General features: G+C 45.4%; 4 protein-coding genes and 1 long non-coding RNA gene across 12 annotated transcripts; 2 read left to right on the top strand and 3 right to left on the bottom strand.

Moving 5' to 3' along the window:
* The first annotated feature begins 5461 nt into the window (after positions 1 to 5461).
* Positions 5462 to 11663, top strand: LOC123491677 (DOMON domain-containing protein FRRS1L-like). Its single transcript, XM_045223313.1, has 5 exons — positions 5462 to 6049; positions 6613 to 6697; positions 6916 to 7054; positions 11029 to 11275; positions 11423 to 11663. The coding sequence occupies exons 1-5, from the start codon at positions 5845 to 5847 to the stop codon at positions 11593 to 11595; spliced, it is 849 nt and encodes a 282-aa protein (XP_045079248.1). The 5' UTR covers positions 5462 to 5844; the 3' UTR covers positions 11596 to 11663.
* Positions 11664 to 15228: 3565 nt separating this feature from the next.
* On the top strand, positions 15229 to 34467 carry LOC123491643 (transmembrane protein 245-like). Of its 2 annotated transcripts, XM_045223201.1 has the most exons (17): positions 15229 to 15970; positions 16915 to 17032; positions 17504 to 17719; positions 18341 to 18556; positions 18692 to 18861; positions 20614 to 20637; positions 22416 to 22520; positions 22650 to 22732; positions 31420 to 31510; positions 31623 to 31721; positions 31951 to 32088; positions 32170 to 32292; positions 32376 to 32521; positions 32597 to 32697; positions 32899 to 33073; positions 33227 to 33421; positions 33645 to 34467. In XM_045223201.1, the coding sequence occupies exons 1-17, from the start codon at positions 15365 to 15367 to the stop codon at positions 33691 to 33693; spliced, it is 2655 nt and encodes an 884-aa protein (XP_045079136.1). In that variant the 5' UTR covers positions 15229 to 15364; the 3' UTR covers positions 33694 to 34467. The 2 variants fall into 2 exon arrangements, with proteins under 2 accessions (XP_045079136.1, XP_045079137.1); XM_045223202.1 differs by lacking the exon at positions 20614 to 20637 and having other exon boundaries at positions 15239 to 15970.
* A 2590-nt stretch (positions 34468 to 37057) lies between these two features.
* On the bottom strand, positions 37058 to 51713 carry LOC121543896 (NLR family CARD domain-containing protein 3-like). Its single transcript, XM_045223343.1, has 8 exons — positions 51611 to 51713; positions 51471 to 51519; positions 43553 to 43854; positions 39272 to 41098; positions 38988 to 39161; positions 38528 to 38872; positions 38160 to 38330; positions 37058 to 37865 (listed from the first exon to the last, which is right to left on the bottom strand). The coding sequence occupies exons 1-8, from the start codon at positions 51658 to 51660 to the stop codon at positions 37856 to 37858; spliced, it is 2928 nt and encodes a 975-aa protein (XP_045079278.1). The 5' UTR covers positions 51661 to 51713; the 3' UTR covers positions 37058 to 37855.
* A 5545-nt stretch (positions 51714 to 57258) lies between these two features.
* LOC123491676 lies at positions 57259 to 63749 on the bottom strand. Its single transcript, XR_006661528.1, has 4 exons — positions 63422 to 63749; positions 62751 to 62951; positions 60359 to 60531; positions 57259 to 58105 (listed from the first exon to the last, which is right to left on the bottom strand). It is a non-coding gene; the product is annotated as an uncharacterized LOC123491676 (long non-coding RNA).
* Positions 63750 to 70094: 6345 nt separating this feature from the next.
* LOC123491642 (polypeptide N-acetylgalactosaminyltransferase 1) lies at positions 70095 to 119558 on the bottom strand. Of its 7 annotated transcripts, XM_045223198.1 has the most exons (16): positions 118900 to 119558; positions 110484 to 110667; positions 105652 to 105757; positions 94970 to 95081; positions 84070 to 84209; positions 83806 to 83974; positions 79715 to 79881; positions 78797 to 78924; positions 78606 to 78685; positions 76413 to 76583; positions 75252 to 75369; positions 74582 to 74762; positions 73071 to 73210; positions 72892 to 72990; positions 72386 to 72520; positions 70095 to 70489 (listed from the first exon to the last, which is right to left on the bottom strand). In XM_045223198.1, exons 5-16 carry the CDS (start codon positions 84206 to 84208, stop codon positions 70343 to 70345), a joined length of 1674 nt encoding a protein of 557 aa, XP_045079133.1. In that variant the 5' UTR covers position 84209; positions 94970 to 95081; positions 105652 to 105757; positions 110484 to 110667; positions 118900 to 119558; the 3' UTR covers positions 70095 to 70342. The 7 variants fall into 7 exon arrangements, 5 of the variants coding, with proteins under 5 accessions (XP_045079133.1, XP_045079131.1, XP_045079132.1 ...); XM_045223196.1 differs by lacking the exon at positions 105652 to 105757; XM_045223197.1 differs by lacking the exons at positions 105652 to 105757; positions 110484 to 110667.
* Positions 119559 to 126279: the final 6721 nt, after the last annotated feature.

Raw genomic sequence — 126279 nt, 5'->3', positions numbered from 1 at the left:
TCAACAGGGTCACAGCGAAGGGAGAGAACAGGGGTCAGAGAGAATAACACTCAACAGGGTCACAGCGAAGGGAGAGAGAGCAGGGGTCAGAGAGAATAACGCTCAACAGGGTCACAGCGAAGGGGGAGAGAGCAGGGGTCAGAGAGAATAACACTCAACAGGGTCACAGCGAAGGGGGAGAGAGCAGGGGTCAGAGAGAATAACACTCAACAGGGTCACAGCGAAGGGAGAGAGCAGGGGTCAGAGAGAATAACGCTCAACAGGGTCACAGCGAAGGGGGAGAGAGCAGGGGTCAGAGAGAATAACACTCAACAGGGTCACAGCGAAGGGGGAGAGAGCAGGGGTCAGAGAGAATAACGCTCAACAGGGTCACAGCGAAGGGGGAGAGAGCAGGGGTCAGAGAGAATAACACTCAACAGGGTCACAGCGAAGGGAGAGAGCAGGGGTCAGAGAGAATAACGCTCAACAGGGTCACAGCGAAGGGGGAGAGAGCAGGGGTCAGAGAGAATAACACTCAACAGGGTCACAGCGAAGGGAGAGAGAGCAGGGGTCAGAGAGAATAACGCTCAACAGGGTCACAGCGAAGGGAGAGAGAGCAGGGGTCAGAGAGAATAACACTCAACAGGGTCACAGCGAAGGGGGAGAGAGCAGGGGTCAGAGAGAATAACACTCAACAGGGTCACAGCGAAGGGGGAGAGAGCAGGGGTCAGAGAGAATAACACTCAACAGGGTCACAGCGAAGGGGGAGAGAGCAGGGGTCAGAGAGAATAACACTCAACAGGGTCACAGCGAAGGGGGAGAGAGCAGGGGTCTGAGAGAATAACACTCAACAGGGTCACAGCGAAGGGGGAGAGAGCAGGGGTCAGAGAGAATAACACTCAACAGGGTCACAGCGAAGGGGGAGAGAGCAGGGTGAGGTTCAATTTGAGAATCAAAACGTAGAAGCAACAGAAACGGCCACAAACAGACGAGCGACCAGACCACCACCGCCCCTGACAACTGGGCTGACGAGCGACCAGACCACGCCCCTGACAACTGGGCTGAGCTGAGAGCATTGAGGACCACGCCCCTGACAACTGGGCTGAGCTGAGAGCATTGAGGACCACGCCCCTGACAACTGGGCTGAGCTGAGAGCATTGAGGACCACGCCCCTGACAACTGGGCTGAGCTGAGAGCATTGAGGACCACGCCCCTGACAACTGGGCTGAGCTGAGAGCATTGAGAGACATGGTGATGGAAGAGAGAGTGGAGCTGAGGAACATGGGGCCAGACTGAGAGACATGGTGATGGAACAGAGAGTGGAGCTGAGGAACATGGGGCCAGACTGAGAGACATGGTGATGGAACAGAGAGTGGAGCTGAGGAACATGGGGGCAGACTGAGGGACATGGTGATGGAACAGAGAGTGGAGCTGAGGAACATGGGGCCAGACTGAGGGACATGGTGATGGAACAGAGAGTGGAGCTGAGGAACATGGGGCCAGACTGAGAGACATGGTGATGGAACAGAGAGTGGAGCTGAGGAACATGGGGCCAGACTGAGGGACATGGTGATGGAACAGAGAGTGGAGCTGAGGAACATGGGGCCAGACTGAGAGACATGGTGATGGAAGAGAGAGTGGAGCTGAGGAACATGGGGCCAGACTGAGGGACATGGTGATGGAACAGAGAGTGGAGCTGAGGAACATGGGGCCAGACTGAGAGACATGGTGATGGAAGAGAGAGTGGAGCTGAGGAACATGGGGGCAGACTGAGAGACATGGTGATGGAAGAGAGAGTGGAGCTGAGGAACATGGGGGCAGACTGAGAGACATGGTGATGGAAGAGAGAGTGGAGCTGAGGAACATGGGGGCAGACTGAGAGACATGGTGATGGAAGAGAGAGTGGAGCTGAGGAACATGGGGCCAGACTGAGGGACAGTGAGGACCTGGTGGAGCATTCTCACAAAACTGTCCAAAGAAATACAACCTTTTCTAGTGTCATTTTTTATCACAAAATTCACATTACGTAACAGTTGCCGAAGTCCAAAAAAGTCATAAACAAATCAATATTTCTAATGTTTTTTAACATTGCCTCCCTAATTAAAAGGTGTGCGTTAAACATTATACTGAAAATAAAAATATTTGAAATGAAATTATACAATTATTATAAAATGTTATCAGACTTTTTCCCAATTTGAGCTCTTTAGCCGTTTTCGTTAATGAGAAGTGGGATGGGGGGGGGGGTTGAGAATAAGAACCTCATTCTGAAGGCATATAAGCAAATAAATTAACTTAACTTGTGCTCATCTAAGGACTACTCCTCTAGATGATGCATCATGGGTGAATAAAACTTTATTTAAAAACTGATTCAACACCATAGTGCCCTCAAAGCTCATCACTAAGCTAAGGACCCTGAGACTAAACACCTCCCTCTGCAACTGGATCCTGGACTTCCTGACGGGCCGCCCCCAGGTGGTAAGGGTAGGTAACAACACATCTGCCATGCTGATCCTCCACACGGGGGCCCCTCAGTGGTGCGTGCTCAGTCCCCTCCTGTACTCCCTGTTCACCCATGACTGCATGGCCAGGCACGACTCCAATACCATCATTAAGTTTGCTGACGACACAAAAGTGGAAGGCCTGATCACCGACAACGATGAGAGAGCCTATTGGGAGGAGGTCAGAGACTTGACCGTGTGGTGCCAGGATAACAACCTCTCCCTCAAGGTGATCAGGACAAAGGAGATTGTGGACTACAGGAAAAAGAAGAGGACCGAGCACGCCCCCATTCTCATCGACGGGGCTGTAGTGGAGCAGGTTGAGAGCTTCAAGTTCCTTGGTGTCCACATCACCAACAAACTATCATGGTCCAAACACACCAAGACAGTCGTGAAGAGGGCACGACAAAGCCTATTCCCCCTCAGGAGACTGAAAAGATTTGGCATATGTCCTCAGATCCTCAAGAAGTTCTACAGCTGCACCATCGAGAGCATCCTGACTGGTTGCATCACTGCCTGGTATGGCAACTGCTCAGCCTCCGACCGCAAGGCACTACAGAGGGTAGTGCGTATGGCCTAGTACATCACTGGGGCCAAGCTTCCTGCCATCCAGGACCTCTATACCAGGCGGTGTCAGAGGAAGGCCCTAAAAATTGTAAAAGACTCCAGACACCCTAGTCATAGACTGTTCTCTCTGCTTCCGCACGGCAAGCGGTACCGGAGCACCAAGTCTAGGTCCAAAAGGCTTCTTAACAGCTTCTACCCCCAAGCCATAAGACTCCTGAACAGCTAATCAAATGGCTACCCGGACTATTTGCATTGTCCCCCCCAACCCCCTCTTTTACACTGCTGCTACACTCTGTTTATTATCTATGCATAGTCACTTTAACTCTACCTACATGTACATATTACCTCAATTACCTCGACTAACCTGTGCCCCTGTACATTGACTCTGTACCGGTACCCCCTGTATATAGCCTCACTATTGTTATTTTACTGCTGCTCTTTAATTATTTTAAATGTTTTACTTATCTATTTATTACTTAACACTTTTTTTTTTTTTAAACTGCATTGTTGGTTAAGGGCTTGTAAGCATTTCACTGTAAGTTCTACACCTGTTGTATTCGGCACATGTGACAAATAACATTTGATTTGATTTGATTGGAGTTTTTACAGGAACTTGAAAAAGTGTTACGTAATGAGACACATGTCCACAGACACTGTGCTTGTACGTAATAAATATTATAGTTTAACATTAACTTATATACAATGTTTATGATTTATGGACAAACTACAGAAACATATTCTGTATTTTATTCAAATAAGTAAGGTTTTTCAAAATATTTTTTTATAAAATGACCCGAGAATTTAATCCGGACGCATTTCCGTAATGAGAATGAGGTTTGATTTGCTATCTGAATTCCAGCTCAAACCACTGACCTGTCAGTGATGGGGGCCAGAGTGACAGACAGGTGGAGGAACTGAAAAGAGAGAATGCAGGTAATTTATCACAAGAATACATAAAAAATATGATTTTGTTAATTGGGTCCATATCAAATCAAGGGGGAGGGGGGGCAGAGTGACAGCCAGTGAGAGCCAGGTGGAGGAACTGAAGAGAGACAATGCAGGTAATGTCATTTGGATTTGGTCAACAATTTCAGTATATGAATACGTAAGTTGTTGACCAAGTCCAGAGGAAGAAATATGCTGAATTAAGTTGCTTTTAAAATTATTTGGCTATAGATAGTTTATTTAAGTTAATGTTGATGTTATTTTAACAATAAATTGGAACCCAGAGCAGCTCACAGAGAAAAATAACACCAAAGGAACATCAGATTAAATAATCATGATCATGTTAATATAACATGATCATGATTATTTAATCTGATGTTCCTTTGGTGTTATTTTTCCTTCGACCTCATGGCTTGGTTTTTGCTCTGACATGGACAGTCAACTGTGGGACCTTATATAGACAGGTGTGTGCCTTTCCAAATCATGTCCAATCAATTCAATTTACCACAGGTGGACTCCAATTAAGTTGTAGAAACATCTCAAGGATGATCAATGGAAACAAGATGCACCTGAGCCCAATTTCAAGTCTCATAGCAAAGGGTCTGAATACTTATGTAAATAAGTTGTTTTTTTCTTTTATACGTTTGCAAAAAAATCTAAAAACCTGTTTTCGCTTTGTCATTATGGGGTATTGTGTGTAGATTGATGAGGATTGTAACATAACACAATTTGGAAAAAGGGAAGGGGTCTGAATTATTTCCGAATGCACTGTACATATCTAATGCATTGTCTCTAGAGCTGGAGGAGGGAGATGTGGTCTACATGAGTCTCCCCTCAGGCAGTGGGCTCTTCGATGATACTGATAACCCTAACACTTTCCAGGGCTTCTTGCTCTTCCCTTTGTGAGGAGAGCACCATGCATTCTGTAATGAATTCAGATGTCTGATGTGAGCTGCTCTGGGTTCCAATGTTCCTCTCTAACCAATAAATAAACAAGCATTATAGACAAACAATTAAAATGATTATCTTTGTATTATTGTATTATTGACAAAAGGAGAAGGGGAGATAATTGAGAATCATAATCCTTGTAAAGCCAGTTGTAACCACTGGTAAATTGTGTGTCATGCTTTTTTCAGCAGTTAGGCCTTAGGTCTTGGGAGTTATCTATGCTCTAAACAATAAAATGCAATGTAGATTCTATAATATTTTCACATCACAGAAAGGAATAAGAAACCAACCTTCCATAGCAGAAAATTCAGCATAATAAATGTATAAATCCCATACATTACCCCATATTGTTATTCAATTGCCATCTGTGTTTGCATAAACAGTGCTGAATGGAATTTTAAACTGTAGATTGATAACGCTGAGTGTTCGTCGCGGTTTCCTATTGGACGCTGCAGTGATTGGCTCAATCGATGGATGTGATGGACCATTAGGAGAGAGGAGAGGAGACGGGCGAAACCAACAACAGGCACATTCATTCTTAAACTGGGATATCATTACATCATTTCAAGATTAAATCCGATCACTTGGATTATTATGAACGTCTCCGTTTCCCACAAGGTTTAAGCGCATTGGCAAAACAGATCGGTTCAGTTACAAATCCCGCTAATTCCAGATTGGTTTAACCGAGACTCATTCGTTGACAGCACTGGATCGCTCCCCTCGCGCCCATTCACAATACGAGAAATAGCCTATGACACATCAAACAACCGCGTTGAAAATATTCTGTAGTGATGCGATTGAGATCCAGTGATTAGGCTCCGTAAAGAAATGCTCAAATACAATCAACAATGAGGATTCCGTCTCAGTTCTGTCTCGTTTAGACCGTTTTTATACTCCCTTTTTGGCCATGATTTTCCTGCGCAGCCTGCTGCAGCTGACAGTGCTCCTGGTCCAGGGCAGTTGGCGGTGGGTCGCGCCGAGCCCCACTGATGAAGGCGCACTGCGGGCCAGCCACGGAGACCATGGAGAGCCGGGACACAAGGAGCCCCATAAGGACTCATACAGCACCTTCGCCTCGGAGTTCCTGGAGTCTAGACATCTATCGGATGATGGTGAGAAAGAGATACAGGATAGGCCAATTCTGAACGAGGCATTTTGCTTACTGTGGCCTTCATGGTAATCAAGGCTGTATTTATGTTTATGTGTAGGCCTTCTCTTGATGGAAATCAGAGGGAGCATCTACATATCTGTGGTTGATAAGTAATTCGTGGTTGATTGGCTATTTATGTGATGATGCGCGGGTTGATAGACCGACCATACAGCGTCTTACTTCCACCCGAGGCCACTCATGCATGGATCAGGACCCTGGCTAGCTCCCCGCAGCTCCTGCTCTGGCTCTCACTGGCAGGCCTGGAGATGGGCGAGCATTGGACAGTTCTTCACCACATTAAATGTTGTATATTATTAGATTATAATAAATGAACAAAAATAACATATTTCAAACTATCTCAATTTTGTTATGAAACGTGAAGGAGCAGTTGTGCTTCTCTGAATGCACATTAGGCTGAACCCCACCAAGTGATGCATATAGTAGAACTTATAGAAGATGATTGTTGGGGAGGCAGCTCAGTAGCCTAATCATTTCTCATGTGGTGTGTGTGTGTGTGTTATCCAGGCTACCCCTTCCCCACCGCCCCTCCTGTGGATCCTTTTGCCAGGATCAAAGTAGTAGACTGTGGAGTCACCAAGGGCTGCATAAGGTCAGTGTGTGTTTGTGTGTGTGTGTGTGTGTGTGTGTGTGTGTATGTTTTGCATACTTGCAAGCATGTGTGTGTCCAGGGCTCTCTCTGTGTACTGTGGTCCCACTCTGGCAGATGTGGGAGTACATCACTCTGAAGAGGTTACATTTCTTAATTGTGTGTGTGTGAGTGTGTGTGTGTGTGTTTGTGTGTGTGTGTGTGTGTTTGTGTGTGTGTAGGTATGGGAAGCCGGGGTGTGATGCAGAGACGTGTGACTATTTCATGAGTTACCGGCGGATCGGGACAGACGTGGAGTATGAGATGAGTGCTGACACTGACGGCTGGGTGGCTGTAGGCTTCTCCTCTGACAAGAAGATGGTGAGTGACCGTATCTGTGTATGTGCGGGCATTGATGTGTGTGTGTGTGTGAGCATGCGTGAGATCTGTTCTTACACTCTACATACAGTGCATTCGGAAAGTATTCTGAACCCTTGACTTTTTCCACATTTTGTTAAGTTACAGACTTATTCTAAAATTGATTAAATTGTTTTTTTCCCCTCATCAATCTACACACAATACCCCATAATGACAAAGCAAAAACAGGTTTTTATATATTTTAGCAAATGCATAAGAAATACAAAACTGAAATATCACATTTACATACAGTACCAATCAAAAGTTTGGACACGCCTACTCATTCAAGAGTTTTTCTTAATTTTTACTATTTTTTACATTGTAGAATAATAGTGATGACATCAAAACTATGAAAGAACACATTTATAATCATGTAGTAACCAAAAAAGTGTTAAACAAATCAAAATATATTTTATATTTGAGATTCTTCAAATAGCCACCCTTTGCCTTGATGACAGCTTTGTACGCTCTTAGCATTCTCTTAACCAGCTTCACATGGAATGCTTTTCCAACAGTCTTGAAGGAGTTCCCACATATACTAAGCACTTGTTGGCTGCTTTTCCTTCACTCTGCCGTCCGACTCATCCCAAAACATCTCAATTGGGTTGAGGTCGGGGGATTGTGGAGGCCAGATCATCTGATGCAGCACTCCATCACTCTCCTTCTTGGTAAAATAGCCCTTACACAGCCTGGAGGTGTGTTGGGTCATTGTTCGATTGAAAAACAAATGATTGTCCCACTAAGCCCAAACCAGATGGGATGGCGTATCACTGCAGAATGCTGTGGTAGCCATGCTGGTTAGGTGTGCCTTGAATTCTAAATAAATCACAGACAGTGTCACCAGCAAAGCACCCCCAAACCATAACACCTCCTCCTCCATGCTTCACGGTGGGAACTACACATGCGGAGATCATCCGTTCACCCACTCCGCGTCTCACAAAGACACAGCGGGTTTGATACAAAAATCTCCAATTTGGACCAAAGGACAAATGTCCACCGGTCTAATGTCCATTGCTCGTGTTTCTTAGCCCAAGCAGGTCTCTTCTTCTTATTGGTGTCCTTTAGTAGTGGTTTCTTTGCAGCAATTCGACCATGAAGGCCTGATTCACACAGTCTCCTCTGAACAGTTGATGTTGAGCTGTGTCTGTTACTTGAACTTATTTGGGCTGCAATTTCTGAGGCTGGTAACTCTAATGAACTTATCCTCTGCAGCAGAGGTAACTCTGGGTCTTCCTTTCCTGTGGCGGTCCTCATGAGAGCCAGTTTCATCATAGCGCTTGATGGTTTTTGCGACTGCGCTTGAAGAAACTTTCAAAGTTCTTGAAATGTTCAGTATTGACTGACCTTCATGTCTTAAAGTAATGATGGACTGCCGTTTCGCTTTGCTTATTTGAGCTGTTCTTGCCATAATATGGACATGGTATTTTACCAAATAGGGCTATCTTCTGTATACCCCCCTACCTTGTCACAACACAACTGATTGGCTCAAACACATTAAGAAGGAAAGAAATTCCACAAATGAACTTTTAAGAAGGCACACCTGTTAATTGAAATGCATTCCAGGTGACTACCTCATGAAGCTGGTTGAGAGAATGCCAAGAGTGTGCAAAGCTGTCATCAAGGCAAAGGGTGGCTATTTGAAGAATCTCAAATATGAAATATATTTTGATTTGTTTAACACTTTTTTGGTTACTACATGATTCCATATGTGTTATTTCATAGTTTTGATGTCTTCACTATTATTCTACAATGTAAAAATAAAGAAGAACCCTTGAATGAGTAGGTGTGTCCAAACTTTTGACTGGTAGTGTAAGTATTCAGACCCTTTACTCAGTACTTTGTTGAAGCACCTTTGGCAGTGATTACAGCCTTGAGTCTTACATTTACATTTTAGTCATTTAGCAGACACTCTTATCCAGAGCGACTTACAGTTAGTGAATACATATTTTTTTATACTGGCCCCCCGTGGGAATCGAACCCACAACCCTGGCGTTGCAAACACCATGCTCTATCAACTGAGCTACATCCCTGCCGGCCATTCCCTCCCCTACCCTGGACAACGCTGGGCCAATTGTGCGCCGCCCATGAGTCTCCCGGTCGCGGCCGGCTGCGACAGAGCCTGGATTAGAACCAGGATCTCTAGTGGTACAGTTAGCACTGCGATACAGTGCCTTAGACCACTGCACCACTCAGGAGTCTTCTTGGGTATGACGCTACAAGCTTGGCACACCTGCATTTGGGGAGTTTCTCCCATTCTTCTCTGCAGAGCCTCTCAAGCTCTGTCAGGTTGGATGGGGAGCGTCGCTGCACAGCTATTTTCAGGTCTCTCCAGAGATGTTTGATCGGGTTCAAGTCCGGGCTCTGACTGGCTATAGGGTGAATGCACCAACTTGTAAGTCGCTCTGGATAAGAGCGTCTGCTAAATGACGTAAATGTAAATGTAATGTAAATGGCTGGGCCACTCAAGGACATTCAGAGACTTGTCCCAAAGCTACTCCTGTGTGGTCTTGGCTGTGTGCTTAGGGTCGTTGTCCTGTTGGAAGGTGAACCTTCTCCCCAGTCTGAGTTCCTGAGCGCTCTGGAGCAGGTTTACATCAAGGATCTCTCTGTACTTTGCTCCTTTCATCGTTCCTTCGATCCTGACTAGTCACCCAGTCCCTGCCGCTGAAAAACATCCCCACAGCATGGTGCTGCCATCACCATGCTTCACCTTAGGGATGGTGCCAGGTTTCCTCCAGACGTGACGCTTGGCATTCAGGCCAAAGTGTTCATTCTTGGTTTCATCAGACCAGAGAATCTTGTTTCTCATGGTCTGAGAGACTTTAGGTGCCTTTTGGCAAACTCCAAGCGGGCTGTCATGTGCCTTTTATTGAGGAGTGGCTTCCGTCTGGCCACTCTACCATAAAGGCCTGATTAGTGGAGTGCTGCAGAGATGGTTGTCCTTCTGGAAGGTTCTCCCATCTCCACAGAGGAACTCTGGAGCTCTGTCAGAGTGACCATCGGATTCTTGGTCACCTCCCTGAGGTCCTTCTCCCCCGATTGCTCAGTTTGGCCGGGCGGCCAGCTCTGGGAAGAGTCTTGGTGGTTCTAAACTTCGTCCATTTAAGAATAATGGAGGCCACTCTGTTCTTGGGGACCGTCAATGCTGCAGAAATTTGTTGGTACCTTTCCCCAGAGCCTTGCCTCAACACAATCCTGTCTCGGAGCTCTACGGACAATTCCTTCGACCTCATGGCTTGGTTTTTGCTCTGACATGCACTGTCAAATGTGGGACCTTATATAGACAGGTGTGTGCCTTTCCAAATCATGTCCAATCAATTGAATTTACCACAGGTGGACTCCAATCAAGTTGTAGAAACATCTCAAGGATGATCAATGAAAACAGGATGCACCTGAGCTCAATTTTGAGTCTCATAGCAAAGGGTCTGAATATTTATGTAAATAAGGTATTTCAGTTTTTTATTTTTAATACATTTGCAAAAATGTATAAAAACCTGTTTTCGCTTTGTCATTATGGGGTATTGTGTGTAGATTGATGAGAGAAAACATTGATTTAATCAATTTTAGAATAAAGCTGTAACGTAACAAAATATGGAAAAAGTCAAGGGGTCTGAATACTTTCCGAATGCACTGTATGCTTCCAACAATTGAGTGGGTAAACCTAATAACCAACGTTTCTGCAATTAGGTTATTACATTTACCCATTAAATTGTTGGGAGCATATATAGAGTGTGGGACTTTCTTTCTTTTGGTACAGTTTACTCTTGGTTAGTCAACAGCACCTCTACAAACATTTTTGGGTCAGAGTCAGTTAATGCTTTTACTACATCTGGTACACATGAAGTCTGTCATGACAGACACATGAAAAAGTAAGACAATGCTGATTGGTCAACCTATCCTTCCTGCTGATTGGTTCTCCTCACCCCCACCCCTCTCAGGGAGGAGATGACGTGATGGGCTGTGTCCATGATGATAATGGGCGTGTTCGTATCCATCACTTTTACAACGTGGGCCAGTGGGCCAAGGAGATCAAGAGGAATCCTGCCAGGGATGAAGAGGGCGTGTTTGACAACAACCGTGTGACCTGCCGCTTCAAACGGCCGCTCTACGTCCCCAGAGAGGAGACACTGGTGGACCTGCATCTCTCTTGGTACTACCTGTTGGCCTGGGGACCTGCTATACAAGGTCAGCCAATGAGTGTGTATGTGGTTGTGTGTGTGCAGAAAGTTGATGTGTGTTTATTAGCATGTACATGTAAATGATTTCCCTTTTTCTCTTACTCTCCTCCCCCACTCTTCTCCTTTCCTTCTCTCCTTTCCTCCTCTCCTCCAGGTTCCATCACACGTCATGACAACGATGCTCCACCAGTCTCCGATCACATGATCAGCATCTATAAGTATGAGGACATCTTCATGCCGTCTACAGCCTACCAGACGTTCTCCTCTCCCTTCTGTCTGCTGCTCATAGTAGCCCTCACCTTCTATCTGCTGATGGGCACGCCCTGAGAGAGAGGAGAGGAGGAGAGAAGAGAGGAGACGAGACGAGAGGAGAGGAGAGGAGAGGAGAGGAGAGGAGAGAAAATTACATTTTACATTTTAGTCATTTAGCAGACTTACAGTTAGTGAGTGCATACATTTTTCATACTGGCCCCCCGTGGGAACCGAACCCACAACCCTGGCGTTGCAAGTGCCATGCTGTACCAACTGAGCTACAGGAGGGCAAAATGAGAGAGGAGAGGAGAGGAGAGGAGAGGAGAGGAGAGGAGAGGAGAGGAGAGGAGAGGAGAGGAGAGGAGAGGAGAGGAGAGGAGAGGAGAGGAGAGGAGAGGAGAGGAGAGGAGACGAGAGGAGAGGAGAGGAGAGGATAAGAGAGGAGACGAGAGGGGACGAGAGGGGACGAGAGGAGAGGAGAGGAGAGGAGAGGAGAGGACAAAAGAGGAGAGGAGAGAAGAAAGGAGACGAGAGGAGAGAAGAGAGGAGAGAAGAGAAGAGGAGAGGACAGAAGAGGAGAGATGAAAGGAGATGAGGAGAGAAGACAGGAGAAGAGAAAAGAGCCAGCAATAAGACTGAGATTTTAAATTGTATTTCTGTCTGCCACACCCTCAATGCAGGGTGCTCTTTACACATAATTTCACTATAAATATATATGAATAAATATATACAGTAGGATACTATATATACTTTACATTGAGGACTCATCAGGAAGCTTGCAAATCATTCAGAAAATGGTATTGTATTACCATAACAACATACACTAACCCATTAGTCAGAAAATCTGAAATATTGTAGGTGTTTCTAGAGAACAGTAGCATAACCTTTAGTTTTAGCAAGGTATTTAATTGAGGTCATTTATGTTTATGACAGTAAGGTATTGCACACCTGACAACAAGTATTACTCCAACGCATGTGGCGAATCACAGCTGGACCCTGAATATGTGAAGAACCTACGGACACGATACCAGGAGACGTTACACACTGGGACAGACTACTGAGACTGGAGAGAGATTTCACTTAGAGAGAACCATCCAGATTGATGTGAGCCAAATAAAAGCAGACAGCTCATAGTTTATTATCCTGCTGAAACATACTGCTTCTGTATGCAGCCATGCTTTACACAACACTCATTCTCCACAGGGAAATACAGTATTATTAGTATTAGTATTATAGTATTTGTATACAGAAACTAAGACTAGATGGTTGAACAGATGTTTTATTTTTCAGCTCTGAGACCTTTCAACAATGGCCTATTCAGCCCCAGGGGATATGTCTATACTATGTAACAATGAACTCTATACTGTATTCCACAATGTGTGAGAGGGTCCATTTTTTTAGGATTGCTTTAGTTCACCACATGCTAGTTCATATGTTTCATTTGCTTGTGGCGAAGTGCGTGTGTGTGATCACTGTTTGCTGATGATAGGGCAGCTGGCTGTATGATTGATGGTGCATGATTCCTTTGTAGATATGCAATAACACACCCATCAGCACTGAGCCTATAGTGGACATTATGACAGCCAGGGACAGAGGCTCTGTCTGACAGCTTGCCTTGGCCCTGCAGCATATGGCCTAGAGCTGAAGGAATCTAAGGCACAGAGTCCAGTTGTATTTGTACCGTTCACTGAACCGTTGTTTTACATGGAAATGCTTCCCCACTGAAACAGTGTCTAGTGTCTAACATGCAAGTGTTTTTGTTTTCAATAAAGCTGTGTTCAGTAAAAAATACCCAACAACATCTTGTTTTCATCCCTGTTGGTAATGTGATGGATCTGTCATCTGCATCATGTGCCCTTCAGGCAACATACATTTAATCTGCAATGTAATGAATTTACAACAATACAACATCTGTGTGGGTCGCCCTGGGCTGGGAACAAATAATGGGCATTGACATATTTTTGGACAAGCAGCACATTCTAAATAATTCAAGATAATAGAGGATAGGGATAGACTACAGATAACTGGGTAACACTTCATTTTAAAGGGTCCTTATTACAGTGTATTTACACTGTAACAAGTATTGTAGTTAACGTGTAACAACTCATATTTACAGTGTAACAACAACATGTAACTGGTACTAATTGCGGTCTGTAATTACAAAGGTGTAACAATTAATGCTTGTTACCATGCTTGTTACAATAGGCAGGTTTCCACTAAATTCACCAACTTAGTGTTTTGTTTCTTCTCAGCTGCATACAGTTACAACTGTTACAAAGGTTGTGATCCCTCGTGGATGCGCTGGGTGTCTGAGAGATTATAGCCTATGCTCAATATGCTCTAATTACTTAGCCTTGAATGTGCACTGTTCAAACTATATCTCCACTCAGTGTTGTTGCTAGCACTTGCCCCCAAAATAAAGTGTACCATCTGGGTTAACATGGTTGAGCTGGTAAAAACAGATCAGAAAGTCAACCTCACTGATTGGGATCTAACATGGGTGGCATCCCAGATGTGGGAAAAATACACTATTTCAAAGCATAGTACAAGTAATGTTTGCCTAAGTACAATGTAATTACTAGTTGTTACACGGGATTTAGCTCATTAAAATGAAGTGTATCTTGAGGGGTACTTAGTTGTAATTAATGTGTACTTATACAGTACACTACACATCCTGACAACCTGGCCCTCAAGCTTCTGGAAGTTTCACTTCATTTCACAATAAGGTACAGAAATTAAGTGAAACTTCCAGAAGCTTTAAAATGAGGGCCAGGTTGTCAGGATGTGTAGTGTACTGTATAAGTACACATTAATTACAACTAAGTACCCCTCAAGATACACTTAATTTTAAGTAGCTAAATCCCGTGTATCAACTAGTAATTACATTGTACTTTGTACATTGTACAAACATTACATGTGCTATGCTTTGAAATAGTGTATTTTTCCTCATCTGTGATCACAAAGTTAACCCAGATGGTACACTTTATTTGGTGGCAAGTGCTAGCAATAACGTTGAGTGGAGATCTTTTTTCAACAGTGCACATTCATGGGTAAGTAATTAGAGCCTATTGAGCATCATTTCTCGGACACCAAGCGCATCCACGAGGGATCACAACCTTTGTAACAGTTGTAACTGTATGCAGCTGAGAAGAAACAAAACACTAAGTTGGTGAATTTAGTGGAAACCTGCCCATTTGTAACAAGCATGGTAACAAGCATTCATTGTTACACCTCTGTAATTACATACCTCAATTACTACCAGTTACATGTTGTTTTTACAGTGTAACTATTGGTTGTTACAGTTAACTACAATACTTGTTACAGTGCATGTAATTACACTGTAATAAGGGCCCTTAAAATGAAGTTTTACCGATAACTGTTGTAGCCTAGGCCGAGATTGTAATGATAGGCTATGTATAATTTGCAAATATGTGGTTACTTTGCATATTTGCTACGTGACAGCACGGACATCCTCAATTGTACTGGTCCAAGGTCTGTTTATTCAAGTTTCTGTGTGTAGTTTAACTGGGCATTCCAAGGAGTAGGCTACTAGCAGGAAACTGAGCAGTGAGCACAGCTCTGTCTGGCACCAGCTAGCTACAATACATTTACATTTTACATTTTAGTCATTTAGCAGACGCTCTTATCCAGAGCGATTTACAGTTTGTGAGTGCATACATTTTTTCATACTTTTTTCCCCCATACCCATCATGCCTTGCGACAAACACGTCACCAGTGTGATGGTGGTTTCAAAGATACTGGAAACTAACGCTCCTTCTTCTGTCTGTGGTGGTATTGGGTGTGATCCGCAGGGGGAACGCAGACCGAGGCGGATTCATTGAAGATGGCAGACGAGGAGGACTCGGGGCCGGAGGCAGAGCCGGCTCCTTCCTCTCCCGCGGAGACCCCTCGTTCCGCCCGGCCTCACTACGTCTCGTTCTCCGAGAGCGTCCAGCCAGCGGTGGGCATGATGAGCCAGCTACTCAGCCAGCCTTCCTCCCTCAAATTCGACAAGAACATCAAACAGGCCTTCTACAACACAGGGGCGATGATTTTCGTGGCTATCTGTTGCGGAGCGGCTGTGCTAGTCTTCTTTATCCTGGAAGCCTTTCTGCGACCACTGCTCTGGGCCGTTCTCTGCGGGACCTTCCTCCACCCGTTCAAACACTCCCTAGCCCGGCTGGGCCGCTCCTGGCTCAACGGCCTGCAGGACACCGGGACGCCGATACTCCTGGGGACGCTGCTGGTCCCCGTGTGGTGTTTCAACCACGGGGTGGATTTCCTGGGGGGGCTGGTACTGGAGAGGCTCACGGTGCTGCTGGTGATCGGGGCGGGCGCGCCCCTCATCTACTTCTTTTACCTGTTCTGGAGCGTGATTGGCATGCAGGTGATCATCGGGCACGTGTGTGATGTCATCGGGGGCGCGCTGGACTGCTTCCACTCTGTGTGGGTGAGTGACAGGGACACTACTGACACTAAGGGGGAAGGCCCCCACAACAATAAGAAAGGCTTTTCCAATACTGTAGCCTACAACAGGATGGGCAGGGGATAACACTGTAATGCAGCCCTTACATTAATCAAGTACTCAGCTAACTCAATTAAGAATTTCATGAGACCTTTCACATGCCTTGGCTTAGAGTGTGTGTGTGTGTGTGTGTGTGTGTGTGCTTGTGCGTGTGTGTGGATAGGAGGCTACTGTCCATAACTGAATAATTTCCTTAAACTCTTTATAAAAGAGATAAAGAACTCTTATAAAAAATACATTCTGCTTTTTCTCCCCCTCTTTCTACTCCCTCCCTCATCTTCTCCCTCTCTCTGTCTCTCTCTCTCTCTACTCCCTCCCCACCTCCTCTACTCCCTCTCTCTGTCTCTCTCTCTACTCCCTCCCTCATCTTCTCCCTCTCTCTGTCTCTCTCTCTCTACTCCCTCCCTCATCTTCTCCCTCTCTCTGTCTCTCTCTCTCTACTCCCTCCCTCATATTCTCCCTCTCTCTGTCTCTCTCTGTCTCTCTCTCTCTACTCCCTCCCTCATCTTCTCCCTCTCTCTGTCTCTCTCTCTCTCTCTCTCTACTCCCTCCCTCATCTTCTCCCTCTCTCTGTCTCTCTCTCTCTCTCTCTCTCTCTCTCTCCCTCCCTCATCTTCTCCCTCTCTCTGTCTCTCTCTCTCTACTCCCTCCCTCATCTTCTCCCTCTCTCTGTCTCTCTCTCTCTCTCTACTCCCTCCCTCATCTTCTCCCTCTCTCTGTCTCTCTCTCTTTCTACTCCCTCCCTCATCTTCTCCCTCTCTCTGTCTCTCTCTCTCTCTACTCCCTCCCTCATCTTCTCCCTCTCTCTGTCTCTCTCTCTCTACTCCCTCCCTCCCTCCTCTTCTCCCTTCCTGTCTTCCTCTCTCTAGGTGATGACAGTGGTGTTGGGGTATGTGCTGGCTGTAGCCTGCAAATGGAGCCCTGTTACAGAGGGATACCTGAGAACTATGTCTGTACCTGTCTGGACAATACTACTCTTCTACCTGGGTGAGGAGAGGGGGAGAGAGGGAGGGAGAGAGAGGAGGAGCTATGTGAGTGAGAGACATGCCTGTTCCTGTCTGGACAACACGTTCTATTCTTCTACCTGGATACAAACAGCGGAGTGGGAGTAGGAGAGGGAGATGGAGGGGGGTAACTTTGTAGGTATTTATGTTCCATCATAAGATAAGGAAGTGTATAAAGGTAAAGTGTGTGGCCGTGGCCTCAGGATATTTAGTCTTTAGTATTAATAGACAGCTGGTAGTGTGCTGGGAGGGAGGGAGGCGGTGGTAACCTTCAGGCTGAAATGTTAAAAGGTACTGAGAGCTGAGACCACTGCTAGGACGGAGGTATTTAGAGGCAGAGTAGTAGCACATTCTGATGTAGTTTCAACAGGAGTCTACTGTTCATTAATCATCACGCTGTCATACTCCCCTCTCACCATATACCTTCCCCTCTCCCCCATGCCTCCCTCTCTAGTGTCTCTGACTGGCTCGTGGAGAGTTCCTGTGTTTGTAATCGTGGTCACGCTCCTCATTGTGGGCTCTCAAGAGAAACCACCTGTCCCTGGCAACTCAGGTGAGCTGTCAGGACAGGTGTTGTCGTTCGCTGCTAACACCATCTACATGGCCATCTCCTGCAGTAACCTCCGCCTGGGCCCCGAGAGAGAGACCAGCACCAGCAGTGGCTCCACAGGTCAGATAACACACAAACACACACACACACACACACACCACAGTGGTTATCACAGTCAGCCACAAAAAGCTCTCTAAGTGTTAATTCTATATTAATTTAATAGATGTTGAAGGTTTGGACTGATTTAATGACCACTTCCTCACCCTTTCTATAACTCTTTCATTCCAAATATACTTGTCCCCCCCCATCCCTCCTCTCCACATCTCCCCCCTACTCTCCACATCTCCCCCCTACTCTCCTCATCTCCCCCCTACTCTCCTCATCTCCCCCCTACTCTCCACATCTCCCCCCTCCTCTCCTCATCTCCCCCCTACTCTCCTCATCTCCCCCCTACTCTCCTCATCTCCTCCCCCCTCTTCTCCCTCCTACTCTCCACATCTCCCCCCTACTCTCCTCATCTCCCCCCTACTCTCATCATCTCCCCCCTACTCTCATCATCTGCCCCCTCCTCTCCACATCTCCCTCCTACTCTCCACATCTCCCCCCTACTCTCCTCATCTCCCCCCTACTCTCCTCATCTCCCCCCTCCTCTCCTCATCTCCCCCCTACTCTCCACATCTCCCCCCTCCTCTCCACATCTCCCCCTCCTCTCCTCATCTCCCCCCTACTCTCTCTCTGTAGATGGGGTGGACTCTGTGGGACCTGGCCCATCCTGTCCCCCCTCTGTCCTCCCGTTCCCCCGTCGGGCCCGTGCTGAGCTGGGGGGTCTCTTCCAAAAGGAGAAGGGGTCCCAAAGAGCCAGTGATATCTACTTTGTCCTGCTGGTCTGGGCTTTTGTACTGGTCCAAGTCTGGCTCAATCTCTGGATGCTACAACTACTGCCTATCCCAGTGGCTGGTAATATCTGAAACACTCACACACACTTACACACAGATACTTACACAGACAGGCACACACACTGACCCAGGCACTCACACCGACCCAGGCGTGCACACACACCAATGTATAACAGTGTGTGTGTGTGTGTTGTAGTGTGGGTGTTGAAGAAGCTGGTGGTACGTTTTGGTCTGAAGCGATTCGCTGAGAAGACTCTGTCGTCATGGTGGGTAGGACTGGAGAAGTTTGGCCGTGAGCGACAGGACGCCATCATGCCTGGACCAATCAAAGGACTCGTTCAGTTCCTGCTACGCGTTGACACCAAGGTAATGGCACACACCCCCGGCCAACCCCCCTAAGACACACACCCACCCTGCCAACCTCCCTGATACACACAACCACCCTGCCAACCCCCCTAAGACACACACCCACCCTGCCAACCTCCCTGATACACACACCCACCCTGCCAACCTCCCTGATACACACAACCACCCTGCCAACCCCCCTAAGACACACAACCACCCTGCCAACCTCCCTGATACACACAACCACCCTGCCAACCCCCCTAAGACACACAGCCACCCTGCCAACCACCCTAAGACACACAGCCACCCTGCCAACCTCCCTGATACACACAGCCACCCTGCCAACCCCCCTAAGACACACAGCCACCCTGCCAACCTCCCTGATACACACAACCACCCTGCCAACCTCCCTGATACACACAGCCACCCTGCCAATCACCCTAAGACACACAGCCACCCTGCCAACCTCCCTGATACACACAGCCACCCTGCCAACCTCCCTGATACACACAGCCACCCTGCCAACCCCCCTAAGACACACAGCCACCCTGCCAACCTCCCTGATACACACAGCCACCCTGCCAACCTCCCTGATACACACAACCACCCTGCCAACCTCCCTGATACACACAGCCACCCTGCCAATCACCCTAAGACACACAGCCACCCTGCCAACCTCCCTGATACACACAGCCACCCTGCCAACCTCCCTGATACACACATCCACCCTGCCAACCTCCCTGAGACACACAACCACCCTGCCAACCTCCCTGATACACACAACCACCCTGCCAACCTCCCTGATACACACATCCACCCTGCCAACCTCCCTGATACACACATCCACCCTGCCAACCTCCCTGAGACACACAACCACCCTGCCAACCTCCCTGATACACACAACCACCCTGCCAACCTCCCTGAGACGCACAGCCACCTTGTATTTTTATAAACCACTTCCTGATCTATCTCTGGTCACCACTAGAAGGTACTGATGCATACAACACTGTAGACAAGATACAACACAATTCTTATCTACAGTGATTCTGTGATTTTGATTGGCTAGCAGCAGTGTAGTGTCCTGTCTACCCAGGGGTAATGCTTCTGGACAGTTAAGGTAAGGGTTGAAGCTGGGTGAAGAGGCAGGAGCTGGTCTTCTCTGTGATATATGAATGATCTCCCTACAGGTTAATATTACTACTGAATGATCTCCTTACAGGTTAATATTACTACTGATAGAGGTCACTTAATTATTTTACCTCTTGTCTCACCCCCCTCGTCTCACCCCCCCTCGTCTCACCCCCTCGTCTCACCCCCCTCGTCTCACTCCCCTCGTCTCACCCCTACGCCTCAATGAGGAAAGAAGAAAAAAGATTGTACCACCTCTCCTCTCTCTTTCTCTCTCTCTCTCTCTCTCTCTCTCTTTCTCTCTCTCTGCCTCTCTCGGTCTCTGTCTCGCTCTCTCTCTCTCTCTCTCTCTGTCTCTCTCTCTCTCTGTCGCTCTCTGTCTCTCTCTCTCTCGCTCTCTGCACCATTTTGTTGTTTGTATTCTGCTCAAGCACACGTTGACAGATCTGGTATCCAATCAGTACGGCATTTACTCCCTGCATCCAATCAGAAATGTCCTGCAACACTTCCTGTTTTCTAAAGCCTGCCCTTACTGCCTGTGTCCAATCACAATCTTTGTTGTTTGTGCTTGGGAACCATGTGATGATTGCTGCACAGGTCTGTCCAATAATAATCTCCCCAATATCTCTTTGTCTCCTCCTGAAGCTCTGGCATTGGCTTAACAAGCAGGTAATGTTCTGGAGGAGAGCTCTGCTGAGAGAGAGAGAGAGAGAGAGAGAGAGAGAGAGAGAGAGAGCATAATGTGAAAATGAGAATGAAAGAGAGAGGAAGAGGAAGAGTCTGTGTGTACGAGTGTGAAAGAGTCAGACAACAAAAGAGAGTGTGATAAAGGAAGGAAGAAGGAGAGTGTGAAGCAGTGTGAGCACCCTATAGTAGCTTGGAGTGACGCTGTACCCATCCACTGTCATCCCTCCATCTTGTCTCCACCCCTCACTGACCTCACTTCCTCCCTGCTTCCTGCTTCTGTAGTGGTGAAGCTACGGTGGGGCGAGCTCATTCATTGGCTCCTCAACCTTCCTTAGCTTCTCCTCTGTGACCTGATTGGCTGGTTGGCTTCTGCGCGTGTGTGAGCTGCATGGAGAGAGCAGACTGCTTTAGACCAAGCTGATGGGGGTGCCGGGGGGTTGGGTTGGGTAGCAGTGCTGTGCCTACCATTGCCAAGACAGGGTAGACCCCCCTGCTATTCCCTAGCTCTGGCAATTAAGATCTGTACCATGGAGGGGCATTAGCAGACCACCTAAAGAAAGATCTGGGTGGGGTCCTGGGGGCTACATGGGTTCTGGAGGGGTAGGACTGAGCTGGTACTGGGTTGAGTTGGAGTCTGATCCATATTGGGCAGGGGGGGGACATCCATATTACTGACTATCCTGTAGTGAAGGCTTTAGATTAGCATCTTTAAAGATAGACTCAGCCTCGAGCAGCACGTCTGATATTGAGATGAGCGAGATGCAAGACTTCGCTTTCACACAGTCACACACAGTATGTGCGCAGGTTCGCTTCACGCTGTTAGAGCGTGGTAGCCACAGGACCAAAGCAGGGGAGAAGTTGAGCCTCGCGCTTCAACGCTCTTAGTTGTTGCGGAAATCGACCCACTATGCTGAGTCTAGCTTTAAAACAGCAGTTACATCAAACTGTCCTTGATGATTTCTGATTCTGACTGGTCTTGAGCTGAGCCTTGCTCTAGTCTATATTTCTGTAGAATCTATATTGTAGAATTTTAGATCTCTCAGATTCTCCTTCTGTTATGTGTGGACTCAGGATGTGTCCCAATACCCTGAGGTTGCCACCATATTGCTTCATGTGCTGTCAGGTCAGTGGCCATGCAGTGTTACACCACTGGGACACTGCCTTACTAATATCTCATCATCGGCTCCAGCCTCCTGACGGTAACGCTCAACACTCTTCCTCAGTGACCTCACACACTCCCAGGTCACTTAGGAAGGTGTCATAATGCTGTCATAAGGCTGCCATAAGGCATCATAGGGTTGTTATAAGGCAAGGGACATAGAGAAACCTAAATACTGGGAAATGACTGTCCCTACCTGTGGCCCTTAGAGGAAATGCCCCTTAAAGTTACAATAAAGACGTGTAAAGAGATGAGCCTGCAGACAGGGCACACGTCTCACACACAGCCCTTGGGTTTAACATGCATGTACTCATGCATGGTGTGTGATAGAGTGTGTCTGTGTACACAGGCTGTTCTCAGGATCCAAGATGGCGGCGGTAGGCTTTAGTTCAGACACAGAATGTCTGCCTTGGTCTCTGGTTTCCCAGGGGAGAAGGACACAGGTTTCTCCATGTGTCCAGCCACATCTGCAACACCTCCTAATGGCAGATACTGACTTATGTCTCTCTTTCTCTCTGTCACCTTCCCCCTTCTTTTTTTATCTCTCTCTCTCTTTTCTCTAACTCTCTCTCTTTCTATCTCTCTCTCTCTCTGTCTGTAGATGGTCATATGGTTGGAGCGCTCCCTGGATAAACTAATCAGTATCTTCATCATCTTCCTGTTGGTGACAGGAACTCTGCTCATGGGTCTCCTGCTCACTGCTATGGTACGGTACTGTGTGTCCCTCAGAGCTTACCGTAGTTTGATTTCCTCCTCTACCACTAATTAATAATAGCTAATTGAGATATAGGCTATTTTCAGCATAACCTCTCTCTCTCTCTCTCTTTCTCTGTAGGTTCATCATGAAAGTGTTCATATCATAGAGGTCACCAGTAACCTTATCAATGAGACTGTGTCCAACCATCCAGAATGGGCCAAGTAAGCTTCTTGCACACTTGGCTGTCCATCGATATTGAAGTCGCTCTGGATAAGAGCATCTGCTAAATGACGTAAATGTAAATGTAATGACTTTACTCCCAATTGTCACAGAGGTGTGATTGTTGTGTGGGGTTGCGGTTGTGCCAGTGCATGTGGTTGTGCAGGCCAAAGCCAGACCTGCATGGTATGCCACATGAGGAGAGGGTTGCCCCTGCTGCTGGGGTTCGTGTGCAGGCCGTTGGATTGTCCTCTGTGATTATGTCCTGGAGGTGTGTTGACACCCAGGTGGCAGGTGTAACTCCAGGTATGTCGGTTGGTAGCCAGGTTCTCCAAGTTAAACATTGCCGAGGTACAGTATGTGAAGGTATGTGAAGTGGGGGGTGAGTTGTTGACCATTGATGTGGAAGGTGAGCTCTTCTTGTTGGGGGGGTGAGTTGTTGACCATTGATGTGGAAGGTGAGCTCTTCTTGCTGGGGGGTGAGTTGTTGACCATTGATGTGGAAGGCAGTGCCGGCTGTCCGCTAATCAGCCAGTTACAGACTCATTTTCAGCCAGCTACATTTTCCACTTCATATTAACTAGGCCACTTTCCATTTAAAAGTTTAAATTCACTCGTCCATCGAGCCCTCTCCTGCTAGAATGAACGATATGCATCTTCTAGCGATGTATTTATAGGATAGGCGCCTGTCAGTCACAAAGCGAGCGATGACAGGGAAATGCAGCAGAGAGGAAGAGGCGAAGCGAGAGGTTTCACGCTCGCCAAAATCTGTCCAAAATAAGCCCAATGCGTTTCTATGGTCTTATTTTGGACCTAAGCTTTTCGCCTGCATTCCCACCTCTGGGACAACGACTCCCATTGTTGGGGCGGAGACATGAGCATCTCGTCAATATATAAAGTTATCTGGTTGCAGTCGAATTTCTTTACACCGAGGAGGGAGAGAGCATGATGCTCGTGAATTTGCACGTCCCATGTAATGTAAGTGATAACGATGAGTCGAAATCCATTCATGTATTTTCTTTCGCATGTTTCACATAGCTAGCCACGCGGAGTGGTGCCGCATAGTAGGCTATTTACTTAGCCTAGGCAGCAGATAGTAGCGCTGGAAGCGCAAAAAGATGGCGGAAGCGGACGATGAAGTGGATTCTGAATCTAATGGCGGTAGAATCAAGGAGAATTGCAGTATTGTCCAAAATAATGGAAAACGGAGCAAAGTAGTGTACAGTGATGAGAATGTCCCTTCGTATCTAGTAGGAGTGCGGTTTGTTAATGAGTAGCAGCTGAGCAGAGTACCAATCCTGAAGAAACCATTTGAGATATCCAAACTGGTCGAGAGAGTGCTGGGTATAGTGAAGGCTGTGAGGATCACGAGAGGAGGGCTTGTTTAGATTTTTTGTGCTTCTGCGGATCAGAAGGAACGTGCGTTGCGTCTCACCCGATTTGATAAGTTTGAAGTGTGTGTCTCTTCAGAACACGGCACTCCTCAAGGGGGTTATATCTGGCGTCTCGTGGGAAGTCGATTTTGAAGCGATAAAACATATTCCTGGGTGATTGATGCACGTCGGATGAATCGTGTGGTGAATGGTGAAAAAGTGTAGTCTCTGTTCTTTGATATGGAGTCTCTCCCTACTCAAGTGCAGTTGGGGTATATAAACTACAGAGTTAGAGCATTTATTTTAAATATTTAAATATGCCATTTAGCAGACGCTTTTATCCAAAGCGACTTACAGTCATGCGTGCATACATTTTTGTGTATGGGTGGTCCTGGGGATCGAACCCACTACCTTGGCGTTACAAGCGCCGGGCTCTACCAGTTGAGCTACAGAGGACCACATTTATCCCAAGACCAATGCAGTGTGATCATTATAAAGCTTTTGGCCATGTTTTAAGTGTTTGCAGAAGGGAGAAGCCGAGATGTCCAAGTTGTGGAAAATATCATATCATGTGTTTTAAAAGTGAGGAAAATGTAGCTACATCTTTCGATTGCCTGACAAGGGTGAAAGAGAATGAGGTGGCCAACGTCAGGGCTGTCCAGAGCATTTCATATGCAGTAGCTGTTAAAAGGGTTGAGGGTTTGAATGGTGCTCCTGAAGAGTCCATGGTGGTGGATAGGCCTTTACTGAAGGCTGCAGGGGATGTCTTTCACTAGCAGGACCCTGACATTTGAAAGGTTAAGAAGGTGGACTTTGTGGCCTTTATAGCTCTTGTGATTAATGGCGCTGCCAAGGTGGAGAGAAGATAGATACCATTGTGGATGCGGCAGAGCGGTTCCTGGGACTGAAAGACTTAAAAAAAAGTTATATGGAATATTGTCACAAGCCGTACCACCCTCTGAGGTCATAGAGCCTGAGAAGGGAGATATGGAGATTTGAAGGAAGGAAGAAGTGGGAGTTTGGTTTTGTCAATGTACTATTTTATTTGGGTGGATTAAGTTAGTTTCCCTATCACATATGGATTTTCTTTTTACCTTGTTTTGGTTTTTCAACCCGTCCAGTTGGTGGCGGCAATACACCTTTTTGGGTTGTAGTCTGCCATAAAACCCACAGAAGAAGAAGAAGAAGAAGATAGTTGGCGCTAGATCTGCACTATCTTCTAGGATTGATTTGCATTCCCGGTAATACATGCACTGGTTTCCCCCGTGTACTGTCTCGCACATAAAACATTCTCCATTCAGGCTGAAAAGTCGTAATTTCCCTCCTTCACTATCTTTAATGGCGAGCCGCCGGAAAAGAAATATAAAAATAAGGGTACTGTCTTAATGAAACAAAAAAAATTCCATCACCATTGGCTGAACGCAGTGTGCAACATCGCTGGCTACTTTTTCTATTTGGCAGGCTACTATGTACTTGTGGGAAACACTGGGAAAGGTGGGCTGTTCATGCTGGGGGGTGAGTTGTTGACCATTAATGTGGAAGGTGGGCTCTTCTTGTGGTGGGGTGAGTTGTTGGGGTGGCAGGTAGCTTAGTGGTTAAGAGCGTTGTGCCAGTAACCGAAAGGTCGCTGGTTCTAATCCCCGAGCCGACTTGGTGAAAAATTTTCATCCAGCCGGAACTGCTTTATTTACCCAACATTCATCTCTTCATGGTACAGACGGCTCTTAGGTGCTCAGCTCTGACGGATCATTGGACTGGGCCTTGGTGTTAACTAGGTGAGCAGTGGACTGGGCCTTGGTGTTAACTAGGTGAGCAGTGGACTGGTCCTGGTGGTTAACTAGGTGAGCAGTGGACTGGTCCTGAGGGTTAACTAGGTGAGCAGTGGACTGGGCCTTGGTGTTAACTAGGTGAGCAGTGGACTGGTCCTGGTGGTTAACTAGGTGAGCAGTGGACTGGTCCTGAGGGTTAACTAGGTGAGCAGTGGACTGGGCCTTGGTGTTAACTAGGTGAGCAGTGGACTGGTCCTGGGGGTTAACTAGGTGAGCTGTGGACTGGTCCTGGGGGTTAACTAGGTGAGCTGTGGACTGGTCCTGGGGGTTAACTAGGTGAGCTGTGGACTGGTCCTTGGGGTTAACTAGGTGAGCTGTGGACTGGTCCTTGGGGTTAACTAGGTGAGCAGTGAGGGCCTTGTGTACTAGACGCATCACACCACCCTGCGGTGATAACCCCCTGGCACCTCGTACACATCACACCACCCTGCAGTGATAACCCCCTGGCACCTCGTACACATCACACCACCCTGCGGTGATAACTCATTTTACATTTTAGTCATTTAGCAGACGCTCTTATCCAGAGCGACTTACAGGAGCAATTAGGGTTAAGTGCCTTGCTCAAGGGCACATTAACGTCATTTAGCAGACGCTCTTAGCCAGAGCGACTCACAAATTGGTGCGTTCACCCTATAGCCAGTGGGATAACCACTTTACAATTGGGGGGGGGGTAGAAGGATTCCTTTATCCTATCCCAGGTATTCCTTAAAGAGGTGGGGTTTCAAATGTCTCCGGAAGGTGGTGAGTGACTCCGCTGTCCTGGCGTCGTGAGGGAGCTTGTTCCACCATTGGGGTGCCAGAGCAGCGAACAGTTTTGACTGGGCTGAGCGGGAACTATGCTTCCGCAGAGGAAGGGAGCCAGCAGGCCAGAGGTGGATGAGCGCAATGCCCTCGTTTGGGTGTAGGGACTGATCAGAGCCTGAAGGTACAGAGGTGCCGTTCCCCTCACTGCTCCATAGGCAAGCACCATGGTCTTGTAGCGGATGCGAGCTTCAACTGGAAGCCAGTGGAGTGTGCGGAGGAGGGGGGTGACGTGAGAGAACTTGGGAAGGTTGAACACCAGACGGGCTGCGGCATTCTGGATGAGTTGTAGGGGTTTAATGGCACAGGCAGGGAGGCCAGCCAACAGCGAGTTGCAGTAGTCCAGACGGGAGATGACAAGTGCCTGGATTAGGACCTGTGCCGCTTCCTGTGTAAGGCAGGGTCGTACTCTCCGAATGTTGTAGAGCATGAACCTGCAGGAGCGGGTCACCGCCTTGATGTTGGCGGAGAACGACAGGGTGTTGTCCAGGGTCACGCCTAGGCTCTTCGCACTCTGGGAGGAGGACACAGCGGAGTTGTCAACCGTGATGGCGAGATCATGGAACGGGCAGTCCTTCCCCGGGAGGAAGAGCAGCTCCGTCTTGCCAGGGTTCAGCTTGAGGTGGTGATCCGTCATCCATACTGATATGTCTGCCAGACATGCAGAGATGCGATTCGCCACCTGGTTATCAGAAGGGGGAAAGGAGAAGATTAGTTGTGTATCGTCAGCGTAGCAATGATAGGAGAGACCATGTGAGGATATGACAGAGCCAAGTGACTTGGTGTATAGGGAGAAAAGGAGAGGGCCTAGAACTGAGCCCTGGGGGACACCAGTGGTGAGAGCACGTGGTGCGGAGACAGCTTCTCGCCACGCCACTTGGTAGGAGCGACCGGTCAGGTAGGACGCAATCCAGGAGTGAGCCGCGCCGGAGATGCCCAGCTCGGAGAGGGTGGAGAGGAGGATCTGATGGTTCACAGTATCAAAGGCAGCAGACAGGTCTAGAAGGACAAGAGCAGAGGAGAGAGAGTTAGCTTTAGCAGTGCGGAGAGTCTCCGTGACACAGAGGAGAGCAGTCTCAGTTGAATGACCAGTCCTGAAACCTGATTGGTTTGGATCAAGAAGGTCATTCTGAGAGAGATAGCAAGAGAGTTGGCTAAAGACGGCACGCTCAATAGTTTTGGAAAGAAAAGAGAGAAGGGATACTGGTCTGTAGTTGTTGACATCAGTGGGGTCGAGTGTTGGTTTTTTGAGAAGGGGAGCAACTCTCGCTCTCTTGAAGACGGAAGGGACATGGCCGGCGGTCAAGGATGAGTTGATCAGCGAGGTGAGGTAGGGGAGAAGGTCACCGGAGATGGTCTGGAGAAGGGAGGAGGGGATGGGGTCAAGCGGGCAGGTTGTTGGGTGGCCTGCAGTCACAAGTCGCAGGATTTTATCTGGAGAGAGAGGGGAGAAAGAAGTCAAAGCATAGGGTAGGGCAGTGTGAGCAGGACCAGCAGTGTCATTAGACTTAACAAACGAGGATCGGATGTCGTCAACCTTCTTTTCAAAGTGGTTGACGAAGTCATCCACAGAGAGAGAGGAGGGGGGATTCAGGAGGGAGGAAAATGTGGCAAAGAGCTTCCTAGGGTTAGAGGCAGATGCTTGGAATTTAGAGTGGTAGAAGGTGGCCTTAGCAGCAGAAACAGATGAAGAAAATGTAGAGAGGAGGGAGTGAAAAGATGCCAGGTCGGTAGGGAGTTTAGTTTTCTTCCATTTCCGCTCCGCTGCCCGGAGCTCTGTTCTGTGAGCTCGCAGTGAGTCATCAAGCCACGGAGCTGGAGGGGAGGACCGAGCCGGCCGGGAGGATAGGGGACACAGAGAGTCAAAGGATGCAGAAAGGGAGGAGAGGAGGGTTGAGGAGGCAGAATCAGGAGATTGGAGGGAGAAGGATTGAGCAGAGGGAAGAGATGATAGGATGGAAGAGGAGAGAGTAGTGGGAGAGAGAGAGCGAAGGTTGCGGCGGCGCATTACCATCTGTGTAGGGGCAGAGTGAGTAGTGTGGGAGGAGAGCGAGAGAGAAAAGGAAACAAAGTAGTGGTCGGAGACTTGGAGGGGAGTTGCAGTGAGATTAGTAGAGGAGCAGCATCTAGTGAAGATGAGGTCAAGCGTATTGCCTGCCTTGTGAGTAGGGGGGGACGGTGAGAGGGTGAGGTCAAAAGAGGAGAGGAGTGGAAAGAAGGAGGCAGAGAGAAATGAGTCATATGTGGACATAGGGAGGTTGAAATCCCCCAAAACTGTGAGGGGTGAGCCATCCTCAGGAAAGGAACTTATCAAGGCGTCAAGCTCGTTGATGAACTCTCCAAGGGAACCTGGAGGGCGATAGATGACAAGGATATTAAGCTTAAATGGGCTAGTGACTGTGACAGCATGGAATTCAAATGAGGAGATAGACAGATGGGTTAGGGGAAAAATTGAGAATGTCCACTTGGGAGAGATGAGGATTCCTGTACCACCACCCCTCTGACCAGATGCTCTCGGGGTATGCGAGAACACATGGTCAGACGAGGAGAGAGCAGTAGGAGTAGCCGTGTTTTCAGTGGTGATCCATGTTTCCGTCAGCGCCAGGAAGTCGAGGGACTGGAGGTTGGCATAGGCTGGGATGAAGTCAGCTTTGTTGGCAGCAGAACGGCAGTTCCAGAGGCTGCCTGCGACCTGGAACTCCAGGTGAGGGGTGCGTGCAGGGACCACCAGGTTAGAGAGGCAGCAGCCGCGCGGTGTGGTGCGTTGTTTGTGTAGCCTGTGCAGAGAGGAGAGAACAGGGATAGGCAGAGGCATAGTTGACAGGCTGTAGCAAATGGCTACAAAAATGCAGAGGAGATCGGAATGAAATGAGCTAAGCATCTGGGAGAGGAGAGAGGGGGCCTCCCTCACCAAAAACTTCTACCTCAGAAACTAAAATTGTTTCACTGAACCACCCGAACAAAAACTCTCCCAACTTCCACCTTTAGAAATCAGAAATTGTTGTGAACCACAGTTGTTCAATGTTTAAAGGAATAGACTCAACCCACTTTATTCAGCTAGCTAACTATGACACCTTAGCTGACTAGCATGCTAGCATCCAATAACACACAGTTTAACACACAGTTAAGCACCAATACTTGGTCACAACAAACCACCAATAGTGTGTTAACTAGCTAACTAGCATGCTAGCATCCAGTAACACACAGTTTAGCACAAACACTTGGTCACAGCAAACCACCAATAGTGTGATAACACACTAAACAGATCATTCGTGTCTGTGTCAAGTTCCTTTCATGACGCAGCAATGATTCAACGTTGGCTAGCTAGGACAAGTATATTGTAATTAGCTACTACCGTACAGTTCGCTGGTCGTGTTGGGTAGCTAGCAATGGCCACTGTGTTGACTTTGTTTGAAGAACGGCTAGCTAGCTAGCTTCGTGCTACACCCGACACACAATGGCTACTGTGTTGACTCTGACTCTGTTCGAAAAAACGGCTAGTTAGCTCGCCTGTGCTACAGCCGGCACGGCGGAAGACACTGCCAAGACACAGTAACTACCCACGATACCTAGCTATGACGCCGTAGCTAACTAGCAAGCTAGCATCCATTAACACACAATTTAGCACCAATACTTGGTTACAACAAACTGCCAAGAGTGTGTTAGCACACTAAACAGATAATTCATGTCCGTGTCTAGTTCCTTTCATAACGCATAACGCAGCAAAAATTAAACGTTGGCTAGCAGCACATTTAACATTGGAAACAGCTAATCGTTACCAGTAGCTACCCGCTAGCTAGCTAGCCTCGTGCTTCGATACTAACCTACAACTCCCTGGCACCTCATACACATCACACCACCCTGCGGTGATAACCCCCTGGCACCTCATACACATCACACCGCCCTGCGGTGATAACTCCCTGGCACCTCGTACACATCACACCACCCTGCGGTGATAACCCCCTGGCACCTCGTACACATCACACCACCCTGCGGTGATAACCCCCTGGCACCTCGTACACATCACACCGCCCTGCGGTGATAACTCCCTGGCACCTCGTACACATCACCCCACCCTGCGGTGATAACTCCCTGGCACCTCGTACACATCACACCACCCTGCGGTGATAACCCCCTGGCACCTCGTACACATCACATTTACATTTACGTCATTTAGCAGACGCTCTTAACCAGAGCGACTTACAGTTAGTGCATACATTATTCTTTTTAATTTTCATACCCCATGGGAATCGAACCCACAACCCCGGTGTTGCAAACGCCATGCTCTACCAACTGAGCTACCTCCCTGCCGGCCATTCCCTCCCCTACCCTGGACGACGCTGGGCCAATTGTGCGCCGCCCCATTGGTCTCCCGGTTGCGGCCGGCTACAGCAGAGCCTGGATTCGAACCAGGATCTCTAGTGGCACAGCTAGCACTGCGATGCAGTGCCTTAGACCACTGCGCCACTCGGGAGACTTACACCACCCTGCGGGGATAACTCCCTGGCACCTCGTACATATCACACCACCCTGCGGTGATAACCCCCTGGCACCTCATAGACATCACACCACCCTGCGGTGATAACCCCCTGGCCCCTCATAGACATCACTCAAGAGCTGAACAGGGTGCTTTATTGGTGCATCAGTCCCTGACTCACTCTCTCTCTCCACCCCTCTCTCCTCCAGTTGGCTCCCTGAGGCCCAGGTCATCCAGAAAGCTATGAACTCAGCTGCCACTAACGTCTACCAGCACGGTCGAGAATGGATAACATTCAAGGTAAGAGAGAGAACAGGAAAGAGAGGGAGGGGGGTGGATACTTGATTAACACTGGTAAAATCACTGATGGTGTGTGTGCGTGTGTGTGTGTGTGTGTGTGTGTGGTGTGTAGCTCCATAAGATGCTTGGTGAAAAGGGGAACCACACGGCTGTCATAGAAAAGCAGGTTCTGGAACTGTGGGACAGACTGTACCACTCCTGGTTTGTCAAGGTAATGCAGGGGGAGGGGGTGGCCTGGTCCATCAGACCACAGTATAGGGGGGTTCACATGGTCACATCTTTATGTTTGGCTTGAGAATATATAGACTGACACACTCATTACCCCTTACTAACACAGACATACCAGAACTACACCATGTACTCATACATGTCTCACTCTTTCAACACCGTCTGTGTATGTGTGTGCTTACATGTATGTCTGTACGCCGTTTCTGTCTCAGAATGTAACCCATACGGGAGGGCGTAACCGTAGTGGTGGTCAGAAGCTTGTCCAGAGACAGAACAGCTGGCTGGGAGAGATCTTAGACTGGCAGGACATCGCCTCCTTCGCACATGACAATATAGAAACACTTCTCTCTGTGAGTACGTACGTGTGTGTGTGTGTATATATATATATATATATATATATATATATATAACGGGTGTATCCTCTGTTGTAGATAGTGGAGTCTCTGTGGGTGGTGATGAGTCGGAACGTTGGGCTGCTGATCTCCACGACGACCACACTCCTCACTGTCCTCTTCCACAGCGGCACAGCTCTACTCAACTTCGCCCTCAGCCTGGTAACACACACACACACACACACACACAGCTCTCTCTGTGCCTCCCCCTTCATACCTTAATATTGACACTGGTGTGTGTGTAGGTGATATTCCTGACCACGTTGTTCTACCTGCTGAGTTCCAGTGGAGAGTACTATGAGCCTGTGAAATGGGTGATCAGCCTCACTCCTCTGTCCCAGCCCGGAGCATCCTCTAACATCATAGGACAGTCTGTAGAGGAGGCCATCAGGTACACACAGCACACACAGCACACGTTTGACATTTGAAATGTTAAAACATATATTTTTAATTGTGTGTGTTTTAGGGGGGTGTTTGATGCCTCTCTGAAGATGGCAGGGTTCTATGGTCTCTACACCTGGCTGACACACACCATCTTCGGCATCCACATTGTCTTCATCCCCTCTGGTGAGTGTGTTAAAAACTGACTGATCAAATAGAACATCTTAACTTGCTGTTGTTTGCCTGACTAGCCTGGAGATGAGGAAAACCCTCCTTGTGTCAGAACTATTAGATTAATAACTTGTATAACAGGACTGTTCTGTTCCACTCTTCTGACTTACTATTGTCAAACATGTTCAAAGTGTCCTCTTCCCTCGCCCCCTTTAGCCCTGGCTGCTATCCTGGGTGCGGTGCCGTTCCTGGGGACCTACTGGGCAGCTCTGCCCGCTGTGTGTGACCTGTGGCTGGCCCAGGGAGAGGGGGTCAAAGCCCTGCTACTGCTGGTCTTCCATCTACTGCCCACCTACTTCGTAGACACAGCCATCTACTCTGATATATCAGGGTACGTGAGTGTGTGTGTGTGTGTGAGAGAGTGTTTATGTGTACGTGTTTGTGCGTGTTCACTGTTTATGAGATCAGTGCGTAAGAGAGAGAGAAATCTAATCTGTTATGATATTAAAGTAAGTGTGTGTTGATATGTCTCCCCCCCCCACAGTGGTGGTCACCCGTATCTGACTGGTCTAGCGGTGGCAGGCGGAGCATACTATCTGGGTCTGGAGGGGGCGATCATCGGTCCTATCCTGCTCTGTATCCTTGTGGTAGCCTCCAACATCTACAGTGCCATGCTGATGAGTCCCACCTCTGCCCAGCCCACCCCTATACAGTCTACCTGGCCACTACACCCTGCCAGGTACACAGACATCATCATCATTACATTTATGTCTGGTTCTTTTGTGCCATTTACTTCTAATTTACAAACCCCCCCCTTTCTCTCTCTCTCTCTCTCTCTCTCTCTCTCTCTCTCTCTCTCTCTCACTCTCTCTCTTTCTTTCTCTCTCTTTTCTCTCTATATCTCTGTCTCTCTCTATATCTTTCTCTCTCTGTCTTTCTCGCTCTCTCTCTCTCTCTCTCAGGCCCTTCATGGACACCACTCCCTCTGTGCTGAAGAGGGCGAGCGAGTGAGAGGGGGTGTGTCTCCTGGTTTCTCATTGGCTGGGTGCCTGTCCCTTGGCTTCCCATAGGCTGATTACCTGGAGAAGCGCCCTTTCCTCCCCCGTGCTCCTCCCGAGCTCTACGGGGTCTCCCAGGCGGAGTGGCAGGGTGTGAGGGGAGGTTACCCACGATGCCATCTGCCTGATAAAGCTACTTTCCAAACCATGGAGGAGAGACCCTCCCCTCTCCCAACACATATAAGACCATAGAAAATATTTAGATTATAAATCAAAGCAATGGTCCGCAATATGTATATTGGGCATACCATATTTGATATTGAATGTTTGATGAATTGATGCTTATCACATCATCTCGTGAATGCGGTGCCTCTCTGTGTTGCACACATGCAGCAATGGCAAAGTGTATTGTGCCGCCATAATGGATGGGAACACGTGGAGTTTAGAACAAGGTCTGTTCTACCCATTCTATGTACACGTATAAGTCCCCCCAGGACCATATCTGCAGACCTGCCTAAAGTGGGATGTATCTTACCCCCCCCTCCCCCAATCCTTCTTACCCCCTCTACACGGCCGTTTGGGGCGGTTAAAGTTCAGAATGGGCCACACGTTGTAAGGTGCAATGGAACACCGAGTCAATTAACTAACCCTGGTCCTGGAGAGCTACTGGGTGGGCAGGGTTTAGTTCCGGCCCAGCATTAACACATCTGGGTCCCCGAGTGGCGCAGTGGTCTAAGGCACTGCAGCGCAGTGTAAGCTGTGTCACTAGAGATCCTGGTTCGAATCCAGGCTCTGTCGTAACCGGCCGCGACCGGGAGACCAATGGGGCGGCGCACAATTGGTCCAGGGTAGGGGAGGGAATGGCCGGCAGGGGTGTAGCTCAGTTGGTAGAGCATGGCGTTTGCAATGCCAGGGTTGTGGGTTTGATTCCCACGGGGGACCAGTATAAAAAAATAATGTATGCACTCACTAACTGTAAGTCGCTCTGGATAAGAGCGTCTGCTAAATGACTAAAATGTAATGTAAATGTAAATCTGATTCAAGTAATGAACGATTGAATAAGGTAACTAGAGGCTGTACACACTGGTGCCCTCCAGGTGCCTCCAGGATTTACATTTAGCACTTTTGGTTTTCATCATGTTGACTGTTAATATCCTAAATATAATACTGTTTTATTATCTCTATGGTTACATGTTGTATGATGTATTGTCATGCTTTGGAGTTCTGTTGGCGTGGCGATGAGTACTGTATGCAGGCACTTCCTGTGCTGAGAGGTGGAACTTCCTGTTTCAGGAGGGTGGAGTGGGAGGGGACGGATCTTACCTGTGTTGATGTTTTTACATTTAAAAACAGATTATTTTTCAGCTAAAGTTTATGTTTTGCTCTCTAACACACACACACACATACACACAGGTTGATGTCAGTGCTGCTGTAAGGTGAATGTAATCTAAAGATACTGTAGTTGTTACATATATCGGTAATAAGGTAGTGGGTCCCTGACCTGTACTAACTACATCCTATTGGAATCCATCACATACACACCCCAGATTACACACACATATTCACTCCACATTTATGGGAGAAGGATGCACTTTCACATTATAAATGTAACCGTTTACACCAAATGAAAAATGTACAGGTATGTATTCTGATTGAGTACTCTGTATGTGAAGCACGTCATCATCTTATGTGGCCAAAGCATTCGCTGCCTGAGGTTGGGAGGACTGGTTATCTATCCTGAGAAGGTTGGAGTCCTACTGTTGGCTCACTTCACACTGACGTCACCTGACTGGAACATACCGTTCATGTGTTTTCTACTGGAAATGCACTGCGACAATAAACATGACTGTTTGAACTAAGATAGCTGATAATGGGCCTCTGTACGCCTATGTAGATATTCCATTAAAAATCAGCCGTTTCCAGCTACAATAGCCATTTACAACATTAACAATGTCTACACTGTATTTCTGATGAATTTGATGTTATTTTAATGGACAAAAAAATTGCTTTTCTTTCGAAAACAAGGACATTTCTAAGTGACCCCAAACTTTTGAACGGTAGTGTGTATATATATATATATATATATATATATATATATATATATATATATATACACACACACCTTTACATAAGTATTCAGACCCTTTGCTATAAGACTCGAAATTGAGCTCAGGTGCATCCTGTTTCCATTGATCATCCTTGAGATGTTTCTACAACTTCATTGGAGTCCACCTGTGGTCAATTCAATTGATTGGACATGACAGGCACACACCTGTCTATATAAGGTCCCACAGTTGACAGTGCAAAAACCAAGCCGTGAGGTCGAAGAATTGTCCGTAGAGCTCCAAGACAGGATTGTGTCGAGGCACTGATCTGGGGAAGGGTACCAAAACATTTCTGCAGCATTGAAGGTCCCCAAGAACACAGTGGCCTCCATCATTCTTAAATGGAAGAAGTTTGGAACCACCAAGAATATTCCTAGAGCTGGCCGCCCGGCCAAACAGCAATCGGGAGAAGGACCTCAGGGAAGTGACCAAGAATCTGATGGTCACTCTGACAGAGCTCCAGAGTTCCTCTGTGGAGATGGGAGAACCTTCCAGAAGGACAACCATCTGCAGCACTCCACCAATCAGGCCTTTATGGTAGAGCGGCCAGACGGAACCCTCTCCTCAGTAAAAGGCACATGACAGCCCGCTTGGAGTTTGCCAAAAGGCACCTAAAGGACTCTCAGACCATGAGAAACAAGATTCTCTGGTCTGATGAAATCAAGATTGAACTTGAATGCTGTGGGGATGTTTTTCAGCGGCAGGGACTGGGAGACTAGTCAGGATTGAGGGAAAGATTAATGGAGCAAAGTACAGAGAGATCCTTGATGAAAACCTGCTCCAGAGTGCTCAGGACCTCAGACTGGGGCGAAGGTTCACCTTCCAACAGGACATGACCCTAAGCACACAGCCAAGACAACGCAGGAGTGGCTTCGGGACAAGTCTCTGAATGTCCTTGAGTGGCCCAACCAGAGGCCGGACTTGAACTCCATCGAACATCTCTGAAGAGACCTGAAAATAGCTGTACAGAGATGCTCCCCATCCAAACTGACAGAGCTTGAGAGGATCTGCAGAGAAGAAATGGGAGAAACTCCCCAAATACAGGTGTGCCAAGCTTGTAGCGTCATTCCCAAGAATACTTGAGGCTGTAATCGCTGCCAAAGGTGCTTCAACAAAGTACTGAGTAAAGGGTCTGAATACTTATGTAAATGTAATATTTCTGGGTTTTTTTATATCACATTTGCTAAAAAATCTAAAAACTGTTGTTGCTTTGTAATTATGGGGTATTGTTTGTAAATTTATGAGAAAAAACAACAATTTAATACATTTTAGAATACGGCTGTAATGTAACAAAATGTGGAAAAAATCAAGGGGTCTGAATACTTTCCAAATGCACTGTAGACCTATAATCAAATATACAAACCACAATAATAAAATAACAACCACAAACTACTAAACATTTAGATTTTTCCTACAGCATTTCTTAAGGCTATTTACACTAAAAACACAGGGGAAAAAATCACTTCTACTGATTTGAAGTCCTGAAGTCAGGCTCTGTCCATATTTCACTATGTCTCCAATTGGTCCAGCTAACCATTGCTGTGGTTACACTTGTAAATCCGTCCAGATTTCTACTCTATGTAGGCAACTAAAGCCTTGTTCATACTTGGCTCTAACATGCATCCTTGTCCACATTCTGATTGAGCCCACATTTTCAGATATGCGTCTACACATGCTATTAAAATGTGTCCCTCATCCGTCCACTGTGTCCGCATAGTGACCATATTTCCTCCCTCCCTGTATACAAATTATTTGCTGGATATTCTTTAAAAAATAATATTGATTAATTTATTTAAGACACATTTATGCCATAAGTCAATGCTGCCACCTGTCAATGATTTAGAGCAGGGATGGGCAACTTTTATAAGGGTGGGGGCCACAAAAAATCTGAACTCATCATGAGGGGCTGCAGTTGCTCGCGGCTCTCTACACAGCATCTGAGTCCACTGGTCAAACCTCTCTGGATGCTCAGGATAGTTTATCTGACGTCTTTTGGAGTCATGCACCACCTTCCTGTTCCCCCGAGTCAGGTACAGTTGAGGGTGTATGGTGTTGAGGTCCGGTGTGAGCTCACAGGCATCTGATGATACATAACAGAGCAAGATAATAGTTTGGCATCGTTGTTTAGTATTATTTCAAGTCTATTTAGATTATAGAGAAATGTATTGGTAGCATTTTTTGAAAATGAAGTATAATCTCATATATTCCAAATAATTCCCCCGGATATTAACCAGCACTCTGAATCATGGTCCACACTGGAGGAACAGCAGAAGAACAGACAGTGATTGAGTGACACTTTCAAAGCCTCAGTTATGGTTAGAATCATGGATTTATCTTTTTGGTGGGACATTATAACCAATGTTAATGTTTTTACCTGAGTGTCTGCTGTTTAAAGTCTGGATCCTCCAGTAGAGTAGCGGGCAGTTTCCCTGAGTCTCCTGGGTTACTGTAGCTCAGGTCCAACTCTCTCAGGTGGGAGGGATTTGAGCTGACAGCTGAAGCTAGAAAAGCACAACCTTCCTCTGTGACTCCACAGAATGACAGCCTGCAGAAAGAGGAATCTCACTCTCAGAGAAATATACACTGGTGTCATCTAGATGTCCGATAAGAGTCTACCAGATTAGTCTTCAGTATTTAGTATAATATTATCATTGTTTGAGAAAGTACATAATCTCAGAATATTAACAGTAAGGGGCTCAGTTATGGTAGGGTTAGATAATGAACACAGTGTGGAAGACTAACCTTAGTATCTTTAGTTTACAACTTGGATTCCCCAGTCCAACAGAGAGTTGTATCTTTAGTTTACAACTTGGATTCCCCAGTCCAACAGAGAGTTGTATCTTTAGTTTACAATTTGGATTCCCCAGTCCAACAGAGAGTTGTCTCTTTAGTTTACAACTTGGATTCCCCAGTCCAACAGAGAGTTGTATCTTTAGTTTACAACTTGGATTCCCCAGTCCAACAGAGAGTTGTATCACTCCTGAATCCTGCAGGTCATTGTCACTCAGGTCCAGCTCTATCAGACTTGAGTTTGAGCAGAGAACTGAAGCCAATGCTTTACTGTTTTTGATGTTACATTGCTTCAGCCTAAAGAGAAAGTAAGATTAATTGAAATTCATATAGGGTCATCATAAACTTTATGAACAGCTCTTGAAACTTTATTTCATTCAATTTGACCCGATTTGGGGATTTGTTGTTTTACTTGAGTTTCTCCAGTGGACAGAGTGGATTCTTCAGTCCAGCAGAGAGCAGCTCCATTCCTGAATCCTGCAGGTCATTGCCACTCAGGTCCAGCTCTCTCAGGTTTGAGGAGTCTGAGCTGAGAACTGAGGCCAACGACTGACAGCATTTCTCTGTGAGGTTACATCCATTCAGCCTTAGGAAGAAAAAAGACCACTATATGGGTTGATGTTAAGAAATCAACCCATATCTTTGTTTGTATTAGTGTTCTGTCTGATGACGAAAGTTTTCATTTAAAGTACTTACAGAGCTGTTCTGGAAGCCTTGACCACTGGCAGCAGCCTCACCAGACCTTCATCTGATCTGATGTACTTCTTCAGGTCAAACACATCCAGCTCCTCTTCTGAAGTTAGTAACACAAAGAGAAGAGCTGACCACTGTGCAGGAGAGAGTTCTTCTTTGGCCAGACTTCCTGAGCTCACGTAGCTTTGGATCTCCTCTACTAGTGAATGGTCATTCAGCTCATTCAGACAGTGGAACAGATTGATGCATCTCTCTGGAGAGGGATTCTCCCTGATCTTCTCCTTGATGTATCTGACTGTTTTCTCATTGGTCTCTGAGCTGCTTCCTGTCTGTGTCAGTAGGCCTCGAAGGAGAGTCTGATTGGACTCCAGTGAGAGACCGAGAAAGAAGCGGAGGAACAGGTCCAGATGTCCATTCTCACTCTGTAAGGCCTTGTCCACTGCCCTCTTGTAGAGGATTGTTGCAGCTGTGTCTTTGGATGTCTGAAGTTTCCTGGTTGTTTTGTGTTCAGACATTACATTTACAGTGTCATTGTTGAATGTGAGAAACACAAATAAAGCTGCCAGAAACTCTTGAATGCTCAGATGCACAAAGCAGTAGACCTTCTCCTGGTGCAGCCCAAACTCCTCTCTAAAGATCTCTGTGCACACTCCTGAGTACACTGATGCTTCTGTGACATCAGTGCCACACTCTCTCAGGTCTTCCTCGTAGAAGATCAGATTGCCCTTTTCCAGCTGCTGAAAAGCCAGTTTTCCCAGTGCCAGGATGGTAGTTTTGTTCCAATAATGATCCAATGCAAGATCTCCAAGATACTTCTGACCACTCTGTTTGGTCTGAAACACCAGGAATTGTGAGTACATTTGAGTCAGAGTCTTGGGCAAATCTCTGCTCTCTGCTTCACGCAACATTTCTTCGAGAACTGTGGCTGAAATCCAACTGAAGACTGGTATGTGGCACATGATGTAAATGCTCCTTGAAGACTTCAAATGCTTGATGATTCTGTTGGCCAGGTTCACATCACTGATTCTCTTCCTGAAGTACTCTTCTTTCTGTGGGTCGTTAAACCCTCGTACTTCTGTCACACGGTCAACACACTCAGGAAGGATCTGATTGGCTGCTGCAGGTCGAGAGGTGATCCAGAGGAGAGAAGAGGGAAGCAGATTTCCCTTGATGAGGTTTGTCAGTAGGACATCCACTGAAGTTGGCTCTATGACATCACAACAGTTCTCATTATTCTGGAAGTCTAAAGGAAGTCGACACTCATCCAGACCATCAAAGACAAACATAACTTTGTACTTTTCAAAGTCTGTTATCCCTGATTCTTTGGTTTCTATGAAGAAGTGATTGAGAAGTTCAACCAAGCTGTGTTTTTTCTTCATCAGATTCAGCTCTCGAAAAGGGAGAGAAAATATCAAGTGGACATCATGATTCGCTTTTTCTTCAGCCCAGTCTAGAATGAACTTCTGCACGGAGACTGTTTTTCCAATGCCAGCGACTCCCTTTGTCAGCACTGTTCTGATACGTTTGTCTTGTCCAGGTAAGGCTTTATAAATGTCGTTGTACTTGATTGGTATCTCTTGTGTTGCTGCTCTTCTAGATGCCGTCTCAATCTGTCTCACTTCATGTAACTTATTGACCAGTCCACTTCCACCTTCTGTGATGTAGAGCTCTGTGTAGATCTTATTGAGAAGTGTTGGGTTTCCCTGTTTTGCTATTCCCTCAAAGACACGCTCACACCTCCTCTTCATGTTGGACTTGAGTCTAAGTTGGCACACAGTAAGCTCACCCAAAAGACCTGACAATTTAGATAGCATTAATGTTAACATGTTACTACAGATACATTCAGGGCTTCAAGCAGCTATGTATTACAGTGTATACTTTCAAGCAAACAAGCTTATAGGCCTCTCTTATACACTGTGTGCTTTTGCAAACAGATTAGCTCGAAGAAGATACATTTAATATAGACATGTAGATTAGGGAGAGTGTATTTACAGAAATTCTCAGTGATATTTCTCTGGACATACATGAGGTTCATTCTTCAAATTCTGGTGCATTTGGGCATGGCATTTAGGATTTTAAAAAAATAATCTAGATTTAAAACATCTTCCCATTCTATATCAACTAATATGGCAGCTTAATAATTTTGAATAATTGTTCTATTATGATAACATTGTTCCACCAGTAGGCGTAGTAACACAAATGACGGTAACACCAATGACACATTTTTGGTAATTGAGGATTTTCTCGAATGGAGGCCACAGATGCTAAAATATAAGGTAATTTACTAAAGTAATAGAATTAATCATTTTGCTCACAATGTAATTTCCCTTCATTTTCATTGAGTAACACCAATGACACTTTGTATTTAGACAACCAATTATCTATGGAATCCTCAAATTTATGACATACTAAAAGGGTGTGATTAGCTAAGAATTGTCTTTAATATAGACTCCTCCCCCGAAAACGGTTTGTCACTGGAATGCTCAAGGTCCTTGTATATCTTTGTAATTAGTGATTTTCAAGGCGGTAACACCAATGACATAAAACTTAGGGACACATTATACAGTGGGGAAAAAAAGTATTTAGTCAGCCACCAATTGTGCAAATTCTCCCACTTAAAAAGATGAGAGAGGCCTGTAATTTTCATCATAGGTACACGTCAACTATGACAGACAAATTGAGGAAAGAAAATCCAGAAAATCACATTGTAGGATTTTTAATGAATTTATTTGCAAATTATGGTGGAAAATAAGGATTTGGTCACCTACAAACAAGCAAGATTTCTGGCTCTCACAGACCTGTAACTTCTTCTTTAAGAGGCTCCTCTGTCCTCCACTCGTTACCTGTATTAATGGCACCTGTTTGAACTTGTTATCAGTATAAAAGACACCTGTCCACAACCTCAAACAGTCACACTCCAAACTCCACTATGGCCAAGACCAAAGAGCTGTCAAAGGACACCAGAAACAAAATTGTAGACCTGCACCAGGCTGGGAAGACTGAATCTGCAATAGGTAAGCAGCTTGGTTTGAAGAAATCAACTGTGGGAGCAATTATTAGGAAATGGAAGACATACAAGACCACTGATAATCTCCCTCTATCTGGGGCTCCATGCAAGATCTCACCCCGTGGGGTCAAAATGATCAGAAGAACGGTGAGCAAAAATCCCAGAACCACACGGGGGGACCTAGTGAATGACCTGCAGAGAGCTGGGACCAAAGTAACAAAGCCTACCATCAGTAACACACTACGCCGCCAGGGACTCAAATCCTGCAGTGCCAGACGTGTCCCCCTGCTTAAGCCAGTACATGTCCAGGCCCGTCTGAAGTTTGCTAGAGTGCATTTGGATGATCCAGAAGAGGATTGGGAGAATGTCATATGGTCAGATGAAACCAAAATATAACTTTTTGGTAAAAACTCAACTCGTCGTGTTTGGAGGACAAAGAATGCTGAGTTGCATCCAAAGAACACCATACTTACTGTGAAGCATGGGGGTGGAAACATCATGCTTTGGGGCTGTTTTTCTGCAAAGGGACCAGGACGACTGATCCGTGTAAAGGAAAGAATGAATGGGGCCATGTATCGTGAGATTTTGAGTGAAAACCTCCTTCCATCAGCAAGGGCATTGAAGATGAAACGTGGCTGGGTCTTTCAGCATGACAATGATCCCAAACACACCGCCCGGGCAACGAAGGAGTGGCTTCGTAAGAAGCATTTCAAGGTCCTGGAGTGGCCTAGCCAGTCTCCAGATCTCAACCCCATAGAAAATCTTTGGAGGGAGTTGAAAGTCTGTGTTGCCCAGCGACAGCCCCAAAACATCACTGCTCTAGAGGAGATCTGCATGGAGGAATGGGCCAAAATACCATTCCTAATTTTGTCTGTCATAGTTGACGTGTACCTATGATGAAAATTACAGGCCTCTCTCATCTTTTTAAGTGGGAGAACTTGCACAATTGGTGGCTGACTAAATACTTTTTCCCCACTGTATTTGTAAAAAAATAAGGTATTTTTATTGATCTATACACTATATTAAATACTTTTGTTTACTTTCTAGCATTCAAAATAATAGATAGATATCTCTAAATCCCCAAAACATGTCACTACAACTCTACTCATCAATACTGGGGAAAGCCAATTTGCTTGCCATAAGTACTTTAAAAATGCATAAACATAAAGTTTTGCAGTATAAAGGACTTGCATTAAGTTTTATAATTGATAAACAGTTCAATACCAATAAAAACATGTATGATGTGTACCTATTTGCCATTTTAAAGTGTTTTTCACGGTTGCAAAGGCGAGGGACACAAATGCCACTGCATTTCAAGAACGACCCATGAGGCATTGAAGACTAAAGGCATAGAGTTCTTACTTTTCTCCAGTGTGTCAGCGAGCTCCTTCTGATCCATGTTCGTCAGGACGTGCAGTGTGATCTTCAGAGCCGCCTCTCTGGCACTCTTCTGCTTCTTCTCATCTTCACTGTCCACCACTTCCTCATCTTCTCCCTGACTCTCAGAGCATGGACTCAGAAGCCTCTCGACCCTCTTCAACTCACTCTTCATAAAAGTAATGATGTTGGCTTCAACCGACTGTTGAAACAAACATAAAAATGTTTTTATAAATGTGTTATGATGGGACCTTTCCAAGCTGTTTTTACAGTTGAAGTCGGAAGTTTACATACATCTTAGCCAAATACATTTAAACTCTGTTTTTCACAATTCCTGACATTTAATCCTAGTAAAAATGCCCTGTCTTAGGTCAGTTAGGATCACCTCTTTATTTTAAGAATGTGAAATGTCAGAATAATAGTAGAGAGAATGATTTATTTCAGCTTGTATTTCTTTCATCACATTCCCAGTGGGTCAGAAGTTTACATACCTCAATTAGTATTTGGTAGCATTGCCTTTAAATTGTTTAACCTGGGTCAAACGTTTCGGGTAGCCTTCCACAAGCTTCCCACAATAAGTTGGGTGAATTTTGGCCCATTCCTCCTGACAGAGCTGGTGTAACTGAGTCAGGTTTGTAGGCCTCCTTGCTCGCACACGCTTTTTCAGTTCTTCCCACACATTTTCTATAGGATTGAGGTCAGGACTTTTGGATGGCCACTCCAATACCTTGACTTTGTTGTCCTTAAGCCATTTTGCCACAACTTTGGAAGTATGCTTGGGGTCATTGTCCATTTGGAAGACCCATTTGCGACCAAGCTTTAACTTCCTGACTGATGTCTTGAGATGTTGCTTCAATATATCCATAATTTTCCTTCCTCATGATGCCATCTATTTTGTGAAGTGCACCAGTCCCTCTTGCAGCAAAGCACCCCCACAGCATGATGCTGCCACCCCCGTGCTTCACGGTTGGGATGGTGTTCTTCGGCTTGCAAGCGACCCCCTTTTTCCTCCAAACATAACGATGGTAATTATGGCCAAACAGTTCTATTTTTGTTTAATCAGACCAGAGGACATTTCTCCAAAAAGTACGATCTTTGTCCCCATGTGCAGTTGCAAACCGTAGTCTGGCTTATTTATGGTGGTTTTGGAGCAGTGGCTTCTTCCTTGCTGAGCGGGCTTTCAGGTTATGTCGATATAGGACTAGTTTTTACTGCGGATATAGATACTTTTGTACCTGTTTTCTCCAGCATCTTCACAAGGCCCTTTGCTGTTGTTCTGGGATTGATTTGCACTTTTCGCACCAAAGTACGTTCATCTCTAGGAGACAGAACGCGTCTCCTTCCTGAGCGGTATGACGGCTGCGTGGTCCCATGGTGTTTATACTTGCGTACTATTGTTTATACAGATGAACGTGGTACCTTCAGGCGTTTGGAAATTGCTCCCAAGGATGAACCAGACTTGTGGAGGTCTACATTTTTTTTTTCTGAGGTCTTGGCTGATTTCTTTTGATTTACCCATGATGTCAAGCAAAGAGGCACTGAGTTTGAAGGTAGGCCTTGAAATACATCCACAGGTAATGTATGCACTCACTAAATGTAAGTCGCTCTGGATAAGAGCGTCTGCTAAATGACAAAAAATAAAAAATAAAGTACACCTCCAATTGACTCAAATTGTGTAAATTAGCCTATCAGAAGCTTCTAAAGCCATGACATCATTTTCTGGAATTTTCCAAGCTGTTTAAAGGCACAGTAAACTTCTGACCCACTGGAATTGTGATACAGTGAATTATAAGTGAAATAATCTGTCTGGAAACAATTCTTGGAAAAATTACTTGTGTCATGCACAAAGTAGATGTCCTAACCGACTTGCCAAAACTATAGTTTGTTAACAACAAATTTGTGGAGTGGTTAAAAAATGAGTTTTAATGACTCCAACCTAAGTGTATGTAAACTTCCGACTTCAACTGTATATGTTTTGATATACCAGGGAGTATTCAAACCCAGGCCTCAAGGCCCTCAGTGCTGCTGGTTTTATTAGGGATGAAACCTATTGTTATTCTTAGATTTGTTTTCCCCATTGTTATTCTTAGATTTCTTTCCCCCTTATTCTTAGATTTGTTTTCCCCCCCCCTTTTCCCATGGTCAAACAACTCAAGCATAGATTGATAACTTGTTTTCTAATATGGCACACAGAAAGTAGATGCCATGAGGAACTCGGTCAAAAATAATGGCACCGATTGGCCTATAGGTGTTGCTGTTATAGGCAGTCTCACTTAAACCCTCTTATCTCCTCCCCCCATTTGATCTAGAGACTTGAAACTTTGTATGTAGGTGTCTTTCCTCATGCTGAACAAATTTGCCTCAAGAACCCATAAGGTCCGTCAGGATAGATTTTCCTCCATCTTTGGAATTTTGGAAAACCTTTGAAAAACGTATTCTCATGGACCATAAGTCCAATATCAGAAGGCAGGCCCATGGTACATATTGTAATGACCCAGCTGGGTCATAAAGTAAAAGAGAGACGGGCACCAGGTGTACAGGCAGAACACAGGTTTATTCCTGAATGGGCTATTGTTCAGGCCACAGCCCACGCCGCTAAACCTCGAACATACACAAATATAACATGTCAAATCAAGGGTCCCGAACAGAAGAGAGAGAGATGAGACCGTAACCCCTATTTAAGCATTCCAAAACCCCGCGGGATTACCCATCATACCCCCCCAACCTTTCCATCTGTCCTGGCATATTTAACCCCTGCTAGCACCCATGAGAACGATAACACACCCATGAACACAGAACACAATACAGGGTCGTTACAATATCATAATTTCGTTTGAGAAAAGCTAAGGAATTGGTCAAGAGATGGCTGAGTTACTGATAAATCAGGAAATTTGATTTTAGGTGTCCATTTAAATCCTTTTAAAATCCACTTAGCAATGGTCTATCACCTTAAAACGATTTAGGGTCATCAACAACATTACCATGATGAACCATATTACGTTTGCCATTGATATCTTTAAAAAATTAGTACAATCCCCTTTGACTATGTAACACTAATGCTTAAAATAATCATAAAATATCTTCTCATGGACTAAAAGTCAGATTCACTCCAAATGTGGTCTTTGGAATCACAATAGTCCCTAAAGAGTTTGAGAAAATAACGTTGATGCATTCAAAGATGGCCACACTATACCAGTAGATGCATATTAGCACAAACACTAATATGCTAAAATATGCTATCTTTATGTTCCTAGGGGCAGGACATCTGTTTTTGGGAGATGTAGGGTTATAGCATATCTGGTCAAGTCATTAATATCCGTTGGGTAATTGGTTGAGGCTTCTTGGGTGTGTAACCCAGAGCTATTCTCTATTACTTAGTGAAGGTCCCCTTAGCCTATCAGAGGGAACGTAGGGGGAGCAATGTGAATTAATCATTGTTTACAAAACGGTTTTCGGAACATATGCTGATATGCCCCTTATCTTTCATAACATTGAGAAATAATCTTTCAAATAAAAAATATACACTTATTGTAGCAGTTTTGCACAGAACCATAAGCTTGCACACAGGTGTTTGGCGCACGCTAGTAGATAGTTCATTAGCACAGTTGGCCGCCTCTGTCTTCTGTTAACAAGCGCTGTAACATGGAGATATGGCCATGTGGGAACACTAACCCTATAAAGGTGTGTGTAGTAATTTATCCTTTTGTTTCTTGAAAATTATTTCTCGCTGATATGAAAGATACTTTCCTTATATTTCGAAAACCGTAACGCAAGCAACCTTTTAACCTTCAGAACGAGCATCGGGGCTCTTAACAAAACCCCGCCGGCCATAAGATACTATGGTCAATAGGCGCTAAAGGTAGTCAGCGTCTATGAATGGGTTATCAGTGAGCTAGTGGACCCATTGAAGTGGACGGCTAGCTAGTGTATCACTAGCGGGCTGTTTCAATTGCGGACTGCGTGAGCCAAGCCATCTATCCCGCTAAGAGTAAGTAGTCGGTTTCTATATAATTGGGATCAGTACCCCACTCTACCAAAGGAGACTAGATAGCGCCCACAGCCCCGTGCGTTGCTGGAACGTCTGAACGTTTTCCCCGGGAGATCAGATAGCGCACACGCCCCGCGAACCTGTGGGTTCCTCTGATCAGAAGAGACAGAACTGTGTGAGGAATGCAAAGGAAATACGTTAAGAATTTGATGAAGTGGTTGGTGCACACCGACTGACCCGTATGGTCGATGGAGTGAGGAAGCCCACTCCATCCATTCTATTGTTTTTTGAAGAAGAGTCTCTCCCTTCTTACGTGTATTTGGGTTTTGTGGGACACCATGTAAGAGCCTTCGTGCCCAAACCCATGCAATGTCATAAATGCAAATGATTTGGTCAAGTGTATGTAGACGGGAGGAGTATCGTATGCCAGCTGAACCTAAATGCTGCAATTGTGGTGGCGAACATGCACCCGAATTCCTGAAGTGCCCTGTTAGGGTGAAGGAGACAGAGGTAGCAAGAATAAGGGCTGTCCAACATGTCTCCTATCTGGAGGCGGTGAGAAGAGTGGACGAAAGGAGTGACGTTGAAGAAATAAAGGTAGTAGGAGTAGAGACATAGGGATTACAAGGAATCCTGTCGATGAATGCTCCGTCCTCACAGGCCCCTGAGCCTGTGTAGGGATGTGATTTCAACTGTGATTGAAGGATTGGCATTGTTTTTTATTTATATATTTTTTGGTATGATGTCGGGTTCCCCCCATTGTATATTTATCCTTGTGATTGTATAGCATACCATTCTTGATTAGTATCATTAAGGTGATATTTTCTATACTATAGAATATGGGTTTAACTGTGTTTATCAACTTTGACAAGGTATTTTAAAGGGAGGTTATTGCCATTCTTACAGTTTTGGTTATTGGTTGAGTGAATAATTTTATTGCAAGTGACCATATCTTGTCCATTTTATTGGTCATTAAACTTTGGGTCCTTATATGAAGCCCAGCCGGTATAAGAGATGTTGTTTTTCTTATTCATAGATATTATTTATTATTAATACAAATGATCAACTGAGACACTGCTTGGTGTGTAACGGGTCAGGTTATACTAAGGGTATTTGAATAGGGAATGAGAACACACCTGTTTTATTTTTATTTTAGTTAGATGGCCCAGACCACCCCTTTAGACCACTGACAACCAGAATTCACCTTGGTTAGGAAAAGGGGTACTACAGGTATGTGAAGTCACTCCGAGCCTTTACTAAAACACAACATATGGCGGACAGTTTCTCTCGCCTTGGATCTGAAACCAGAAGTAACCACCAAATTCAATGATAGTTAACTTAAAATGTTAAGACAAATCTAACATTCCTGCGCCCCAATAACAATGTTGCCGAGGAGGGCTTGCTAACTGTCCATTGATCAGCACAGCAATTGATAAAACAGGACCATGTTTGAGTCATATCAGGTAGCTTAGTGGTTAAGAGCGTTGTGCCAGTAACCGAAAGGTCGCTGGTTCTAATCCCCGAGCCGACTAGGTGAAAAAAAAACTGTCTGTGCCCTTGAGCAAGGCATTTAACCCTGATTGCTCCTGTAAATCGCTCCGGATAAGAGCGTCTGCTAAAATGACTAAAATGTACTTGTAGCTAGCTAGTGAAATGCTAATTTGCAATGCTAGATAGATAACGCATTAGCTAGACTACTTCCATGAAATTTGGTATGTAAACCTTACAGTGGGGAGAACAAGTATTTGATACACTGCCGATTTTTCAGGTTTTCCTACTTACAAAGCATGTAGAGGTCTGTAATTTTTATCATAGGTACACTTCAACTGTGAGAGATGGAATCTAATACAAAAATCCAGTAAATCACATTGTATGATTTTTAAGTAATTAATTTGCATTTTATTGCATGACATAAGTATTTGATCACCTACCAACCAGGAAGAATTCTGGCTCTCACAGACCTGTTCGTTTTTCTTTAAGAAGCCCTCCTGTTCTCCACTCATTACCTGTATTAACTGCACCTGTTTGAACTCGTTACCTGTATAAAAGACACCTGTACACACACTAAATCAAACAGACTCCAACCTCTCCACAATGGCCAAGACCAGAGAGCTGTGTAAGGACATCAGGGATAAAATTGGAGACCTGCACAAGGCTGGGATGGGCTACAGGACAATAGGCAAGCAGCTTGGTGAGAAGGCAACAACTGTTGGCGCAATTATTAGAAAATGGAAGAAGTTCAAGATGACGGTCAATCACCCTCGGTCTGGTGCTCCATGCAAGATCTCACCTCGTGGGGCATCAATGATCATGAGGAAGGTGAGGGATCAGCCCAGAACTACACGGCAGGACCTGGTCAATGACCTGAAGAGAGCTGGGACCACAGTCTCAAAGAAAACCATTAGTAACACACTACGCTGTCATGGATTAAAATCCTGCAGCGCACGCAAGGTCCCCCTGCTCAAGCCAGCGCATGTCCAGGCCCGTCTGAAGTTTGCCAATGACCATCTGGATGATCCAGAGGAGGAATGGGAGAAGGTCATCTGGTCTGATGAGACAAAAATAGAGCTTTTGGTCTAAACTCCACTCGCCGTGTTTGGAGGAAGAAGAAGTATGAGTACAACCCCAAGAACACCATCCCAACCGTGAAGCATGGAGGTGGAAACATCATTCTTTGGGGATGCTTTTCTGCAAAGGGGACAGGACGACTGCACCATATTGAGGGGAGGATGGATGGGGCCATGTATCGCGAGATCTTGGCCAACAACCTCCTTCCCTCAGTAAGAGCATTGAAGATGGGTCGTGGCTCGGTCTTCCAGCATGACAACGACCCGAAACACACAGCCAGGGCAACTAAGGAGTGGCTCCGTAAGAAGCATCTCAAGGTCCTGGAGTGGCCTAGCCAGTCTCCAGACCTGAACCCAATAGAAAATCTTTGGAGGGAGCTGAAAGTCCGTATTGCCCAGCGACAGCCCCCGAAACCCTGAAGGATCTGGAGAAGGTCTGTATGGAGGAGTGGGCCAAAATCCCTGCTGCAGTGTGTGCAAACCTGGTCAAGACCTACAGGAAACTTATGATCTCTGTAATTGCAAACAAAGGTTTCTGTACCAAATATTAAGTTCTGCTTTTCTGATGTATCAAATACTTATGTCATGCAATAAAATGCAAATTAATTACTTAAAAATCATACAATGTGATTTTCTGGATTTTGGTTTTAGATTCCGTCTCTCACAGTTGAAGTGTACCTATGATAAAAATTACAGACCTCTACATGCTTTGTAAGTAGGAAAACCTGCAAAATCGGCCCCACTGTATGTATACGTCCTTAGAAGCTGTGTGAATATAAAGTCACTGCATCCTGAGATGGCTGCACCAGACCAGTTGGTGGCACTATAGATGTCATTGGCACCAAAGGATACTAGAGCAATAACTCTTGATCAAGTGGACTTTGTCTCTTGCAAATGAATGCTAGATTTAAATTATGCAGACAAACAATGTGAAATATTGTGATTAGTAAATCTGTATAATCACATCTTGCTGCCTTGCCGAATGTAGTGAAAAGTGGATATTTTATTCAGTAAAATTAGAAACCGGAAGTCCTGCTGCTTGCGTAGTCAGTGTATTACAGCTACTTTATTGAAGTATTTTGGAACACTAATGTGGAGTATACCAACTGAGAGTTAAGTCTTTTACACAAAGTGCTTGCTTTGTTATCCAACTGATTGTGTGTCCTTTCTGTCATCCTTTAAATCCCTGTTCATTGCTGCTCCCAACTATATTTGTCACGTGTAGTTTTCGACTGGATAAAATAGTGGCATGAGTCAGCTCACCTTGAATATGGAGGACAGGTCCATTTGATGACTCTGGGGAGACTGGACACTGGGAAATAAACAGAACAGAAGACTGGAGATCTTAGAGGAACAGAGAGAGAGGGTGTGGTCTGCTGAGTTACTCACTCATAAACTCTTACCTTTGATCAGTAGAAGCGTCTTCCTCGCTGAACTTAGGTGGATGACCCATTGACTTGTCACTCTTGAAGGATACACCGCTGGGTACAGTTGAGTCTGGAGTCTCAGAAGACCCTGTCAGAAGAGACCAGAGCACTTCAATATATAGTCAGCAGTGTTAGGGAGTAGTGAACTACATATAGTTCAACTAGTAATTTAACTACAGTTTGCAGTAGCTTGGTGGTAGTTGAACTCAATTCAAATCTAGGTGGTGTTTTCAGTAGTTCATTACTTTTTACCTTGAGGCTAGCTCCTGGAACTACACTACTCCTTTTTGGCAAAAAATTAAACATTAAAATATGGGTGAGGTAGGCAATCAGTTCCTTTCTTTTTTGGCATCAGACCTGCCTAATTCTCACTTGAAACGTTGTTCTTGTGATTAATAGGCTAAATTACACATTCTGTTAACATATGACCCCAAAGTGATCTGTTCTTGCAATTTGTCGTCTATGACATTCCAGATTTACATATGATCATTATTCACAGAGTAGTTTTGATGTAGTGAACTACTTTTCAAAGTAACTTTAGTTAAGTAAACTACAGTTTTCTTAAAGGGGGTAGCTTTAGTGTTGCTTAACTTCTTCCAGTGTGAAGTCATTGGTAGCTTGGTAAACTATATTTTCAGAGTAGCTTCCCCAACACTGATAGTCAGACACGAATTATTCCAGAATCTGAAATAGACATAGAGAAAAGCTAAAAGGAAGCTGGGACATTCTTATTTTTTTTGATTGATCAATGACTTGATCATGTGTTTTCGACCTTTCTAACCTTTGCAAATGCTGATGTTAAGTCAGTAAAAGCAGAAAATATGTCTAATGTAATTTATTAAAATGCAGTTGTTATTTCCCAGGTTCTGCCTCATGGATAATCTATAAATAAATTGGTCATTTAGCAGACGCTCTTATCCAGAGCGACTTACAGGAGCAATTAGGGTTAAGTGCCTTGCTCAAGGGCACATCGACAGATTTTTCACTTAGTCGGCTCGGGGATTAGAACCAGAGACCTTTCGGTTACTGGCACAACGCTCTTAACCACTAAGCTACCTGCCGCCCAATAAGTAGCTGCCCAATATCTCACACCAAATGCATTGCAGGCATGTATAATAACACGCATATTCTTAACCCACACAACTATCCCCATAAACTCTCACCTTTGCTTATCCTTACTGAACTCTATTGGATGACCCATAGACTTGTCACTCTTTAGGGACACACAGCTGGGTCCCGGGGAGACTGGTCTCTCCTGCTGGACACTATCAGAAGCACATAAGGACAAGACTTCCAGCATAGCAGTACAGGGAGTAATAAGGTCGTTCCATATGATTTCAATCACTTTCTGACTGCACCCCTTTTGATTTGAACAGAACCTTCCATACAAGTTTGCCCCTGGTAGAAGTGGTCAGAAAGTGATTTTCTGGACCTGAATGCCAAAACATTCAGGAGATAAAGGTTCTCAAAGTTGACCCATTTTGCATACCCCACCCTACCATGAGACATCCATTTCTTCATCGCTGAAAAAGATAAACAGTTGAGTTTGATATAATTTGAAAGCTTACAAACAGGGTTGTCAAACTATTTTATAATTTCTTTAAAACATTCCAAAAAAATTACATTTAAAGTTCCAATGCAGCCGTTTTTATCTCAATATCAAATCATTTCTGGGTAACAATTAAGTAACTTACTGTGATTGTTTTCAATTAAAATGGTGAAAAAGAAACAAAAATAGCTTCTTAGCAAATAGCAATTTCTCAAGCAAGAATTTAGCTAGGGCTGTCTGGAAGTGGTTTGGGTGGGAGGGGAAAACTGAAAATTGGCTGTTATTGGCAGAGAGGTTTGGAACTGTCTTTCTTATTGGTCTATTAAAGGCCAAAACTCCCTCCGACCAAACAGGCAGAAATTTCAGGCGATCTTTTCAAACAGCTCTTACTCTAAAATCGCATTATCATCATTTTCACAATTTCACAATATTATTCCAACCTCATAGAGTGGAAATGTATATAAAACACAGGAAAATAAAGTTTTTGACTGCACTGGGCCTTTAACATAAATTATCTAAAAACATATACACTCAGTGCCAAGTTTATTAGATACACCCATCTAGTACCGGGTCTGACCCCCCGTTGCCTACAGAACAGCCTGAATTCTTCGGGGCATGGAAACTTAGCTCAATTGGTATCAAGGGACCTAACTTGTGCAGGAAAACATTCCCCACACCATTACACCACCGCCACCAGCCTGTACCGTTGACACCAGGCAGGATGGGGCCATGGACTCATGCTGCTTATGCCAAATCCTGACTCTGCCATCAGCATGACACAACAGGAGCTGGGATTCGTTGGACCAGGCAATGTTTTTCCACTCCTCAATTGTCCAGTGTTGGTGATCGCGTGCCCACTGGAGCCGCTTCTTCTTGTTTTTAACTGATAGGAGTGGAACCCGGTGTGGTCGTCTGCTGCAATAGCCAATCAGTGACAAGGACCGACGAGTTGTGCGTTCCGAGATGCCGTTCTGCACACCACTGTTGTACTGTGCCGTTATCTGCCTGTTTGTGTCCCGCCTTTTAGCTTGCACGATTCTAGCCATTCTCCTTCGACCTCTCATCAACGAGCTGTTTTTGCCCACAGGACTGCCACTGAATGGATGTTTTTTGTTTGTCGCACCATTCTCAGTAAACCCTAGATCCTGTTGCGTGTGAAAACCCCAGGAGGCCGGCCGTTTCAGAGATACTGGAACCGGCGCACTTGGCACTGACGATCATTCCACGCTCAAAGTCACTTAGGTCACTCGTGTTGCCCTTTGTAACGTTCAATCGAACAGTAACTGAAAGCCTCGATGCCTCTCTGCCTGCTTTATATAGCAAGCCATGGCCACATGACTCACTGTCTGTAGGAGCGAACCATTTTCGTGAATGGGGTGTAGCTAATAAACTGGTCACTGAGTGTATGTTGTAGTTTAGACCCTATTTTACATTATCAGAGGTGGTTGTGTTGTACCCAGTTGAGACACAGCATGCTCTTCTTCAATACAGAGTGGGTGTCATATTATGGCTGATAAATGAACAAATATTTATACTTTCAAATCGTACCAAAAAGATGGTTGCAGGTCCACACATCAGAGCATGTTGACTTGAGTGGGAATATCCATTGTTTTATATTAAACTGTCCATTTTCCACAGGAAACCTATTGAAATATATAGAATAGTATAGACATTCCCATTAAAGTTGACATTCGACGGTGGGTGGACTAGCGGCCATCTTTCTGAAATCTAAAAATTCAATTCAATTTCAATGGTGTAGCAGCTAAATAGCAGTGGTCTGAAGGTATAGGTCCATTCTATGAATTCTGTTTCTATGATTGAAATGACACCCACCCTGTATTCAAGAGAATGCTGTGTCTCAACCGATGACTGACACAACATAAACACCTCAGAAAATGTCAAATAGGGTCTAAGCTACAACATATGTGAAAATGAGAAAGATCAGAGTTTATGCAATTTCAGATTATTTATATTAAAGGTAAAAAAAAGGACTATTTAAAAATAATATATATATTTTTAAAGAAATTATAAAATAGTTTCACAAACCTGTTTGTAGGCTTTCAAATGATATCAAAGTCAACCGTTTATCTTTTGTATTGATGAAGAGATGGATTTCTCATGGTAGGGTGGCGTATATGGGTAAACTTTGAACACCTCTACCTGCTGAATTTTGTTGGCATTCAGGTTCAAAAAGTCACTTTCTGACCACTTCTACTACGGGAAAACATGTTTGGAAGGTTTCGTTCAAATCTAAAGCGGTGCAGTCAAAGTGATTGAATTCTTATGGAACGACCCAATAGGGGGTAAGCATGAGGCATCTGTATGGTGATGTAATAAGGTAGGTAAACGCTAAACCCGGAGGCAAGAAACGTAAACACTAAATTAGTGTAACACTATTGGTCTATTGGTGCATTCTGCTATTCACAAAATAGAAAGGTGTGTGTGAACTACATTTACACCCATTACATCCCTGATTTGTACCTTTGTTCAGTGGATATGGTTCCTTTTCTGAACTCTATTGGATGACCCCATAGTCTTGTCACTCTTCATGGACAGACAGCTGGGTACAGGTGAAACTGGTCTCTCCTGTTGGATTGGGCTTCAACACAACACAAATTGTCTCGTTGAACCCCACTCTCCTAATCAATGCGGTTTTCTACAATGTATTAATTATTATACATCACTAAAAAGTAAAATATGGTATTGACACTATAGTATACAAGATGCATGATTGCAATGTAAGTAAAACATATACACACACACACACCCTTTAAACCCCCTATGCTCCTTTGAGACCCCTCTTTCAAAGTCACTGAGATCTCCTCTTCTAGCCATGCTATTCAAAATAATGGGCAACTGGGCATTTTCATACATGACCCTAAGCATGATGGGATGTTTCTTACCTTTTAGCTTCATTGTCATTGTCCGGTTCTTCAAAACCACTTGTTTCAGAGGCAGTGTCCCCCTCCTCTCTCTCCCCAGAGAGACTCATTTTAGAGGCATTGTCCCCCTCTTCTCTCTCCCCAGAGAGACTCATTTTAGAGGCATTGTCCCCCTCCTCTCTCTCCCCAGAGAGACTCATTTTAGAGGCAGTGTCCCTCTCCTCTCTCTCCCCAGAGAGACTCATTTTAGAGGCAGTGTCCCTCTCCTCTCTCTCCCCAGAGAGACTCATTTTAGAGGGAGTGTCCCACTCCTCTCTCTCCCCAGAGAGACTAATTTTAGAGGCAGTTTTCTTTCATTGGGGAAGGAATAGAGATGTCAGATTTCTTATGCAAATCCTAAAGAAATTAGAGGAGTATCCGGATATGGCGTCTGTCAACCACCTATATATTTTTTAAATCGTCCTGTTATCCTCCAGACACACAGTAGGCTAGGTGAGTTTTTACACCCATGTAGCCTTACAAAAGTACAGTACAATAAACGCAGGCTGCAGTTCTTACCTCGATAAGTTCCTCTCCGCTCTGTGTTTCTTTCTGAAAAGCATACAGACAGACTCTCTCAGGTAATGTAGTAACTCTATTCTATCACTCCTGACACACCTCATATGACAGACTCAAAGTCCAACATGTGCCATATTACTTTACACTAGATTGTGCTCTTTCAATTGACTGGTATATTTCTGTTTTAAGGTCACAGAGAGACACACCTGCACCTGCTGGGAAATCACATGACTGATGATTGTAACAGAGGATACATATTACCATCAATACATACATGACTTTCTTATCAGCATACCGCTGCACAGACACACCACTGTGTGTGTATATCATATGCACAGAGAGAGAGAGAGAGAGACAGAGACTGTTTAACGCTGTTACTCTGACTTGAATGGGTTTTGTGATTGTTTACTCTGTATGTACATTACATGATGCACATGAAGAGTTAATAAATATCACTAACATAGCATAATAAGGTCCCATTGTAACTAAGAAGGTTCTGAAGAGCTTTGAGAAGACGAGACCCGGAGATTTAAGTGATAGAGAAGCCGTGATTTATAGGATATATTGGCACAGGTGTTGTTAGGCACTAGACAAAATCGAGAGAGATTGAAAAAAATGTAACTTCCAAACATTAATCAATTCACAGTTAGCTTTATTAGACCTGAACTACTGGAAATACAATCAGATGGGCCAACACTAAACATACAGTACAAATCACAGCATACAAACCACAATAAAATTACACAAAATACAACAAATTGACATTCTTTCTGCAGCATTTCCCAAGACAATTTACACTCATTTAGAGGCCTAAAGATGGGCGGTGTCCATCCATGTTCCACAATATGTCTCCCGTGACCCCAGGAAGTCATTTATACAATTGACAGTGAGAAATGTTCCATAATGTCACACCGGTGTGCCGTCAGGAAAGTAGGAAAGGGAGGTTACTCCACTTAAGAATTCACAACCACACAGGGTGATAGCTGAGTCAGGCCAGGGCCACAGCATAGATAGGCTCAGTGAAGGTGGTGAGGAAGGTGTGCAGGTGGGTCAGGGTGTCAGAGGAGACAACGTAGAAGGACAAAATGCCAGCCGGCCAGTCCAGATACAATCCTACTCTGCGGGATCGGGAGGATGTGGCAGGTTTGGATACGTTTTTTACATTATGATAAGCACCATAAGCCTCATAAGTGCACTGCAGACTCCAGGACAACTCTTTGTAGCCAATCACACAGTCATTAGTCCCTCCTCTCTAGGGAGTCCCTTATATGCCAACCCTACATAAGCCCCATAACCCTCCCACTCTGCCTCCCAGTAGCAGAGCCCAGAAAGAGGCTCTCTACACAGCATCTGAGTCCACTGGTTAAACCTCTCTGGGTGCTCAGGATAGTCGGTCTGTTACGTACACCACCTTTCTGTTTCCTTCTGTCAGTTAGAGCGCTGGATGTATGGTGTTGAGGTCTGGTGTGAGCTCACAGGCATCTGATTAAACAAAATAGGTAAACATTGTTATTATTATAATTATAGTTTTTACATGGTTTAATTTAGATTTCATTGTGATATCTTGCTCCTGTTACAGTGAGGGAAAAAAGTATTTGATCCCCTGCTGATTTTGTACGTTTGCCCACTGACAAAGTCATGATCAGTCTATAATTTTAATGGTAGGTTTATTTGAACAGTGAGAGACAGAATAACAACAACAAAATCCAGAAAAACGCATGTCAAAACCGTAATAAATTGATTTGCATTTTAATGAGGGAAATAAGTATTTGACCCCCTCTCAATCAGAAAGATTTCTGGCTCCCAGGTGTCTTTTATACAGGTAACGAGCTGAGATTAGGAGCACACTCTTAAAGGGAGTGCTCCTAATCTCAGCTTGTTACCTGTATAAAAGACACCTGTCCACAGAAGCAATCAATCAATCAGATTCCAAACTCTCCACCATGGCCAATACCAAAGAGCTCTCCAATGATGTCAGGGACAAGATTGTAGACCTACACAAGGCTGGAATGGGCTACAAGACCATCGCCAAGCAGCTTGGTGAGAAGGTGACAACAGTTGGTGCGATTATTCGCAAATGGAAGAAACACAAAAGCACTGTCAATCTCCCTCGGCCTGGGGCTCCATGCAAGATCTCACCTCGTGGAGTTGCAATGATCATGAGAACGGTGAGGAATCAGCCCAGAACTACACGGGAGGATCTTGTCAATGATCTCAAGGCAGCTGGGACCATAGTCACCAAGAAAACAATTGGTAACACACTACGCCGTGAAGGACTGAAATCCTGCAGCGCCCGCAAGGTCCCCCTGCTCAAGAAAGCACATATACAGGCCCGTCTGAAGTTTCCCAATGAACATCTGAATGATTCAGAGGAGAACTGGGTGAAAGTGTTGTGGTCAGATGAGACCAAAATCGAGCTCTTTGGCATCAACTCAACTCGCCGTGTTTGGAGGAGGACGAATGCTGCCTATGACCCCAAGAACACCATCCCCACCGTCAAACATGGAAGTGGAAACATTTTGCTTTGGGGGTGTTTTTCTGCTAAGGGGACAGGACAACTTCACCGCATCAAAGGGACGATGGACGGGGCCATGTACCGTCAAATCTTGGGTGAGAACCTCCTTCCCTCAGCCAGGGCATTGAAAATGGGTCGTGGATGGGTATTCCAGCATGACAATGACCATAATCACACGGCCAAGGCAACAAAGGAGTGGCTCAAGAAGAAGCACATTAAGGTCCTGGAGTGGCCTAGCCAGTCTCCAGACCTTACTCCCATAGAAAATCTGTGGAGGGAGCTGAAGGTTCGAGTTGCCAATCGTCAGCCTCGAAACCTTAATGACTTGGAGAAGATCTGCAAAGAGGAGTGGAACAAAATCCTTCCTGAGATGTGTGCAAACCTGGTGGCCAACTACAAGAAACGTCTGACCTCTGTGATTGCCAACAAGGGTTTTGCCACCAAGTACTAAGTCAGGTTTTGCAGAGGGGTCAAATACTTATTTCCCTCATTAAAATGCAAATCAATTTATAACATTTTTGACATGCATTTTTCTGGATTTTGTTGTTGTTATTCTGTCACTCACTGTTCAAATAAACCTACCATTAAAATTATAGACTGATCATGTCTTTGTCAGTGGGCAAACGTACAAAATCAGCAGGGGATCAAATACTTTTTTCCCTCACTGTACCAAAATGTGTTCAAATGTGAAACCTTTGGGCCTAGATTAAATCCGCATCACGAAAGATCAGCGCTATAGCGAGATTGAAATTTAAAGGCAATGTTCCCGCATTTGCACAGACTGCATTCACTGTGAACATTGCATATGTCAGCTCAATCGGAAATTACCTTCACATTTCAATCACACTATAAGGCGGATCTTCCGCGATACGTATTGAATCTAGCCCCTGGTTTCAAAAACAATTCTCCATGTCAAGTTTGCTAAAGCAAGGAGCAACAATAAACTATTAAAATATTTACTAAGATTCACATATGGTGTTGATCTTCTCAAGACTTAAATTTTTTCAGTGCTGATTTGAACCAGCACTCAGAGTCATGTTCCACACTTGGGGGAAAGCAGGAGAACAGAGAGCGAGTAAATGTCTGTGAAGTTCAGTGGAGAAACAGTACAACAAAGACCTACATAAACAAGCAGGACATTACTGTTCTCACACAGAGAAATCACTTATGATAAACTGTAGACATAACAAGAAACCTGAAACCAAGGTTTGTGTTTATACCTGAGTGTCTGCGATTAGTTTGTGGATCATACAGTACAGCAGAGAGCATTTTCTTTCCTGAGTCTCCTGGGTGATTGTAGCTCAGATCCAGCTCTCTCAGGTGGGAGGAGTTTGAGCTGAGAACTGAGGCCAACGACTGACAGCATCTCTCAGTGAGGTTACATCCATTTAGCCTGAAGGAGAAAGGAACACATGACTCCTGTACGTTTTTACTGTCAACGATATATTAAGATAAGACAACGTAATTACAAGAAGCTAAGGGCTGGATTCAATCCGTATCGCGGAAGTATTGCAGATGATCCATGTTAACATTTAAAGGGAAAAAATTTAGCCGCAACGCGGGAACATTGCCTTTAAATTTCAATAGAGCTATAATGCGGATCACCTGCGATATGGATTGAATCCAGCCCTAAGCTGGTGTGTTTTTAGGTAATCAACAAGCATAAATCTGTCAAAGTATCTCAGTTACTCTGGTAGGCAGTATCAGCTTTCTGTCTGATTTACATTTACGTCATTTAGCAGACGCTCTTATCCAGAGCGACTTACAGTTAGTGCATACATTATTTATTTATATTTTATATTTTTCATACTGGCCCCCCGTGGGAAACGAACCCACAACCCTGGCGTTGCAAACGCCATGCTCTACCAACTGAGCTACCTCCCTGCCAGCCATTCCCTCCCCTACCCTGGCCCCATTGGTCTCTCGGTTGCGGCCGGCTACAGCAGAGCCTGGATTCGAACCAGGATCTCTAGTGGCACAGCTAGCACTGCGATGCAGTGCCTTAGACCACTGCGCCACTGGGGAGATAATGTCTGATGAGGATAATTATTTGTTGTTCCCTTGTACTCACAGGGTTCTGGAAGCCTTGACCACTGGCAACAGCCTCACAAGACCTTCATCTGATCTGATGTACTTCTTCAGCTCAAACACATCCAGCTCCTCTTCTGAAGTTAGTAACACAACGACCAGAGCTGACCACTGGGCAGGAGAGAGTTCGTTTTTAGAGCGACTTCCTGAGGTGAAGGAGCTTTGGATCTCCTCTACTAGTGAATGGTCATTCAACTCATTCAGACAGTGGAATAGATTGATGCACCGCTCTGGAGAGGGATTCTCTCTGATTTTCTCCTTGATTTACTCAATTGTTTCCTTATTGGTCTGTGAGCAGCTTTCTGTCTGTTTCAAAAGGCCTCGTAGGAGAAAGTGGTTGGACTCCAGTGAGAGGCCCAGAAAGAAGCGGAGGAACAAGTACAGGTGTCCATTCTAAGTCTGTAAGGCCTTGTCCACTGCACTGTTGTGAAGGATTGCAGCAGGTGTATCTTTGCTTCTAGTGGTAGTTCCATTTTTAGCCATCAGATTCACATTGTTGTTGATGAACATGTGAACCACATATAGAGCAGCTAGAAACTCCAGAATGCTGAGATGCACAAAGCAGTACACCTTCACCTGGTACAGCCCACCCTCCTCTCTGAAGATCTGTGTGCACACTCCTGAATATACTGACAAGTATGTGACATCAATTCTGCACTCTCTAAGGTCTTCCTCATAGAAGAACAGATTGCCCTTTTCCAGCTGTTCAAAGGCCAGCTTCCCCAGTTTCAAAATCTTCTCTTCATCCGGTGTCATCTGTGAATCAGCTTTCTCTGATCCCCATGGATATATATATATATATTTATTTTTATATTTAATCAGTATGTTGAAGATCAGGAAGTGTGTGTACATTTGAGTCAGAGACTTGGGCATCTCTCCACTTTCTGCCTCACCCAACATTTTCTCAAGAACTGTGGCTGAAATCCAACTGAAGACTAGTATGTGGCACATGATGTAGAGGGTCCTTGACTTCATATGCTTGAGGATTCTGTTGGCCAGCTTCTCATCACTGATTGTCTTCCTGAAGTACTTCAGACGAGTCCCAAGATGCTTGTGGGAGCATAGCGTAGAGCAAAACGGAGAACATCCTCGTGAGAGTCTCATCTTTCCATGAAGGAAATAATAGTTTGTCGCCAAACCGTTCGGACGCTACAGACCATTTCGTGAGAAGAACGATTTTTCGGGATGTCTCATGGTCTGACAAACACCGCTCTAGCTCTGTCACCTTTCACCGCAGATCGGAAGTGCGACATAGGCGGATGCAGTGGATTGAGACGCATCCAGTGCAAAAAAACATAATTCTAGCTTTAACTGACATTTTTTGGTATTATTATTATGCTAATTATATTTACGCGCGGGCTCAGACATAGACCTTAATTGTTTTTTAAAAGACACTTTCAAATAATATCAATGGGTATGTAATATCAAAGTTTCACAGATGTGAACTAAACTTTGCATTGATCTGTATATTCTGAGCACAGGGTAGACAATGCAAATTGAGCCCTAAAGGCAGAAAGCTCTTACTTTTCTCCAGTATGACAGCAAGCTCTTTCTGGTTCAAGCTGCCCAAGATGTGCAGTGGGATCTTCAGATCCCTTTTATGGCACTGATCACCTGCTTCTCATCTGCAGTGTCCACCACTTTCTCATTCTGCTTCTGACTCAGAATCCTCTTGAACCTCCACAACTCATTTTTCACAAAAGGGAGGACATTTTCTTCAACCAACTATTGAGACAACAAATATAACATTAAATAGATATTTCACATTAGAGTCTTAATATTCTACAGGTAACTGCCAAAATAAAGGAAACACTTGAGTAAATGAGGGATACAAAGTATATTGAAAGCAGGTGCTTCCACACACGTGTGGTTCCTGAGTTAATTAAGCAATTAACATCCCATCATGCTTAGGGTCATGTATGAAAATGCCTAGTTGCCAATTATTTTGAATACCATGTCTGGAGGAAGAGATCTCAGTGACTTTGAAAGAGGGGTCTCAAAGGAGCATAGGGGGTTTAAAGGGTCTGTCTGTTTGTCTATGTCTGTCTGTCTGTCTGTGTGTGTGTGTGTGTGTGTGTTTGTGTCACAGTCACCAGATCTCAACCCAATTGAACACTTACAGCGTTTTCCACCACCATCAACAAAACACCAAATGGAAGAATCCTGGAAGAATGGTGTCGCATCCGTCCTCTTACCTTTGATCAGTAGGAATGTCCTCCTCTCAATGCTGACCCACTGACTGGTCACTCTTCATGGGCACACAGTTCGACACACAGCTGGGTACAGGTGACCTTGGTGGCTCCTGCTGGATATGACTTCAACACAACAGAGACACCTTTAGTGTCTCATCTACTCTGTCTAATGATGACAATATCATTGCTAGATTACCGTTAATGCACAATATGTTCTCACTATGTACACATGTGAAGAATATACTCTGCCCTTGTCCCCCAAAATACACATGCAGGCAGGCAGGCACACTCACTCACATTCCTTTGACCTTTTAACTTCCTCAGTGTCATGTTCCCCAGAGAGACTCATTATAGAGGCAGTACCTCCCTCCTCTCTCTCCCCAGAGAGACTCATTATAGAGGCAGTACCCCCTCCTCTCTCTCCCCAGAGAGACTCATTATAGAGGCAGTACCCCCCTCCTCTCTATCCCCAGAGAGGCTTTTAGAGGCAGTATCCCCCCTCCTCTCTCCCCAGGGAGACTCATTACAGAGGTAGTATCCCCCTCCTCTCTCTCCCCAGAGAGACTCATTATAGAGGCAGTACCCCCCTCCTCTCTCTCCCCAGGGAGACTCATTATAGAGGCAGTACCCCCCTCCTTTCTCTCCCCAGAGAGACTCATTATAGAGGCAGTACCCCCCTCCTCTCTCCCCAGAGAGACTCATTATAGAGGCAGTACCCCCCTCCTCTCTCCCCAGAGAGACTCATTATAGAGGAAGTACCCCCTCCTCTCTCTCCCCAGAGAGACTCATTATAGAGGCAGTACCCCCCTCCTCTCTATCCCCAGAGAGGCTTTTAGAGGCAGTATCCCCCTCCTCTCTCTCCCCAGGGAGACTCATTACAGAGGCAGTATCCCCCTCCTCTCTCTCCCCAGAGAGACTCATTACAGAGGCAGTACCCCCCTCCTCTCTCTCCCCAGGGAGACTCATTATAGAGGCAGTACCCCCCTCCTTTCTCTCCCCAGGGAGACTCATTATAGAGGCAGTAGCCCCCTCCTTTCTCTCCCCAGAGAAAACACTTTGGACATCAGAAAGATCTGTGAGAATATCTGGATTCAGCATCTCTGGACTGGAACTGTCCTCCGCAATCAACGCTAAAACCATCAGCATTTCATGGTTAAGCGTCAGAGATGGCGCCATTTCCGCATTCTGGCCTATGCCATCGTTTTGCTGTATTACGTATGTGAGGCAGCTGTTTTATTGGCCTAATAGTAATCTCAGCAATACATCTCTATATAGTAAATCTGATCTGCTACTATATAGATCTAAGCGGTAAGAACACTTGGATCTAAACCAGGGCTCTCCAACCCTGTTCCTGGAGAGCGACCGTGCTGTAGGTTTTTGGAGAGCCCTGATCTATACAGTACTGCAGCACCCCTCTGGGATAAACAGAACGTACGTTTACATTTTAGTCATGTAGCAGATGCTCTTATCCAGAGCAACTTACAGTAGTGAGTGCATACATTTTCATATTTTTGTTTGTACTGGTTCCCCCATGGGAAACAAACCCACAACCCTGTTGTTGCAAGCGCCATGCTCTACCACACAGGACCAACTTAACCTTTCTGTGTTCCTCTTTCTACAAAGGTGAACCTGAGGTTATATTTCAGACAATACACCATTTAACTGAACCCAGGTCTCCACCGAGCTAGGTAAATCTGCTTTTAGTTTTAATGTACCGTATTGCTGGAACAAAATATAAAATACATCTTGATGTTCTAGTGCCGTTCGGGCAATTGAAAGTATTGATTGGGGACTTATTTGTGGAGGAATTTAACTGTTTTCCTGGGTGATTTGTGAGATTTTATTTGTGCTTCCTATGACTATGTTTTTGTATTTAATGTGTATATATATAGATTTTGTGTATAATGTGTGTGTATATACAGTGGGGGAAAAAAGTATTTAGTCAGCCACCAATTGTGCAAGTTCTCCCACTTAAAAAGATGAGAGAGGCCTGTAATTTTCATCATAGGTACACGTCAACTATGACAGACAAAATGAGATTTTTTTTCTCCAGAAAATCACATTGTAGGATTTTTAATGAATTTATTTGCAAATTATGGTGGAAAATAAGTATTTGGTCAATAACAAAAGTTTCTCAATACTTTGTTATATACCCTTTGTTGGCAAGGACACAGGTCAAACGTTTTCTGTAAGTCTTCACAAGGTTTTCACACACTGTTGCTGGTATTTTGGCCCATTCCTCCATGCAGATCTCCTCTAGAGCAGTGATGTTTTGGGGCTGTCGCTGGGCAACACGGACTTTCAACTCCCCTCCAAAGATTTTCTATGGGGTTGAGATCTGGAGACTGGCTAGGCCACTCCAGGACCTTGAAATGCTTCTTACGAAGCCACTCCTTCGTTGCCCGGGTGGTGTGTTTGGGATCATTGTCATGCTGAAAGACCCAGCCACGTTTCATCTTCAATGCCCTTGCTGATGGAAGGAGGTTTTCACTCAAAATCTCACGATACATGGCCCCATTCATTCTTTCCTTTACACGGATCAGTCGTCCTGGTCCCTTTGCAGAAAAACAGCCCCAAAGCATGATGTTTCCACCCCCATGCTTCACAGTAGGTATGGTGTTCTTTGGATGCAACTCAGCATTCTTTGTTCTCCAAACACGACGATCTATCATACAGTCTATCATACAGTCTATCATTCAATCTATCATACAATCTATCATACAGTCTATCATACAATCTTAATGACTGGGTAAGGGTGGGTGGGTAAAGTCTAACAGAGACTATATTACTTTATAACAGAACCTCTTGTTATTACAAGATTTCAAAGGTTGAAAGGTCAAAGGTTGAAAGGTCAGTAACAGACACCTATTACTGTGCTGTACAGTTTGAGGACAAAATTGTTATAAAAAACCGCCGCCACTAATGTTATTCTCAGCATGATCAGTCGAGAAACACAGAATCACCCATAGAAATAGAATTAGAACACTTCTCTTTAGGTCAGACCAGCACTGACGCACTGATCACTGGCGGGGTTCATAGGTCAGACTGACGCACTGATCACTGGCGGGGTTCATAGGTCAGACCAGCACTGACGCACTGATCACTGCCAGGGTTCAAAATAATCTGTTGTCTCACATAAATACAGTACCAGTCAAAAGTTTGGACACGCCTACTCATTCAAGGGTTTATTTGTACTATTTCCTACATTATAGAATAATAGTGAAGACATCAACACTATGAAATAACACATATGGAATCATATAGTAACCAAAAAAGTGTTAAACAAATATATATATTTTATATTTGAGATTCTTCAAATAGCCACCCTTTGCCTTGATGACAGCTTTGCACACTCTTGGCATTCTCTCAACCAGCTTCATGAGGTAGTCACCTGGAATACATTTCAATTAACAGGTGTGCCTTCTTAAAAGTGAATTTGTGGAATTTATTTCCGTCTTATTGCGTTTGAGCCAATCAGTTGTGTTGTGACAAGATAGGGGTGGTATACAGAAGATAGCCCTATTTGGTAAAAGACCAAGTCCATATTATGGCAAGAACAGCTCAAATAAGCAAAGAGAAACGGCAGTCCATCATTACTTTAAGACATGAAGGTCAGTCAATACATTTCTTCAAGTGCAGTCGCAAAAACCATCAAGCGCTATGATGAAACTGGCTCTCATGAGGACCGCCACAGGAAAGGAAGACCCAGAGTTACTCTGCTGCAGAGGATAAATTCAGTAAAGTTAACTGCACCTCAGATTGCAGCCCAAATAAATGCTTCACAGAGTTCAAGTAACAGACACATCTCAACATCAACTGTTCATAGGAGACTGCGTGAATCAGGCCTTCATGGCCGAATTGCTGCAAAGAAACCACTACTAAAGGACACCAAAGACTTGCTTGGGCCAAGATACACGAGCAATGGACATTAGACCGGTGGAAATCTGTCCTTTGGTCTGATGAGATTTTTGGTTCCAACCGCCGTGTCTTTGTGACACGCAGAGTAGGTGAACGGATGATCTCTGCATGTGTGGTTCCCACCGTGAAGCATGGAGGAGGAGGTGTGATGGTGTGGGGGTGCTTTGCTGGTGACACTGTCTGTGATTTATTTAGAATTCAAGGCACATTTAACCAGCATGGCTACCACAGCATTCTGCAGCGATACGCCATCCCATCTGGTTTGCGCTTAGTGGGACGATCATTTGTTTTTCAACAGGACAATAACCCAAAACACACCTCCAGGCTGTGTAAGGGCTATTTGACCAAGGAGAGTGATGGAGTGCTGCTTCAGATCACCCAAACCTCAACCCAATTGAGATGGTTTGGGATGAGTTGGACCGCAGAGTTAAGGAAAAGCAGTGCTCAGCATATGTGGGAACTCCTTCATGACTGTTGGAAAAGCATTCCTCATGAAGCTGGTTGAGAGAATGCCAAGAGTGTGCAAAGCTGTCATCAAGGCAAAGGGTGGCTACTTTGAAGAATCCAAAATATAAAATATGTTTAGATTTGTTTAACACTTTTTTGGTTACTACATGATTCAATATATGTTATTTCATAGTTTTTATGTCTTCACTATTATTCTACAATGTAGAAAATAGTACAAATAAAGAAAAACCCTTGAATGAGTAGGTGTGTTCAAACTTTTGACTGGTACTGTATGTGTGAGTGCGTGGGTAAAGAGAGAGACAGGAGTCCATGTTATTGTTGTGTTGTTCTGTAAACGTTCTCACTTTTATTTCTACAACGTTTGAAACAGCTCAGTGTGGAAGCCTGGATATAACTCATACAGCTGTCAAATCAACCCCCCCCCACCCCCCCCGGACAGTCAATACATTACATACAAACAGTCCTCGCCTGTCTCGCAGTCAAAACCCACCAAGCAGAAATCACACATCTTTATCATACAGTCATTCAATCAAACATGAATCCGTCAAATAAAGCCCCCCGCCTCCACAGCAAAGATGAGCCAATGAAATGAATGTCAGAACTGTGTGTAAACCCCTCCCCCACTGGAGGTTGAAATAGTTAATGACAGATGTCATCTCTCATACACTGGCAAACTGATAAAAGCGGGTGATAAAAAAAAAACTAAAAAGAAGAGGTAAACCAAAATGATAAGAGAAATGTTAAGTAAAGGGGTGATATGAGTAGAGAGGTTTATGTGTTGACCAGAAAGAGATCAGTCTGGTTATGGAGTGAGATACTGTAGGACACCTTGCATCCCTCTCCCACGTTCATGATCAAACACTTACTGCATTCCTGAACCACCTCCATATTATTATAACGATACGAAGCATATAAATCAATATATGAAACTGAGATACTGCCCTAAACTGACCTCTGGTCAGTATATGCAGCTCCACTGTGCTGTTCAGTGATATAGAAACCGCATTAAACTGATCTGGAGTTAGTTTGTGCTGACAAGGGTGGAGTTGGCGGGCTGGGGTTAGCATGGAGTTGGTGCTAGACACAAACACACGCATACACACACACACACACACAGAGACACACTCACACACACACAGAGACACACACCATGGAGGATGGAGCCATTGGAGTGTTTCATCAGGAGGTCTTCAGGAAGAAGATATGATAGAGAAGATGGAAGTGTCAGTCCAGTTCAGCTTGTGTGTGTGTACATGTGTGTATACTGTGTTTGTATGTGGGATTATTTATATGTGTGTGGGTGTGTTACTGTGATCATTAGATCCATCACATCAGATATGCAGGGGCCCAGGGCCGTGTGTGTATTAGCGGAGGAGGATCAAGTTGCCTCCAGACACTGATCTAAGATCAGTTCTTGTTTCCCACCCATAATGGTTAATGTTAGGATTTGGGGAGGGTAAGCTGATGCTTGATCTGTGGCTAAGGGCAACGTCAACCAGCAGCCGTATTAGCTCTATGTTAAACACTTTACCTTAAAGACATAAACAGACAGATAAACTAGAGTCGCTGCTCCGCGGAACTCTCACAGTAACAAACAAAGCCATGTAAAAAAGTCTACATAGAAATCTCAGTATATCACAAACATATTATCTCTGTCTCTATATCTGTCTGTAGCAGTGCAGGTCCGTCTGTTAGGGGTTCAGTTCAGTTTGTGGTTCAGCGCATTGAGTTCCTTGGTGCTTTGCTGGAGAGTTCTTTCCCTCTCTTTCTCTCTCTCTCTCTCTGTTTCCATCTCCTTCTCTCTGTCTCTTTAGGCTGCAACTCAGGGGAGGAACACTAGAGGGAGACAGACACTGCTGTCCTCACACATGCACACGCAGTCATACAATACTGCAACAGGGGGGCATATCCCAACACACATGCTCACATGCTCTCACACACACACCCCCTTCCTTCATATGAGTTCTCCAGAGTTCATTTCCAAAATCTATGAAAAAAATAAAATAAAAAATCACTAAGAAATGAGCCCCCTTCACTTGAGAACACACTCACTCACACACACACACACACACACACACACACACACACACACACACACACACACACACACACACACACACACACACACACACACACACACACACACACACACGTTCACGCCCCCAACCTATAAACACACACACACACACATTCATTACAGGCAGTCAGGTAAACATAAGTGATGAGTTTGCAGCATTGGGGAGACTGCCTTGTCCATGGAAGGTGTGAGCAACACAGAACCTTGTGTCTCTCTGTGAGTCTCTCTCTCTCTCTTTAACAACATGTCTCTCCAGGAGCAGGTCTCTCTCTCTCTCTTTAAAACATTACCAGTCTGTCTTTAAAAGTATGAGTCTCTCCTCCAGTGAGTCCAAACACGTTCCCTCTCACCTAGCCGCCATAGAAGGGTCCAGAGACAGCCTGCTTCATCCCATTCAGTGTGGACTCTGTCCCTTCTTCCCCCTCTCGCTCTCTCTCCGTCAGTGTGTATGTGGACGGCGGTCAGAAGATCTCAGGCAGCGTGACGTTGCGCAGCAGCCACTGTTGAGAGCGAGTGTGTGTGCAGTCTCTGACGCTGGGCACCTGGCTGTCCTCCTCACTGGCCTTGTCCAGACACTGGTTACTGTTGACGTGGATCAGGGTCAACTTCTACAGAGACAACAGACAGACCTGGGTCAACTTCTACAGAGACAACAGACAGAGAAACAGACCTGGGTCAACTTCTACAGAGACAACAGACAGAGAAACAGACCTGGGTCAACTTCTACAGAGACAACAGACAGAGAAACAGACCTGGGTCAACTTCTACAGAGACAACAGACAGAGAAACAGACCTGGGTCAACTTCTACAGAGACAACAGACAGAGAAACATTTAATTTGTTTATATTTGAGTCATTTTAGCTACGTTCTTACCCAGAGCAACTTACAGTTTTAAAGTGCATTCATCTTAAAGTAACTGTCCAGTGAAAATATCACTTTTAAAAGTGAATATTCTGTTAACCTCTTAAGGATCGATCCCCTTTTTTCAATTTTCACCTAAAATGACATACCCAAATCTAACTGCCTGTAGCTCAGGACCTGAAGCAAGGATATGCATATTCTTGATACCATTTGAAAGAAAACACTTTGAAGTTTGTGGAAATGTGAAATTAATGTAGGAGAATATAACACATTAGATCTGGTAAAAGGTAATACAAACAAAAAAACATGCAGGTTTTTTGTTTTTTTTGTTCCATCATCTTTGAAGTGCAAGAGAAAGGCCACAATATAATATTGCAGTTTAGGCGCAATTTAGATTTTGGCCACTAGATGGCAGCAGTGTGTGTGCAAAGTTTCAGATTGATCCAGTGAAGCATTGGACTATTTTGTACCAAGTCTGCCCAAATGTGCCAAATAGTCAATTGATACATTTTAAAGTACATAACTATAGAGAACATGCAAAAATGATATGGTAAAACAAATGTCAGTTTACACACTCCCAGGAATGTCATACATGATGGATCATTAGCTTATACACTAACTTTCACACATCTAGATGGCTGGGCTGGGTGGGTGTAGTGCCAGAGACAGCAGGGGTTCAAACTGTAGAACCCAGTTCCTACATTTGAATATAAAAATTGATTTTATCAAACAAAACTATGCTACATTATTTCTCTGGGACCCTCAGGATGACAAATCAGAGCAAGATTACTGAATGTAAGTTCATTATTTACCTTCAGAGGTGAATGTATTAAACCAGTTGCCGTGATACGTTTTTTGTTGTTGTACACTCTCCTCAAACAATAGCATGGTATTTTTTCCACTGTAATAGCTACTGTAAATTGGACAGTGCAGTTAAACTAACAAGAATTTAAGCTTTCTGCCCATATAAGACATGTCTATGTCCTGGAAAGTTTGCTTTTACTTACAAAAGTCATGCTAATCACATTAGCGCACATTAGCTCAACCGTCCCGTATACGGGACACCGAACCCGTAGAGGTTAACTCATACCCAAATAATGTTGTTGACTCATTCTATATTCGTATGTGGCCAAAGCATAAAATTGAGAAAAAAACACTTCAAAAACCGCACCTAAAACTTGTATGTCAAAAAGACAATAAATGCTTGCCATTTCCTCATAGATGATGATGATGATGCGCTGGCCAATCAGCGATCTACTCGCATGAATATTTTTTATCCCTAGTATACGCCCACACCATTCGGTTCTTGGGGTACGCCCGCACCATTCCAACACAGAAAAGCTGCTTTTTAACACACTTATCTTTTTTTTTTTTTGGTAAGGAAAAATATATATTTCACTCATATTGTAATTAATTATATGTCATATTTCATAGAAATCTGGAAACACTGGACAGTTACTTTAAGGTAGCTAGGTTAAAACAACAACCAGCACAGTCATAAAATGTAGTAAGTCAAACTTTTCCTCAATAAAGCAGCTATCAGCAAAGTCAGTGCTAGTAAGAAAAGACAAGTGAAAGGATAGGGTATTAGTATTTTTTGTTTGTTTTGTTTTTGTTTACTGTTGACAGACAGACAGACGTACCATGGGGTCATACTCCCAGAGCTGGTTTCCTTTGAGGTGGTGACACTTGAGCATCATGACAGGACCGTTGAGTTTGGACACGTCTAGACACAGGTCATCTGTCCTGATCTCTTTATTGGCCGTGTAGCTAAACACCTGCAGGGGACGACACACGGTCAGAGGGGAAGACAAGAGACCTTCTCTCTCTCCTTCTCCCTCTCTCTCTCGCTCTCTCTCATTTACATTGTATCTCTCTCCTCTGTGGTCAGAGAAGTTGCTCAGGTTGACAGGTTGCTCAGGTTAATGTTTGTCACTATGATAAACACTAAAGGTGATCATATTACTGTTGTCCTCTCCTCAGCTGATCAGTTATAGAGTTCTAGTTACCTGGTTTCCTCCCATGCCATGGCAGTTATACTTACCTGGTTTCCTCCCATGCCATGGCAGTTATACTTACCTGGTTTCCTCCCATGCCATGGCAGTTATACTTACCTGGTTTCCTCCCATGCCATGGCAGTTCTAGTTACCTGGTTTCCTCCCATGCCATGGCAGTTGAAGATGCCAACTTTCTCATTCTCCTTCCGGGCCATGTTGTCCAGACACTGGTTAGTCTCCACGTTACGGATCTGACAGAACAACACACAACCAACAATTATCACTGATTCAGTGTGTGTGTGTGTTTAGTGTGTGTTTAGCGTGTGTGTACCTCTCCCAGTGAGTAGTAGTGTCGTGGTATCTGGGAGTCAGGATAGACGTTCTCCAGGTACCAGCTGAAAGGTTTACACTGCAGCTTCTGTCTCAGAGAGGAGCGAGACGTGATGTCACCATAGTCCACCTTCGTCACACCTGAAACACAGTGTTTTCCATTAGCGCCGGCTGTCGGCTAATCAGCCGGTTACAGACTCATTTTCAGCCAGCTACATTTTCCACTTTTCATTTAAATGTTTAAATTCACTCGTCCATCGAGCCCTCTCCCGCTAGAATGAACAATATGCATCTTCTAGTGATCTATTTATAGGATAGGCACCTGTCAGTCACAAAGCGAGCGATGACAGGGAAATGGAGCAGAGAGGAAGAGGCGAAGCGAGAGGTTTCACACTCGCCAAAATCTGTCCAAAATAAGCCCAATGCGTTTCTATGGTATTATCTTGGACCTAAGCTTGTCGCCTGCCTTCCCACCATTGGGACGACGACTCCCATTGTTGGGGCGGAGACATGAGCATCTTGTCATTATATTGCCTACAGATCTCTGGTTGCAGTCAAATTTCTTTACACCGAGGAGGGAGAGAGCATGATGCTCGTGAATTTGCACGTCCCATGTAATGTAAGTGGTAACGATGAGTCGAAATCCACGACCTAATTATTGTTTACTGAGACATTCATGTATTTTATTTCGCATTTCACATAGTCAGCCACGCAGAGTGGTCTAGGCTATTTACTGTGTGTTGATTGACAACTGAATAGCAAGTGATGACTAGTTTATAAAAGGTGTGGAACTGACTGAATAAAGTCTCCTATATCCCTTTGCCATTCAGAAATCATGCAACGTGGTTATATGTCCATGGTATCGCATCGGGACAAGGCAACCAAAGGATTTCCTAGGTTTCCTTTCCTAGGATGTCAGGGCTTGCCAGAAAGTGACGCTAAAGTGAGTGACTTTCATCTCGTCAGTCTGTAGTCTACCGAATCTCGTTGGAGATCGGCTCATTTGACTTCCTAATTTGTACAGGCTACTGGTAGGCTTTTTGGCAATTATCTGCAGATACATTTTGAAAACATTCGATGAAGATGATGAATCATCACTGAATTTAAATTGTAAAGTCATGTCTTTCTACACAATACCACAACAAATGTTTCTAATCTGGGATGTAAACTCAATAAAGTATCAATAATTTCGCTGTGTATTTCAGATGGAATCAAGGCATTAGAATGTCCCAAAGGCCACCAAAATAGAGCTACTTCGGCCTTGCTGGCTACTTTTTCTATTTGGCTGGCTGTGTGTGTGTCTGTGTGTCAGTGGTGAGACGGCAAGGTTAATAAAGGCTTTGTAGCGTGAAATTACTCTGGCCCCCCCCCTCGCCTCGCTCTGTCAGGTCACCACGGCAACATCACACTGTCACATTGCTAATGGATGGAGCATACATACCTGGCTGCTGTTTTGAAACTGCCCCCAGACACACACATACACACCAACCCTCGCCTCTCACTCAGACTCACCAGGGGAGATGATGTAGAAGAAGTTTTTGAACTCGTCCATCCAGACCTCAGCCAGGCGTCTGTTGTTCTTATTGATGATCTGACCCGTTCCCCCTGGAAACGTGTAGGGCGTGGCCTTCCGGAACACGTGACCCACATGAGAACAAGTCACGATCTCCAACGTCCCCCCGCACTGCCAGATCTACAACACACCAAGCACACACCAAAAACACTCTTGTTACAACTACATAGCCCTGTGTGTGTGTGTATCTTTGCGTGCCCTGTGTGTGTGTGTGTGTGTTGTCTTTGCGTGCCCTGTGTGTGCGTGCCCTGTGTGTGTCTTTGTGTGCCCTGTGTGTGTGTGCCCTGTGTGTGTCTTTGCGTGCCCTGTGTGTGTCTTTGCGTGCCCTGTGTGTGTCTTTGCGTGCCCTGTGTGTGTCTTTGCGTGCCCTGTGTGTGTCTTTGCGTGCCCTGTGTGTGTCTTTGTGTGCCCTGTGTGTGTCTTTGTGTGCCCTGTGTGTGTCTTTGTGTGCCCTGTGTGTGTCTTTGTGTGCCCTGTGTGTGTCTTTGTGTGCCCTGTGTGTGTCTTTGTGTGCCCTGTGTGTGTCTTTGTGTGCCCTGTGTGTGCGTGCCCTGTGTGTGTCTTTGCGTGCCCTGTGTGTGTGTGCCCTGTGTGTGTGCGTGTACTCACTCTAAAGGAGATCTCCAGGTTCTCTCCTCCCCAAATGTCCATACCTGCGTCATACGTCCCTATCTCCTGGAAATAATCTCTGTCTATAGAGAACAACCCACCGGCCATGGTAGGAGTCCTGGAGAGAGGGGGAGAGAGGGAGCGGGAGGGAAGGGAAAGAGGTAGGGGGGGGAGAGAGAGAGAGAGAGAAAGAGAGGGAGATGGGGTAGAAAGAAGAAAACAGTCACACACTCCAAAACTACATTCTGGTGGATGTTTGCGACAGAGATCACAAGTTTGTCAGTAGAGATGGTATCTTCAGAGGCACAAACACATCAAGTCGACCTCCAGAGAATGTTCTTTCCTGTTTTTCCATCTCAATCCATCTCTCTCTCCCGGTCAGTCTCTCAGAAGGAGGGATATTTTCAACATGTCACTGAGCTAAAGACTTGTTTTCAGGAGGTTGAGCAGGAAGACAACAGGGAACATGGTGCCAGTGCCACACGGAACTACAAATAGAACAGCACACGTCCCCCCGGGGAAACATATTGTGGGAACCCGATCTGAGCTGTAGAGCTGTTCCCTGTGTGGGGAGTCACACACATTCTGTTGATGGCCAGCTGGGAACAGAAAAGGAGCAAAACACCTCGGCGCAGGCAGGGGAAAACAGAAAAACACCTTGGCTAAAGATAAACTCAAGAACATGTTGTTTTACTAAAACTACTTTAGCCAGGTCACCTCACAAACAGTTAATAGACTAGTCTCTTTCCCTGTGTTGTGATGGAAGCAGGGACTCTGAATGGAAACGGGGCCGCTGAATGTGCCTCTGATAGTCCCAATTGGACTGGTGGGGAACACTAACAGGAAGAGGTGATGACGGACAAGCGAAAACAAACCCTGGGTTTTATTCCTGAATGTTCCCAGTTTCCCCATCCTCAACTACACAGGAACACAGCAACACAGCTACACCACACTGAGCTCATGTATTTGACTGAAAACATAACTTAGAATTAAGTCCCAGCTACACCACTACTACTAGCCTATTACATTTAGAATTAGTAGAATGTTGGGAGTAGGGCTGACATTACTAATCAATCCTCACTGACTGGAGCTGAAGAGAGTCTACCCTACGTCCCAGTCTCTACGCCAGCGCTGTAGATGGGTAGTGTGTGTGTGTACTACCTGACAGGCAGAGTGCGGTCTCCCTTGCGGCGGTCCATCTCTCTCTGGGGTACGGGGTACCAGCGGAAGTTGAGCTTCCAGTTGAAGCCTCCGTAGGTCATGTCAGAACCAGCCATGTACTCAAACGTGTCATCACTGATCACGTCGATGATGGGACACACCACCGTTTTCCTGCAACACACATATTTACACACCTTTAGATCCACATAAGAAGACGTTTAGGTCCACAATGACAAAGTGTTGAGTAGATGCTTGGACTTGTGAGTCGTAATCATTTAAATTTCAATCATTCCTAATATCCAGAACATCTGCAGACCTCTACTGTGTTGACAACAGCAGTTACTAGAGTCTGGTGTTGTGTCCTAGTGGAGGAAGACCAACATACTTAACTCATGTCTGCTCCTGCCACTACTATCATGCTGTACACACACACACACATACACACACACACACATCAATCAATGTCCCTCTGTGCATCCTCTGAGACTTCTAGGAAGATTTGAACCCACTTAACCCCAACATTTATCCAGTTTAAATGTTTTATTGATACCAGTCATGAGAAACATCAGAGTATAAACTGGGTGGTTTGAGGCCTGAATGCCGATTGGCTGACAACCATGGCATATTGGCCATATACCACACCCCCTTGGGCCTTATTGCTTAAGTGTACTATGGTACAGTTTAATCATAGCATGGTGTAAAAAGTAAAAAATGTTGTGGAAGACCAGAAGAACCCCTTTCCCTCCCTCCTCCCACAATCCCAGGTCCCCATACAGCTAACCCTCCCATTTCAGCCCAACTACACCTCCCCAGCTTCCACCTGCCAGGAAGATAATGAGAACCCTCCTGGCTGTGGGTGACGCCTAAAAGAGCAATCAATGGGTTGGGTTCGAAAGGCCGCTTCAGCACTTCTGAGAACGTCTGGAAAACTGACTTCCAGAATCCCTCTAGTTTGGGGCACAGCCAATACATGTGAATGAGAGAGGCATGACAGCTTCTGCACTTATCAACCCCAACATTTATCCACGTTTTCACCGTCATTGTAAAGCCCTAGTTGCTTTGTTGATTTGACAAAGTCATTTCTGAAGATTATTATTTATTTAATGTGATTAGTGATTCATTTAAGGTTAAAAAAAAATACTGTCCCTCGTGTTAAGGTCAACCCTGTTACGTGAACTGAACTCTCATTTTAATATGGTGAAACTATTCCTTAAAAATAAAAAAAATAAATTAAAACTGAACATCCAACAGTCAGATCATAGTGTAAAAGCAGGTGAGCTGGTTCTACTCTTTTTGGCCATTTTCTGGTGTTTTGTGGTGGAAAACCGAGCGGGTAGAGCATAACACGTCAACCCTGTTACCCACAGATAGACAGGCTAGAAATGTTTTGACAATTTCTATGTTTTAGTGAAGCTTGCTTTCAATTGCCCCTCTCGTTGCACCCATCAAACCCATCAAGCTTCCATTCCCCCCGTCACAAGGGGATTTATGGCTAATTTAAGATGAAGTCTTCAACCCTGTTACGGTCAAGCCTGTTACGGTCAACCCTGTTACTTTATTTGGCACTTACTATAGTATTATTTTATTTAACTTCTTGAGATGGGAAAACATGTTTTTTATTAAGTTGAACATGTGCTCTTTATGACAGAAGAATGTTAAAATTAGGTGAAATAAAACATTGTTTTATTTTTCTCCACCAAGTTACACTACTCAAAAGATACCTAATTAATAATATGCCATTTAGCAGACGCTTTTATCCAAAGCGACTTACAGTCATGTGTGCATAAATGTTTACGTTTGGGTGGTGCCGGGGATTGAACCCACTACCCTGGCGTTACAAGCGCCATGCTCTACCAATTGAGCTACAGAGGACCAAGTGCTGCTTTCAGCTCAGCGCATTTACAGCTGTAGCACGGAATACAATCTGACCTCTATCTCTCTCCCTCTGCCCGGCTGCTGTGTGTGTGTGTACCAGCCTGAGGGCATAAGTAAACAGAGGCTTTGTAATTAAGCATCAAATAAAAACACAAGGACAAGCCCCCTGGAGGCTCAACAAACTGTTACTGATTTATTTATTGTACCCAGCGTGTGTCTACGTGAGTGTGTGGGTGTGTGTGGTGTGTGTGTGTGTGTGGTGTGTGTGTGTGCGCACACCCATGTACGTGTGTGTGTGCCTGCGGGTGTGTAGCATACCTGTCGAGTTTGATGCGGGCCAGCAGAGGTTCCAGCCACCCAATGGTGCACTCACAGTGAGCGTCTAGAAACGTGATCACCTACATGAGAACAAACACATACTTTACTCTTGGTCTCCTTACAGAGAGGCTACTGACAACAGCTGCATCTGAGCAGCATTTCAGAATTCCTAAACACACACACACACACACCTGTCCGGTGGAGAGTGAGGCTCCTTTCAGTCGAGCTCTGATCAGTCCAGACCTCTGTTCCATCCTCACCACTCTGACTGGAACCTCCATCCTCCTTACATACTGCTCCAATGGACGCTTCAGGAAGTCTACAACACACACACACAAACACACAAACACATCAGACACACACACACAAACACAAAGGCAGGCCCAAAAACAGATACTTAGTGTACTACCAGACCCATAGATGGAATGAATCCATAATCTGTGTGTGTGTGTGTGTGTGTGTGTGTGTGTGTGTGTGTGTGTGTGTGTGTGTGTGTTTTGTGTGTTTGTGTGCACATGTCTGTATACCTGACTATGGTGAGTGAGAGAGTGTGTGGTCTGAGTGGTAAGTGATATCTCCCTCCCAGAGAGCATGCTCTCAAAGGTAAAGGATGTCACTCCTACCCACTCTCCCTTCCCCCTCTCCTCCCTTCCATCCCTCTATCCCAGGGGGTCAAGAGGGGAACAGAGGGGGGTTGGGGGTAATTCCTGCTCCCGGGGTTTTAGGGACCTAATAATCTGCCCCAAACAGGGATTAACAGCACTGGGCTGAGCAACAAGACACAGCACACACACACACACACACACACACGCACACGCATGCACGCACACACACACACACACGCACGCGCGCGCACACACACACACGCACGCACGCGCGCACACGCACGCGCGCACACACACACACACACGCACGCACGCACACACGTGCACGCACACACGCACGCACGCACACACACACACACACACACGCACACAGACACGCAGTCACACACGCATATTGTACACACAGCCTTACACAGCACTTAGGAACAAGCCCAGATAAACCCGGATAAAGAGACAGACACAAAGGGAGGGAGATGTGTGAGGTGAGAGGATCTCCGTGTGTACCTCTCTCACTAGCGTCGTCCACCAGAACTACCTCCTCCAACAGAGACCTGGGGGAGCGGTCTATGACAGAGCGTACGGTCCGCAGCAGAGTGGACCAGGCCTCGTTGTGGAACACGATCACTACACTGGTACGAGGCAGATCGTCTGGATACAGCTTATTCTTACAGCTACGGAGGGGAGAGAGGACATAGAGAGGCGAGAGAGAGGAGAGAGGAGAGAGAGAAGAGAGAGAGAGGAGAGAGAGAGGAGAGAGAGGAGAGAGGGAGGAGAAAGGAGAGAGAGGAGAGAGAGAGAGTAGAGAGAGAGAGGAGACAGAGAGGAGAGCGAGAGGAGAGAGAGAAGAGAGAGAGAGGAGAGAGAGAGAGAGAGAGAGAGAGGAGAGAGAGAGAGGAGAGAGGAGAGAGAGAGAGAGAGAGAGAGAGGGAGAGAGAGAGGAGAGAGAGGAGAGAGGGAGGAGAAAGGAGAGAGAGAGGAGAGAGAGAGAGGAGACAGAGAGGAGAGGAGAGAGAGAGGAGAGAGAAGAGAGAGAGGAGAGAGAGGAGAGAGAGAGGAGAGAGAGAGGAGAGAAAAGAGAGAGGGCAAAGGAGAGGGAGAAAGAAGAGGATAAACTAGAAGTTAGAGACTACAAATACAAGACGACACACACACAGAGAACACACACACACAGAGAACAAACACACACAGAGAACAAACACACACAGAGAGAACACACACACACAGAGAACAAACACACACAGAGAACAAACACACACAGAGAGAACACACACACAGAGAGAACACACACACACACAGAGAACACACACACACACACAGAACACACACACACACACAGAACAACATATGCTGGGCGTCAGGCAGATCTATTACAGGTCATTAGTGATGTTAATTAGAGAGTGTGACTTATTACCATCTCAGTGAGAGGAGACAATATGCATCAGTCCCACTCAGCACACACACACACACACACACACACACACACACACACACACACACACACACACACACAGAAGGGCCTTTCATGATGAACTGCAGTAATGTATCTTGTGGTCCTGGAACAATGAGCTTCATGATATAGATGTCAGTGTGAACAGATTAGCAACACATCATTTCATCATTAATATACAGTATATGATGCATATCGTCCCCAATAACTTCAGCACACAGCTGGATCCACACGGCAGATGGCGTGGGACATGGATTTTGACATGAGTGGGTTTAAAAGATCAGGAAAATTTGCATTCTGCTCCCTCCCTCCCTCAAACCCTCCTGCTCCCTCCCTCCCTCAATTCCTCCTGCTCCCTCCCTCCCTCAAACCCTCCTGCTCCCTCCCTCCCTCAAACCCTCCTGCTCCCTCCCTCCCTCAATTCCTCCTGCTCCCTCCCTCCCTCAATTCCTCCTGCTCCCTCCCTCCCTCAAACCCTCCTGCTCCCTCCCTCCCTCAAACCCTCCTGCTCCCTCCCTCCTTCAATCCCTCCTGCTCCCTCAATCCCTCCTGCTCCCTCCCTCCCTCCCTCATCCCCTCCTGCTCCCTCCCTCCCTCAAACCCTCCTCTCCCTCTCCCTCCCTCCCTCAATCCCTCCTGCTCCCTCCTCCCTCAATCCCTCCCTCCCTCAATTCCTCCTGCTCCCTCCCTCCCTCCCTCCCTCAATTCCTCCTCTCCCTCCCTCCCTCAATCCCCCTCCCTCCCTCCCTCCCTCAATCCCCCTCCCTTCCTCCCTCCCTCCCACCTGCTCCTTCCTCCCTCCCTCCCCCTCCCTCCATATATCTGCAGAATGTTCACTCTCTCGCCACCCCTCCCTCAGAGTGAAGGAATGTAGCAGCGGAGGAGAGAGAAGAGGTCAGGATTCCTTCCCTCCTCCGGCTGCTCTGTCTCTGGAACCTATTACCTCACACACACGCAATCGGTGTGTGTGTGTGTGTGTGTGATATGTGTGTGTGTGTACGTGTGTGTGTATACGTGTGTGTGTGTGTGTGTGTGAGTGTGTGTGTTTCTGCTCTTAGGGAGGGAGTAAAACAGTTGCATCAGATTTTTCACTTTAAAAACAGTGACACCCTGCCTTGGGAGCAGTGGAGGCTGCTGAGGGGAGGACGGCTCATAATAATGGCTGGAATGGAGTTTAATGGAGTGAATGGAATGGCATCAAACACATGAAAACCATGTTTGATACCATTCCATTCACGCCATTACGGCCATTATTATGAGCCGTCCTCCCCTCAGCAGCCGCCACTGCTTGGGAGCCTGTCCACACACACACACCACACACACACACACACACACACACACACACACACACACACACACACACACACACACTTACCTAACCCTGCGAGCTAACAGCATGACTTTCCAGACGTGTGTGTGTGAGACATACACATGGAAGAGAGTGTAGACAAGTTGTGAAACGAACAACTGGATAATAGTGTAATCAGTTGCAGGCTGTGGGTGAGGCAGTACATTGTGGGGGAGGTCAGCACGGGCTGCACACTGGTTCTGATTAAACACTCAGAACTCTGGAGTGCCCACACACACAAGTACACACACACAGACATGCACACACACACACACACACACACACACACACACACACACACACACACACACACACACACACACACACACACACACGCACACACACACACACACGCACACGCTCATAAAAGCAGATTTAGTCAGAGCCCAATATTCCTCAAAAGTGTGGTCATGGAAACTGTCACATGCACGCACGCACACACACACACACACACAAACATACACACACTATACGGCAGTGTCATACTGACCTCCCCACCCAACCTCCATACTAACAGTTAAATTCTAAAGCATCAGAAGGGGTCTTCGCTCATGTTGGTCTAGTATATGATTGAATGTGTTGTCTCTGATGATTTCTCACCACCCCCCACCCCACCCAGCCCTACCCAGCTCCAGCCCCACCCAGCCCAGCTCCAGGCCAGCCCCACCCAGCCCTACCCAGCTCCAGCCCCACCCAGCCCAGCTCCAGGCCAGCCCCACCCAGCCCTACCCAGCTCCAGCCCCACCCAGCCCAGCTCCAGGCCAGCCCCACCCAGCTCTACCCAGCTCCAGCTCCAGCCACACCCAGCCCTACTCAGCTCAGCTCCCCCCCACCCAGCCCAGCTTCAGCCCAGTCACTGCTGCTATTGACTGAGTCTTATCTGTTAATTGGAAAAGCAGGTGAAGGGAGAAACACATTTCACACATCAATGTGCACTCTCTGTCTCCAGGCTAGGCTGTGTGTGTAGGTGTACACGGAGCAGAGGGAGAAAGAACGCGGAAAACGCTAGAAGGAAACACAGGGAAAGATTTGGCAGCAGTACAGAAAACTCATCCAGAGCTCTTTGACTTCTGGTAGAAAGCCATTATAAGATATCTGATGGCAAACATTTAGCAAGTGAATTGCATCAAGCTGTAACTTCATCACCTCATGTCGCTGCGCAACAGGACTTCGACAACAGATATAGAACGCCATGGACTCACAGCTCCCGCTTTCTCCTGTTGTGCTATTTACAAACAAACACGTGACTGGCTCAACTGTTCTGGGGAACTACGGTAAGCTTCATAATGTAAAATAATGTGACAGGTGAAATTAAGAACACTAACAGATCTTTCGTACGCCTGGAAGGGTGAGTCAATAACATAATCTATAACGAATCACCTATAACGAATCATCTTTAACTAATCGTCAATAACAAACTAGCTAATAACATATTTTTGTCTAACATCTATAACTAACGAACCATAACAATAACTAATAATCATCAATAACTACCTAATACCAAATCACTGCAATTATCTATATTCTATTATAAACTGGCTGGTATGAGCCCTGAATGCTGATTGGCTGAAAGCTGTGGTATATCAGACCGTATATTGTTCTAATTACCTTACTAATCAGTTTCTAATATCAATAAGGCACCTCAGGGGTTTGTGGTATATTGCCAATATACCACAGCTAATGGCTGTATCAAAGATCTGTTATTAGTATGTTATAGTATGTTATAGGTGATTAGCTCTGTTACAGCGCTGTTCGCTGTAACATGGACAATAAAGCTGTATTATTAGTTATTTGACTCACCCCTCCAGGCGTACGTCAGGCAGGGTTCTGTTGAAAGCGATCATCTCAGAAGCCATCAGGTTAAACTGGTTGATCTTAAACATCTCCTTCATCTTCTCCTGGTTCTCTTTAGGAATCACCACAGGTTTACCTCCTTCTCCTGGACCATCCCTGGGCCGCAATACTGTATCTACAACACCACAGAGAGAGAGAGAGGTGTGAGTGTGTGTGAGTGTGCGGTGTGTGTGTGTGTGTGTGTGTGTGTGTGTGTGTGTGTGTACTCACCGTCCCTGCCTGGCAGGCCCCTCTCCCTCTTGTCATCACACTTGTTACACTCGCTGAAGTAGAGCAGGATGAACATGTCCAACATCACCCACACCAGGGAGGTGGCCAGCACCACCTTACAGTAGGCAAACCTCCGCATCCTAGAGAGAGAGAGACAGAGAGAGAGAGACAGAGAGAGAGGAGGAGGGAGGCGCGCGAGAGAGGAGATAGGGGCAGAGACAGAGACGAGAGAGAGAGAGAGAGAGAGAGAGAGAGAGGCGCGGGGGAGGCGATAGAGAGAGAGAGAGAGAGGGAGAGAGAGAAAGAGAGAGAGAGAGAGAGAAGAGAGAGAGAGAGAGAGAGAGGAGAGAGAGGAGAGCGAGGGAGAGAGAGAGAGAAGCGAGAGAGAGAGAGGCAAGAGAGAAAGAGGGAGAGGGAGAGAGAGAGAAAGGCGAGAGAGAGAGAGAGAGAGAGAGAGAGAGAGAGAGGCGAGAGAGAGAGGAGGAGAGAGCGCGAGAGAGACAGAGACAGAGAGGAGAGAGGCGAGAGCGGAGAGAGCGATAGAGAAAGAGGAGAGAGGGAGAGAGAGAGAGAGAAGAGAGATAGAGAGAGAGAGAGAGAGAGAGAGAGAGAGAGAGAGAGAGGGGCGAGGGAGAGAGAGAGAGAGGGCGAGAGGAGGAGAGAGAGAGCAAGAGAGAAGAGGAGAGAGAGGGAGAGAGAGAGAGAGAGAGCGGAGAGGAGAGAGAGAGAGAGAGAGGCGAGAGAGAGAGAGAGAGGCGAGAGAGAGAGAGAGAGGGGAGAGGGCGGAGAGAGAGAGAGAGAGAGAAAGAGAGAGAGAGCGAGAGAGAAAGATCGAGAGAGAGGGGAGAGAGAGAGAGAGAGAGAGAGAGAAAGTTAACCTCAGACCTTCTCATTCTGTTACAGAGAGAAAAGGCTAGTCACACACAGCACAATCACACACCTTACACTCTTAGAAAAAAAGTTGCTATCTAGAACCTAAAATGGTTATTCGGCTGTCCCCATAGGAGAACCCTTTGAAGAACCCTTTTTGGTTCCAAGTAGAGCCCTTTTGGTTCCAAGTAAAACCCTTTTGGTTCTAGGTAGAACCCTTTTGGTTCCAAGTAAAACCCTTTTGGTTCCAGGTAGAAACCTTTTCCATAGAGGGTTCTACATGGAACCCAAAAGCTCTCTATGGACGCTGAACACCCTTTAACCCTTTTTCTTCTAAGAGTGGATCATTGAAGCTCTCTTTCTCTCTCTCCCACTGTCTCGTATCTCTCTGTGTCTCTCTCCTTTCTCTGCTGGCCAAAACAGACCCCCGTCCTAACCATCTGTCCTCTCCCTCTCTCATCTCTTATCTGCCGCGTGGTTATCAGTTCTCTCTCTAGAAACAGCCCAAAACAAGCACAGTATTCTCTCTCTCACTTTGTGTGTGTGTGTGTTTGTGTGGCCAGCGACAACACAGTGCTGTCTAAATCTTGAGTGCACACACACAGACTCCTGCAGTCCTACCAAGTAAACAACCTACCAAGTGCATTTAATAAGCTAAACCCCCTTGCACACACACATGCAAGCACGGACTCAAAACATCAGGCATGAACAAACGCAGAAACACACATCCACACCCACACTGACACACACACACAGGGCTGTGATGGTAATTGCTTTTCTTTGGCAGCCAGCACCCATCTGACACAACCACATTAAAATTCCTCTGTACCCCTCTCTTCTCTCTCTCTCTCTTCTACCTTGTTCCCCTCTTTCTTTCTCTCTCTCTCTCTCTCTCTCTCTCTCTCTCTCTCTCTCTCTCTCTCTCTCTAACTGTGCATTGCTCTCCTCTCTCTCTCTCCTCTCTAACTGTGCAGTGATTTCCTCTCTCTCTCTCTAACTGTGCAGTGCTCTACTCTCTGTCTCTCTCTCTCTCTATTCTCGCTAACTGTGCAGTGCTCTCCTCTCTCTTTCTCTCTTCTCTCTAACTGTGGAGTTCTCTCCTCTCTCTTTCGCTCTCCTCTCTAACTGTGCAGTGATTTCCTCTCTCTCTCTCTCTCTCTCTCCCTCTCTCTCCTCTCTAACTGTGCAGTGCTCTCCTCTCTCTCGCTCTCTTCTCTCTAACTGTGCAGTGATTTCCCCTCTCTCTCTCTCTCTCTCTCTCTCATCTCTAACTGTGCAGTGCTCTCATCTCTCTCTCTCTCTCTCCTCTCTAACTGTGCAGTGCTCTCCTCTCTCTCTCTTCTCTCTAACTGTGCAGTGCTCTCCTCTGTCTCTCCTCTCTAACTGTGCAGTGCTCTCCTCTCTCTTTCTCTCTCTTCTCTCTAACTGTGCAGTGCTCTCTTCTCTCTCTCTCTCTCCTCTCTAACTGTGCAGTGCTCTCTTCTCTCTCTCTCTCTCTCTAACTTGCAGTGCTCTCCTCTCTCTCTCTTCTCTCTAACTGTGTTCTCTTCTCTCTCTCCAACTTGTGCAGTGCTCTCCTCTCTCTTTCTCTCTTCTCTCTAACTGTGGAGTTCTCTCCTCTCTCTTTAAGCTCTCCTCTCTAACTTTGTGCAGGTGATTTCCTCTCTCTCTCTCTCTCTCTCTCTCTCTCCCTCTCTCTCCTCTCTACTGTGCAGTCTCTCCTCTCTCTCGCTCTCTTCTCTCTACTGTCAGTGATTTCCCCTCTCTCTCTCTCTCTCTCTCTCTCTCATCTCCTAACTGTGCAGTCTCTCATCTCTCTCTCTCTCTCTCCTCTCCTAACTTGCAGTGCTCTCCTCTCTCTCTCTTCTCTCTAACTGTGCAGTGCTCTCCTCTGTCTCTCCTCTCTAACTGTGCAGTGCTCTCCTCTCTCTTTCTCTCTCTTCTCTCTAACTGTGCAGTGCTCTCTTCTCTCTCTCTCTCTCCTCTCTAACTGTGCAGTGCTCTCTTCTCTCTCTCTCTCCTCTCTAACTGTGCAGTGCTCTCCTCTCTCTCTCTTCTCTCTAACTGTGTAGTGCTCTTCTCTCTCTAACTGTGCAGTGCTCTCCTCTCTCTTTTGCTCTCCTCTCTAACTGTGCAGTGCTCTCTCCTCTCTCTCTCTCCTCTCTAACTGTGCAGTGCTCTCCTCTCTCTCGTTCTCTCTAACTGTGCAGTGCTCTCCTCTCTCTTTCGCTCTCCTCTCTAACTGTGCAGTGCTCTCCTCTCTCTCGTTCTCTCTAACTGTGCAGTGCTCTCCTCTCTCTTTCGCTCTCCTCTCTAACTGTGTAGTGCTCTCCTCTCTCTTTTGCTCTCCTCTCTAACTGTGCAGTGCTCTCCTCTCTCTCTAACTGTGCAGTGCTCTCCTCTCTCTCTCCCTGCTTCTCAGGTTGCAGGAGGAAAGACATTCTGCAGTCAGCCATGCCAACATCTCCTCCCCTCTATAGAGTTCATAGTGAATGAACAGGCCAGGCCAGGCTTCCTCAGTGCCAGAGTCTACAGTTACCAGAGACTATATTTCCTCCTAAGAGCTCAGGAGCTTGACCTTTAAATCGTTCATTTCATCAAAGGTACAGTACAGCTTGATACGCTTTTGTCTCCCTTTCTACCTCTCACTGTCTTACTCTATCCTCACTCGCCCCTCCACTGGGCAGAGTACGGTAGCCTGGTGGAGAGAAGTGTGTGTGTGCGTGCGTGTTCAAGAGGATGTGTGTTCATGAAAGAGAGAGAGTAAGTGTTGTTCACAGATGTGTGTTATCTGGCGCAGCGTGTTCACACACAACCTTGTTACTCTTCACAGCCGAGTGACAAAGCGTGGGCAGAGAGCTACCACTGAATAGGTCTACCTCCTCCTCACTAAAAATACATTTCTGCTACTCTCTCTATTTCTTCTGATCTTTCTCCTACTCTCTCTCTCCTCTCTCTCTCCTCTCTCTCTCTACTCTCTCTCTACTCTCTGTCACTCTCTCTCTAATGTGGAAGCTGGGTCAATACCTGCTCACACTGACCTCATCTGAACTTCACTGACCTAATACGACACACACACACACACTTAGACACGCACAAACACGCACACACACACACATATGTACAACCTCTCTCAAACACACAAGCACAAACACAAGCAGACGATTGTGTTATGTGGTTGTGATGAGGTAGTCAGGTTTCCCTATGTTATATGGTTGTGATGAGGTTTTCATGGTTTCTCTGTGTTATATGGTTGTGATGAGGTTGTCAGGTTTCCCTGTGTTATATGGTTGTCATGATTTCTCTGTGTTATATGGTTGTGATGAGGTCGTCATGGTTTCTCTGTGTTATATGGTTGTGATGAGGTTGTCATGGTCTCTCTGTGTTATATGGTTGTGATGAGGTTGTCATGTTTCTCTGTGTTATATGGTTGTGATGAGGTTGTCAGGGTTCCCGAGTGGCGCAGTGGTCTAAGGCACTGCATCGCAGTGCTAGCTGTGCCACTAGAGATCCTGGTTCAAATCCAAGCTCTGTCGTACCCGGCCGCGACCGGGAGACCCATGGCCGGCAGGGATGCTCAGTTGGTAGAGCATGGCGTTTGCAACGCCAGGGTTGTGGGTTCGATTCCCACGGGGGGCCAGTATGAAAAATAAAAAAAATAATGTATGCACTCACTAACTGTAAGTCACTCTGGATAAGAGCGTCTGCTAAATTACTAAAATGTTTTTAAAAAAAAGTTAAATGTTCCCTGTGTGATCAGAGAATGTAAGAGGAAGAGACAGCGATGCTCCAAGGAGGAGAGAAATATATATACACACACACTGTCCCTCAGCTTGCCTGCTCTGCAGACTGTATTTCTAATCAGGCATGGCAGAGGACACCCCACTATCTCTTCTCTGCTCACGCCAGCTCCAGGCTCACTCTGTGTGTGTGTGTGTGTGTGTGTGTGTGTGTGTGTCTATATTATATATCAGGTTTGTTAGTATTTGCATTATATGACAAAAATAGACTGCCTCTCTGACACAACACAGACAACCCCCCCCTCCTCTCTCTCTCTCGCTCTAATCCCTCCCTCTTTCTTTTTTCTCTACCCTATTCATCTCCATATCTTCATCTCTCCATTTCCTCCTCCCTTCTATTAACATCCCTCTCTCGTCTTTCTGTTTTTCCTCTCTCCATGACGCTTTCTCCTTTCCAGAGCGGTTGCCATCACTACCTGCCTTCACAGAGGAGAGCCCAATCCCCTCCTCTCTCTTCCATCTCCTCTCCTCTCTCCTCTCCTCTCTCTTCCCTCTCCTCTTCTCTCTCTTCCCTCTCCTCTCCTCTCTCTTCCCTCTCCTCTCCTCTCCTCTCTCTTCCCTCTCCTCTCTCTTCCCTCTCCCCTCCTCTCTTCCCTCTCTCCTCTTCCTCTCCTCTCCTCTCTCTTCCCTCTCCTCTCCTCTCTCTTCCCTCTCCTCTCCTCTCTCTTCCCTCTCCTCTCCTCTCTCTTCCCTCTCCTCTCCTCTCTCTTCCCTCTCCTCTCTCTTCCCTCTCCTCTCTTCCCTCTCCTCTCCTCTCTCTTCCCTCTCCTCTCCTCTCTCTTCCCTCTCCCCTCCTCTCTTCCCTCTCCTCTCCTCTCTCTTCCCTCTCTCCTCTCTCTTCCCTCTCCTCTCTTCCCTCTCCTCTCCTCTCTCTTCCCTCTCCTCTCCTCTCTCTTCCCTCTCCCCTCCTCTCTTCCCTCTCCTCTCCTCTCCCTCTCTTCCCTCTCCTCTCCTCTCTCTTCCCTCTCCTCTCCTCTCCTCTCTCTTCCCTCTCCTCTCCTCTCCTCTCTCTTCCCTCTCCTCTCCTCTCCTCTCTCTTCCCTCTCCTCTCCTCTCTCTTCCCTCTCCCTTCCTCTCTCTTCCCTCTCCTCTCCTCTCTCTTCCCTCTCCTCTCCTCTCCTCTCTCTTCCCTCTCCTCTCCTCTCTCTTCCCTCTCCCCTCCTCTCTCTTCCCTCTCCCCTCCTCTCTTCCCTCTCCCCTCCTCTCTCTTCCCTCTCCTCTCCTCTCTCTTCCCTCTCCTCTCCTCTCCTCTCTCTTCCCTCTCCTCTCCTCTCCTCTCTCTTCCCTCTCCTCTCCTCTCCTCTCTCTTCCCTCTCCTCTCCTCTCTCTTCCCTCTCCCCTCCTCTCTCTTCCCTCTCCCCTCCTCTCTCTTCCCTCTCCTCTCCTCTCTCTTCCCTCTCCTCTCCTCTCTCTTCTTCTCTCCTCCCTCCGCTGATTAATCCTACTTTCGAGGGGGATTGCACAACTACTTGGTTACAGCCAGAGAATAATGATCCTCTGAGGCTTAGAGGAGACTTTCACTATTCAAGGATTTATGGAGTTGCTATGAGGAATGTGCCCAATGGGATTCTCTGTGTGTCCTGTGTGCGTGTATGCCGTGCGTTGCCATGACACCAGAATTTGGAACTCTCTAACATACCAGTTCATTGTCACAAACACATGGTCATACATTAGTGTGTTTGTGTGAGCAGCCCAGGAATAGCTGAACAACGCCTACAGGAAGAGCCTCAAGGTTGCAGGGCTGGGAGAATAGACACACACACACTTGGGCAGGCACAACTGCCATGTAACCGATGGTTATGGATGAAGACATTATGAAAATAAAATAACCGTCATAACCGTTCATTATTTGTAATTTTGGAATGAACAGCTGACTGAAATATGCATCGGTCCCCGGTTCAAATGTTTAAGATACGAGTGCATCGGTCCGGGGGAGCCCAAACAGATCCAAATGTAGCATGAATCGATCAGAAAATCAATTCAAACGTTACGAAGCGCCAGTTCACTGACGTTGTTTACTCATATCATTTTATTTCCCCCCTCTGAAAATATCTCTAATCTGTTGTGACTGAATACAGTGAGGGAAAAAAGTATTTGATCCCCTGCTGATTTTGTACGTTTGCCCACTGACAAAGTCATGATCAGTCTATAATTTTAATGGTAGGTTTATTTGAACAGTGAGAGACAGAATAACAACAAAAAAATCCAGAAAAACGCATGTCAAAAATTTTATAAATTGATTTGCATTTTAATGAGGGAAATAAGTATTTGACCCCCTCTCAATCAGAAAGATTTCTGGCTCCCAGGTGTCTTTTATACAGGTAACGAGCTGAGATTAGGAGCACACTCTTAAAGGGAGTCCTCCTAATCTCAGTTTGTTACCTGTATAAAAGACACCTTTCCACAGAAGCAATCAATCAATCAGATTCCAAACTCTCCACCATGGCCAAGACCAAAGAGCTCGCCAAGGATGTCAGGGACAAGATTGTAGACCTACACAAGGCTGGAATGGGCTACAAGACCATCGGCAAGCAGCTTGGTGAGAAGGTGACAACAGTTGGTGCAATTACTCGCAAATGGAAGAAACACAAAATAACTGTCAATCTCCCTCGGCCTGGGACTCCATGCAAGATCTCACCTCGTGGAGTTGCAATGATCATGAGAACGGTGATGAATCAGCCCAGAACTACACGGGAGGATCTTGTCAATGATCTCAAGGCAGCTGGGTCCATAGTCACCAAGAAAACAATTGGTAACACACTACGCCGTGAAGGACTGAAATCCTGCAGCGCCCGCAAGGTCCCCCTGCTCAAGAAAGCACATATACATGCCCGTCTGAAGTTTGCCAATGAACATCTGAATGATTCAGAGGAGAACTGGGTGAAAGTGTTGTGGTCAGATGAGACCAAAATGGAGCTCTTTGGCATCAACTAAACTCGCCGTGTTTGGAGGAGGAGGAGGAATGCTGCCTATGACCCCAAGAACACCATCCCCACCGTCAAACATGGAGGTGGAAACATTATGCTTTGGGGTTGTTTTTCTGCTAACGGGACAGGACAACTTCACCGCATCAAAGGGACGATGGACGGGGCCATGTACCATCAAACCTTGGGTGAGAACCTCCTTCCCTCAGCCAGGGCATTGAAAATGGGTTGTGGATGGGTATTTCAGCATGACAATGACCCAAAACACACAGCCAAGGCAACAAAGGAGTGGCTCAAGAAGAAGCACATTAAGGTCCTGGGGTGGCCTAGCCAGTCTCCAGACCTTAATCCCATAGAAAATCTGTGGAGGGAGCTGAAGGTTCGAGTTGCCAAACGTCAGCCTCGAAACCTTAATGACTTGGAGAAGATCTGCAAAGAGGAGTGGGACAAAATCCCTCCTGAGATGTGTGCAAACCTGGTGGCCAACTACAAGAAACGTCTGACCTCTGTGATTGCCAACAAGGGTTTTGCCACCAAGTACTAAGTCATGTTTTGCAGAGGGGTCAAATACTTATTTCCCTCATTAAAATGCAAATCAATTTATAACATTTTTGACATGCGTTTTTCAGGATTTTTTTGTTGTTGTTCTGTCTCTCACTGTTCAAATAAACCTACCATTAAAATTATAGACTGATCATTTCTTTGTCAGTGGGCAAACGTACAAAATCAGCAGGGGAATCAAATACCTTTTCCCTCACTGTAGATGCGTCATCTCCTTCAGCAGTCTATTGAACTAAGCATGTAAATGCATATGACAGTCATCGATAACAACTATGCATACAGAGCGCAGTTGCTCATGTCAACCAGAGCCTCCCTGATCAAATACTCCTATATCTGCACTGTACCTTCAGCATTCAAATGCATGTAAAATGGCTTTCGCAATGTCAAATCTTAGCCTTTATTAGTTGGGTGACAACCAATGTAATTTGCTGGGTCATTGTTACCAAATGCGCTGTAGAAAATAGTGTTCTACCGATAGACTTGTGTAGACTACCGGAGTGGACACAACTCACATCTTACTGCTGATTGGGGCTTTTTGATTTCCATGTTCAGCATAAGAAATCGTTTTGGTAGTTTTGCTTTAAACAGTCAGTGCATTTGGTAATTTTTACATGAACCTGATAAGGTTGTAATTTCATAACAAGGACAGCAATATTTATTTTTAGCTGCACTGTAGGCCTATGGTCTGAGTGTGAGCGGGAGAAGACCAGCTCTCCTCCGTAAAGTTGAAAACTGTAAAAAACATTGTCTTTTGAAATCCAAAGCTGTGCTATATTAATTGGCTATGTCATAGATATTGACATATTACTAGCTCCACAAAAATGTATCTGCTAAAATGACAAGTTAATTAGTGGCTGATTTGTGATTTCAGATCATATTAATGTGATAGTGGTAGATGCTCAGTCTGCCCTATGGCTCAGCTCAGGTGCCTACCTACACACACCTTATATTCACACACACACACACACACACACACACACACACACACAGCTCAGAAAGATCCAGCACAGAGAGGCCAAGCTACTAAACTCAATCAGTATCAGATTTTAATTTAATATTTAATTTGCCATTTAGCAGACGCTTTTATCCAAAGCGACTTACAGTCATGCGTGCATACATTTTTTTGTGTATGGGTGGTCCCGGGGATCGAACCCACTACCTTGGCGTTACAAGCGCCGTGCTCTACCAGCTGAGCTACAGAGGACCACTTTTAGAATGGGAAATGAATGTGTTCATGCAACAAATGTTAATGCATCAAATCGTATCTAACCAAATCACATCAATTCGTTCCCGTAATCAAACCGAATCACACCGAATCGTTTCAAACTAAAAGTATCATATCGGAGCCCATGTATCTAGATGCGTATCGAATCGTGCTTGTAAAGAGAGATGCACATCCCTAGTCAGTTGAGTTGAATCAACAAATCCCAGCACATGTGGATGGTTACACTTCCTGCTTTTACTTCCTGCTTTGCTCCTATGGGTACACTCACAATTGCCGCCAGTCCACCCATTATGCCCGTTCTACTCATTCTATTTCTATGGCAGCACATGCAGTCAGGAGAGGAGAAAATGTGTGTAAAAAAAAAACATAACTTTTTTGTTATGCTATTCGGACGATTATTATGGATAACGCAGTCGTTTGGCTGACCAATTACCGTCATCCGAAATTCCACAACCGTCACAGCCCTAACACACACACACACTTCTGAATCAGTCTCTCTCTAGGACACGGCTACGGTTCAGTTTCAAGTCAGGACCTCGTGGGAGTCAAGAGCTCAGACTTATTCTAGGAACACAGGGGGAGGAAGGGAGGGAGGGAGAGGGAGAGGGAGAGGGAGGGAGAGAGAGAGGGAGTGAGAGGGAGGGAGAGAGAGAGGAGGGAAGGAGAGAGAGAGAGAGAGAGAGAGAGAGAGAGAGAGAGAGAGAGAGAGAGAGAGAGAGAGGAGAGAGAGAGAGAGAGAGAGAGGAGAGGAGGGAGGGAGAGAGAGAGGGAGAGAGAGGGAGGGAGAGAGAGGGAGAGGGAGGGAGGGACAAAGAGAGAGAGAGAGAGAGAGAGAGAGAGAGAGAGAGAGAGAGAGAGAGAGAGAGAGAGAGAGAGAGAGAGAGAGAGAGAAACTGCCCCGAGGCAAATAAAAGCACAGTCAAACTGATTACCGTTGCAAAGCTTGGCACCAACACAAAGTGGAATGAAACACTTCAATCTCCAATCACTCAGGCAATTTAGGACTGGAATCAATACACATTACTGTCACTGTGGGGGTGTTTCCTAGCACCAACACACACGCACCCACTCACTCACGCACACACACACACAACAACCAGTCTTATAAACCATAACTCCCCCCTCCTCCTCCCCCTGGCCTCTATGACGCCTGTGTAATTGCTATTTTAACAACTTGTAATTGGGGCGCGGTGACTACATCTCTGAGGCTTTGCATGCACACACACACACACACACACACACACACACACACAGGGTGACACTGTAGCGCCCATTAACCTCATCAAGCAGGCAATTAAGCAAAATCAATTAAACACACACACCACACATACACATCGATCAAATCACACAACCATCTCTCTGAGCAGTTTGACCCAGCAGACTTCTATCAGTCTCTCTGTGTCATTTTAGCCTAGTCGAGTCAATGACGGATGACTAGAATTCAGCCATGTGAAAGCTGTACTAGTAAAACTAACATAATTGGTCCACACACAAACGCACACACACACACAAAGCTGTACCTGTCCTGCTGTGTAAAGGGGTCTCTGGTCCAGATGTTCAGGGACTCCACCAGCAGGGGGAGGCGCTTCAGAGATCCCACTTCCTCCTTAGCTTGTCACTCAAACATGCTGCCTGGAGACACAGAAACACACATTGGTCAGTCTTCAAGCTACTCAGTCACTTAGACAGATAATAAAGTCAAGACCTGAGTCCAAGTTTAGACCCCTACCCAGAATGGCAAGACCATGAGAAGACTAGTGTGGTTCAACGTGAAAAAAAAAACAAGACTCTGACTCAGCCCAAAACCTGTGGCTATGTGAGAGTTCAGACCAACAAAAAGGTGTAATGGGTTCGCACTAAAAAAGATGTTGCATAAAGCTTACTTCATTATTCTATTTGTATTTTATATTTTCACTGCATCAGGGATAGTGTACACAGACGTTTTGGCTTTACAGCTTTCTTCAGTGTGATAGTTCAGGAAGGCTCAGGAAGCCACTGTGCAGTGATCTGTCTCTCACTCCTCTCCTCTGTGTTGACAGTACATGTTCCTGCTCAATGGTTCCCGAAAGCGGTTTTCCGATCCCGACCCATCACTCTGGACCCGACCTGACCCAACCCCTCTGTGTTCCCATCACACCTCAGGGACGCACACATGCAGGAGTGACGTCATCCAGAGCGAGAGAACGAATGGGCCGCAACGGGGAGCGGAAGAGAGATGAGACGGCGTGTCACTCAACTGGCTAACACACACTTCCTTCACCACTTCCTTCCGTGGCAGGAAACGCATCATCGCCATCACATCACCTGGCTGTCTAGCACTCAGAACATAGAGCAGAAGCCAGATTATCTCTGTCATCATCATCATCATTCACTGCTTACAGCTTCATAGCAACCTCAGTCTGGCTCACTTTCCAAGGCCAAGGCCTATCCTTTATGGTAGGTTTCAATGGACTAATGGGCTCAAATATATTCCAATCAAAGAAGACAGATAATGTCCAGCCAAAGATGAACCTGTGATGGTACACACACACACTGAAGCTACACTGGAGGCTCAAGTGCCAGCAGCAGGATGAGAGGGCGGAGTGACGGATGAGGAATGGAGAGGTGGAGGGAGGGGTGAAGATTCTCAGAGCTGCTCATTTCAGGGGATTCATCTTCTATTTCTGACAAACAGAAATAAACCCACCAGAGAGAGAAAGAGAGAGCGAGAGAGAGAGAGTCGTCCTCCAGAACCACAGTCTGGTCCTTGGCCTACATACAACCAATACATCAGTCTGGTCTAGTGGGGTTTTATCCTGACAGAATGTGTGTGTGCGTGCGAGGCATTAGGTTTGCACTGCAGCAGATAATGTAGGCATTTCCTTCAGCGTCTGATGGCAAAGAGAGCTCCCACTGGGCACAGACGTCAAGTCAACGTCTATTCCACGTTGGTTGAAAGTAATTTAATTGAAATGACGTGGAAACAACATTGATTCAACCAGTGTGTGCCAAGTGGGCTGTGTGTGTGTGTGTGTGTGTGCGTACCCCCTCGACACACACACAGCCTGCTCTGTGATGCAGAGGTATAAAATGAGTGTTTCAGTTGTAGTGTGTAATCCATGTGAAGATTAGAGAAGAACAAGCAAGCAGAGCGTCTCTAAATACACTACTACACTGCCTGGCAATCATCCCTAACCTGCATCCATCCATCCTTCCATCCATCCATCCTTCCATCCATCCATCCATCCAGACCCAGGCAGGCAGCACAAAATATCATCCTATCTAGTACCATCTCTTTAATTCTCACTCCCTCCATTTTCTATCTCTCATCTCTCCATCTTCTCAAGCCGGTGGCTCACTGAATCTCCTGGCAGTTTGCGTTCTCTCGCCCAGTGTGTGTGTGTGTGTGTGTGTGTTTGTATTTCTGTGTGTGTGTGTGTGTGTCGTGTGTGTGTGTGTGTGTGAGGTCAGGTGCGAGAGGTGTTAATAACAGTGCAGCAGATAGCAGAGGTTTTTCTCTGAAGCTGTCACTAGGCTCCTCTCCAAAGCAGGCAGCCATATTGGGAAGTCTTCCAACAACACATTCCACAGAGAGTAGAGAGCCCTAACAGAGAGTAGAGCTCTAACAGAGAGTAGAGCCCTAACAGATAGTAGAGAGCCCTAACAGAGTAGAGAGCACTAACAGAGAGTAGAGAGCACTAACAGAGAGTAGAGAGCCCTAACAGAGAGAAGAGAGCTCTAACAGAGAGTAGAGAGCTCTAACAGAGTAGAGAGCACTAACAGAGAGTAGAGAGCCCTAACAGAGAGAAGAGAGCTCTAACAGAGAGTAGAGAGCTCTAACAGAGAAGAGAGCACTAACAGAGAGTAGAGAGCCCTAACAGAGAGTAGAGAGCCCTAACAGAGAGTAGAGAGCCCTAACAGAGAGTAGAGCCCTAACAGAGAGTAGAGAGCTCTAACAGAGAGTAGAGAGCTCTAACAGAGAAGAGAGCACTAACAGAGAGTAGAGAGCCCTAACAGAGAGTAGAGCCCTAACAGAGAGTAGAGAGCTCTAACAGAGTAGAGAGCACTAACAGAGAGTAGAGAGCCCTAACAGAGAGAAGAGAGCTCTAACAGAGAGTAGAGAGCTCTAACAGAGAGTAGAGAGCTCTAACAGAGTAGAGAGCACTAACAGAGAGTAGAGAGCCCTAACAGAGAGAAGAGAGCTCTAACAGAGAGTAGAGAGCTCTAACAGAGAAGAGAGCACTAACAGAGAGTAGAGAGCCCTAACAGAGAGTAGAGCCCTAACAGAGAGTAGAGAGCCCTAACAGAGAGTAGAGCCCTAACAGGGACCACCCATACGTAAAAATGTATGCACACATGACTGTAAGTCGCTTTGGATAAAAGTGTCTGCTAAATGGCATATTATTATTATTATTATTATTAGAGTAGAGCTCTAACAGAGTAGAGAACCCTAACAGAGAGTAGAGCTCTAACAGAGAGTAGAGAGCTCTAACAGGGAGTAGAGAGCCCTAAAGGGAGTAGAGAGCCCTAACAGAGTAGAGAGCTCTAACAGAGCGTAGAGAGCCATAACAGAGAGTAGAGCCCTAACAGAGAGTAGAGAGCCCTAACAGAGAGTAGAGCCCTAACAGAGAGTAGAGCCCTAACAGAGAGTAGAGCCCTAACAGAGAGTAGAGAGCCCTAACAGAGAGTAGAGCTCTAACAGAGAGTAGAGAGCCCTAACAGAGAGTAGAGCCCTAACAGAGAGTAGAGAGCCCTAACAGAGAGTAGAGAGCCCTAACAGAGAGTAGAGAGCCCTAACAGAGAGTAGAGCTCTAACAGAGAGTAGAGAGCCCTAACAGAGAGTAGAGCCCTAACAGAGAGTAGAGAGCCCTAACAGAGAGTAGAGCTCTAACAGAGAGTAGAGAGCTCTAACAGAGAGTAGAGCTCTAACAGAGAGTAGAGAGCCCTAACATCAACATGCTACAACAACATACATGTTATGTCACCCAAACGCATCAATAGTCACCCATACGCATTAGCTCAAAACAACACATAATGTAAAGCATCAACACGCTAAAACATAAATAATCAACTGTTAGATGCTCATATGTCACTGAGACTCAACGAAGCGTTAAAACAACATTAGCCTGAAGTGATGTTACCTAAATGCATTGAGGCGTTCTTCAGAATACATACATGTTATGTGTAGCCCCAGCTCAGTGAGACAGCCGTGTAAATGGAAGGTAGAACTAGACGTTAGCTCAACGAGGACTGAGAGACAGCCAGAGGTTGGGGGCGGTGCCGGGTGGGCCTGTAAATAACCAGGATGAACGTGGCGTCTTAGGTGTGTTGTTGTTTTTCTGTCTGTTTGTTTGTCTGTACATCTCCTGTGTGGAGGGTACCACCGCCAGCTGAGACTGACTGACTGTACTTCATGGTTATCATGGTGATTAACAGGCCCCTCCAGCTACGCCTGTCAAAACCACAAACCCTGTTGCCCACTGTGACATCACTCTCTAGAACCCCTCCCTTCTCCTCTCCTTTGCTCCCCTACTCTTTCCTCTCCTCCGCCTAGCCCCAGCAGCACTACAGAATCCAGTCTCAGCTAACACCCTCCTCTCCCTTCTCCTCTATCCTCCCCACCCAACCACTCCTCTCCTCCTCTATCCATTCTCTTCTCCTCCTCTCCCACACATACCTGTTCCATTCTGTCTGTATAAACATAATTCCTGAGGAAGGAGAGAGACAGAGGGGCACACTCGGGGGTGTAGGAGTATATAAAGTGTTAGGATTTCAGGAGCATAGGAGTGTAGAGGAGTCCTCTCTCCACACACTCGTATGGTACCTTAACACAGATAATAAACAGCTCCACCATTTCAGGACAGTCAGGCCATTCTGAGCATGAAAAGTCAGCTCAGAATGGCTGTAGAACCCCCCTCCGTCTCTCTTTCTCTCTCTCTCTTTCTCTGTCCACAGCCCAGAGACAGTCCTTTTCCAGCAACCACTCTTCACAGAACCACCATGACAACCACACAAGGTGCTGAGAGAGAGAGAGAGAGAGAGAGAGAGAGAGAGAGAGAGAGAGAGAGAGAGAGAGAGAGAGAGAGAGAGAGAGAGAGAGAGAGAGAGAGAGAGATTCCCTTTTGTACTTGGACATTTTAAATGTCTTTATTCTTTTGGAACTTTTGTGAGTGTAATGTTTACTGTTCATTTTTTATTTTACTTTAGTTTATTATCTATTTCAATTGCTTTGGCAATGTAAACATATGTTCCCCATGCCAATAAAGCCCTTAAATTGAATTGAGAGAGAGCGAGAGAGAGACAGAGAGATGACAGAGATGAGAGAAAGAGACAGAGAGAGATAAGAGAAAGAGAGAGAGAGAGAAAGAGAGAGTGGTAAAAGGGGAGAGAGAATGAGAGATGTGTAGTCTGAAAAGAGTTGGCTGTGTAACTGTTGTAGCAACAGCTGTCTGGCCATCAGCAAGCAGTTAGGCCATGGCAGTATGTCTGTTGTGTGTGTGTGTTCCGAGTATGAGCTTGTGTGCCAGCCCAGCTGTCTGTTCACAGTCCACAAGTGTGTGTGTGTATGCCTGTGTAAGTGTGTGTGTATGCCTGTGTAAGTGTGTGTCATGGTCTAGCGTATGCCAAAACAGAGAGGTCTCCAAGGACGACGTCCTCTGCTCTCAACAACAACAATGACAATGCCAACACACACACCAGGGTTTCCTTTAGGAAAATGTGCCGCCAGACATTTGACCGGCAGCATATTATTATAATTAATTTTTTTAGGTGGTAGATCAGCTTTAATATTGGAGATTGATTGTCGGTTCTATCAATGTAATTGTCTGCATCATTTCCAATCCTCCATATATATTTATTTCTTTTAAAAATATACAGTTGAAGTCGGAAGTTTACATACACTTAGGTTGGAGTCATTAAAACTAGTTTTTCAACCACTCCACACATTTCTTGTTAGCAAACTATAGTTTTGCCAAGTCGGTTAGGACATCTATACTTTGTGCATGACACAAGTAATTTTTCCAACAATTGTTTACAGACAGATTATTTAACTTATAATTCACTGTATCACAATTACAGTGGGTCAGAAGTTTACATACACTAAGTTGACTGTGCCTTTAAACAGCTTTGAAAATGATGTCATGGCTTTAGAAGCTTCTGATAGGCTAATTGACATCAATTGGAGGTGTACCTGTGGATGTATTTCAAGGCCTACCTTCAAACTCAGTGCCTCTTTGCTTGACATCATGGGAAAATCAAAATAAATCAGCCAAGACCCCAGAAAAAAAATTGTAGACCTCCACAAGTCTGGTTCATCCTTGGGAGCAATTTCCAAATGCCTGAAGGTACCACGTTCATCTGTACAAACAATAGTATGCAAGTATAAACACCATGGGACCACGCAGCCGTCATACCGCTCAGGAAGGAGACGCATTCTGTCTCCTAGAGATGAACGTACTTTGGGGCGAAATGCTGCAGAGCTAGCTCCAGGTAAATGTTGTGATCTTTCAGCCATTCCTGAACCTGCGACTCTCTTCACAGCCAAATCTGAAGTTATGTATCCCCCACGACATTGTTTTGTGTATCAGTTCATAAACCATGTGCCATGGAATCGGCACATCCAACATCTCTTCCCAACTATTTTGCAACCTGTATGGCGGCAGCATTTTAATTTACCGGACATTTGAGAAATGTACCGGACCCATATGCATATGTAACCTGATTAGGGCGTCCACCCACGGTGCTCAGGATGACAGAAGTCACATTTAGATCATGGTAATTCATCTTAACAGAACATGCAACTCGAGGATGCAACGGCGTGCGTCCTTCTTACCAAATTCCGATGCGCACTTTGAAGATGTTAGAATAACTGTCCACATTTACTTTTCCTCAGCCAACAAGACAAGTAACGAACAGCAAAATCACTAGCCTATGTCAATCTACTGTCACCCATAGTAGAAAGGTTTACCTATTCTATTGGTCAGCTTGTCGTTCTGTGTGAAAAGGAAATAGCCTATTCCAAACAGACTCTAGGACAGTTATGGGACGATAGATCCCAAATTCATCCAACCAGTAGGCCAAGGCTACATCAAAAAAACTTTAAAAAGCAATGAGGCTGATGCAACAGATCAGAACGTTTAGCGTATAATGTTGATAAAATATTATTTATTCACGTCATAAGCGCAGCACTGTGCACGGCAGGGCAGTAGGCTACGTGCGAATGTTCGTTCCATAATGCAACTAGTGGGAAAACACAGTTGCCAAAAGTGCACTGCATACGCGAGCGGTTTCATGTGACAGAGATGAAAATATCTGTTAGAAATTTAGAAAGAGGGGAGATCTAAAGATGCAACAACTAGCATGGGTTGCTAATATGACTAGGATTGAAGTTTGGCTACTGGACAATGAAAGAAAGTTGATTTGAAAACCAATAAACAGAAATAGGCTACTGATTTCAATGGCATATGGAATACTTTTTTGGCTAGGCTACTTTGAAGCAAGCCTCATAATATGATGTAAAACGTTCAGGTTTCAAACAATTTAGTAGGCTATATGTTTTCAAAATGCATACTGCCTCCAGCTCATTGCAAAGTGGTGTGTGACACGCGGAAGCCTGCCTACTGTTGCCTTGACACTTGAATAGCGAAAGGGAAGCATGCTTCAATTACCAGTTGAAAAAATATATATAGTAGCTATTTTTAATTGTGCCCATCAAAACTGTTTTTAACACGCGATTGCATTTTGATTTGTTGCACAATGATTGGGCGTATAAAAGCACGTTTCACTCCAGCAGCAACGAACGAGCTGTTTGAGGCGCTATAGCAGCAGCTCAGGATCGGTATGCTGTGGGCGTGTTATAAATAAGACGACTAATGAAAATACACACGCAGCAATTTAATTTCACTAAATTATGTAAATTGCCCTATAGATGAAATGTATTTACATCGACTGAAAGCATTATTTTGCAATAGGATTTTTTTTCTTCTCCTGTACAATTAGCCGGCGCCAATGGTATTTGTCGGCAAACCCTGACACACACACAAACTGTGACGTCACAGAGTGAGAGAGAGGAAAGCTTATAAAACCTTGAGAGGCCCTCAGACATACATTAGTCACTCCAAACACCACAACTACAAACATTACTCACAAGCTATGCTAAACTAAGACTCCAGAGGACTATGACAGAGACTTTTACAATCATTATTACTGAATCCTGACACATTCCTGGGAGTCCCCCTAATGAGTGAGAGAGGGAAAACAAGAACAGCGGGACAACAGAAATACCAGTAGGAATACACAGAACAGTGGACAGGAATACCAGGAATAGATTATGAACAGTGGGTAAAAAGAGGTTTCCTACTCCTGGAAGAGTCACTGTGACACTAATGGCAGAGAGAGAGAGCTGCTTCCTGTTTACGGAGAGTGGTGACTGGTGAGCACAGGAAAAGGAACATAGACACTGAAACCACATTGACAGGCCTGGGCCTACATGTACACCAGTGCACCTACACAAACACACACAGTCCATATCACTTGTCCTCTAGCTACAGTAGGCTATATTCTGTAGTCACAGTCCATATCTCTTGTCCTCTAGCTAGGCTATATCCTGTAGTCACAGTCCATATATCTTGTCCTCTAGCTAGACTATATCCTGTAGTCACAGTCCATATCTCTTGTCCTCTAGCTAGACTATATCCTGTAGTCACAGTCCATATCTCTTGTCCTCTAGCTAGGCTATATCCTGTAGTCACAGTCCATATCTCTTGTCCTCTAGCTAGACTATATCCTGTAGTCACAGTCCATATCTCTTGTTCTCTAGCTAGGCTATATCCTGTAGTCACAGTCCATATATCTTGTCCTCTAGCTAGGCTATATCCTGTAGTCACAGTCCATATCTCTTGTCCTCTAGCTAGGCTATATCCTGTAGTCACAGTCCATATCTCTTGTCCTCTAGCTAGGCTATATCCTGTAGTCACAGTCCATATCTCTTGTCCTCTAGCTAGGCTATATCCTGTAGTCACAGTCCATATCTCTTGTCCTCTAGCTAGGCTATATCCTGTAGTCACAGTCCATATCTCTTGTCCTCTAGCTAGGCTATATCCTGTAGTCACAGTCCATATCTCTTGTCCTCTAGCTAGGCTATATCCTGTAGTCACAGTCCATATCTCTTGTCCTCTAGCTAGGCTATATCCTGTAGTCACAGTCCATATCTCTTGTCCTCTAGCTAGGCTATGTCCAGATTTTGTAATCCCTCTCGCTCTCCCTCCTCCTTCTTCCCTTCGACTCATTCTCCCCCCTCATCTCATCCCCTTTCATCTTATCCCCTCTCATCCTCTCCTCCTCTCATCTTATTCTCTCCTCTCTACTCCTCTCCCCCCTTCATCCCCTCTCCTCTCATGTTTTATTTTACATTTTGCAGACGCTCTCATCCAGAGCGACTTACAGGAGCAATTAGGGTTAAGTGCCTTGCACATTGACAGATTTTTCACCTAGTCGGCTCGGGGATTCGAACCAGCAACCTTTCGGTTACTGGCTCAACGCTCTTAACCGCTAGGCTTCTCCTCTCCTCCTATCCTCTCCCTCTCTCCTCCTATCCTCTCCTCCCCTCTTCTACTCTCCTCCCCTCTCTTCATATCCCCTCTGCTCTCCTTTCCTATCCTCTTCTCCTCTCCTCTTCCAAACATTTCTCCTTTTCTACATGTTTCTGACGCCAGCATGACATTCCCAACGTTCCCAATCCCAGCTGGGTCGGCATTCCCAGCCATATTTTTTGTCACATGACCACACTGTCTTCCTCTTCCAGTAAATAGCCAGAAGCCATGGGGCAGATTGATACACCCTGGGCTGCGTACCTCCATCATCCCCCGGGAAATGGTTTTACACAAACACAACTGCTTTATCTGTCTGCCTGCCTGCATCCCCCCACCCCTCCCACTACAGCTGCTACTCCAATAAGGTTGTATTAATAAATGAGCCACTCAATAGCCTGTTGGCTGCTGTAAAATGTAATGATAATTCACTAGGCACAGACACAGTCACGCACACACACAGTCACAGTCACAGTCACATGCACACACACACACACACACACACACACACACACACACACACACACACACACACACACACACACACACACACACACACACACACACACACACAGATACCTAACCTGGGCCAGCACCAGTAGCAATGCAATTAAGAACTGTATCAATATTTCATTTAGCACCTCTTCACACAGTCCCCAAAGCTAAACACACACACAGCCTTGGAATTGGAATTGTAGAAGTGTATATAGGTATTTAGTAGTGTAGGCCTAGTGGTCTGTTCTAACTCCTCCCAACACTAGTGTAAGAAGGAGTTGAGACCTCCAGAAAAGGCTGCTGACCCACATGATCAGATCACACACACACATATAATGGGCCTGTTGTTCTCTAGCCCAGCGGCTGAGGGTAGATATGCTGATCAGAAGGAGAGAGAGAGAAAGAAAGAGAGAGGGGGAGGGAAGGAGTCTCTCTACTCTCTCAGTCTCCCCATCTCTCATCCCCTCACACAACAGTGGGCTGGGTGAAATAACAGATGTGAAAAAAGTTGTGAGCCACTGTGAAAGTGAAAGATAGGCCACAATAGGCCAGTCCAATAGAAAGCTATCCTCTGGAGTAGTAGTCCTGTCTGCTCCCAGTTATCCCTCTAAATCCTGTCTACTCCAGGCTTTCTGACTGGGGCACCCAGCCAACACACACACACCATAGGCATAAGCACAGCACGCATGACAATGAAACACACTCACTCACAAAACAGACAGAGATCAGACACACACTCAATCATTCACAGACAGACAGACAGACAGACTGAAGACTCATGTGATTGGAGATGTGTGTGTGTGTCACTGCACTATTTCTCAATGAGTCAGCAGAATTTGGACACATTCCATTTCCTCTGGAGGGGGGGGGGGTGTCACCATGGAAACCAGGCCTTTCCTGTGGGAGTAATATCTCATGCTGAAACAGATGCTGAAGGAGAGAAGCGCACACATAGGCTGGTAGGCTGAAGCCCCGTCGAGGGAGGAGCTGATTTGTTATATACACGACTGTAAAACATTTTTATGATGACTATAACATTTGTTGGCACCTTCAATTCTTGCACATTTTCTCATAAAAAGTATATTTCAACACAAATATGCCGAACTGTTAAACTTGCAATCAATCAGAACTCCCATACCTACCCCTTGTGATGAAGGCCTGCATATCTCTACGACGTAAACATAGCCTCTTGTAAAAACTCCAGCTGTTGTCTGATGAAGAGGAACAGATATTGCTAGCTCCCCAAGACTGAAAGAAGATAAATATCTGTTTTCGAGGGCATTTAAAATATGCAGCATGCAATACGAATTGTCTTGATCGTATGAAGAGGTAACTCCATTGACCATTTAGCCAATTTATTGAAAGCTAGCCAATGTTTGACTAGCCTACCCAGCTACTGTAAATGTCAATGTGTTTCATTAGCTATCTCTCTGTCAGTGAATTCAGTTTTTGAATCACATAGATAGAAAGATGTGTGTGATGTATGCTAGAATGGAGGTTTAAAAACTACAGCTGCATATGCATATTAGCCAATACATATGGCATAGCCTACAAATACACTGCTCAAAAAAATAAAGGGAACACTTAAACAACACAATGTAACTCCAAGTCAATCACACTTCTGTGAAATCAAACTGTCCACTTAGGAAGCAACACTGATTGACAATACATTTCACATGCTGTTGTGCAAATGGAATAGACAACAGGTGGAAATTATAGGCAATTAGCAAGACACCCCTAATAAAGAAGTGGTTCTGCAGGTGGTGACCACAGACCACTTCTCAGTTCCTATGCTTCCTGGCTGATGTTTTGGTCACTTTTGAATGCTGGCGTTGCTTTCACTCTAGTGGTAGCATGAGACGGAGTCTACAACCCACACAAGTGGCTCAGGTAGTGCAGCTCATCCAGGATGGCACATCAATGCGAGCTGTGGCAAGAAGGTTTGCTGTGTCTGTCAGCGTAGTGTCCAGAGCATGGAGGCGCTACCAGGAGACAGGCCAGTACATCAGGAGACATGGAGGAGGCCGTAGGAGGGCAACAACCCAGCAGCAGGACCGCTACCTCCGCCTTTGTGCAAGGAGGAGCAGGAGGAGCACTACCAGAGCCCTGCAAAATGACCTCCAGCAGGCCACAAATGTGCATGTGTCTGCTCAAACGGTCAGAAACAGACTCCATGAGGGTGGTATGAGGGCCCCGACGTCCACAGGTGGGGGTTGTGCTTACAGCCCAACACCGTGCAGGACGTTTGGCATTTGCCAGAGAACACCAAGATTGGCAAATTCGCCACTGGCGCCCTGTGCTCTTCACAGATGAAAGCAGGTTCACACTGAGCACATGTGACAGACGTGACAGAGTCTGGAGACGCCGTGGAGAACGTTCTGCTGCCTGCAACATCCTCCAGCATGACCGGTTTGGCGGTGGGTCAGTCATGGTGTGGGGTGGCATTTCTTTGGGGGGCCGCACAGCCCTCCATATGCTCGCCAGAGGTAGCCTGACTGCCATTAGGTACCGAGATGAGATCCTCAGACCCCTTGTGAGACCATATGCTGGTGCGGTTGGCCCTGGGTTCCTCCTAATGCAAGACAATGCTAGACCTCATGTGGCTGGAGTGTGTCAGCAGTTCCTGCAAGAGGAAGGCATTGATGCTATGGACTGGCCCGCCCGTTCCCCAGACCTGAATCCAATTGAGCACATCTGGGACATCATGTCTCGCTCCATCCACCAACGCCACGTTGCACCACAGACTGTCCAGGAGTTGGCGGATGCTTTAGTCCAGGTCTGGGAGGAGATCCCTCAGGAGACCATCCGCCACCTCATCAGGAGCATGCCCAGGCGTTGTAGGGAGGTCATACAGGCACGTGGAGGCCACACACACTACTGAGCCTCATTTTGACTTGTTTAAGGACATTACATCAAAGTTGGATCAGCCTGTAGTGTGGTTTTCCACTTTAATTTTGAGTGTGACTCCAAATCCAGACCTCCATGGGTTGATAAATTTGATTTCCATTGATAATTGTTGTGTGATTCTGTTGTCAGCACATTCAACTATGTAAAGAAAAAAGTATTTAATAAGATTATTTCATTCATTCAGATCTAGGATGTGTTATTTTAGTGTTCCCTTTATTTTTTTGAGCAGTGTATAACATACAGTACCTTAGATACGGATAACGTGATTGGCAGAGGTGATCAGCAGAGATAGTACCATGGATAGTACACAAGTTTTGATAGGTCTACAGTACTCGGCGGCGTTTGCCTGTCCAGCTAGCGAACATAAAAGTAAGTATTTAGAAATAAATTGCAAGAATTGACATTGCCAACGAACAGAAATGTGTTCAGAAGAAATATATACACAATATGTAAAAACCATCTCCTCCCTCGACAGAGATCGATCATCTGGAAAACTAATGCAGATAGCCTGCTACGGCCCACCACCTAACACCAGGGTCCAACATTAACGCTGGCCCGGGGCCAGTAGAAACGTGTTGGGCCAGTGGATCTCGTCAGCTTTTCAGCGCATTTCCGCATTCCAGTTCAACATCTACCTGCTCTGTCACAGTCTGCCATTGAAAACCACCAAGACTACAAGCGGAAAAGTCATGCTATTTGTATTTGAGCAATATGATTGGCCGTTCATTCAAGCACCACCACGCTCCCGCGAGTCACAACTTCTCGAGCAGTACATGAGTTGATGCCTTCACACAGCACACGCGAGCTGTCCAGAGTTAAAAGAAGCGCCCATCAATCTACTCGCTGAGCTTATTTATTTTAGGGAAAGTGATTTACAAAAATAAACCTTCAATAGTGAACATACTAGCAATATGCTGTTTACTGTTGATAGTCTGCAAAGAAAAAGCTACAAAGACACCTAGCATTCGTCTTCGCTAGCCTACTGTAGCCACAGGTCGATATCTCTTCTGAAACGTTTGTCTTAAAGGGGCAACGGCCTATTTTGAGATTTTTTTTGTCTCAAAATGACATACTTTAAAAACAAAAATGAATGGAATTAATCCAATGCAATTCTAGCGAATAGAGTAATGACTTGTATTGCTAAATTATATTACACAGCTTTTTAATACATATCATAATAACCAAATGTAGCTGAATATAGAGAGAAAGCATCCCAAGCTATAGGCCCTGCAGAACTACACCATGTAGAAATTCTGTTATGACCAGTATATTTTTGGCCAACTGGCTGCAATAAGTAACTTTTTGGGCGATGCGACAAAATTCACATAGAAACGTGAGTTATAGATCTGTCATTCTCATTGAAAGCAAGTCTAAGAAGCGGTAGATCTGTTCTATGTGTGCTATTTATATCCTTCACGTTTTTTGTACACCAGCTTCAAACAGCTGAAAATACAATATTTTGGGTTATGGAAAATAATATTTCACAGCGGTTTACATGGTACAATGATTCTCTACACTATACTTGCTTGTTTTGTCACATAAACTGAAATTAGGCGAACTACTAGAATTTTAGCAACCAGGAAATGGCGGAGCGATTTCTGGATACTGCATCTTAAACGTTGGACTCTGCACACAGGCACACACACACCAGGGTTTCCTTTTTGGAAAATGTGGAGCCGGACATTTGTCCAGCAACATTTTAATTTACCGGACCCATCTGCATTGGGTGGGTAACCTGATTAGGGTGTCCACCCACAGTGCTCAGAATGACAGATTTCGAATATGGTAATTCATATTAACAGAACATGCAAGTCGAGCATTCAGCAATGTGCGGTCCTTCTTACCGAATTCTGATGTGCACTTTGAACATGTTCGAATAACTGTCCACATCTACTTTTCCTCAGCCAACAAGACGAGTAACGAACAGAAAAATCACTAGCCTATGTCAATATACTATAGTAGAAAAGTTTAGGCTACCTATTTTATTGGTCAGCTTGTCGAGAAACAAATAGCCTATTCCAAACAGACTCTAGGACAGTTATGGGACGATAGATCCCAAATCTATCCAACCAGTAGGCCAAGGCTACATCACTAAAAGAAAAAAGAAAGCAATGAGTCTGATGCAACAGATCAGAATGTTTAGCTTAAAATGTTGATCAACTATTAATTATTCACATTATAAGCGCAGCAATGCACACAAGGTAGTAGGCTACGTGCGAATGTTTGTTCCATAATGCAATTAGAGGGAAAACCCCGTTGTCAATAGGGCACTGCACATGCAAGTGGTTTCATGTGACAGAGATTAAAATATCTGTTCGAAATTTAGAAAGAGGTGAGATCTAATAGGATACTTTGAAGCAAGGTAAGACATGCCTCATATGTATTGAAACGTTCAGGTTTCTAACAATTAAGTATATATTTTCTAAATGCATACTGCCTCCATTGCAAAGTGGTGTGTGAAGGCACTGATGAAGCATGCCTTCCGTTGCCGTTTGATGCCGCGTTCAAGACAACTGGGGAAAGAAACGAGCTCCGACTGGGAAAAATCTTTTGAACTGTCATCCAACTCGGAATTCCAACTCGGGAACTCTGGCCTCTTTCTAGAGCTCCAACTTTCCGACCTGAAGCTCACTGACATCATGATTTGACCTCGTATTTTTACGAGTTCCCAGTTGTCTCGGAAGCACCACAGGATGCTGCAGCAGCAGCTCTTGCGCTGTCTGACAGATTCTCCACTCAAAGGCTCTGTATCTGTATGCTGTAGCGTGTGATGAATAAGATACATAACGAATATACTGTACACACGCGCCAATTTCATTCCACTAAATTATGTAAAGTAACCTATAGACCGATAAGTATGACCAGTCAAATGTATTTACATCGACTGTTATTTCCATCAATGAATAGGCTATTATTTCGCAATGGGATTATTTGTATTATTCTCCCGGACAATTGGCCAGCGCCAATTTTATTTAATCAACTTTTCTATTTTTTTTAACCGGACAAAAGCCGGCTAACGGAAACCCTGACACACGCACACACACACATACACACGACCACAGCATACATTGTCAGGAGGGGACTGGAGTGAAACTGGGCCCAGCTGTGTGTTTCCATCCTGCAGAAGATATGTTGCTTCTCCTTTTCACTCTCTCTATCACTGTTGAGGACACTGGAGGCTCTGCCACTCTGTCTATTAGGAAGGAGAGAGGACTGGAGGATATCTGGCTCAAGGTCATCTGAATGGTAATCTGCAGAACAACACAAAAAGTAGAAAAACTGAAACTTTAGAAAAACTGGAAGAAGAACTGAATCAGTCATTTTGAAAAAAAAGGGGAGCAGCTTTTGTTGAGGCCCTGGGAAACCCAGAGAGAAACAATAGGTTAGAAACACTGTCCATCTGACTGGTACATAGAACACACTGTCCACCTCTGTCTGACCTGGCCCTAAACATTAACCACTAGTGTACCATCATGTCCCGAGTCTCTCCACCATAAACATTCTATTCCACCATTTAAGAGAGGAGAACCATAAACATCACCAGGCTTTACACTTCCTTTAGAGCTCTGAGTGGTTCCTGAGTTCTATTACAACATATAAGAGAGAAGTAACTGATAGGCTTTACTAGAATGGAAAACATGACTAACATCATGTGAACTCTTGACCATAGAAGACTATTGTATAGGTGGGGCGAGCTCTTGGTTCAATACATCATCTTGGTGGGGGCGGGGCGGTCACTGACACACAACATTTAAAAAAAATGACATTTACCTTCAATCCAAAGCAATTTAAAGTCCTGCGTGCATACATCGAATTCACTATACTGGCATTGCAAGCGCCACGCTCTACCAACTGAGCTACAGAGGACCAATCAGGGCTGTAAAGAGAGATTTGTAAAACCTGACGTTTATGGTTCTCCTGTCTTAAACGGTGGAACAGCATGTTTACAGTGGAGACACACACACACACAGTCATCTCACAGTGCTTTATCTTGGCCAGGTCGCAGTTGTAAATGATAACTTGTTCTCAACTGGCTTACCTGGTTAAATAAAGGTTAAATAAAAAAATAAATACAAAAAATTCCCTGGTGGCATCACACCTTCCCACATGGTGTTAGCTACCCTTGGCCAATTATCAACCTCACACAGCAAAGACACACTACCCAGCCAGAACGTGTGTGTTGACCATAGAGTGTGCGATAGGTAATTCCTGCCTGTGTGTGTCTGTGTGTGTGTGTGTGTGTGTATATATATACACTGAATATACAAAACATTAGGAACCCTTTTGCCCTCGGAACAGCCTCAATTCGTCGGTGCATGAACTCTACAAGGTGTCGAAAGGGTTGCACAGGGATGCTGGCCCATGTTGACTCTAATGCTTCCCACAGTTGTTGTTACGCCCTGACTCAGGGGACTCGTATATGTTGAGTCAGGGTGTGTATATTCTGTGTTGTGTATATTCTATGGTTGTCATTCTAGTATGTATAGTTCTATGTTGGCCGGTGTGGTTCCAAATCAGAGGCAGCTGTCGCTCGTTGTCTCTGATTGGGGATCATACTTAGGCAGCCTATTGGCACTGTTGAGTTGTGGGATCTTGTTCCGTGTAAGGTATGCTGTGTGTTCTACCTCGGACTTCACGTTTCGTTTCGGTTGTTGTTTTGTCATTGTGTTTATAAGTTAATAAACATGTACGTATATCACGCTGCGCCTTGGTCTGACCCGTCATTCAACGAACGTGACAGAAGATCCCACCAAACGAGGACCAAGCAGCGTGCCCAGGCGGAGCGAATAGCCATGTCACAGGTGGGCAATTTGTGGTCATGGGAAGAGATATTTGCGGGGAGAGGACCATGGGCTAAGGTAGATGCCCAGGCAGGAGAGGTGCAACGGCAACACGGACGGTCGAGGAGGAAGTCCGAGAAGCAGCCCCAAGAAAAAATGTTGGGGGGGGCACACGGGGTGGTTGGCGGAGCCTAGTGTCAGAGCAGAGCCAATTCCCCGTACTCACGCGAGGAAGCGTATGACTGGGCAGGCTCCGTGTTATGCGGTCCTGTACGTCCTGTGCTTGCACCACGCACGTGCCGTGCGAAGATGGGCATCCAGCCAGGACGGGGTGTGCCGACTCAACGCTCCTGGTCTCCAGTACGCCTCCTCGGTCCCGCATATCCTGCGCCGGTTCTACGAACTGTATCGCCAGTGCGCGTGCACAGCCCAGTGCGTCCTGTGTTGATGCCTCACACATACTGTGCGGAAGTTGGCATCCAGCCAGGACGGGTTGTGTCAGCTCTCCGCTCCAGTCCGCCTCCACAGTCCGGCCCGGCCTGTTCCTGCTCCTCGCACCAAGCCAGTGGTGCGTGTTCCCAGTCCGGCCCGGCCCGTTCCTGCTCCTCGCACCAAGCCAGTGGCGCGCGTCGCCAGTCCGGCCCGGCCTGTTCCTCGCACCCAGCCAGTGGTGCACGTCGCCAGTCCGGCCCGGCCTGTTCCTGCTCCTCGCACCAAGCCAGTGGTGCGCGTCGCCAGTCCGGCCCGGCCTGTTCCTGCTCCTCGCACCAAGCCAGTGGTGCGCGTCGCCAGTCCGGCTCGGCCTGTTCCTGCTCCTTGCACCAAGCCAGTGGTGCACGTCGCCAGTCCGGCCCAGCCCGTGCCTGTTCCACCGGTGCCTGGTCCGGCACCGGTCAGCGGCTCCAAACCGGAGCCAGAGCAGTCCGCTCCACCGGTGCCTGATCCAGCTCCAGTCAGCTGCTCCACTCCAGAGCCGGAGCAGTCCGCTCCACCGGCGTCCAGTCCATCTCCGGTCAGCGGCTCCACTCCGGAGCCAGAGCAGTCCGCTCCACCGGGGTCAAGTCCAGCTCCGGTCAGCGGCCCCACTCCGGAGCCAGAGCAGTCCGCTCCACCGGTGCCTGATCCAGCTTCGGTCAGCGGCTCCAGTCCGGTGCCTGAGTAGTCCGCTCCATCGGTGCCCGGTCCAGCTCCGGTCAGCGGCTCAAGTCCAGACCATGACGTCAGCCCCTCTCCAGGTTCGGGGTCTCCCACACCAGGGTCCAGACAGGGCTTGGTGTATCGTGGGAGGAAGGAGAGGGGAAGCAGCGTGCCGAGGTCCAGACCAGACATGGGGCGCAACAGGGAGGCGGAGAGAAAAAGGTTGTCTCGCCCGGAGCCGGATCCGCCCGGCCCCTACCCTGTTAAGTGAAGGTTGTGCGGTCGGAGTCCGCACCTTTGGGGGGTACTGTCACGCCCTGCCTCAGGGGACTCGTATATGTTGAGTCAGGGTGTGTATATTCTGTGTTGTGTATATTCTATGGTTGTCATTCTAGTATGTATAGTTCTATGTTGGCCGGTGTGGTTCCCAATCAGAGGCAGCTGTCGCTCGTTGTCTCTGATTGGGGATCATACTTAGGCAGCCTATTGGCACTGTTGAGTTGTGGGATCTTGTTCCGTGTAAGGTATGCTGTGTGTTCTACCTCGGACTTCACGTTTCGTTTCGGTTGTTGTTTTGTCGTTGTGTTTATAAGTTAATAAACATGTACGTATATCACGCTGCGCCTTGCTCTGACCCGTCATTCAACGAACGTGACAGTTGTGTCAAGTTGGTTGGATGTCCTTTGGATAGTGGACCATTCTCGACACACTCAAACCGGTGCGCCTGTCACCTACTATAAATACCCTGTTCAAAGGCACTTACATTTTTTGTCTTGCCCATTCACCCTCTGAATGGCACACATACACAATCTATGTCTCAATTGTCTCAAGGCTTAAAAATCATTATTTAACCTGTCTCCTCACCTTCATCTACACTGACTGAAGTGGATTTAACAAGTGGCATCATTAAGGGATCATAGCTTTCACCTGGATTCACCTGGTCATTCTATGTCATGGAAAGAGCATGGAAAGAGTTCCTAATGTTTTGTACACTCTGTGTGTGTGTGTGTGTGTGTGTGTGTGTGTGTGTGTGTGTGTAGAGCTGTTAAGGCTCCCCAGTGGCAAAGGCTGACCCACTTCTGTGTAATTCTATCCCTGATATGACCCTATGAGCAGCCAGAGGACACACACACACGCACACACACACAAAGCCTGAGAGGCAAAAACAGTAACATGGTGCTCGCTCTCTCTCTCTCTCTCTCTCTCTCGCTCTCTCTCTGTATCTCGCTCCATCTCTCTCCATGGTCACACTGAGTTTACAATCAGTGCCTCTCTGCCATCTGATCTAACTATGACAAACATCCGGAAAAACCTCAGATGTAAAGAGTGTACAGTATCAGTTTATATCAGACCATCAGATCAGAGAGAAGAACATGATAAAGTGGATTGGTAGAGTGAATGTATCTGATCAACACTGCACTAGGATTATGGAGAGACTGTGGTAGCCTAGATCCTACAGACATCACTGAAAGATGCTAGACACAATCTCCATAAATAAGGCCCTTGAAAAATTCGGAACCTTTTCAAGATGAAAAATAAAATCAGAGTATGTTTCATTTCTGACATCACATCTTCCTGTTCTGAAGGTCAGTCAATGTTGAAATCCAAAAACCAGTTAGATTTGAGTGTTTTTAAAGTGCTTTAAAGAGCCCACCTATGAGTAGCTTGCCAAACAATTATGAAAGTACATACAATTTTCACGTGTTTCACCGCAAACTGTCATTAACACATTTCACAAGTATCAGACACAGCAAGCTCCTAGCTACTATCTAATCAACGCAACATTGACATTATCCCCACCCCTGGTTTGCCACTACTGGCTTAAAAAGCCAAACCTAACACAATATCTGCCCATTTATTTCCAGCAATATTGCCCGTCTGTCTGTGTGGTACGTGCATTTGTTTATAACTCCATGTGTAGCCAGTGGATATGATAACCATCTTGTGGGTTGACACAAATACTTTCACCAAAACCTTCTCAATTAAATGTTACCTAAAAAGTAGGCTTACCTGGCAGAAGTATGTAATGAGTAAGTATATCATTTGTTATTTTCAAACTTTGCCATGAAAAGAGCAGCAGCAGTAGCTTACAGAACCATGGCTAGACCGGCACATTAGACAGCACATTCCTCAATAGATGCCAATTAAAGGGCCAGATGCCAATTAAAGGGGAATTACACTCAAAAATCAAAATGTGTTCGTTTTCTTCCAGACCTAAACATTTTTTAATCTTCTGATGTGATTTAAGCATTGACATGGACTCAGAAGATCCAATTTCGTTGTTTCTCTATGAACAATTGTAATTTTGAGAGTCAAAAACCACAACAATCTAAAACCAGGAAAAAATCAACTGAGAAAACATTATTTGGGAAAAAATGTAAACTAAATTTTTTTTGGGGGGGGATCATTGTTTATTAGCCATTATTTGACCAGGTTTATTGGCAGAAAACATAGTGCACTACTTTCTCTTGTACACTAAGGATGCAGCTTGCGACATGTTTTTTTTTTTAATGAAGAGAGAGAGAGAGCGATAGAAGAGGTTAGGATAGAGAAAGAATGTGAGAGATACTTTTTTCTCTGGCAGCAGCTCTCCTTAGAGAGGTATAGCCACCTATGTGTGTCTGAGTGATGTTGTTGTTGTTATTATGAGATCTACTTATTAGCTAACATCAGTAGCGTTGTGGTGTGATCATCATTGTCATTTCAGTTGCATTGATCAATACTGGGGATCAACAGGAAATACAACAGTACATCCTTCTTCCTTCCATACAACGCATCCCCTGGTCTGGATAGAAGTTGCCTTTAGGCACAGATCTAGGATCAGCTAGCTTTCCCCAAATCCTAACCTTACCCATGATGTGAAAAGACAACCCAACCTTGGATCAGCGTCTAGATCCAATTTCATCCCACTCCTAGTGTAGTGCCCCTGTCCCAGCCTTCGACACAGGGAGATAAACTAGGCCTAGGCTACATGGGCCAGTGATAAAGGTCAGTCTGAGTTATTGATATGGGATTATAGTAGGTAGCCTAGCGGTTAAGAGCGTAGGGACGGTAACCGAAAGGTTGCTGGTTCAAATCCCCGAGCTGACTAGGTGAAAAATCTGTCAATGTGACCTTGAGCAAGGTACTTACCCTAATTGCTCCTCTAAGTTGGTCTGGATAAGAACATCTGCTAAATAACTAAAATCTACAGGCTGCAGTGATATAGGTCTCTGTGGGTCAGTTATAATGATACAGGGTTTAGATATCGGGTGATATAGGGTGACTCCTCATCCCCAGTCTGCATGGTTCTGTGTTCCGGCCATGGACCACAGGGAACAATGGCATTCCTGTGCTGGGAGCTCCAGGTGGCTGGGGAAACCCAATCCTACCCAACCCCAGTCTGAGTCTGAGCCTGCCTCACTGGCACAGCTCAGGGAGAACCAACGCTGCCTTCCTCCAGAGACACACCACAGAATAGAGCTATTGTTCCACCAGAGCTACTACACACACTCACTAAATCCACTCTCTTAGAGAAACACACACACAGACTCAGAAACACACACAGACACACACACACCAAATAGGGGAGCACATCTGCTGTGGTCTGGGCCTGAACACACAGCAGGACAGGAAACACATCATGCAGACTCCACAGCCTTGAATTGAGGAACATGATTCATTTCCTGTGAATGCTGGACAGTAATGCCTTAAAACAGGGCTTGGCTATTGGCTAACCCACAGCATTTCCACTGTAGAAGGGTACAAAACATGACAAAGTACCTCCAGTCTCACAGAGGGGGGATTCAAAACATGGCACAACATCGCCAGACCGAGGACTTAGAGGCTTGGGGGGGGCTTTGGACATCAGACGCCTGAAGTCACACGTGTTTTGAGACAGGGCGTGCGTGTGTGTGTGTGAGAGAGAGAGAGCTTGTGCAACTGTCATTATATTTTAACTGTTGCTAAATGACAACTGTATTCCTTCTACCTCTTTGCGGTTCAGCTACAGTCGTCACTCCAAGCTCAGCTCTCTGCTGCTGTAAGCAATAACACAGTGTTGTGTTTCAGTGTTCACAGCCATCCATGCCCTCTGGCCACATTGTGCTCTGGGGGTAGCAGGGGGCCCATGCTAACAGATAAGGCCAGATAGCTTCCCTCCAGCGAGCAGCAGTTCTGCACATGTTCTCCTATTGTGCAAGCCAGAGCCACAGAGCCTGGGCCTCATCCACAGGCATGGAGGATAAATAATGGATGACCATATCTTCCTGCCCCTGGAGAAACATGACAGACTAATTTCATTCCTCTTCATGTCAATCCTAGAGCATGGGCCTCATCCACAGGCATGGATGATAAATAATGGATGACCATCTCTTCCTGCCCCTGGAGAAACATGACGGACTAATTTCATTCCTCTTCATGTCAATCCTACATCTTCATCTGCAGCCAGAGAGTTACAGGATTGATTGTGAATCCATTTCCTTATCTCTCAGATGTATAATTACAGCACTGCGAGTGCATGCTCACTGGCTCGCTCGCTCGCAGACAAAGATACACACTCTCTCTCGCACACACACACACTCACACATAGACCTGCTCTGGCCCGGGCTCCACAAACATCAACGAGGCTCTATAAAAGGTCCCTTCCGGATTAGGTTACGTGAAATGTAATCAACTTCAGGCCTGTTGTAGAGCATCAGCTGGAGCCGGGAGAAGGCTATGCATGGCTATAGGCCTAGTTCTGGACTGACTCCAACTGACTACTCCAACTGACTAATTGACTCAGAGTTCACAGCTGGTCTTAGGAAAATACAGTAACATTTAGTTGCTCTTATACATGTGTAGTAATGCTGTAATTACTATTGTAAAGATGTTCACTTGTTACTCTAGTACTTTCGATGATTGCATTATATTAGAGTTGGTTGGAATAGGGACTGTTCCTTATTGCATTCGTGTAAACCACTCAATTACAACACAATAACAGTGCAATTTTAAGTAGGCCTACTGACATTAATACACACACAAAGAGCAACTACTGATAGGCTATATGAAGTGTTACTGACTAGGCCTACACCTTGGCTCACTCTCAAGTAAATGGTATTTTGTGATACGTCATTATTGAGAGCAATATATCATCATAACATGGGAAGCTGTGAGTAGTTAGACCATTCCATCCAAATGCTCACAGAAAATAAACCTTTTGGGGTCAGTTTAAGCAAAGATTATATGTTTTACTAGCTACAGTTACAGTGAAATATTTCAGTAGTATAATTGATGACAGCATGAATATTGAAATTCCACTGCAGCTTTTCATTGACTGGCATATATTTGCTTTCGTGGTCTACAGATGTCCATCACAACATCTCCAGCCGCCTGCCTCCAGGTGGTTACCTACAGCGGACCATGTGACCGTTAGTTACCGTTACCTGACCAGTAGCTGTGTCAATCATCGACAACGGCCGTGCTTGCTAGCTAGCTGGTAATGGATTAGCTAGCTACCGACTGGTTTAGCATAAACAACACAATTCTACACCACGTTTACAGCAATACATGTCGGATATTCTTAGCTACCATTTAAATACGTACCTTTTGAATGAAAACTGAGAAATGTATGTGGTTTCTCCTGTGTAACCTTGATTATTTAGCGAGTCGCATTTCGTATCCCAACGAACCCCCTGCTGCTCTCGTGCCAGTCAGATGTGCTTTGACGACCAAAATCTCCCTGGCTTGTTATAACACGTACACTAGCTAGCCAGCTTTAGCTACCTAATGGTGTTTAAAACGATACACAATCTAAAGCTAGCTCGATGCCAAAGGCAACTGAAAACCAAATCCAGTATTATGGAAACTAAACCTCCAGAAAGCTAGACACATCGACTAACGTTACCAAGCTAACTGCCAACGACGAGACGTTCGCATGCGGCTAGCAAATGGAGTGGCTGGCTCTGCTCCAGTCGATGTGTGATGAAGAGATCACAGTTGTACCTCAAAAAATAATCCGAGAAGAAGGGGGAATTTCCACGGTCGAAAACTGCGACTTAAAACATGTCGTGCGAAACGGCGTCCATTGAAAACATCGTTTACTGTTAGGTCAGTGCGTGACGGCGGAGCAATTTAGCCGAGAATGAGAGCTGGTAGCCTCTGTGTGTAGGCAGCAGTCCGCTCGGGTTCAGAGAGCCCCTGCGGCAGTCAGTCCGGCTGCTGTCTCTTGCAGAGCAGCCAGAGGCAGCATCGCACCCAATGACTGTGATCCCAATATGAAAGCATCCTCCCTCTCCAGCCCAACCCGGAAGAAATGTACACTGCAGTAACGTCATTCGCAATACATTGTTGGCTTTGAAATGGTTTACACATTTTATAAGGATGACTTATTTAAAAAAATCATATGCGACTTTGTAGCTGTAATAGCCTATTTTGTTGCTATTCATCAAGCTCAATGTAATAATGCCCTGCACCTCTCTCAATAATAGGCTAATTCAAGTCCTGTAGCGCCATCTACACGACCCACTTATGGAGATTGGTGAATCTCCTATTTCCACTACAGTCCTGCATGGCAGGACTTGGCCTATAGCCTGGGCCTATAGCCAGTTCATTTACTGGCTATAGGCCCATCCTCTCCAGTCTAAGACATTTGCAAATATCTCAGTGTTGTGTTTTATAGGTTTTCCTTGATGGCATTATGTGTAAATAAGAATAGCATGTGAATAACATTTCAATAACACCTGGTTGGACATACAATGTGTATAATGTGATATTTTTCTATGCAGCACTGGATACTTCCCACTCACTATAGCCTATACTGCCTATTTAAATGGATTAGATGAATTGCCATACAATATGGGTTTGGGGAGGGGGAAATAGATAGTCCTATAGCTTGCATGGAATAAGAAACGAGTGGTAGGAAATTGGCTTTTACAGCAATAAGAGAGGAGGTGACACGGGAACGCTCAAGCATAACCTCCACCAGACAGTGAGAGAGAGAGAGTCAGAGCGAGAGAGTCAGAGAGAGAGTCAGAGCGAGAGAGAGAGACAGAGAGAGAGAGGGCGGGCGGGAGAGACAGATACAGAGAGAGAGAGAGAAAGAGAGAGAGAGAGAGAGAGGGCGAGACAGAGAGAGCGAGAGAGCAATCTGAATCAATGACTTCATTTTCTCCAGTTAATAAAGATGTGCGACCCATTCACAGTCGTGGTGAATGGAACTTGCTGATAGTCTGGCCCGGAGTGTAATTTAATGAGGGAAACATGCAAAATATCTGACACAACACTCAGTGTTGGCCTATATGTTGTTGCCTGAGTACTCTTGCACAGACACAAAACCCCATTCTCATATCACGCTGCTCTGGTGTAACTGAATGGAGTCCAGGCAGAACTCATATTGCTTACTGGACTCATACTGCTTTCTGGACTCATATTCCTTACTGGCCTCATATTGCTAGTTGGCTTCATATTGCTTATTGACCTCATATTGTTTATATAAGTGTTTCTAAAATCCCCTATGGGAAAAATGAATGGTGGAAAAAACGATTGGAACTATTTCCTTGTTTGATCATTAGGTTTTATGGGTATTACATTTACATTTTAGTCATTTAGCAGACGCTCTTATCCAGAGCGACTTACAGTTAGTGAGTGCATACATTATTATTTTATTTTACATACTAGCCCCCCGTGGGAATCGAACCCACAACCCTGTCGTTGCAAACGCCATGCTCTACCAACTGAGCTACATCCCTGACTCATACTGTGGTACTCTATTGCTTATTGGCCTCATATTGCTTACTGGTCTCATATTGCTTTTTGGCCTCATATTGCTTACTGGATTCATATTGCTTATTGACCTCATATTGCTTACTGGACTCATATTGCTTATTGACCTCATGTTGCTTACTGGACTCATATTGCTTATTACCTCATATTGCTTACTGGACTCATATTGCTTATTGGCCTCATATTGCTTATTGACCTCAGATTGCTTACTGGACTCATATTGCTTACTGGACTCATATTGCTTATTGGTCTCATATTGCTTATTGGCCTCATATTGCTTATTGGCCTCATATTGCTTACTGGACTCATATTGCTTTCTGGACTCATATTGCTTACTGGCCTCATATTGCTTATTGGCCTCATATTGCTTACTGGTCTCATATTGCTTTCTGGACTCATATTGCTTTCTGGACTCATATTGCTTTCTGGACTCATATTGCTTTCTGGACTCATATTGCTTACTGGACTCATATTGCTTTCTGGACTCATATTGCTTACTGGCCTCATATTGCTTACTGGTCTCATATTGCTTATTGGCCTCATATTGCTTATTGACCTCATATTGCTTATTGACCTCATATTGCTTACTGGACTCATATTGCTTTCTGGACTCATATTGCTTACTGGCCTCATATTGCTTTCTGGACTCATATTGCTTACTGGCCTCATATTGCTTATTGACCTCATATTGCTTATTGACCTCATATTGCTTATTGACCTCATATTGCTTTCTGGACTCATATTGCTTACTGGCCTCATATTGCTTACTGGACTCATATTGCTTTCTGGACTCATATTGCTTACTGGCCTCATATTGCTAGTTGGCTTCATATTGCTTATTGACCTCATATTGTTTATCGGCCCCACACTTACAGTACAATCCAGTCATTTAGCACTTGCATCGCTCTGATCCAGAGCAACTTATGGGTGCATAAAGGTTCAACAGGGTAGATCTCACATACTATTAGCCATGCCTCTCCTAGGCGAGCTGTCTCTCCCCCTCTGTCCACTGATATGGAATGACACCAGAGCTGAGTGTGAAATATGAGCTGATGGTCTTTGAGTCTGGTCTCTCCTCCCTGGTGGCAAACACACACACACACACACACACACACACACACACACACACACACACACACACACACACACACACACACACACACACACACACACACACACACACACACACACACACACACACACACACACACACACACACACACACACACACACACACACACCCTCAGATGTGATAAATCTCTTTATTTCGCTCTCACACATACACAAACACACCTTGTGAGCCATCTTCGTTAAACACACCACACGCACACACCACACCAGTGTCAATTCCAGTCAATTCAGGAAGGACCCTGAAATTCCAATTATCTTAAATGCTTTTCAATTAGCAAAATGTGGAATTGGAATTTGGTTTACATTCTGAATTGACTGGAATTGAAATGGAATTGACCCCAACCCTGACACACACATTAACATTTACATTTACATAATTTAGCAGACATACACACGTTTGAGCCAGCCATCTCACCGTAGACATCATTCACTCATATCCGGCGCCAGTCGATGGCCGCCTGACATAGATCGATGGGGTGGTGCTGCAGGCTCTGCATCTGATCTTTGGCTCATATCTATGGAGTCAGTGGAGCAGAAGACTGTATCAGCTCTGTGACATTAATCCGCTTTTCAATCACAACCTTCAAGAAAAAAAATCTATATGGGATGCGGCTGCACGCATGCAATGGCCCTCCTTTCACACACTCGGGTGACACTGAGATTGTGTTCATTGAGAAATAGACGGATAGAAAGGCTCCTAGTAATATGGTGTGAGGTATTCTGTGGCACCAGAGATTCATGGCAGAATCCCAACCTGCAAGTCCTGTACTGATTGCCTGCAAGTCCTGTACTGATTGATGTAAATTGAAGATTTACACACATATATCTTTGAATGAAAACAAGGCCTCCTTATTCATTTAGGCCACTAGAAAGCAAGAGCATCTAATCAATACTACGATTACAGAGCCCAGTGTAGCACCCAGGAGCATGTATTGTAGATCTCCAGCTGGAGTGCAGCTGATGTTTGAACAGAAACAAGATGGCTCTGATGTAACAGTCTCTTGAAGTCAGTTATCTGACAGTTGATGTGTCTGTTAAAGACAGGGAAGCTGGGGGTCCAATTCCCCACAGTTACAGCTCACAGTTTAACTTTGCTTATAAAACATTCATGCCTGTTTGCTATTGAGCTGCACCAGAGTCTCCAGCAATGCCTTATTAATGTGTAGCAGGAGCCTGCTGGTGATGTAATATGGATGAGATGTCAGAAGAGGCTTCCTCTGTCTCAACAGATTCCTCCTTCACAGATACACAACACGGCAACACTGTTGTGCACACACATTCACACACACAAACCCTAATGTACATCTGGCCTATATAAATGGCATGTATATATTCTATATTATTATATTATCTTTATCCTGTGTTGATGTCTGGATACTGACAGGTCTTTCTCTGGGGGAGCTGCTGTGAGCTGATGGATCTGCTGCAGGCATGTTTCCCTAACTGATGTTTGTGAAAGGCAGAAGTCTGTTTGAACTACCACAATGTAAGCATGTACAGTAGCACAGTCCTGGGCCCTTAGTAACACCGCCATAACACAGTAGTAACCACAGATAATCCCTGACTCTGTTATTTACCGTGTTGGCACACTAACCCTAGGTACCTGTTAGGTACAGTAGAAGGTGGATTATTGACATTAGTATTGCCTGAGGAACTCCTCTGCTGCCTTAATGCAGTGGCAAAGAAGATTAGATAATAACCTCACTGAATGTTTTCAGATGGTCACGAACACTAAGACATCTATCATATCACAGAGGTGGATAGAAATTCTATACCAGGGTAGAATGGGGACAGGCCTTATTCTCCCTGAGTTAATAATAGGAACATGTGCTTTTTAGTGTGTGTGTGTGTGTGTGTGTGTGTGTGTTTGTGTGTGTGTGTGTGTGTGTGTGTGTGTGTGTGTGTGTGTGTGTGTGTGTGTGTGTGTGTGTGTGTGTGTGTGTGTGTGTGTGTGTGTGTGATCTCCTCCTCTCCTCTTATGCACTCTGGACATGTGTTAGTAGTACCCAACTCACTAACTATCATCAGGTCGCTAATGGCCTGATACTTAGGGCTCTACTGTCCCTCTAACCACTCTGACATCAATGCAAATGAAATCGAAAATCACATCAAACAGTATGTGCTTTTAAAACTCAATTTGAAGAAAGAAGTTCAACAGCAGGTTGAAACAGTGTAAAACATGGTCTTGTGGATGTTGTTTCAAAGCCAAACACAACGAAATGGACAGTGCTTTATAAGGTGATGGTTAATTCAAAACATACATATGCATATTAGAGAATTATGCATAGGCATAGGACTATATGTGAGCCCATGCCCGAAAAAAAAAAAACGGAATTAAAATAGTGATTGGGCCTTTATACAATACATAGCCTACCCGCATATTACAAAGGCAGAAAAAAACCCTGATTTAAGAGATCTTTGGTACATAATTGGTCTAGCCTATATTAAACAAATTCAGAGTTAGACTACATTATAGTGAATTTGTATTTGATTTTGAATAGCCTAGTAATAGGGTATTTTTTATATTATCATAATGAATATGCTGACACATTACCTTTAGCTACAGAATATCTCACCACAGCGTTTCCATCTCCTTCCCTCTCTCCTTCATTCCTTTCTCCAGCGCGCAGAGAGAGGGGCTGTCAACAGTTTAATTAAATAACTTTCGTTGGGAAAACATGTAACTATCGATGTTCCCGAACAGATTTCACTTGGTTTCCAAAATTAAGCACTGGGTAGATGCAGGAACAGGTTTGGAGATCCCATTATGTACAGTTTGTGCGTAATATCACCTGTTGGCGGGCAAAATAATCGGAGTAGCCTACCCGACATGTATGAATCTGCAGCCTCCATTCGCCAGTGGAGTGCATACTCTTGCCCCTGTTCCTGCCCATTTGATAATGGGCCATTCTAAATCTAAACTAATGTTACCTATTAGTAAAGACAATATTAAATTGAGAATAGTCTGATGGGTGAAATAATGATCATTTGATGAGAGCTGGAGAGAACAGCTGTGCAGCCTGAGGCAAGGAACAGAGCGCCATCTTTTTTTGCGACTTTCTCAAATCATCAATAGTCTATAGTCGCATCATGTAGCCCATACATCTTTTGATTTCTAAGGCATTCTAAGGTTTGTATCATTCACAACTAAAGTTGCCAAATAACTAGCATATAGGACCTGAGCCATAACAACAACAAATATGTCACTGTCCCAATACCTTTGGAGTTGAGCTCACCGTAGATAATCTTTGGTGTCATTTTTCCTAAATTCAAGCTCTGGTTCATGCGTATGCGTCGGATTTTGTACTACGAGCTGCATACGTATCCGACGCAGGCGCCTGGACCAGAGCAAGTTATTGAATCAATTTCATTAGCATTCATGAATTGTTTAATATTGCTCTATTTATTTCTGTGACAGGTCTCACTCCATCCTCTTTGCGTCTCCTGGTATCTCCCCTTCGCCTGATGTCCGCCTTTGTGTGGCAAGTAGCTCAGCGGAGTAATGTGATGCAGTATGGGAAGCTGGATGAGTTTGTGACTTTGGTGACAGATATGGTTCCAGAGCTGCTGAGTGAAAGGCAGAGGACCCAACTCATCCTGGGACTGAGAGCAAGGGTGAGAGAGGTGGAAATGTTGAAGGCCGGAAACAGTCATACCATGGAAGGATAGGCAGCCACAAGCTTCGTCCTGCAACTAGGCATTTACAGTGCATTTAGAGTATTCAGACCTCTTGACTTTTTCCACATTTTGTTACGTTACAGCCTTATTCTAAAATTGATTAAATTGTTTTTTTCCCCCTCATCAATCTACACACAATACCCCACAATGACAAAGCAAAAACAGGTTTTTAGAAATGTTTGCAAATGTATGAATAAAATGTTTTAAAAATGTGGCTTGTGAAAGTATTCACCCCCCTTGATTTTTGGGGGGTTTATATTATTTGATTTACACAACATGTCTACCACTTTGAAGATGCAAAATATTTTTTCTTGTGAAACAAACAAGAAATAAGACAGAAAAACAGAAAACTTGAGCATGCATAACTATTCACCCCCCCAAAGTTAATATTTG

The sequence above is a fragment of the Coregonus clupeaformis genome, chromosome 10, assembly GCF_020615455.1.
Source record: "Coregonus clupeaformis isolate EN_2021a chromosome 10, ASM2061545v1, whole genome shotgun sequence".
Classification (NCBI taxonomy): Eukaryota; Metazoa; Chordata; class Actinopteri; order Salmoniformes; family Salmonidae; genus Coregonus; species Coregonus clupeaformis.
This window is presented reverse-complemented; position numbering and strand designations above follow the sequence as displayed.

Excerpts from the sequence above, each read along its gene's own strand:
- LOC123491677 (XM_045223313.1), top strand. The coding sequence starts at position 5,845 with ATGATTTTCCTGCGCAGCCTGCTGCAGCTGACAGTGCTCCTGGTCCAG. Across the intron at positions 6,050-6,612 it reads TAGACATCTATCGGATGATG|GCTACCCCTTCCCCACCGCC; the intron begins GTGAGAAAGAGA and ends TGTGTTATCCAG. Across the intron at positions 6,698-6,915 it reads GTCACCAAGGGCTGCATAAG|GTATGGGAAGCCGGGGTGTG; the intron begins GTCAGTGTGTGT and ends GTGTGTGTGTAG.
- LOC123491643 (XM_045223201.1), top strand. The coding sequence starts at position 15,365 with ATGGCAGACGAGGAGGACTCGGGGCCGGAGGCAGAGCCGGCTCCTTCC. Across the intron at positions 17,720-18,340 it reads CACCAGCAGTGGCTCCACAG|ATGGGGTGGACTCTGTGGGA; the intron begins GTCAGATAACAC and ends CTCTCTCTGTAG. Across the intron at positions 22,733-31,419 it reads AACCATCCAGAATGGGCCAA|TTGGCTCCCTGAGGCCCAGG; the intron begins GTAAGCTTCTTG and ends TCTCTCCTCCAG.
- LOC121543896 (XM_045223343.1), bottom strand. The coding sequence starts at position 51,660 with ATGGGTCATCCACCTAAGTTCAGCGAGGAAGACGCTTCTACTGATCAA. Across the intron at positions 43,855-51,470 it reads ACCTGTCCTCCATATTCAAG|TCGGTTGAAGCCAACATCAT; the intron begins GTGAGCTGACTC and ends TTGTTTCAACAG. Across the intron at positions 38,331-38,527 it reads TGTAAACTAAAGATACTAAG|GCTGTCATTCTGTGGAGTCA; the intron begins GTTAGTCTTCCA and ends CTCTTTCTGCAG.
- LOC123491642 (XM_045223198.1), bottom strand. The coding sequence starts at position 84,208 with ATGCGGAGGTTTGCCTACTGTAAGGTGGTGCTGGCCACCTCCCTGGTG. Across the intron at positions 79,882-83,805 it reads CCTGACGTACGCCTGGAGGG|CTGTAAGAATAAGCTGTATC; the intron begins GTGAGTCAAATA and ends TCCCCTCCGTAG. Across the intron at positions 78,925-79,714 it reads GGACGACGCTAGTGAGAGAG|ACTTCCTGAAGCGTCCATTG; the intron begins GTACACACGGAG and ends TGTGTGTTGTAG.